At 39.4% G+C, this 127400-nt stretch overlaps 1 protein-coding gene and 1 long non-coding RNA gene across 5 annotated transcripts; one reads left to right on the top strand and one right to left on the bottom strand.

The window, feature by feature from the left end:
- The first annotated feature begins 46929 nt into the window (after positions 1–46929).
- LIFR (LIF receptor subunit alpha) lies at positions 46930–123391 on the top strand. Of its 4 annotated transcripts, none has more exons than XM_031666124.1 (20): positions 46930–47263; positions 69652–69812; positions 71465–71579; positions 72820–72959; positions 76544–76707; positions 86488–86662; positions 87715–87969; positions 91469–91598; positions 92025–92194; positions 93935–94080; positions 95251–95413; positions 98470–98540; positions 101458–101671; positions 104250–104429; positions 107751–107852; positions 108786–108953; positions 112062–112223; positions 113211–113271; positions 115706–115784; positions 116155–123391. In XM_031666124.1, the coding sequence occupies exons 2-20, from the start codon at positions 69671–69673 to the stop codon at positions 116776–116778; spliced, it is 3261 nt and encodes a 1086-aa protein (XP_031521984.1). In that variant the 5' UTR covers positions 46930–47263; positions 69652–69670; the 3' UTR covers positions 116779–123391. The 4 variants fall into 4 exon arrangements, with proteins under 4 accessions (XP_031521984.1, XP_009206574.2, XP_009206575.2 ...); XM_009208310.4 differs by having other exon boundaries at positions 113178–113271; XM_009208311.3 differs by lacking the exon at positions 46930–47263 and adding an exon at positions 47726–48041.
- Positions 56113–96996, bottom strand: LOC116274883. Its single transcript, XR_004183694.1, has 3 exons — positions 96916–96996; positions 77675–77778; positions 56113–56193 (listed from the first exon to the last, which is right to left on the bottom strand). It is a non-coding gene; the product is annotated as an uncharacterized LOC116274883 (long non-coding RNA).
- Positions 123392–127400: the final 4009 nt, after the last annotated feature.

The raw sequence follows: 127400 nt of genomic DNA, 5'->3' as shown, positions 1-127400 counted from the left end.
TTATGCTTGTGTTTGCTGCATTTAAAAAACATTTGTTGAGTCTCACTATGGGCTTGGGCCTCGTAGAGTCCATGAGATAACAGTGTAAATGACCAGTGGCTGCCCTCCAGTATTGTGGCTGGAGATCATTAGGACATAACCAGAAAAATATAAGCAACAATAGGATAATCGATGCTGTTAAGTGAGTTGAAGGATGTGGTTCATCTGTGGAGCAGACCAGTTCAAAGTTGAGTCTGACCACAGGAATGAATAAGAGAAGAAAACATCCTGGAAGACTTGACCTTCCTGGATAATAAAACCTTTGGATAGTTGCATTCAATTCTGAAGTTTAGTCCCTGGAGGCATTAGAATACTAGGAAGTTTTCTTTCTGAGGGTTTAATTGACCATTATCTTCTTGTGAGCGATGGAGATCATTTTTTTTCCAAAAATGCTTCCAGAACCCATGGACCCTGGGGCAGCCCCTTCTCTGTTTTCCCACATCACCCTTTGTCTGGGCACGTCTCCACCTTTGCTCGTGGCACATGTGTTATAAGGATCTGCTTAAGCGTCTTTCCCTGACCTTGGGTTTGGAAGGGACAGAGTTAAACCAGATTGAACAGGTTTCTGCTGAAAGACTTCTCTGAGCTCATAGGTATTGTGAATATGCAGTTTTTCCAAAACTTATTTGACCACAGATTCTCATTTCAAGAATACCTTTTAAAATAATTCACAACGTAACTGGTGGAAGGTATCTTGGTTACCAGCGGCAAATCCGTACAGGTCTACAGTAACCTCAATTCTTGCCTCTTCAGAAGAAAGAATGCAACTGAGGGGCATGAGGCAGGAAAAGAGACCAACGCAAGTTTCAAAGTAGAAATGGAAGTTTATTAAAAATGCTTTAGAACAGGAAAAAAAGGAAAGAACACGTGAGAGAGATCCAGTGGGTGATTTGGAGAACAAGTGCAGTGTTCAACCTTGACCCTGGGACTCTATAGGCTGCCATCTTGTACCCTTTTCCCTTAGGGTGATTCTTTCTTTAGGGTGGGTGGCCCGCATGCACAGTGCCTGCCTTACCCTGGGAATTGAGCGTGCGCAGTGTGTTTCGGAAGTTGTAGGCGTGCACATCTGAGGCTTTCTTCCCTTCTCCAGTGGTGTGCCCCTGGAAAGTCATACTCCATTTTGTCTCTTAATGCGTATTCCCAGGAAGCTGCTTTTCCCAGGTGTCTGCATTCAATTAACACTTTAATGTTAACAGCTGTGGATCAGCAGGAGCTTGTCTCTTCCTGAGAGAGTCAGTGTGATAGTTGTCGAACCATCACCTGATATTCCTTGTGGGTGGGGGGAGAAGATCCCTTTCCTGCCCCACTCATGCCTGTCTAACTACCTGTAACAATAAGACTAGTAATCCAAGGAAAACAGTTTTAGAAGCATTTGCTAGCTGCAGAGGGAAGTGAAATCATGAGATAAGGCACTTGTCCTTGAAGAACTCAGAATTTAGACAGGAAGATAAAAACCTAAGCAAGGAATTAGAATTTAGCCCACTAGTGCTGAAAAACAGTATATACAATGGATGTAAGAGAAGAGGAGTATAGAGAAAAAAGGAAAGGTCAGAGACGGCCTCAAAGAGAAGATGATGCAGGGACTGGGGCTTGAACGACTTAATCCACTAGAATAAAGGGAGCGGCCATTCCAGGTAGTGGGTACACATGCGCTAGGGTGTGGAGTTGCGAAACAGCATGGTCAATTATGGAGACTGACACTATTTGTACCTAAGGTATGAAGTACTACTAGGAAAATGTCTGTAAATAAGCCTGCATAGAGAAGGAGGAGTGTGTGCCAAGAATAGTGTCTAGATTTTATCTGGTAGGAGACAATGAGAAGTCATTGAACTGTGGAGTAACATCATCAGCTTCCTACTTTAAAGAAAATTGTATAATGGCATTGGAGGACTGATTGGGAGGTTGTGAAACTGGACACAAGTGACTGGTTGATAAACGACTGGAATATCCAGGTGAAAAATGATGAAGAGTAGCCAAGAAATTGGCAGTGGAGAAGGAAAATGTGAATAAATTGACAGATAATTAAGAGGCAAATTGACTCACACATGGAGAAAGGTGGATGAGGCGTGGATGAGGCAAGGATGATGCGGTGGTTTCTAGCTTGGATGGGCATTGGTGTTATCCAGCAGTGAGAACACAGGGGACAGAACAGAGTCAGTCTGGGTAGAAGAGAATAGCTTCAGTTGGGGGTATATTGATTTTTAGGTTCTTATTTAATTTATAGGTAGAGTTACAGGTCTGGAGTTTAGGCTAGAGATACATATTTGGGAGTTGTCAGCCTAAAAATAGTATCTCAAGGCATGGGAGTGGATGAGATCACCCAGCAAAGTGAAAAAGGAAATGCAAATATGTGAGCCAAGTGCAGAACCCTGGAGAACAAATGTCAAGTGAGCTTGGAGGAAGGAGACAGGAGGTCCAGGTCCCAGTGGAAGGATCTGGCAAGGCCTCATGGAAATGTGGTCTGGAAATCAGTACATATGTTCTGTTCCTGACCCTATAAGGAGTGCACGAACCCAGGTAAGAGCTATGCCATGGCGGGAACTTAGGGTCCAGGAGAGAAATCCTGAACTGACAGCAGACCCACCTGCACCTGGCATCTCTTTCTCTTCCCATCTTTGCTCCAGTCCTTCAACTTTGTGTCCTGACTGACTTACCTTTGTTGTAGTCAGTTCAGGCTGCTATAACCAAACACCACAGACTGGGTGGCTTAAGCAACAGACATTTTATTTCTCATAGTTCTAGGGGTTGGGAAGGCCAAGATCAAGGTGTCAGCAGATAAGGTGTCTAGAGAGGGCTTGCTTTCTGGTTCATAGACAGCAGTATTCTCACTGTGTCCTCACATGGCAGAAAGAGGAAGCAAGCTCTCTCAGGACTCTCTTTAAGGACACTAATCCCATGCATAAAGGCTCCATCTTGTAACCTCATCTAATCCCTAAATACCTCACAAAGACCCCACTTCCTACTACCATTACATTAGAGGACAGGGTTTCAACATATGAATTTTGAGCAGAACACAAGCATTCAGTCCGCAACACCCACTAAGGTCAGTGTTAGCCCTGTGTGTCCTGTTCTACCTTTGTCCTTGTGTAGTTTACTAGACTAATGTTTGCTTCTAGTATCAACCCCGGGCTACTGGCCACATTGTTAAAAAGTGGCCCAGCGTTCAGCTTCCTCCCCCAGTTTCAGAGAATCAGGCCCAAAATGATCAGGAAAGACATCAGGGCTTGCGTCATCATCCCAGAAGCCATAGCTGAGACCGTGGATGAGACTGTCAAGGTAGAACCTGAAAAAGGAGAGGAGAGGGATAAAGAGAAATTTGAACAATAATCTTCTTTTAGGGGACTAAGAGAGGAAAAGGAGCCAGGAAGGGAAGCTGAAAGTAATATTCAGCAAAGAAATCTGAGAAAGAACCAAGAGAACACAGTGATATGAAAGACAAGGATGGCAACTGTTCAGTGAATGAAGGGAACTAGTAGCGCTGAATGCTAGAGATTGTGGAAGGTGACTTGAGAATAGGCCAGTAGATTTGGCAATGCAGAAGTTGCAGGCAACTTGCTAAAGAGACATTTCAGTCCTGTGATGCTGGCAGAACCCAAATAGTTAAAACTAAAGGAGGTAGAGACAAAAGGAAAGCTGTGGTAACGAAGAGTCAGACTCTGTAGGGTATCTGAAGACATTTATTCTGAGCCAAATATGTGTGACCAATGGCCCATAATACAGCCCTCAGAAGATCCTGAGAATATGTGTCCAGGGTGCTTGGGGTACAGCTTGGTTTTATACATTTTAGGGAAGCATGATGAACCGTCAATCAAATACATGTAAGATGTACATTTGTTCAGTCTGGAAAGGTGGGACACCTGGAAGCAGGGGGCTTCCAGGTCATAGGTAGATTAGAAGATTTTCTGATTGGCAATGGGTTGAAAGAGTTAAGTTATTGTCTAAAGACTTAGGAATGTCTGGGTTAAGATAAGGGATTGTGGAGACCAAGGTTTTATCATGCAGATGAAGCCCCCAGGTGGCAAGCTTCAGAGAGAATAGATTGTAAAAATGTTTCTTATCAGACTTAAAGAGTCTGTTCTATCAGTATATTTCTAAAAGGGAGGAAGGTACAATGAGGCATGTCTGACCCTCCCTTCCCATCATAGCCTGAACTAGTTTTTCAGGTTAACTTTGGAATGCCCTTACTGAGAGGATGGGTCCATTCAGATGGTCAGAAGGCTTAGAATTTTATTTTTGGTTTATAGCTATTTCCAGAAGTTTAATGATGGAGGGAAAAGGTTAAATTAATTTGTTAATTAAATGCTTAAGCATTTTTAAAATTTTTGTAAAGTACCTAAGCTGTTCCCAACACCAAGGAGTCTGTAAACTAATTGAGAAGATAAGTTATAGATTAAAAAATTAACTGAAAACACAAGACATTGAGAGATTATTTGGCACTTACCATACCAGGCCTGTTTCCACTCCACACTTTTATCCCTCTCTAATTTCATTCACTCTCACAGCTTCAAAGACCACCTGTAACATAGGCCCTATGTACTAATGATGACTCCCAAACTGTGCCTTGGATCCTGACCTTCCCACTGATCTCCAGGTTCTCAAGGTCTATGCTTCAAACTGCACCCTGAGGACTTCCATCTCAACTATTATCATACCCTATGGATTCTGTGACTGAGCCAGTGACCCTTTCAGTAATGGTGCCAGGAAGTCCAGCTTGGGATCACTCTATTGAAAATGCATATCTTAGCTCTAGGACTTTAAGGCAATGGGTTTCTGTTTCCTGGAGAGCTAGGTGCTGCCTTTGGTTTATGCTATAGATGTCAGAATGGGAAACCCTTGTATTTATAAAACCCTTATTCCTGACTCACTTTCTGTCTTTACTCTTTGTTTTTTCTGTGACTCATTTCTAAGTTATGCTCTTTCTACTGGTAACACAGCTCCTGGGGGAAGCCTGCTCATTCTCTTTCCTGGCCATAGGTCTAGATAATGTTTAGGACCCAGAAGAGGGCATGGAAGAAGGTTATACCCATTTGTCATCTGAGAAATCCATGCACTTTTCTATAAGATAAGAATAATCATAGCTATCTCAAAGAAGGTAAAGTGGATGAAAGGAGATAATGAGTGCACATTATCTTATGGTTTTAACCAATATTTATTGAGGTTTCAGTATGCACCAGGCATTGTGCTAGGCAGAGACACCTGCCTAAGAGTTCCTTATGGACAAGGAAGTAAATTATTATAGCAAAGTGGGAACGACGCTGCGATAGGAGTAAGATACATCCTATGCTAGGGGAAGTGCAGAAAAGGGGCAAGCAGCCCAGTGTTGAGGAGGTTAGGGCAGACATCGTGGAGGAGCTGAGAATGAGTAGCAGTTAGCCACTTGAGGGGTGTCAGGGGAAGGGGCAGGAGGGGGTGATGCAGGCCTGCAGAGAAAAAGCTCAGTGGGTTGGGAACAGCTATCAGTGATTCACTATGGCTGACACTAGGGATGTTAGGTAGAATGTGGCAGGAGCCATATTGAAAGTGTGCCTTTTGGGAGGCCGAGGCAGGCAGATCACCTAAGGTCAGGAGTTTAAGACCAGCCTGGCCAACAGGGTGAAATCCCATCTCTACAAAAATACAAAAATTAGCCAGGCATGGTGGTGCATGCCTGTAATTCCAGCTACTTGGGAGGCTGAGGTGGGAGAAATGCTTGAACCCGGGAGGGGTAGGTTGCAGTGCACCAAGATTGCACCATTGTACTCCAGCCCGGGCAACAGAGCAAGACTCTCTCTGTTTAAAAAAAATAAAAAATAAATAAAATAAAATAAAATAAAATAAAAGTGTGCCTTAAAATACAAGGATATTTCTATTTTATCCTGAAGGCAATAAGAAACCAGTCTTAGCCATGGAGTCACTGCCGTAGATTTGTTTCTTAGAAAAAAATACATGAATCCTGGATGCAGCTGAGGAAAGTGAGTGAATTTCTAGAATCTAATAAGTGTTTCTCAACCTTTTTTTTTTCATTATCACCTCCTAAGGAGGCTTTTTAGACATTATTTTCCCAAGCAACCCACCAATCCCCATGAAACTTTAATACCCCAGAAATGCTGTCTATGTCTTTATGCACTGTATGTGCTTTACGCACAAAATAAATAACTTTCTTGCTCCATCCACCCCCACTCAACAACCAACTTTCACCTTCTGAGGACTGCTAATATGACCTCCCTCTAGACTAAGCCCATGAAATACTTGCCCACCACTGCCATGCTCCGTCTCCAACAGGTCATCTACCAGCATCCTAGCTGGATTCCCTCTTTGTCACTCTAGCACAGGGGTTCTCAACCTCTGCATTTGGGACTGGATATTTCTTAGTTGAGCAAGGCTATCCTGTGCATCATAGGATACTGAGCAGCATCCCTGGCCTCTGCCTTTGGAAGCTACTAGCACTCCCTCACCCAGTTGTGACAACCAAAAATGTCTTCAGACATTGCCAACATCCCCTAATTGAGGTCCACTACTTTGGTGCTTTAGTCCCTCGTTCGTCTACTCCTACAAGCAATATATGCAATTACAGTGACTAATTTTTCCTCCCCAGAGAGATAGCACCTCTGGGCTGGAGGGATGCTAGGAAGGAAAAGTCCTTGTCCTTCTGGCATCCTCTCACCCCACGAACTACTTCTGTGTCTTTTCTTTTGTAACTCTGAACTCTCCAGTTCAGGCCTCCAGGTCCTAAGTTCATAATCTCATTACAACTAATCCTGTTTACAGCCATTCTCTTGGCAGAACAATCTTGTCTGGACCAAGGCTCTTTCCTTACTACCCAGTGTTCTTGTTGCTCCATTGTTCCTGGGGACTCTGGCCTGGCTGAGTATAAGCTTTCATTGATAGGGTTTATCCTGTTTACAGGGAGTCTGCAGAAGGGCCTCATCAAATACTTCCATCCCTTCCTTCAATAAATGGCTCCCTTTGATCTGTGCAAGGCAAAACTTTGTTTATCAGAAGCTGGGCTTCCTCTAGCTGATGATGGGGACATCCTGTCCCAGAAAGGCTCCCCAAAATAACACCTTCTGAATTTCAGAATATTTTCAGGTTCCTCTACTTTGGAAGCATTTTTTTTTTTTTTCTCATGACATCTCTTATGGCAAGCAAAGAAAGGAGCTGATTTTGCATTTTGAAGCCCAAGGTAGCACAAAGTTGAACAGGTCACCGCCAAAAACGAAAAAAGGACAGTGTTGATAATAATATAAACGTGCAACTAGAACAATATATAAGATTCAGGTGTAATCCTTTTTCATATTGTCAATTTAAAACTAGAAGTTATCTAACAAGGTGAAAAAGAGGTCATGGGTGTCAGTCATCTATATAACAGGATGGTAGAAGCTAGCTGAATTATGTGGATGAATGGTAAGGGTGATTTTACACTTTCTGAGCCCGGTAAAGTGCTCTATTTACAGCAGTGGTTCTCAAAGTGTGGTCTCTAGTCCAGCAGCATGACCTGGAAACTTTTTAGAAATGTAAGTTATCAAGCCTCATCCCAGATAGTGAATTGGAAACTCTGAAGGTGAGACCCAAGCACCTGTAAGCTAACAAGCCCTTTAAGTGCTGTGATTCTCATGCATGCTGAAGTTTGAGAACCTCTGAGCTGCCTCAATATTTCTCAAACTTCGGCGTACACAAGAATCACTTAAGAAGCTAAAATGCAGATTCCCAGATCCCATCCCTAAAGATGCAGATTCACTTGCTCTAGAGTGGACCCAGAGAAGTTTGCATTGCTAATAAGCATCCCAGGGTGATATGGGTGCAACTGGTCCATGAACCAAGCTTCAAGGAGCATTGGCCTGTATATAAAGGAGTGGTAGAAATTGTCCGTATTGCTCCAGTCTTATTCTAAAGAGGCTCCCTCCATGGCTAAGAATGAGCCAGTATCTCAATTCATCTTCCCTTCCCAGTCATCTCATGAAGTAGGCTGCTAAGATCACCTATTGTGGCAGGTGGTTCTTTTCAGGATTACTCTAATACTAGAAGGTTAGATTGGCCCCATGGATTCCTTTCACACTGACATCTGAAGCACATTGCTAACTCCTAACCTGGGGTTGGACTCATGCTGCTGGCCTGGAGGCAAAAGCTTTTTATCCCATTACTAGTTCCTTGAACCACAATCCAAGTCACAATTTGGTTTTCCCAAGAGTTTTGTTTTGCACTGCTGATGCATTCCAGTCATTGTTGGGATGCATTTTCCTTCTCCTCTTTCCCTCCAGCCTCTGGGCAATGCCACACATGTATATATAGCCTCCTTGTGTGAACTTACTCAAATCCTAACCCTCTCTCCCAGAACGTGTCTCTGCTGCAAGGCATCGGGCCCTTTGCTCTGCAGAACTGCACTTGCAAGACCGCTATCAACTCCTAATCCCAGCTCAGAAAGGGAGCCTCTGCGACTCATTCATCACCCTCCAGGTACAGTATTGCTGGGGTTTGCTTCCTTCCTTCCTGGCTTTGTGTCCCATGTCCCCTTAAATCTAAAGGACCTGTCCCTTTAGATTTCTTTCCACTCTGCTTTAATACCAGTTGTGAGGGGCTTTCGGGGCTCTGACCTTGCCTCTTTGTCCTACAAAAGAGTATTTCTTGTGTGGTTTCCTGTGATCTGTACTCACCCAGACTTTCTCTAGTCAATCCTTGGCATCCTACAGGGACGGTCCTCCTCAGTCTTCAGGCACTGTAATGATACCAGCCCTTGTTTAGAGACCCAGAGTAGAAATGGTCGCTGTGTACGGTTGTACAGTTTGTGCACTGTACAGACACCTGAGGAAGAGAGCAAGTGGGTAGGAAAATCCAGCTTGCACTCTGCTCACCAAGATGAGTGAAGCTGCTCTGTGGAAACCTGGAGGAAGGTACATTCTTTTGCTTTTTTTCCATGTTGGATATTGATAGAATCACATATAACTACATTAGATTATCAGCTAAAACCAGATTAGTGTGTTTTATTGTCATGTCATTGTGTATGTGAACATGAAGACTTTCAGAGTGCCTGAAAATATTTTATGAGAAATAGTTAAATAGGTTCCCTTTCTATTTTTCATTACTAGACTTTATTTCTTAGAGCAGTTTTAGGTTTACAAAAAACCTGAGCACAAAGTACAGAGAGCTTCATATACCCCTGCCCACCCCATCCACCCCACTCCAAGTCTCCCCTATTATTAACATCTTATGTTAGTGCGATACATTTGTTGCAATTGATGAATCAATATTAATAGATTAGTATGAACTAAAGTTCATAGTATTCATTACTATGTATACTATGTATACCCTTCGCGTTGTGCATTCTATGGGTTTTGACAATCATGTGATGACATATATGCACCCTTAAGGTGTCTTACACAGTAGCTTCGTTGCTATTGCTAAAACTCCGCTGTGCTCCACCTGTTCATCCTCCTTTTCTTCCCTGCCTTCTCCAGGCCCTAACAACCACTGATCTTTTAACCATCTCCATTGTTTAGAGGAAAGTACACTTTTTTTCTTTGTACAAAGAACTATCTGCCAGCCAAAACCACAGGATGCTTCTGCCCAGAGGGACACCATTTTTAAAAATATGCACAAAGGTTCTATCGCAGCCAGCAAATGCCTTGAATCCAAGCTCTAACCCAATTCAAGACCTTTCCCTGGATCACGTCCGTGTGTCCTGTCTCTCTTGTTTTCCCTTATCCATCTAGCACATCCTTTTCCTGGTAAACATTTCTATCTTTGTCTGTTTAGGCTGCTATAACAAAAATACCATAGTCTGGGTAGCTTAAACAAAAATCATTTATTTCTCACATATCTGTAGGCTGAGAATTCCAAGATCAAGGCACCAGGCAGAATCAGAGCCTGGTGAGCACCCACTTCCTGGTTCTTAGAGGACTTTCTTATCATGTCTTCACATAGCAAAAGGGACAAGGGAGCTGTCTGGGGTCCCTTTTATGAGGGCACTAATCTCACTTATGAGGCCTCCACCCTCAAACCTAATCCCTTCTCCAAGGCCCCACATGCTAATACCATCACATTAAGGGTTAGAATTTTAACATATGAATTTGAGAGAGACATAAATATTCATTCTGTTGCAATTACCTTAGGCGCCCCTCTCATCTACCCACCCGTCCATCTCCCTCCTCTTCTCTGATACATCTTCTATGTCAGCCCTGTCTGAAAGCATTTTCTGCAATGATGAGAATGTTCTACCCCTGTGTGGTCCAATATAATAGCCACTGGCTGCATGTGGCTATTGAGCACTTGAAATGTGTCTCATGTGACAGAACTGAATTTTTAAGTTACATTTCATTTGAATAATTTAAACTTAACTCCATGTGGCAAACAACAATTGTGTTAGACAGCACAGGTTTAAGTTTTTACCTATGCCAGATTCCCCATTCTAATAGAATTCATAAACATTCCTCCAGTATTATACTGAACATCCTCTCCTTCCCCTCCCACTTTTTTTTTTGTTTTTTTTTTGTTTGTTTTGAGACAGAGTCTAGCTCTGTCGCCCAGGCTGGAGTGCAGTGGCTCAATCTCAGCTCACTGCAACCTCTGCCTCCCAGGTTCAAGAGATTCTCCTGCCTCAGCCTCCTGAGTAACTGGGATTACAGGCATGCACCACTACGCCCGGCTAATTTTTGTATTTTTAGTAGAGACAGGGTTTCACCATGTTGGTCAGGCTGGTCTTGAACTCCTGGCCTCGTGATCCGCCCATCTCAGCCTCCCAAAGTGCTGGGATTACAGGCATGAGCCACCATGCCCGGCCGCTCCTTCCCCTTGATTCTTTCCTGGCTAATCAGAAAAGATACAATTCTTCCTGACCCTATTGCTGAAATAGTCAGCTACAATGTCCATTACATTTATTACCGTTAAATTTGCATATATATGTACAACTGTTATATATCCATATAAACTAAAAATAGTTTTAAAAGCATTAGTTTAATTAAACTAATTAAACTATTAGTTTTTTCTAAAAAATAGAAAAAATATGCACATATGCTGCTGTCTCATGTAACATATCTTTTTTTGTTGTTGTTCTAGACAGAGTCTTGCTCTGTCGCCCAGGCTGGAATGCAGTGATGCAATCTCGGCTCACTGAAATCTCCACCTCCCAGGTTCAAGCATTTCTTATGCCTCAGCCTCCCGAGTAGCTGAGATTACAGGCATTTGCCACCACACGCGGCTAATTTTTTGTTTTTAGTAGAGACAGGGTTTCGCCATGTTGGCCAGGATGGTCTCAAACTCCTGGCCTCAACTGATCTGCCCACCTCAGCCTCCCAAAGTGCTAGGATTACAGGTGTGAGCCACTATGCCCAGACTCACATAATGTACTTAAAAATTCTTTAATTTATGAAGCTGGTTGATGTTGCTTGACTATACCTTTTAATTCTTCCCTCTTTTTTTTCTTAAAGAAATTTCCAATTTCTTTAAAATTTTCTGTTTAAAACTCTATACTCCTAGAAAACAGAGTAGAGTTACATAACTAATGCTTTATTTGGCAAAAACTACAAGGCCATAGTTAGTAAGCTAATATGTGTCAGTTCAGATGATTGTGGCACCACCTTTAAGGTATGAAAAGAGAAGAAGGGAAGAAATAATAACACTGAAAGAAATTAAGAGTTGAAGTCCAAGAGTCAGCATGGAGTGGGGTTAAGGAACTGTGGACTGTGGCTCTTGGGAGGCTGGAGTCAGTGGTAAGCATGTCTGTGCCACCAACCAGTCCAGGGCATTGGTCATATCACTGAATCTCTCAGAGACTCAGCTCTCTGCTTCACAGCATGCAGGTTTTCACTAGACACTCCAATTTAAGGTGTCTTCTAGATCAAAATGCTCTTTGGGTCAAACACAGTCTTAGGAATAACTAGGAAAGTTGAAACAAACTTTTGTCACACAGACTATTTCACATCATCCCACCTCCCACACCCCCTTCTCCCACCTAGCAATGTTTGTGACGAATACACCAACTTTCCTGAGGACAAGAGCAAAACAATATTTTAAGAAACAACAAAACTCAGTTCAGAGTGAGTCACTTGGCCTGACCATGGTGGCTAAACTGACCGCAAAAGTTTGTGAATAGTCTATATGGTGTCCTTCAAACATCTGCAGAAACCTTTTATTTCCAGTGCTTTGAACAGAAATAAACACAGTCATTAAGCCAAATTCTACATTCCACAAAACAGATGAAAAGTTAAAGCATAACGTGAAGTCCAAAACATTAGTGTGGGGTCCTCAGCTGAATACCTCTTGCCAGTATGCCCATGTGAGCAGTCAGTTAAACGCCTGGTGTCTGTTACATGAGCAGTGGGAAATCTTTGCATACAAAAATGTGTGAGTTGTACTAAAGTAAAATCAGTATTCTGGATCCCTTAGTGTGCACATAATTACCACTTAGGCTTCTAAGTGAAATGATTTGCTAATGGCAACTAAAATGTGACATGGCCCAGAGTGAAAAAATTGATTCATAACTTGGGAAAGTTTGACTAGATTGCCCTTAGGCAAGTGCCTAGATGGTTTTCCCATCTCTCCCTAAACCTTGCTTCTGTCCCAATGTACAAAATACAAATAGGGTTGTCGTGAAGATTAAATGGAACTAGGGCAGGTCTTCTGGACAGATACTATTACAGTGCTGCAAGCCCTTCCTTCAGAATCCTTGGCACCATTACAGTTCTACATTTATTTATATCATCATTTGACTACTGTCCCTCAGCTGACTGAACATTCCATAAGGACAGGATTTATGTCAACTTTTTCTCAACATTGCATCCCTGCCTCCTCACAGAGCCTGGCATATAAAAGGGAGTCCACAAAAATCTTTGACTGAAATGTGTAAGCCATTTGCAGTTACTGGTGTCAAATCCCTGGGTTTGGATCCTGTGTGCTTGGACGAGTAATGTTTCTGCCTCTGCCTTAGTTTCTGCTTTCTGTACAGGGGAGATAATAATGGCATCTACTTGATTGAATAGTTGACAGTTGTACAAATTTAGTGGGATAATACTTGCAAAGAGCTTGGAACAGGGTCTGGTACATGGTGAGGACTCAATACATGCTAATGAATTTTGATGATGGTGGTGGTGGCGGTGGACATGCAATAAGTTCTTGGTAAATAATAGCTCTTCTTCTAATTGTTATTCACAGTCATCATTGAACAAGTATTTGCCTTTTGATTATCAGTCATATGGTGGTCCTCAGTTACCTATAATATCACAGGACCACTGCTTTACCTTTCTATGCTATGCCAGGCACAGAGGACAGAGGCAGTGTCAAAGGAGTTATCCAAATGATGTTTACAATGGTACACAGGTCTCTAGGGTCCAAGGAAAAGTTACCAAGTATTTTCCCACCTCCCCACTTTTATCTCCCTCTTACTTCCCAGTCCCTTCCCCCCATGCTTGTGTGGTCTTCTGGCTCTTGACCAGTCCTCCCTGGGGATTTTCAAGTCCCCAGCTTGCAAATCAGCCTCCCCTAGAGGATCAGTCTCTACTCATCATAGTCAAAGGACGTAATCTGTTCTCATGTGGAAATAATTTATTCAGAGAAGGCAAATGATCAAAGCTTGTATTTCTGTATTCAGGAGAGGAAGAGAAAATAATAGAAAAGACTTGAGGCTAATTCTAGATCCTGCATTTACTAAGTCACCTCTGATAAATTACTTGGTGAATTATGTCTTAGAAAAACCATTGTTTTGGTAGGAATAATCAATGTGGGATCCGTGTCCCGGGTTTGTAAGAATTAAATGAGTTAACTGCATAGACGTTCTAGTTCCGATTAGATAAGTGAGTTTCTAAACAGTGAAAAGTAGAAATTTTGCCACACCCTGCCCTCACAATTCTAGCATTTCCAGGTTTCCAAATCTGGGAAATGTAGCCAAGGGCTTTTCCTTTCTCTAGGGACTCCCTTTACAAGTGGTGGAGCTACTTTCTGCCCAAGAACAAAGGAGGGAGGACACACACACACATTTTTTTCTCTGCCTTCTGACACTTTGCTATTGCAAATCTAATTTGGGAATTAAATTTTAATAATTCTAAAATCCCATTTCAGTACTTTCCATAAACTATTATTTAATGGAATAAGGCTATCAAATCTTATCCTTAACCCTTCTCCCATTTTTTAAAATTTCATGATACCAGATTTGAATTTTATAGCATTTTCAAGAATCACTTGGGATTAATTTGGGATTCAGTTTCACTTGAGAACTAGCTGTTGTAAAGTTAAATTATTTTTAATAAGCAAAATTACTTTCATCCATTTTATTTTTTTAATAGTTAAGGACCATTTACTTTGATATTCATAGTCCTCTAAAGTATAACATAAGCATTACTGTTTCTTGTTTAAACACAATCTAACAAGATCAATAGCTAACCTGTAAAAAAAAATGGGGAAAGGAGTTAGCCCTACATTTAAAGAGGCAGTATCCCAAAGAATATGGTTTTTAAAATGAAATCAGTAACAGAGCTCTTCAATGTAAAAGTATAATAAATACCAATAAACATATGCATAATTGGATCTACTTTATTTTTATGGGTAAAATGTATAAATGCATTGCTAACCTATAGATAGATGATTTGGAGAAATAATGAAGTGCTCAGAGCGTTTCATACACTTTCTAGAGTAATTCCAGTTCTAAAGAAAAATTTCCAGGCAAATTCTCAAGTTCAGATCATAATGTGCCTTTTATCCTATTATGGGCCATTTCTTTTTTTTTTTTTTTTTTGAGACGGAGTCTCGCTCTGTCGCCCAGGCTGGATTGCAGTGGCCGGATCTCAGCTCACAGCAAGCTCCGCCTCCCGGGTTTTACGCCATTCTCCTGCCTCAGCCTCCCGAGTAGCTGGGACTACAGGCGCCCGCCACCACGCCCGGCTAGTTTTTTGTATTTTTAGTAGAGACGGGGTTTCACCGTGTTAGCCAGGATGGTCTCAATCTCCTGACCTCGTGATCCACCCGTCTCGGCCTCCCAAAGTGCTGGGATTACAGGCTTGAGCCACCGCGCCCGGCCGGGCCATTTCTTTCCTGAGCATTTAAAGGACAATATCTGAGATGTGCTTGATTAATCCATAGGGATTTAAGGCCTTTTGAAAAAGGTACTCAAAGACCTAAGCAAATATACATTCTGAATTTTATAAATACTGTATTATTTACTTATTTGTCTTAGCAAAATTGCATATCTTACTAACAACTGCAACTACATGTAACATTTAATTTAAAAAACAAGTAGGGAAGAAAAATGAGGTTTAGTTAAAATTGAAAATTCATTTCTTTTCTCTGTAATACTGACTTCTGTGAGGATTTTGAACAATGAGGTCAATAAAAGTATTTAAGCCACGGGGAATGATTGGACAGTCTTGCCATCCTGAATGACTGGACAGTCTCGCCATCATGCATACAGTGTCCTTCATATTAAAATTCTTCCTCAAGCCCTTTCTTCTCCCCTTCCTTCCTTTTCAGACTGAGCACCTGATCAGAGAAAACCTGCTTGGCTGTGTAGCTCTGAGAGTTTGGTTTCCCAGAGGACAGACTCTGGCCTCTCAACCTAGAACTTTCCATCTGTGTGACCTTGGTCTAGTGGCTTAACCTTCAGAACCTCAGTCTACTCATCTGCAACTGAGTACCCGTGTCGCATGTTAGTGTTGGCATTATATTGAATATTGGGGATTTTGCTAACGGGAGAATGAATTCTATCAAAACCTCCAATTGCAGTTAACTTATGCTTTGATATAATGTTGCTCTAGGTCAAAAATAAAATAGACCTTGGGACATGTATTAATGGATAGAGTCAGAAATACAGATTCCAAATTCTACAGTAGCAACTGAGAAGGAACAGAAGGCCGGGCATGTCTCCAGGCCAGGGCCTTTGAATCCCTACACCTAATGTAGGCCCAGGCACGTGGTAAGCACTAGATATATGTGCTTTTGAAGGGTCTTTTGATGGATTTGTTAATGATAAGTTGCCCTGACTAGAATGAAGCTGGTAAAACTAGAAGGCAATAGAGATTTATGGATTAGGAGCAAAAGGTGGGAATCTAGCATGCTGGGTTCAAATTCCAGCTTTAAAGTGACTTTGGGCAATGTTATTTCTCAGATTCTGGGTTTGAATCTGATCATTCTTCTCCCTATTTGTCCCCCATCCCATATACTCTCTTAAAACAGTAACAACCACCACCACCGCCACCATCTTTAATGGCTTTTCACTGCCTTCAGGACAAAGTTCCAGTGTGGCCCACAGCATCTGGTCCCTGCCTATCTCACCAGTCTTCTCTTGCTAGTTCTCTTAGCTTAAGCAATAGTGGCCCTTTATTTTCAGTCCTTCAGAAGTGCTACCTGACTCTTTCTTGCTCCTGGGCCATCTTGTCCAATAGCATCTTGTCTCATCTGCCTGGAATGATTTTCACCTCCAGCACCAGTAACGCCTCCCTGTTTGCCGGAATAACTCTTAATGCCCAGGCTTAAACATCTTTTTTATCTGTGAGGTTTTTCTTCCCATCCCTGTCTAGGTTAGGGCCCCTGGTATATGCTCCTCAGTTTCCCTCTTTCTTGACACTCACCGCATTGGGATGTCTGTTCCCCCATTAGACTCCATGAGATATTCGTGTGTTTGTAGAGGGCTGGGGTGGGGAGGGGTAAGGGGCAGGAGGTCTACTTTTTTCAGTACTGTATTCCCAGAGTATAGTCCTGTGGCTGTTCATAAAACTCACTGAATGGATGAGTGAAGGATTTAATATCAAGAGACCAACATCAGTCTACCTCATAGACTGGTGAAGGGTAATGGAGATCAGCACAATTCTTGGCACATAGTTAGTGTCTCAGTCAATGGTGGCTATTATTAATAATACAAATGCTTAATTGATGGATTTGTTTCATTTCTACATTCTTTGGTGGACACTTTTCCAAAAACTAGAGTTAAAGGAAGATATGCAAGCTGCCATTTTGCATCCATTTGTCTGAAAACTATTTGAGAGTTTTAAAGCAGAACGAGTTGAAACAATGTGCCAGACCTAAAATTGGAGCCAACACAGAAAATGGCTTTGATGTAATGGATCTAGTGTAATTGTGTGTTTGCAAGGGCCTCGGGTCTGGCTACGCTCCAGGTGCAAGCATCCCTAACCCAGTCTATCAATCAGATGTTACCAGTTTGGAGGTTTTTGTTTTTTTTTAAACTCAAATATGAGCGGTGCCTATAGGAATCTACATGTTAGCACTTGGAAAATGACTACAGTATCACATAAAAACACAATTTGCAAAAGATAATTATGGAATCCACATGAAAGTCTTACATCTAAGGCTTCTAAATGAAAGGTGAATACTATAACTGCAGCTAGAATTCTAAGGTAGGATTTTCATAATGAGGACCATGTTATGTACAGCTTGGTGTAACAGACTTGTATCTTCTTTTATTTAAACATTGTGTGAGACTTCTTTTATTTTCAACTGACCAGGTGTCTTAAGTTACAAACTTTGCTGAAAATTTAACATAGGGAGGATAGTTTGTCATGATTCTTAGCACTGGAAGAAACTGAGTTAAAAGAATGAGGCCATAATGTTGCTATGTCATGGGTCAGAGTCAATGTTTTAAAATTGACTTTTAATTGACACCTGCGTGACAAGAGTGAAACTCCATCTCAAAAAAAAAAAAAAAAGAAAGAAAAGAAAAGAAAAGAAAGAAAGAAAGAAAAAGATGAGCAAAGAAAAAAAGAGAACCAAAAGCTTTTACCAGAACCCCAGGCAAATATCTACTTACGTCTCAGTGGCTGGGAAAGTGGGGAAAAAGGGAAGGGATACTGGATAAGTAACCAACAGTGATGCTACACTCGGCTTAGTTGCTTCATATTATCCGAGTTGCAGATGGGAAACGGAAGGGGATTGACTGATCTGGGTCATCAGTCGTGCTCTCTTGGTGGGGAGTGGATGAAGAAGAGAAGATGTGACAGGCCACTTCTGGCAGCTTCCACGTCTGTAATAGCTTAACTAGCAAGGGAACTCACTGACAATATTTTGCTATTGACTTATATTTTTAAAATTATGTTATTTAGAATAAAGTAGATAGCCATGTGAGCTGACCTAGATGCTTTCCTCCATGAGAAAAAAAATGAGCAACCATATGTCATGGTTCATATGTGACTCTGAATGACTGTGTGTCCCTATATTTTAGAAATCTCTGGGCCTTCCTGATGTCCAGGTTGACACGCAGCCTGTTTTGCCAAGTTGGAAAGAGATCTGAAAATCCCATTCCATTTTATTTGAAGAAACTACCACAGCATTTCTTCTTCTAACCCTAATGGGAAGCACATGGAGATCACTGAATGTTGGGAGCCCTTCTATGCCCAAATTATGTTTTTTAAGCAAAGGGCTATGATAAAGCGACCTCTAAACATGACCCTGGCAAAAGTCAACAGCCTTGCTTGTTCTGGCTATGTTCCTGATGTAATCCGGGGTTCTGGGAAGATTTACTTTAATTACAACCCCTTTTACTCTGTTCCTCATGGTCTCTTACATAACATGTATTACAGTTACTAAAACTGAAATTTTCATCTTTGAGCTAATTAAATGGATGTAATTTGTACTCGACTTCTTTCTTTTTAGAAGAGCTGGTTAAGTCAGTATGCTGTACTGTTTTTCTAAAGCACACATAACTTAAAATCTCTTTATTTCTTTAATTTTTGTATTGAAGTAAAACTTTAGCTTTTGTACTCTATTACAAAGATAATAAAAAGACTTATGGCATCATCCAATTTTTCTTTAGCCATCATACAATATCCTATGAAGAATATTTCTTTGGAAAGCATTTTCTTCCTTTTTAAAAAATAAATTTTACTGTGTATGTTTGAGGCTTACAACACGATGTGAGGAGATGCATGTATTAATAGACAGTAAAACGGTTACTATAATTAAGCAAATTCACATATCTATCCTCCCACATAGTCACTTTTGTGTGTGTGTGTGACAAAAGCTGCTGAACTCTACTTATTTAACAAAAATTCCTAATGCAATACAATTTTGTTACCTATAGTCCCTATTTTTCACATGAGATCTCTGGGTGTGTTCATCATACTTATCTGCTACTTTTTATCCTTTGACCTACATCTCCCTATTTTCTCCCCACTGACCCATAACCACTGTTTTATTCTCCTTGTCTATTTGATTTTTTGTTTTAAGATTACACATATAAGTTAGGTCATGCACTATTTTTTTCTGTGTCTGGCTTACTCACTTAGCATAGTGTCCAGGTCCATTTATGTTGTGGCAAGCATTAGGATCTCCTTCTTTTTTAAAGCTAAATAATATTCCAGCGTGTGTGTGTGTGTGTGTGTGTGTGTGTGTATGGATCTATGCCACATTTCTTTATCCATTCATTTGTTGACACTTAGGTTGTTTCCATGTCTTGGCTATGGAACAGTACCACAGTGAACACGAGAGCACAGATATCTTTATGAGTGGGTGATTTCATCTTTATGTGTATACCCAGAAGAGGGATTGCTGGGTCATATGGTAGTTCCATTTTTTAATTTCTTTAGGAGCCTCCATACTGTTTTCTCTAATGGCTGTATCAATCTAAATTGCCACCAACATTGTACAAGGGTTCTCTTTTCTCTACCACCTCACCAATATTTGTTATTTCTTGACTTTTCAATAATAGTCCTATTATCAAAATGGTGTGATATGGTATCTAATGAGAATGAGATGGTGTCTCACAGTGGCTTTAATTTGCATTTCCGTGGTTGTATTAATCCATTTTCATGCTGCTGATAAAGACATACTCGAGACTGGGTAATTCATTTAAAAAAAAAAAAAAAAAAAAGAGGTTTAATGGACTCACAGTTCCACGTGGCTGGGGAGGCCTCACATGGCGGAAGGCAAAAGGTACACCTTCCATGGCAGCAGGCAAGAGAGAATGAGAGCCAAGCGAAAAGGGAAACCCCTTATAAAACCGTCAGATCTCATGAGACTTATTCACTACCATGAGAACAGTATGGGGGAAACTACCCTCATGATTCAATTATCTCCCACTGGGTCCCTCCCACAACACATAGGAATTACAGGAGTTATAATTCAAGGTGAGATTTGAGTGGGGGCACAGCCAAACCATATCAATGATGTTTAGTGATGCTGAATACCTTTTTCCTATACCTGTTGATCGTTTTTATGTCTTCTCTGGAGCAATGTCTGTTCAGGTTCTTTACTCCTTTTTAAATCAGGTTATTTATTTTTCTGGTATTGAGTTATAATTGTTCTTTATAAATTTGGGGTATTAACCCCTTATCACATATGTGCTTTACAAGTACTTTTCCCCAGTCTGTAGGTTGCCTTTTCTTTTAGTTGACTGTTTCCTTTGCAGTGCAGAAGCTTTTTAGTTTGATGTTGTCTCATTTATTTATTTTTGCTTTTGTAGCCTGAACTTTTGGTGTGGGTGTTTTCTTAATATACTAATAAGTTCTCATGAGAATTGGTTCATTTCCAAAAAGCCTTGCATGGTGCTTACATATGAAAGTGAAAATCTACATTAATTAACATAAAGCATATGATTAATAGTAGAAACACTCCATTCTCCATGTATCATGAAAATATTAGCCTATGTTAGAATGTCAGATCAAAAAAATGTTTTAAGTTGTACCAAATTACTGATCATGAAATTTATAAATCATAATTTTGGACTTCAGTTCAACAGCAGTTCCATGTAACAAGCAAGCATCAACTGAACATGTTAACATGTTATGTATGTGCAAGGCACTCTGCTCAGAGTATAGAGAGGAATTAGCATACTGCAGTGCCTGTTCTCAAAGGACTCTTATTCCATCAAGAGGAAACAGACAAATCAACAAATAATTACAATGCAATGCGATCAAACACAATGATAAAAAGTTACACAGAAACCGGATTTAACTCTGTTGGAGGATGGTGAAGAGAGGGTGTCAGAGAGGGTTCAGAAGGAAGGCAATGCCTGATGAATAGCTTCTTGATTGAAGGGTGCTGAGGAAGTGGCAGCAGGGCATTCCCTGGGCAGAAGGAAACCAAATAAGGGTTGTGATAAAAGTGCAGATTAGCAGTGATGAGAACTGAAACTAAGACAGTGCCAGTGAAATGCTGGCAGGGGATGAATCTGCAGTACTTTGGAAGTAACACTGAAAACCTGGCAATTTGATTTCATATTGTCCAAAAAAGTTACTAAAAATGAAACTTACTGGTGGTTCATGGAGATAATTTTGCTGGTCTTTTCTTTTTAATAGATCACTCGATTTGAAGCAAAGTTTTAACAAACACTATATATGCATAATTTATTTTAATTTGAATATTTTATTTATATATATGCATATAAATTCCCAAGGCTGTTTGCATAAGTAGCATATTTCTAAGGTATTTGTTCTTGCATAGCAACAGACTGAAGGCAAAATAAGAAAAGGATGTAAGTATTTAGTGAACATGAAGAAAAAACCAAATTGAGTCTCACTGATCCTTCCATCTCCTTTCTGCCTGATTGAAGGAGTTACTTGGTCACCTACCTCTGCATATTAGTAGAAAAGTGTTCCCAATCCTGTCTAATAAGTTGCCAAGCAACAAGCTGCCTGATGTATTCATTCTATCAATATGTTCTGAGATGCTTGGAACCGGCAATAGAGAAATCAAGAAGAGGCTGTAGCCAGGCATGGTGTCACGTGCTACTTGGGAGGCGGAGGAGCAGGGATCACTTGAGCGCAGGAGTTCGAGGCTGCAATGACCTATGATCATGAGACTGCACTTCAGCCTGGGCAACAGAGAGGACCCCATCTCTAAAAAAAAAAAAAAAAAAAAAAAAAAAAAAAAAAGGTTGGGGGGGGGGAAGAAATAGTCATTTGTCCAGTGTAATAAGCACATTCTTAGAAGTGAGGCTTGCAAGAATGCAGAGAAGTGAGCTAACTCTGCCTCGTGGCAAAAGAAACGCTTCACAAAAGAAGTGATAATGCAGCTTTGAAGGTTTTAAGAATGGGGAAAAGGAGGAACGTGTGATGGCATTCAAATATAGGATATTGTGTGAGATTACATTATTGTTTCCAATGATTTGTTCCATCTCCCTATGACAGGGTTATATTTCCCTGCCCCATTTAAGGTCAGTTTTGGCCATGTGACTTGCTTAGGCCAATAAAATGTGAACAGACGTGATTTGTGTCATTTACGAGCAAAATTCATCCCAACATTCCAATATTACTCTTCTCCCTCTGACATGTGAGAAAACCATTTCCAGAAAGGACCTGCTCATTCCATTTCAGTCCCAGAAAAAAAGAAGACTCTTGGAATAAAGCTGAGGCCAACCTGCAGCCAATGTGTAATATACATGCAAGAAATAGACCTTGCTGTTGAAAACCTCCAAGACATGGGATGCTGGTTACAGCAGCATACCTTAGGAAAGCTGATTAACACAGAAATAGTCACTGAAAAGGCACAGGACTATGAAAGGGCATGGAGTGGTTGAGGAATGGTGAGAAGTTCAGATTGGCTGAGAGTGTAGACTCTGCATTTAGGGAGAGACAGCCAGATATACTCCAGAAAGGTAGCCTGGGAACAGATTTTCAAAGGATCTTTAAGGTCCTGCTAGGAAAGTTGAGTTTCAGTCTTTAAATGGTAGAAAGCCAGCAGAAGCTAAGGAGTGACCTGGTAAGATTTTTTTTTCTCAGAAAGATGATTCTGATAGGAGGGGAATGACGCTAGTACCAGGGAAATCAGCTAAAGCATCTTTATAATCCTAACCACCACTATTTATTATGCACGTACCATGTGTGAGGCATTTTGAGTCTATTTGCCAAAGTAATACTCACAACCGCCCCCTGTGGTAGATATTGTAATGATCCTTTTTTTATAGATGAGGAAACTGAGGCACAGAGAGGTGGAATAACTTGGCTAAGTCACTCCAAAAGACATTGTAGCGTTCGAGTTCCATCCCAAGCAGTCTGGGTGCCAGAATCCATACTCTTCACCACTATATCCCACTCTCAGAAGCCTAGAAAGTGGTAATAAGCATCTGAAGCACATGGAGCTAGAGAAGAAGGTCTCGAGTCTCATATTTATGGGGCTGCAGAGGCTGAAGGTGGGCATGAGGTGAAGCTTAGGGGCGACAGAGATGGAGGAGCTACAGATAATGCCTCATTCTTTACTGAAGACGCTCAATCAGCGCTAAAGCAATGACTTGGAACATGGAAACAGAAGAGCAGGTTTAGGAAAGGAAAATGACGAGTTTTGCTTGGGATGCATCAATTTTGAGGCAGATGTGAGGCACCAGGTGGAGACAGCAGTTAGAATACGGGGTGGAGACAGATCCAGGTGGGGCAGAAGGCCAGATAGTAGATTAATTCACCCTGGCAGATGTAGAAAGTGACTTGAAAAGAGTGTCAAGGGAAGAATTTGGAGGAACCCCATGATTTAAGGGGTAGATCTAGGAGGAAGAGCCAGAGAAACTTTGACTGGGAGGCAGTGATAAAGGAAAGGAAGGTGGCAGGCAGAGAAGAGAGGATGGGTTTTCAAAATACTGATCGCCACAATGACTTAAAACTGGAGGAATTAGGAGGCAACCACAGCCACCTCTGTTTGTGGCACACTCCAGCCATAGTGACTTTGAGAAACAAGAACCTCCACTTCCACAGCAGCATAAATCACATCGTACCTTATAAGTGTCCCAGTGGAGGAGGTGCGAGGATGCATTTGGGTGGAGGTGGAGAAAAAGTAGAAAATGAGCTTCCCTGATGATGACTCTCATGGATGTAAGTATTCTTATACTAACTTATAACTGCAGAACTTATTCATGAACTTCTAAAATGACAGATTCCCATAAATGGGGAAAAAAAGTGCATTGCTTCAATTTACAGGAATTGCCTAATTCCAATCATAGTAATGAGAAGGATTTAAAATTAAAATCCTTTCTGGAACACTTCTTTTACCTGGAAGAGCTAGCTTATTAGAGTCACCTCTTATGTGTTCTCCATTAACACTATTACATTTCAACAGCCTGTAACTAGTTCAAAGAATATTAAGATATTTGCATAGAATTCCCCAGGTTTTTGGATGACCTAGTAGAATATTACATTTTTAAAAACATACGAATAGCTCAAAGCTACAGAGTTTATTATGCAACATTCTATTAGGAAAAGCTCAAATGAAAGTTTTATAGTAGAAGAAAGTATTACAGTATTTTGTCTATAACATAAATGACTTTCTTGGTGAGTATACCTCAAATTATTGAGGTATATTGAGACGGTGTTTGGAAAATGTTTCATGGAAACAAACCTTGGAAACTTGGGGTTAAACAATCTAGATTTTATTTTTCTATTGCAGGACTTCTGAGAACCTTCAGTGTGCTGGTTTACATTGCATAGCTCTAGAGATGGGTATTATGTAGGAGTTCCTACATTTATCTGACCATACATAGATTCCTCTCTTTTTTTTTTTTTCCAAAAAACATTTGACCTACTTTATGAAATGTCCTATATAGCAGATTATATTTCTGTTCAAAATGTTGGTTGCTCCTCCCTGTGGTATCCTTCTTCTGTAGAAATGTTATCCTTCTCTACTTCACTGACCCCAGCTGTGGCCACGTGACCTGTTTTGGCTAAAGTAACATGACTGTGGGTAAGGTGTGTTGCTTCTATCAGACACTCAAAGAGCCAGGTGTAGTTCATCTTTTCTTTTTTATCCTTTGCCACAAGACCAGCTATGTCCCAAAGTTTGTTCTGACATCTTAGAGTTCTGGAGAGTCCTTGAATGGAAATGGAAATGCATAAAAAATAAGTCTTTGAAATTGTAAGCCATTAATATTTTGCATCATTTGTTACCAGCTAACTGAGCCTAAGCTGACTAATGCCTTCTACTTCAAAGTATTTCTAAATTATCTGAACCTTTACCACTTTTCACAGGTGTACTCATTCTGTATTGATTGTCTAAATGAGGAAGTGTTCTTGGAATTATTCTTTAGGTTAGGACAGTACACTTGAAGGTGAACTAAAAATACATATATATGAAACACGTCTTAAAGAAATGGTGTCTAGGCCGGGCGCAGTGGCTCACGCCTGTAATCCCAGCACTTTGGGAGTCTGAGGCAGGCGGATCACCAGAGGTCAGGAGTTTGAGACCAGCCTGACCAACATGGTGAAACCCCGTCTCTACTAAAAATACAAAAAGAAAGTTAGCTGGGTGTGGTGGTGCGCACTTGTAATCTCAGCTACTCAGGAGACTGAGGCATGAGAATCACTTGAACCCGGGAGGCAGAGGTTGTAGTGAGCACACCACTACACTACACACTATAGCCTGAGTGACAGAGTGAGCTCTGTAAAAAAAAAAAAAAAAAAAAACAGAAAAAGAAATGGTGTCTAGTAGTTACCTGGAATGAGTATTCTTGGCCGGGTGCAGTGGCTCACACCTGTAATCTCAGCACTTTCAGAGGCCAAGGCAGGTGGATCACCTGAGGTTGGGAGTTCGAGACCAGCCTGACCAACATGGAGAAACCCCTTCTCTACTAAAAATACAAAATTAGCTGGGCATGGTGGTGCATACCTGTAATCTCAGCTACTCTGGCGGCTGAGGCGGGGGGATCACTTGAACCCAGGAGGCAGACGTTGCCGTGAGCCAAGATCGCACCATTGCACTCCAGCCTGGGCAACAAGAGCAAAACTCTGTCTCAAAAAAAAAAAAAAAAGGAAAAGAAAAGAATATTCACAAGCTCAATTCTCAGAAATTCTGATTTAATGGGCCTTGGATGGGTTCTAGGAATCTGAATTTTAAACCAGCTATTACTAATGCAGGTGATCTGTTAACCACACCTTGGAAAATGCCACTCTAAAGCCACCATTCGATTAACAGTCATGTGATAACATGCATTTAAATAAACATCATTTCAATTTAAGAAGGCACCATGGAGGGTCTTCCTTTGAATTCCTGGAAGCATGTATGAAATCAGTTTTATTGCATTTGAGTTTATATTCATTATATTTTAGTGCAAAATATTTTATGCACAAATGATACTTTCATGCTTAAATACCTATCTTGTTCAAAAAGCCTGATTCTAAATGACCAAAATTTTTTTTTTATTTTCAAAAAATAAAACCAAAACCAATCTGTTTTAAAAAGATTAAGTTCTGGCCGGCCGCGGTGGCTCACGCCTGTAATTCCAGCACTTTGGAAGGCCGAGACGGGTGGATCACGAAGTCAGGAGATCGAGACCATCCTGGCTAACACGGTGAAACCCCGTCCTTACTAAAAATGCAAAAAATTAGTCGGGTGTGGCGGCGCCTGTAGTCCCAGCTACTCGGGAGGCTGAGGCAGGAGAATGGCCTGAACCCGGGAGGCAGAGCTTGCAGTGAGCCGAGATCGCGCCAGCGCACTCCAGCCTGGGTGACTGCGCAAGACTCCATCTCAAAAAACAAACAAACAAACAAACAAACAAAAAGATTAATTTCTGTTACCAATGAAGATCAGGCGCTATTTCAGTTGCAAGTGACAGAAACTTAATTCAAACTGTCTTAAGCAAAACAAACATTGGTTACAAAGCTAAAACGTCCATGGTTTTCGAGAGGATGAAGTTCTTGGTTGACGGGGTAGGACATGTCAGAACTGGAGATAAGACCTTTGGGAAGGTGTCTGGGAGGTAGGGATGCTATCAGTCAGCAGGCAGGAAGAGGAGGGTGTGCAGGTTCTTGTGGGAGGAAGACTAGGCAGGCACCTGGACAGTGTGGGAACAGGTGAAGGGGTAGTCTAGGCAGATGACTGGCACTGGGGAGATTTGGCCAGGTGTGATAAGTGGAAGACCTGACAGCTGGGTAGGGAATAACCAGAAAGGTAAGGAGTAGGTGGGTAGGCAGAACGAGAGGTGTCAGTCAGCTGAAATGAGGGCTCCACTTACAATTAGATCTAGATATGCAAAACGTAGCTTCAAATATCTGTTTCTTTCCATCAATCAGCACTGCTTCCTCCTCCATAGTTAGCTTCATACTCAGACGTTAAGTCAGAATGAGAAGAAAGGAGAGGGAGGAGAATGAGTTGGCTGGATACCATGACCAGATGCTTAGAAACCAAATCATAAAAATCTTTTCAACTAGTGTCTTTGAATGCCTTGAGCTTTTCATGAAATTCTTATAACTTTCAGTATCTGTTTATGTCATCAGTGTCAGTTCAAATCGATTCCACTGACAGCTTGATCAATGATTTCCAATTTTATCTCAGACAAACGCAGTATGGTTCAATCAATGGTTTTGCTTATGTGAGCACTTTAGGATTGTGTCTATAGATCTATTTCTACTTTAGTTTCAGACTGTTGCTTGACTAATTTCACAACTTTGTGCTTTGAATATGTCTGAACATTGCCCTGAATCCCTCCCCGTAACAGGCATGAAGAAAACCTGAGATAGAAATAATATGCACTTGAGGCCGGGCGCAGTGGCTCAAGCCTGTAATCCCAGCACTTTGGGAGGCCGAGATGGGTGGATCACGAGGTCAGAAGATCGAGACCAGCCTGGCTAACACGGTGAAACCCCGTCTCTACAAAAAAATACAAAAACAAAAACCAGCCGGGTGAGGTGGCGGGCGCCTGTAGTCCCAGCTACTCGGGAGGCTGAGGCAGGAGAATGGCGTGAACCTGGGAGGCGGAGCTTGAAGTGAGCTGAGATCCGGCCACTGCACTCCAGCCTGGGCGACAGAGTGAGACTCCATCTCAAAAAAAAAAAAAAAGAAAGAAATAATACGCACTTGATTACTTGATCCTTTCTTATCACAGGCAACTAACTACTGTAACCAGATGATTCCCTGCTGACAGTATTGTGATACCTGCCAAAGAAACTGTCTAATGTCACGTTAGCACCTTAAAAATGACAACAAGCCAGGCCTCCAAGCCTTCTTTCACTCTTGGCGTTTGTAGTTGCTTGCTTATCGGATGGTATCTTGTTTCTATGACTCCAAGTGCTGGCTCGCATTATAGTCAACTGGAACCAAGAAAATGCCAGCAAGTCTGTCATGGAAAGCTAGGCCTATAATGCACAGGACAACCCTCTTTAACCAAAAATTATCTGGCTCTGGATGTCAAGAGTGCCAAGGTTGAGCAAGGTTGTGCCTGTTTTAGATGATCATAGGAACTCTGGCTCTTACCTGTGAGAAATTGAAAGGCATGATCAGGTTTTAAGCAAAAGGAATAATCATCCAAGTTACATTTTTAAACAGGATTGTTCTGGATATGATGTTGACCACAGATGGCAGTGGAGCAAGGAGGAAGCAGAGAGAACTGTTAGCAGATTATTGCAATAACAGACAAGAGATGATAGTGACTTAGACCAGCAGGGTGGTTTTTGATGTTCACGACTTTAAATTTGGTTCTTTTATCCCTACCATAGAGATGAGGAAACAGAGGCTGAGGGAGGAATGTAACCAGGCCACATGGCTGATTAAACCACGGCATCAGTATGTGGGCCCAGGAGTGTGACTTCAAAGCTATGCTCTTTCCACAGGTTATGATGCCCTTGCCCCATCACCTTCCTCTGTATCTCTTTCTCAAACAAAATGCAAAACCAGTGACACAGGAGTAAATCTTAAAAAAAGCAACCTTCACAAAGTTCCTTTCCAGGCCTACTATTCCAAGTATCTGAGTTAAACCGACTTGAGCCTGGGTCACCTCAGTTACCCAAATCTGTCTCTTTAAATTTCCCCCTAAGGACAGGATTGGTCCCAGAACTCAGAGCAGGGATGAGTCTATAGGTGGGGGGCCTCTGGGTCCTACAGAGGATGGAGAAGAGATACGAGAGGTGGGAAACCAGTCCAGCACGTTTTCTGGATTAGCAGACTGTGTCATGTATGTTTGTTAATCTGTGCCCCAAACCACAGCTGCCCATGAACTCAGCACAGCCATTAGTGGATTTCTGACAGTCTATGGCAGGCAGCCTTGTGTTCTTCACATTTGTCACAAGTTAGACTTTAAACAATTCAGAGTGGTCTCTTTCCATGTATAGGAAGCTCTCTCTGGGCAAATAGTGGGTAACCAGCACATCAGACAATGGCATCAGGTTGCAAACTTGTCTCTGTAAATTGAAGTAATCAGAAACAAACAGACACAAAGTTGTTTTATAAAACCTCTTAAAGTATAATATACATAAATATAAGTGCACGTATCATAAATGTATATATTGATGAATTTTTATAAGCTAAACACCAAGAAACAGAACATTGTCAGTACCCTGGGGCCCCCACCATACCCTTCCAATCACTACTCTTTCAAGAGTAGCCACCATTCCTGACTTTTAATACTGTAACTTGGTTTTGCCAGTTTTTGAACTTTTTCTAAGTGGAATCACATAAAATGTTCTTGACTTATTTCCTCCAACATCACATTTTGTGAGATTCATCTGTGTTGTGTAAAGTTTAGAGCATTTATTCTGTTATATAATATGACATATGAATACAAAACAGTTGATCTGTTTTACTTGGAGGGACATGTGGATAGTTTCCAGTTTGGAGTTATTATGAATAGTGTGCTGTGACAATTTCAGTACATGCCTTTTGGTGAAAACACGCACAAGTTCCTGTTGAGTATGTATGTAGGTGTGGAATTGCAGGGTTGCAGGAGAAAAAAGATGTCTTGATAGGATGAAATATAACATCTTCTAGCTAGAGAGGTAAAACAATGTGTATAGATGTTACAGGGAAGGTTTGGATAGGCTCAAGAATGAAAGCAAAAGTCCAGAGCTTAGGAAAAGACTGTGACCATCAGGATGCAAAGTAGAGCATAGTCTAAGCTAAGGAAAATGATGGTGAGCGTAGATAGCTAGGTAACTTGCAGAAACCAAGTGGCAGCAGTGTTGGGTAGTAAAGGGCTCTGGTTGAAAGATCTGAGTTTGAACTTGCTCTGAGTGTGACTGTGTAACTGGGGTGTGTCACTTGACAGCTCAAAGCCTTGACTTTCCCTTACAGAAAATTGTTAAGAAGATTAAATTCATACATTCAACAATGATTAACTACCTATCCGTGTGCTGAAGACTGGGGATCCAGCAGTAAACAAAAAAGTGTCCTTATCCTCATTGACTTTACTGGGAAGGAATATCCATGGTAAACAATGGCCATTTAATGACAATTATGAAAATTGCAATAACAGAATCTAACCAGTCTGGAGGGTCTGGGAGGAGTCTCTGAGGCAAGTAGACAAGAGCCAGGCCAAGAATTGGGGTGAGAAATTTCAGGCAGATGAAATAGCATGAGGGAAGTCTATAGAGGGAAGGAGCCTGGCATGTGTAAGAAAAACAGACAGTGAGTGTGGCTGATATGAGTAAGCAGAGAGGAGAGCAAGGGAAAGACCAGATGCAGTGTCAGGCCAGGCTTTTAAGTAGTGGGCTTACCTTGATTGCTTTTTTTTGTCTTGTTTTGTTTTGTTTTTTTGAGATGGAGTCTCACTCTGTTGCCCAGGCTGGAAAGCAGTGGTGCCATCTCGGCTCACTGCAACCTCTACCTCCCAGGTTCAAGCAATTCTCCTGCCTCAGCCTCCCAAGTAGGTTAGGACTATAGGCATATGCTACCACGCTCGACTAATTTTTGTATTTTTAGTAGAGATGGGGTTTCACCATGTTGGCCAGGCTGGTCTCGAGTAATCAGCCAGCCTCAGCCTCAAGTGATCTATCCCCCTCAGGCTCCCAAAGTGCTGGGATTACAGGCATGAGCCACTGCGCCCAGCCCCTTGATTGCTTTTTAAGCATTTTAAACTGAAGGCAAAAAGAGGGTTGGGAAATAGGCTGGGAGTGGTGACAAAATCAGGAAAGTGCAAAAATATATGCTGATTTGTGAATTTGCATTTCAGTATTCATCCATTCATTCATTTATATTTATGGGATGAGGGACTACCAAGTGAATCTGATCACGTCTGAAATTATTTGGGTGTCAATAACTACTGAATAGGATGAATGCATAAACAGTAACTTACAAGGTCAACACACCGGCAAAAGATATTCTGTTTAAAATTATTTAATTTCATTTGTTCTGATATTAAGTTAGTTCTTTCAGTAGATTTTCATTCTAGGGATAGTCACTGATATTTGTTGAATGCTTACCATGCATCAACTTCTGTTCTAATATGGTAATACGTAACAGGCGTGTTTTCGCATTCACACCTCACCACAACAACGCAGACAGGTAGGATTCATCATTATCCCCCACTTTACTGATGGTGAAGTAGACACTGAAAGGCACATTGGCCTACTGGCCTGAGATCACCTAGTTAGTAAGCGGAGAGTCAAGATTCACACTCAAGCAGTCTGATTTCAACTCAAAAGCTCTTAATGGCTACTTCTAACTTCCAGAAAGAAGTCACAGATAAGCAATACAAACATCTGGTGGGTTTAATTGTTGCATTTCTCATTTTAAATTAGTAAATTGGCATTGTGCATTACACATTAAGCTCTGTGAGCTCATTACTGTGATTTGATTCTCTAGGGTTTTGCTCCCTTTTAGTGAACTAATAAGGCTGAATTTCCAAACCTGAAATCCAGCTGTGGATCAATGGCTAGAACACAGGAGAGTGACAGGACCAAAGACGGGGAAAGCTGCAGCAGCCACGTCTTGCAGGTTATATAGACCATGCGCACAGTTTGAACTGTTCCCTAGTGTGTAGGGAAGGAGTATGATTGGTTAGGAGGTGATCACGACAGTTTGGGTGAGAGGTGGTGGTGACTTAGACCACTGCGACGGCAGTTAAAAAGGAGATGAAATAACAAATTCTAAGTAAAAGGCTGCACAAAGTGCTTGGCATGTAGTAGGTGTGCTATTAAGCGGTAGCTATTGTTAACAACTATGGCAAATTCATTTCAATCCAGCAGGTCACATTTCATGGATTGGAAATGACTGCCTGAAGCATAGCATTGGAAAGATATTCTGACCCCGCTTCAGCCCCGCACAGGAGGAGCACTAGGATAGACTGGAGATGTGTATCATAAGCTCTGGATAAACAGGTGGTAGCATGAATGATTTAACACCCTCCCCTTGGTGCTGTTCTCATGATAGTGAGTTCTTGCAAGATCTGGTTGTTTAAAAAGTGTGTAGCACCTTTCCCTCACTCTATCTATCTTGTTCCTGCTCCTGCCATGTAAGACACCTGCTCCTTCTTTGCCTTCAGCATGATTGGAAGCTTCCTAAGGTCACCAAAAAGCAGAAGCTGCTATGCTTCCTGTATAGCCTGCAGAATTGTGAGCCAATTAAACCTCTTTTCTTTATAAATTACCCAGTCTCAGGTATTTCTTTATAGTAATGTGAGAACAGACTAATATACAAGTAAAGACAAGATTTTTATACAGATGATTTTGAATCATTTTTCTCCATAATAATATTCAAAGATAAAGTGGGCTTAAGCTATAGTAAAAACAATACTATTTATTAGAAAAAAACAATACCTAATGGATGATGAACTACAGAAACTTACAAAATTGACCTTGGGTTTGAAAGTATTCATGGGCAATGCCCTCCCTGCAAACAAAAGCTTCCACAGGCAAGTTAGTTTAACTTAGGTCAAATGTTTTAGCCTCTCTTAGAGATTCATGATGCATATTAGCATGCTAAAAGTTCAGAAAAGGAAGCACACTAAAAGACACATTTTTAAGGTTGTTTAACCAGAAGTTTCCAAATTCATTGACCATGGGATATTTTTTTCACTTTATACTTAACATCCCATAGAAACATAATACCTGCATTAATATTGCATTATGATAACAAGACATTATGCTACAAAATTTGTAATGTCATCTTTTTCTTCTGGCTTTTGTACAGCTCAATCAGTAGGAGCAAAGGAGAGGAGGAGAAGGAGACTACTGCTTTTTTTTTTTTTTTTTTTTTTTTTGAACTGGAATGCAGTGGTGCAATCTCGGCTCACTGCAACCTCTGCCTCCTGGGTTCAGGTGACTCTCCTGCCCCAGCCTCTTGAGTACCTGGGACTACAGACACCCACCACCACCCCCGACTAATTGTTTTTGTATTTTTAGTAGAGACAGGGTTTCACCATATTGGCCAGGCGGGTCTCGAACTTCTGACTTCAAGTGATCTGCCTGCCTCAGCCTCCCAAAGTGCTGGGATTACAGGCGTGAGCCACTGTGCCCGGCTGACCAGTCCATATTATTTGCTTGTTTCTAGAGAACGATGCTCACTTAATGATAACTGGTTGTATATAGCTCCACCTTGGCTCTGAATCTGATCACTGATGTTGTGGCTAACAATATTTAACCTCTGGATGATGAAGATCGAGTTGCAGCCTATACCCACATTTTGAAGTTGCTTAAATTTGGACTACTCAGGAGACACACAGATTCTGCAGATGTGAGCCAGTCACAGAACACTAGGGCTTATTCATTTTCAAAGTTTCCAATTTTTAGTTCAGTGCTTCGTACATAAAAGAGACTCACAAATGGCTTTTGAGTAATGAATGAATACACAAATGAATGAATAATTATGGTAACTATTTTTGCTCATGAGAAAAGGTAATTAATTATAAGACCAGTAAGTATTGCACCAAATCTAGGATAAATTTTAAATAACACAATAGCCTTAAAATTAAACAAGAGTTCCTTTATTTGTTCTGTGGAGATTTAGCAAGTTAGATCTACTTTTGTCTGAATTATACATGCTGAAAAAATGGCATCTTCGTATAAAAATTGGCTAACGTTATTAAGTAACTTTGTCCTTTAATTAGGCAAGCCACTTAATCTCTTTGTTTTCTTGTCTCCTGCAATAGGTGAACTCTAAACTCTAAGTTCTTACTCTAAACTCTTTAGAACTCTAAGTTCTAGAGTGTCCATGAATCTATTCACTTATAAATATGATGCTTTGTACTTTTTTTTTCTTGCAACACTGGGAAAGTGCATAATGTTCATTCTAAAACACAGTCTAAGTCCAGACCGAAAGAGCCTCAGGAAAGCACAGAATTCCAAAATGTTTTGCAAGAAAATCCTCACTCATTAAAGGTATGCTCATAAGAGGAAAACAAGAACTCTATTATATTTTCCTACAGAAGAACTGTATGAAGGCCTCTTCACAGAATCTCAGCAAGAACAGCACTCTCTTCTGGGACAGTCTTGATGAACATGGGCCACCTTGGGAACTGATGACTTGGGCAGGTCCCCAAATAATCTTTAGGTACCTTTATAAGCCAATACTTACATGTACTTATTAAATAGCAGCCACTGTTCTAAATGCTCTACCTAGATTTAATCCTAACCACAGCCCTAAGAACTGGGTGGTATTATTATCTTCATTTTACAGATGGGTAAGTTGAGGTATAGCATGCTTAATTATCTAAGTGTTATGGACCTATTAAATGGTAGAGAATCAAGATAGTATGGGTCCAGAATCTCTGCTGGTAACCCTTCTGCTATACTGCCACTCAGGATATCATCTAGTCATTGACGAAGGCTGAAACAGACTAAGTCAACTGACATTGATCGGGAGTCCACCATGTTAAATGCTGTAAGGAACTGAGGGGGAATAAAATGATGGGGTCCTCATTACTGCACTTACCCAGCTAACAAATAAGCAACACACTCTAGGCAGAATGAAATGAATATTAAAATAAAGATTCTTGGGAAAGAGGAGGTAGAATTTGATCTAGCCTTGAAGAATAGAATTTTAATAGAGTGGAAAAGCAACATTTCAGGTTCAAGCAACAGTGCAATTTTAGGGTGTGCCAATTAGGCTTGTCTGCCCAGATTGTAAGACACGCAGTAGGGCAGTGGTTCCCAACCTTTCTGGCACCAGGGACCAGTTTCCATGGGAGAAAATGTCTCCATGGACTGGGGTTGTGGGGGTGATGGTTTCAGGATGAAACAGTTCCACCTCAGATCACATCATCAGGCATTAGATTCTCATAAGGAGTATGCAACCTAGATCCCTCCCATGTCCAGTTCATAATAGGGTTCACACTCCTATGATAATCTAATGCTGCTGCTGATCTGACAGGAGGTGGAGCTCAGGTGGTAATGCTTACTTACCTGCTTGTCACCTCCTGCTGAGCAGCCTGGGTCCTAACAGGCCACAGGCCGGTGACCCCTGCAGTAGGGGATGACATCTGGCTCTTGAAGAGTCTCAATGCTGTGCTGAGTCTAAATGTCATTGTGAAGGCAATAAGGACTAACTTGACTTTTACTTTGGAGTATAACTCGAGAGAGAATGGTGGGCTATAATCTAAGCAGGAAGAATGAGGAATTAAATCAAGGCAGTTTCAGTGACAAGTGTAAAAATGGGTGATGTGGTACCAGGATGTTGCGATATGGTGTCCAGACCTCCCCTTCAGTAATAATGATCAGATTATCCAAGTCACTGGGAATGCTGCCAAAAGAGGGCCTTTGGCCAAGGTCATGACCTCTTCCTGGGATGGTGGCATCAATGACTGATCATCACTGTGAGTGTAAAGGCCCCTAACTCTCACCACAGCTTAGGACAGCTCTGAAGGGCCATCTCAGCCACAGAACTCACCACATTGCAGTTGAACTTCTTTCTCTGCCCAGTTGTGCTTTCTTTCCTTCTCTTTGACAAGCTTCTGTCTCAAGAACACTCCCAATAAACCTCCTCCACACTAATCTCTGTCCTAGAGTTTGCATCCTGGGACACTCAACCTGCTTCTGATGGCTGTAAAGTGCATTATAAAAACAAAACCCCCAGTTGGGCATGTATGCACGAATGTAGCAAATGAAGGAGAAGAAAAAGTCAAAGATCATGCCCAACCAGCATAGCTAGGAGGGTGGTCTTAGCCAGCATGGTCACTCCCTTGACTAACTATACTCAGCCCCTCAATGTGGTGTCTCTTCTTGACTCCTATAATCTACTCCTCACACATGGGGCAGAGGGATTCATGCTCCAAATCTTGTCATCATGTGCAGAAGAAATTCAGGAGTCCTTTATCCTGCCTACAACATCCCACCTAATTGACCTCCCAGATACCTCTCCAACCTCCCCGTGCTTCTGGATTCCAGCCACACTGACCTCCTTGAAGTTCTGGAACATGCTAACCATGTGCCTGTTGGTCCCCCAGAAACTCTCATAGGCCCTTGTCTCATTTCATTTAGCCCTCTCTGCGCAAAAATTCCTTCTCAAGAAGGCCTCCTCCAACTACTCCACTTACCGTAGAAACCGCTGTCATTCTCTATCCCTTTAAACCCACGTAATTTTTTTTCCAAAGCACTTATTTCAAGTTGCCATTGGCACATTATTTACCTACGTGTTTATGTATGGTCTCTTTCTCTCTCTAGAATGAGGGCTCCATGAGGGCAAGAACTTTATCATCTTCACTGTTATATCCCTGGTCAGGCACATAATTTGTACATGAGTTAATGAAAATGAGAGTCATAGGAGAAGTATGTTTTCAGAAGAAAATATGAGTTCGATTTTGAATAGGTTGAATCTGAACAGCCTTTACAACAAAGCAGTCAGATCAGATGTTTAGAAGACAGTTACTCACAGTACCCAGTCTCTGTGAGGCATAGGGAGAGAATGAGCTAGAATAGCAGTTTCCAAGTTGGTCTGGGGGAATACTAGGCTCATGGCAGGCTCTTTGAAATACAGAATGGTTGGGCCAGGCAGTGGCTCACACCTGTAATCCCAGCACTTTGCGAGGTTGAGGTGGGCAGACCACCTGAGGTCAGGAGTTCGAGACCAGCTTGGCCAAAATGGCAAAACCTCGGCTCTACTAAAAATACAAAACTTAGCTGGGCATGGTGGTGTGCACCTGTAGTCCCAGCTACTCGGGAGGCTGAAGTAGGAGAATTGCTTGAACCCAAGAGGCGGAGATTCCAGTGAGCCAAGATCACGCCACTGCACTCCAGCCTGGGCAACAGAATGAGACTCTTGTCTTAAAAAAAAAAAAAAAGGGAAATACAGAATAGTCATATTCTTTCAATGAAATAAAAACCAAACAGGTTTAATAAAAGAAAAATTAATAAATAATGGATAAGAGAGGGAGATGAAGAGAAAGAGAATGAGAGACAGAGAAAGAAGGGGATTTATTGGCTCATGTAACAGCAATGTCCAGAGGTTCAGGCTGGACAAGATCCAAGGACTCAAACAGTGATCCCAGAATTTGGTCTCTCTCCATCTCTCAGCTCTGCTAGTCACTTCTCTGAGGGTCTGCATTCTCAGCCAGGCTCTTTCCAAACAGACCACATGGAAAGTAGATCACCAGAACTGGTTCCAATTCCTTCCTTTCAACGAACGCAGTGAAAGATGGTGCCTCTTTCACAATAGTTCTTAAAAACATCGAAGGAATTGGACCTAAGGAGCTGGTCTGGCTTGAGTCCTGGGCCCAGAGGGATAAATGGTCTGATTCACTTAGACTGGGTCATCTCTGACACTGTGCACTGCAGGTTCCCAGGAGTTGATGATGTGCCTCTCTTCCCAACTCCGTGATTCACCTTGGTAGCTTGAAGTTGGCCATGGTAAGAGTGGCAAATGCTGGAACCACAGAAAATGGCAAATGCTACAAATCAAGGATTTTCTTCTTTTTTTTTGAAGAATTGGTTGTTAACACTTATCAATGAATCACCTGTCATATGAACATTTCTAAGGCCAGGAATGGGGGACAGACTCATCAGAACTCAGGGACTAAGCATGAGGGATGGGTGGTTTCCCAAAGGGCAATCTAGACATTGTTACTAGGAAAAGGGAGAATGAATGTTGGGAAGTGTCCTCCCATATATTATACTATTACATTACATTACGTTATAATTGAGGATCCACAATGAACTAAGGGTTCTAAAAAGGCCTGTGACTTATAAAGCTGTTTAACTCAGTGTTACCCAACCTTCTCTGATTAGAAAGTCTCTTTTTTCATAAACTTCTGATTAACTTCTCAATGCCTTAGAAAATAGTGAACAAGAGTATAGAGATATTAATACAAAAGAAGGGAACTAACAATTTTTATGCAGATCTATTGCTGTGTTAGTGGCTGGGGGAGAAAAGATCCTTTATGGTTTTCTCTCCCTTGAATAGCAAATAGAAAATACTTAAAATGAAGAAAATATTGATTTTAAACCAACTGATACGACTGCAAACTTTATCTTAACTTTAAGCGACTAAAAGGGATTTAAAAATCAAAGGAACAATATATTTCCTATATCTTTTAGGCTGAATATTATGTTAATTCTAATATTTATATGAGCTGTAATTAACCTTCAATCATTCAGAAATCAAATACTCAGCTTTAAGCATGTATATCTAAAACTTTATCTAGTGCTATGATAGGAATCAAAAATGAAAGACAGAAAGCAATGAAAAATTAATTTTAAAACAGTTTTTTTTTGGCAACTCAGGCTAATCAAGGACATTCTGACCATGTTTGAGTCTTACTATGTAAGCTTCATAAGAGTCTTCATAAGACAAAGGGCTTTGTGTCACTTACTGTTGTTTCCTTAGCATGCATATGTATTAAGTACTCAATAAATATTTGTTGAATACTGAGTTTTAAAAATCAACAATGGCGCTGGGCGCAGTGGCTCACACCTGTAATCCCAGTACTTTGGGAGGCCGAGGCCAGGGGATCACCTGAGGTTGGGAGTTCGAGACCAGCCTAACATGGAGAAACCCTTTCTCTACTAAAAGTACAAAATTAGCCACGCGTGGCGGAGCATGCCTGTATTCCCAGTTACTTGGGAGGCTGAGGCAGGAGAATCACTTGAACCCGGGAGGCGGAGTTTGCAGTGAGCCAAGATTGCACCATTGCACTCCAGCCTGGGCAACAAGAGCTAAGCTCCGTCTCAAAAAAGAAAAAAAAATCAACAATGATGACAGAGGTATACTTTAATTCCATTTGATGCTTTCTCATATACATCATCTCATTTCATATGTTTTGTGGATATACGAAGACACTGTCTGCCCTTCCCACCTTCCTTCATGTAGGAATTACCTTCCCCCAATAGCTATGTCACCATCTGGGACTTTATATTCTTTTACCTGACCTTTTTCCCTTCCCTTTTGGCCTAAATTAGTTAGACAATAGCTATGCTGCCATTTGGGACTTAATATTCTTTTTCATGATCTTTCCCCCTTCCTTTTTTTGCCTAAATTAGTGAGGGCTATATTTCTACCACTTGCAGGAAAGGAATCTTCATTGAACAATTTTCATTGTTATATCTGTTACACTGAAAACTATATTAATGGAATACTGATATGCTGTGTTCTTCAACTGAAAATTTTTATTTTCTAAAGATAAACAAAGTATTGAACATCCAGGGCTCAGTACTGAATATAAGTCTAGTACAATTTCAACAAATTCCTTACTAAACTGCTGTGCAAAATATAGATGAAAGCTCACACCTATAATCCCAGCACTTTGGGAGGCCAAGGTGGATGGATTGCTTGAGGCCAGGAGTTCGAGAGCAGCTGGCCAACGTGGCGAAACCCTGTCTCTACTAAAAATGCAAAAAATTAGCCAGGCATGGTGGCAGGAGCCTGTAATCCCAGCTACTCAGCAGACTGAGGCAGGAGAATCACTGGAACCTAGGAGGTGGAGGTTACAGTGAGCCAAGATCGCACCACTGCACCCCAGCCTGGGTGACAGAGTGAGACTCTGCCTCAAAAAAAAATAAATAAATAAATAAAAAATAAATATATATATATATATAGAGAGAGAGAGAGAGAGAGAATATATATACATACAGATATATATGGCATAGACAAAAATAACACTCTAAATCCAATGGAAGTGTCTAGGAATGCTCCTGGCTGTTGGTGGTTTTGAATATAATATTACTTTAAGGTTGAAGAAAGGAGTAACCCGCGAGAGGTGAGTAGCAGAATGAGAATCCAGTCATGGGGAACTGGGTGTGGTGGCTCACACCTGTAATCCCAACATTTTGGCAGGCTGAGATGGGAGGATCCTTTGAGCCCAGGAGTTTGAGACAAGCCTGGGCAACATAATGAGACCCTGTCTCTACAAAAAATAAAATTAGCCGGGCATGGTGGTGTGTCTGTAGTCCCAGCTACTTGGGAGGCTGAGGTGGGAGGATCACCTGAACCCAGGAGGTCGAGGCTGCAGCGAGCTGTGATGGTGCCACTGCACTCCAGCCTGGGCAGTAGTCTCAAAAAAAAAAAAAAAAAAAATCCAATCATGGGGTCTCAAAGCAGAAGAGAGTAGTGTGGGCAAGGGGGATGGGCTGGTCCTGCAGAGACACAATTCTGCACTCAAACAACACCCACAGGAAACAGCCAGTCTCTATCTCAACGAGCAATACAACCTGAAACAGGAATGTAGGAGAGAAAGAATTAGATTCAACCCAACAGAGACAAAGGACAGGAGCCATTTGGACTAAAGAAAGACAGAATTCAGAGCATGTCCTTTGGGTTGAGAAGAGCCTTTGACAGCACTCAGTCAAAACCCAACTTTGTCAAAGCCTCACTCACAAAGGCACTGTGGTGTAGGTGAGATCCTAGTGAAGCTCCTGAAACTAGAAGCGGTAGGAGAAGATTCAGTGGCCAGCACTGAAATGGAACATAGCGTCCAGGAGTGAGGAGTGTGGGCTTTGGAGCCAGACTGCCATGGTTTGAATCACACTGTTGTCAATAGCTGTGTGGCCTCTGGCAAGTTAGTGAACCTCTTTGCCTGACTTGTAAATGGAGATGACAACCCTCCCTGTAACTTGCAGGGTTGTAGGGAGGATGGGCTGAGTTGGTAGACAGTACCTGGCATGCCATAAGTGCTTAATAAATGTTCAATGTTTTCTAGTGATTATGAATTCTGAGCCCCACTTTTAGTCAATATCTTCTAAATCATTATAAATTGTGATGACTTTGGAATTAAACAGACTGGTGCGTTCCTATCTTTGTTATTTTACTCCTTTGAGCTTTGGTCTCTTCACCTGTAAAGTAAGACTAATACCTACATATAAAAAACACAGAGAAAGTGCCTAGCATGGGGACTCTTTATGTTAATAACCAATTAATATTAATCTCCCAACCTGAGAGTCACCTGCACAGCTATGTTTCTCTTTTCTAGAGTTAAGAGAAAACCCAGTCAGGTTAGACTCATTGGAATAGTCCAGGTCAAGACCACTTGGGTGGGTAGAATGGAATTCTATGTGAACTCACGTTTGAGTGGGATACCACATTGATTAGGGTAGTAGCAAGGTTTCTGTCAGCCCTTTAATAAGTCTAAGACCTTGGGAACAAAATAGCCAGAAACACAAGATTTCTTGGGTGTGTCACAGAAAAAAATTCCAAGCTGCAGACTTTCCCTTTGAGAGTGGCATCCTCAGTTACCTTAAATTCCAGTAGAAATACCATCCACAGAAATGTCCATGTTTACCAGGGCTGCCATAGTGATGGCTACTTTTGTTTTCTCGATATGAGACCCAGGCAGTGTTCTAGATTAGGTACCCGAAGAAAACCATGGGGACATCACTGTTATTTAAATTAATTATTTAACTGACTAGTTATTTTTCACCTACCCAGTGTTTCAGAGACCTTGAATTATGCCTATTGGCAAATGTGTAACCACGGAAAATTCTTCGCAGTCAGAAACTGGAAAGAAAAATTCACCCCTGTAGTTTTAGACTTTTGGTTTTGTACATAATATTGAAGGCTGTGGATTAAGTGCATTATTTAGAATAATATATTCAGGATTTAAGGAGTTTGGGTTCAATTTTGAACCACTCCACCACCCCTGGCTGGACCTCAGCTCAATCCTTTAATCTTTTGGCTTCTTTCTCCATCTGCACAAGATGCCTCTGGCAACGCACTGAGTGCAGTAGCATAGGAATACATTCAGTAATGGGCTTAATATCACCACTCACAAGGGAGTAAATTGCTTTTTTGTGGATCCATTAGCTTAACTGAGAATATTAGCCCAGTATTCTGGATGTATGATGGGCTATAAGAAAGAAGGTAGCATCAATTTAAATGTTTTGCTTTGCCTCCCTAAATGACTCTGGACAACACATAAAGAATAAGGGGAAAGAAAGAAAAGCAGGGACAGAAGAGAGTGCTCAAGAAGTCAAAAGGAAGAGGTAAAGGGATGGAGGCTCAAGGGCTAAGAAGTGAGGTACAGGTGAAGACGGAGGCGGAAGAGAAGATGGGAAAGGCAAGAAGGGAAACAAGAAGATTCCTTAGGGATAGGAAGAGCAAGAATGTGAAACGAAGATTCCAATCAGATAGAAGTTCATTGGGACAACCACATGGAGAGGGGGCAGAGAAGAGTGGATGGGCAGGGTTCACTCTGGAAAGAGAGGGTTTGCTAGGGCTGTCTCCCTCCCTCCTGTCACTGGCTCTCTTCACATTTGCGGTGCCCCCAGGATCCCCAACACTGGGCTTTTGGCTCAGAGAGTTGGCTTTAACAGCTGTGCCATTTAGTCTCCCAAGAGTATAAGAGGTCTCCAAGACCCAGGAGGTTAAGCAAATGTTAGGGGGTTATCAGGGGAAAGTGTTCTTACTTCATGTTCTTCAAATTAAACAGTGAAGTGAAGTCATAGAGGACACAAGGTGATGGTAAACAATACAATGGAACCAAAGAGAAAATGACTGCTTTATGGGTATCTCAGTGATATCAATTTACTCCTCATAATTCTCTAAGCTTTACTCTGTAAGGACAATTGGGGGCTAGAACTGCCTAACCATCACCCCACTCCCAAAGTAGGCTCCTGTATTTGCTTTGATAGATTTAGGAGTGGTAGTAGAAATCATAATAATGATAACATTCACAGCAAATATTTATTGCTTACTTTGTGTCAGGCACATATGCATGCATCCTTCCAAAAGGGATTTCAGATGGTCTACAATAAGGCAACTTCTAAGAGGGGAGGAAAAAATAGATATATATACCTTGGCTGAGGAAGGCTACAGTAAATTTGATACAGCAGTAAGTGGTTTGATAGGAATTAACTCATTTTGTCATCTCTACATCCCTATGAGGTAGGTACTTTTAATAACCCCTTTTTATAGAGAAGGGAACTGGGAAAACCAAGATTTGATATTACATCATTGGCTTGACTTCAAAGGCTAGGGAAAACAAAAACCAAAACAAAACAACTGCGGTAAGAGTCTCACTACTTACTTTCAACAATAGCAATTTTGAAGTTAATCACCAGAAAAAAAAAAAATTAGCTCTGCATGCCACCAAAAGATAACCAAAATTGTTGTTGTGTAGTGTCCCTCTTAACTTAGATATGTGAGTATTGCTCAGATAAGTACCCTTAAGACAAATTCTTCCCAGAGACTGGGTCAGGAAAGGCTTTCTCCTGATGAAACTGTAGGACTCCTTCCACTTGACAATGAGAGCTATGCAAACCTTCATTTCCCCTATTTCACTGCTATGAGGAAGCTTGGGCTCAGTTTTATGCTCAAATACTATTGTTTGTCTCAGCCAGAATTTCAACTTGTCTTTTTTAAAAAATATTTGTCTTTCATTGTAAATAAACCACCTTAAGTCCCTTTTGGAAGAAGGCATGGTATAAATAAAACAAAAGACAGGCCGGGCGTGGTGGCTCCTGCATGTAATCCCAACACTTTGGGAGGCCAAGGTGGGTGGATTACAGGTCAGGAGTTCAAGACCAGCCTGGCCAAGATGGTGAAACCCCATCTCTACTAAAATTACAAAAAAAATTAGCCAGGCATGGTGGCGGACACCTGTAATCCCAGCAACTCGGAAGGCTGAGGCAGATAATTGCTTGAACCTGGGAGGCAGAGGTTGCAGTGAACCAAGATTGCATCACTGCACCCCAGCCTGGGTGACAGGGCAAGACTCAGTCTAGAAAAAAAAAAAAAAAAAAGACAAAATGCAATCCTGTTGGGGCCAAGCTAGAGACATAATTTATCAAATTACTGGACATAGCACCCTGAAATCATTGCATCTAAAAGAGAATATTCTAAACAGAATTTTGAGCAGATACTATTTTTTATGGTCTTTGTCATATTTTTCATGTCTCTCAAATAGCATTCCAAACCACTCTGGGTAAAGAACATAAAATCTAGAGAAAAATAACTGATTACTCTTAAATGTCTTTATGTTACAGGGATATAATTAAAGTTTTGAATCTTGTCCAACACTGTGCTCCAAAATAAACCAATTTAAGTCTACATTTATCAGTCAGCCTTAAAATGAAAAACAGTTTCACTCACTATTCACGGGTTAATAAACTATGCTTAATTTGTAGATTTTTTTGTTTTGCTTCCAAAATTTATTCCAGGAACATAGCCATATCTTCTCCTGCTGACTGATAAACACTATATATATTAGATCACGCATAAAGAGAAGCCTGTTTAAGGGTCAAGATGTAGGTAATTTAATGAAAAAACTCCCATCAACTCAAGGTTGCTGTTTCTGTGAGTAATTGATCCGTTCAAAAAACAACGCGTTTCATTTCCAGAACTTTCATTACAGTTGTGACTATGATTTTTGTTTCATTTGAACATTACTATATAATGATGCATTTCAAATGCAATAGCATTTGCAAAAAAGAAATTATCAAAACAAAAACAGAAAGAAGAGCCAGTAGCTGGGAAGAAGATCACAAACGTTTAGCACAAAATAATTAATTAAGAAGTCAGTTCTGCTTATCCAGCAAGTACTTACAGCTCAACATTTTGCTACTTCAGTCCCATTCAATTTTAACTTGTGACAAAACTTACACTTTTACTTCTAGTTTTGTGACTTACTCTATTTCATTGTTTTATTTATTCAACAAACACTTATGGAGATAAGGCTCGTTGTATTATGCAATATAAGCATCAAACAAAATACGTTCTTGTTCTGATACTTATTTTGCAACACTTCATGAAACTGCAAAAAGTAAACATTACATAAATTAGAATTTACAACATAGACTGGTCTATGACAAAGTAAGTAAAAATAGTGTCAATCCATGAGACTTCAAATTGAGATGAAATTCCTTCAGGAGTCCATATAGATTAATTCAGATATTTATACAACAGATAAGAAAAATTTATTCTTGACAGCACAGACAGCAGTCAGGTGCCCCAAGCTGGGTTATGGCCTGGTCAAATATTGCTAACATATGTTTAAAGCTCTTGCTTTGTTACAGAAATATAAACTCTGTTTTTTTCTCATGAAACAGTGCGTATACTGCAACTCTTCAAATTATACCTCAGCGTGGTGTAAGGAATGTGGTGTTCCTTAGAAGCTGCGGCAAATTCCTAAATTTCTTACCTGTAAAATGGGTATACATGGAAGGTAGGTCTTCTGTGAAGCTCACACAGCATAAACTTTCGGGCGTCTTCTCTAGGCCTCCATCCCAGGCCTTGGCAGGAGCCTTGGCGATGCATTCACCTGGTCATGTGTTTATGTACAATTTGCAAAAGCAATATCTTGTCACCACAATTAGCTGAAACTGAGGTTTCTTTCCGCTTGGACTTTCCCGCTGTCATTTTCCCTTCTACTGGGTGGTGCTGGGGCAACCTGGACATGCTGTGTGATACAGTCAGGTTTTGTGTTCCTACCCAAACCTCATCTTGAATTGTAATCCCCACGTGTTGGGGAGAGAAGTGATTGGATTATGGGGACAGTTTTCCTATGTTGTTCTCATGATAGTAAGTGAATTCTCACGAGATCTGATGGTTTTGTGTTTGGCAAGTTCCTCTGCTCACAATTCTTTCCTGCTTCCTTGTGAAAAAGGTACTTGCTTCTCCTTCCACCATGATTGTTAAGTTTCCTGAGGTCTCCCTAGCCATGTGGAACTGTGAGTCAATTAAGCTTCTTTCCTTTATAAATTACCCAGTCTCGGGCAGTTCTTTATAGCAGTGTGAGAACGGACTAATACACAGTATTTGCTTTTAAGAGGACCACCCAAATTGCATAAATTGCAGGCCCCACAAAACCTGCATCACCCCCCAAGTATGAGAATAGTACCGCTTTCACAGGTGTGCTATGAAGATTAAGAGGTAGTGGACACATGGTGTACCAGGTGGATGTTAACCATTATCACTACTCCAAATCTCCATCTATCTATTACAGCAAGGCCACAGAAACGAGCATTTTATGTAATATGCTTAAAACTAAATTCTTCTTATGGAATGGGATTTTTCAACCCCAGGCAACAGGGCCACATCATGTTTTTCTTGGGCCCTAGGCTTTTTTGCCTTCGTTGAGCCCCTTACTCCATTAAATATATATATATTTATGAAACTACAGTTTCATCAGGAGAAAGCCTTTCCTGACCCAGTCTCTGGGAAGAATTTGTCTTAAGGGTACTTATCTGAGCGATACTCACATATCTAAGTTAAGAGGGACACTACACTACTAAATATATATATATTTAAGATTGTATTAGTACAAAAACAAATATATTAATTTATATTAAAATACTTTCTTAAACCTAAATATTTTTCCTTCTGATTTGAAATTTTTTTTTTGTGGGCCTCTAAAAATATTGTGGACCTTAGGCACTGTGCCTAATGGAAAAGACAGTGACAGGATTGTGCAATATGAATAAGGATAAATTTCCCAAACCATCAAGGACTCAAGAAAAAGGGTAAACATCTTAAATCGGGTTAGTTTCAAGTACCTATAATAGAAAAATGTTATCCAAACAAGGTCTTAGGGGTAACAGGAGGCGTTTTTAGTGTTCAAAATACACACATGGATGGAGCTGGCGATTAGGACACTAATAGCGACCGTATCTAGCTGTGAAATACATATTTTTGTTTTGGGATTCTACTTTTCAATAAATGTACTTTCAGGTGTTTTGTTGCCCACTTAATTACATGATCAACAGGGAAGAGTTATTTTACAAAACAAGCTTCATTTTGCCAATTTATAAATTGCTTTGGAATTTCATCCAAAGGTCTTTAAAAAGCACGTTGGCCTTGGTGCTGGTGCATCACATAAATCACAGATGAAACAAACAAGCCAGTTTCCTACTCAAGGTGTGTCTGTAGTCCTGACTGCGTGCCAGGGGCTCTATCTGGCACATTTCTTAACTTTGCAAAATTAATTGTGCCGAAGAGAACACCATCAAACGCGTCCGGCATACAGCGTAAACATCTTCAGACCGTGATCCTGCGCCATCAAACGCTCTCCAGCTAATTTCATTTGGTCATTACTCTGGAAGAAAACCGAGGCCAAGTGAAACTGCGGAAATGGGAACAATGTACGGAGGAAAAAATCTCACCCCATTAAGGGATCCGTTTCTGCTCCGCACAAATAAGCCCACCCCACCTCCGAGGCAGGACTAGATGGCTCCAGGATATTCTCGGCGCGCCCGCGGGCCCTCTCGGGCAGGGGAGTCCCGCACCCAGCAGGAGGGCGGTAACGCGAGCGGCGGCGCCTCGGCCCTGGGCTGTTTAGGTAATTCGCAAAGTCTCAACAATCATCCCCCTCTCCCAGAAGCTGGTTTTCGTGTGTGCAGTGGTAACAGAGGCGCGAAACACTGTCCCGCTCTCTCCCCTCAAGGCATCACCGTTTGCAGCGGCAGACCTGGGGAGCCGCGGTCCTCCCCGCAGGGCCGTCGCGCACTGGGCCTTTCGCGAGGATTTGCCTGAGCTCGGCCGCCTCGCTCTCCCCTGCGCTTCCATGAGACCTGTGAGCCCCACCACCGGCTGGGAGGAAGCACCACCCTCGGCGTCCGGGGCCCGTCGCGCGGTCGCGTTCCTCCGCCTGGAGCAGCCCATGGGCGCGGCGCGCGCGGGCGGGATCGGCGGGCGCGGTTAGGGCGGGGCCGGGCCGGGGCAGGGCGTGGGTCAGGGCGGGCTCGGGCCTGCTGCGGCGCCCCCAGCCGAGCGGCGTGCAGGCGCCGCCCCCGCGCGCCGCAGTCCCGGCTGGAGCGACTCGGCCGTGGCGGTGGCCGTTAGTGTTGCCTCTGGGCTGCTCTGGAGGCGGCGGCGGCGGCGGCGGCGGCGGCCCGCGGGGTTCGCAGAGCGCAGCGGGCCGCCCTTCGCCCGTGGCCGCCTAGAGCAGCCTCTCGCCGGCACTGGGGAAGCGAGACGGCGGCGGCGGGTTGTGCCCGGCCCCCTCCTTGGCGGCTCCTGCCCCTGGGCGGCTGTGGGCTCTGGGCAGCCCCAGGGCGGCGGCCGAGGCGACAGAGCCGGCGGCCGGGGATGGCAAGATAGCGGCGCGGGAGCGTACCGTGAGTGCCGGGGGTGGGTGGGCGCGGCGCGGGGCAGGAGAGCCGCGGAGCCCCGAGCGGGGTCCCCAGGGGCGGCCCGGGCGGGGTGGGGCAGCGCTCCGGGCTCTGCGGAACGTCCTAGGGGAGTGACCCCGGAGAGCGCCGCTCCAGGTCCCGCCGCTCTCCGCGCGCCCTTGGGTCACCCTCGTGTCCCGGGGGGCGCGGACTCTAGCACCCAGAACTTCTGCCCCACGCGCGGCAGTGAGTTGTGAGGCCAGAGGTTACCTGGGGGATGGGAGGGAGCTTGAAATGTTTTTCTTTTGGAGAGCTGACCTGCCAGGTGATTTCGTGTCCCTGTGCTTCAACTCCACTTTAAACCTGTTCCCCGTCCTTTCTGTATCCGTAGTGCATTTGACTTACCTGTATTTTTATGTGCTTACTTCCGAAGATGGTATACTGGTTAAACCCAAAGTTAAAGTGTTGGAGGTCAAAGTTAGGCTTTGTGAAAGATGCCATTTCTGTTATGTTGTGTAAAAGCACAAAGCTGGATTCAGGAGTTCTGAGCAACGCAAAACTGCACATCATGTGTTCTGAATTTACATGATTAATCTGAATTAATGTGATTTTGCCCCCCCCCCCCCATTCTGCCACCAAAAATATATGAGGTCTTTTATTTGCAGTTGGGTATCTTTGTGTTCCTTTTTGAATGTGTTTAGTGCAGTTAAATATTGTTAAAACCTGCACTGTTATTGAATGGCATTTATATGGAAATCGGTTCTTTGCATTTCTTTTTATGTGTCTTTAAAAGATACATTCTTTCAACAGAAAAGTTTCAGTTTGAAGTTTGCCTTCCGATTCGTGTTCAGTTTCAGATTAGTTTTTAATTTTAAAAAGTTATTTGCTTGAAGTAAGATTAATGTGATATAGTATCGTTTAGGCAGGGGTCCAGAAATGGTATAGAAATTAAATTTAAAGCAAACCTTTCCTTTTCACAAGTGAATAAACCAAGGAGTTTTTTCGGCGCAAATGCTACTTGCCCTTCCCCTTACATGATTATTTTGCCACAGATCTGAAATTACATTTCACTATTACCAGAGGGTTTCTTGTCTAAGCCTGACAGAGAAAAGGAAGCCTAAGTATAATGTGTTTTTAAAAACATGAGACCGTTCTTTTACTTGTCTTTTACGTTGACTTTCTGCCTTATAGTCGGGTGCAACTGTTCATTTGGAAACTTCATTAGGGAGTCAGTTGCAAGCTCAATTTAAATATATGATGTGTTCTCAAGTTGGTGTGAGCAGCTATTTCCTCTCCAAGAATTGAATTGAGACTTCTTTGCTTTGTAATAGGTGAGATCACTAGCAAGCCTCTGATTATTGGAGACTTGAATTCTCTTCTGGGGAATGAGAATCAGGGACTCTGCTGTTGAAGGAGCAAAACTTTTGTGATTTTTGAAAAATTTGCTTCTGAATGGTCATCTTTGACAAATATGTTGGTAATAGTATGCATTATTCTTATGTTAATTGTGCAGCAGGTAATCTATTCACAATGGAGAAGATTCAATAGATATAAAGGATACAGAGTAGAAAGTATACCTCTCTTTCATCATGTTCCACAGCTACTGGCTCCTTGTGTATGTCTTTCCAGAGATAGCCTATGCTCATTTCGTATGTGTAAACATTTTGTAAGTGTTCTTTTTGTTTGTATTCCCAAAGATGAGGACCCATTGTATACTCTGCACCAGCTCCCCCTGTCCCTCTTCCCTCCCCAGAGTACTAAATCATGGCAATCTCCATTGATATCTGAGAGAGCCTGCCTCATTCTCTAACAGCTGCTGAGTACTCCATTAGGGATGGACCATAATTTATTTAGCCTCTTTATTGTGATATACGTAGGTTGTTTCTAATAATTTGCTATGAAATTGTAAAGCATTAGTTCTTGAGGTTTTTAAGTGGATTTGGTTATTCCCAAAGGCCTAAAGGGAGTAGTCATTTGTTTCTTTATATCACCTTTCAGGAAATAAATGTGCCTTCTCCCCAGCGTGCATTGTTTGCTTCTATATAACTTCACAGTAGTCCTTAAGAGCCTTTGGCATCTTTGCTATGAAGTGGGAGCCATGATGGTTAGTAACTAAAGTCATTATTCCTTGGGTAACAACTTGGCTCTTTGTTTCAACAAAAGAAAAGAAGGAACAGATACACATTTTAAAGAATAATCTGTAGGAAAAATTCTTAAGTGTTTAAATATTTTTGAACATAGGCAGCTTGTACCTTTGATTAAATTGAAGATGAGGGTAGTTTATGTTTCATAAAATTTGGTTGGCATTAGGCACTCAAATCACTGCCTTCTGTAGATTATCACCAGTATCTTATATTTTAATGTTAGTATAATATGGTTACAAATTTTATAGTTTATGATAAGATTAATAACAACTTTTAAGGGGATGGATGCTTTTAAAAAACATTTAGCTCTTGCTTTTCTTTAAAATGAAAAAATTGGGGTCTCTTGTCAGCATGCTTTTGAAAAAGAATAAATTATAAAAGTAATGCTAATACTAGGAATTGAGCCTGATACATTATAAAGCTTGAACATTAGCCAGTGTTGAACTTTAGTATTTTCATTATGCTTATTTTTGAGGGCTATTTTTTAGGACTAGTGTAAGCTATGATAATCTTTTAAAACATTTAAACTATATATATATATAGTTTAAATGGTGCAAACACCCCTTAGAATTTAAGGCATTCCCTTGGCTTTTATTTGGTACCTGTTGTGATACAAAACTGCTAACCTTGTGTATATTTGTTCTTAAATAGGTATTTATTGGGCATCTGTTAATATTCCAGACAACTTTCCAGGGACTAAATTATGGCACTGCACAGGACAGACAGACACTGCTATAATCTCAGTGAAGGAGATGGATAAAAAGCAAAGATGCAATAAGTGATAGTGACTAGATAGTGCTAAGTGCTGCAAAAGAAATAAAGCAGGGTTGCATGGTAGAATGGGACAGGATGTGGGCTGCTGTTTTACTTCAAGTGGCCTGAGAAGCCTCTCTGGGGTGGAGGAGTCTGAGCTGAGAGTTGAATGAAGGGGAAGAAGCCTATGATTTTGGAGATCTGAGAGAAGATGGCTCAGGCAGAGGGAAGGGCAAGTGCAAAGGCTTTGGAGCAGGACTGAGCCTTGCATACCTGAGGGACAGAGGACCGCCTCTGTGGCTGGTGTTGGTGAAAGGAGAGAGCTGCAGGCAGGAGAGGAGTGGGCTGGGGTTGATGCCTATATGTGTTGCATAAGTCAAGAAATGTTTACAGAAATGGGAAAGATGTAAGTGGTGGAGTTCCTCTATAGGCTGGAAGCTCCAGGGGGCTAGCAACACATCTGCTTGTTACCGATTGCATTTGCAGCACCAGGAACCACCTTCATCACATAGTGGGCTATGAATAGTTATTGAGTAAATGAATACTTAGAGAATTTACAAAATAATCTTACCTGCTTTTGGTCAAAATACTTAGATTTGGGAGTCTTTTAGTTTTCCAGCTTGGCTCTGGCCTTTGACATAGGCAATTGGTTATACTGTTACCATTTTTCTTTCAAATTATCACTTTAGTCGGAGTATTGCTTTAAGTCGATTACACTTGACTGCTCTTCCATGAAATTCAAGTGTAAAACCTTAAAAACAAACCCTTTTCAGTAAAATTATAGTGATTTATGAGAGATTTTCAGGAAGATGAGTATTTTTATCTTTTATTTCCGTGTAATAGCCATTTGTATAAGTGTAAGATTTCAAAGATGCCTTTTGTGTGTGTGTGTGTGTGTGTGTGTATGTATTGAATGTTTTAATTCTTTGGGCCAGATGACAGACTAATGAGTAGATAAAATATATGTAGGTACTTTTATTCTCACAGGAGGAATGTGTGCTTGCCCTATAGGGAATATCAATAATTTGTGGCATTTCCTTTTCCTAACTTCTAATCTGTCATTCTAAATAATAATTGAAAACTTGGGAAATGAGTTTTATGCCAAGCAGTTGTTATAGATGTCTAATAAGAATCTTCATCTTTCTCTTGACTGTGTCTTTTGGACTCCTGTTCCATATTAGAAGTGTTGTGGTCTTCCAGAATGATGGTTTTCAACTTTTTTGTTTCCTATCTTAAGCGATTAATACCTTAGCATAATAAGCTGTTCCTACTTATGACAATTTTATTTCCAACTGTTTCTCTTAAGTTCTGTGCAAATTATCTGTAAAGGAGGGTTCTTTAGATCCTTACTCTTCAGTAAAGTGGCCTATGTCCTTTTGTCTTGATACAGCAAAAGTTCTTCAGTAAAAGAGTAGAAACACCTACCATTTGGGGTAAATTTAGAGGCTTAGATGCCTGAGTTAAAGTGTTTTTACCAATTCCTTTACCTTTCCTTTTGTGAAATAATGGAAATTGCAAATTTGTCTTACGTTGTCTAAAATGACAACACATGCATTCTTATAGGATGTTGCTGCTGTTACTGCTCAGGTGAGCAAAGCTTGTGTTTGGGAGATACTGTTCTACGCTTTCATGTTGGAAGTTGAGGAAAAACTTCTGGTAGGTGTATTTTTTTCTATACTTTTGCACAGAGGTGAAAATCTTGGCTTCCAATCATTCTTCCGGTTTATAAGGAAGATACAGAGAAAGAATTGGAATCATTGTATATGCTTAGAGTGGGGAATATGTATCTATATTACTAAGCGGCAATATCCTTAGAGGCCACAAGGCGGTGATATCACTACCTAAAGTGTATGTGTGGTGCTCTTCCAGAGACTGCCTTGGAATACTGAGGCCTCTTGCAATACCTTTTCTAACTTCTCCCCAAAGTAGGCTTCTCCAAAGACACCCTGAATCTGAAGAGTGTTGAATTGTGGTAGCAGGAACATCTGGTGGAAAATAACAAGAGGTGACAGAAATGCTAACAGGGCAGTGAGATGTAGACTTCAGGCAGAATTGTTGTACCTGTTGAGTTGGAGGTAAGGTGAGTGGGAGAGAGGTGCAAATCACCAGCAGGACTTTAGGCTGCAGCCCCTGAGGACACCCAAGTGCCACGGTAAGCACTAAGGCGCCTGCTGCGTGGGGACAGGATGCCAGCTGTTTCCATGCAACAGGCTTGGAGACCCACAGTCATGCCATGCTTCTTGCCTTAGTGTTTATAGTGCAGTACAAAGGTGAAAGAGGCAAGACCATTGCAGAAACATCTCCATAGAAACAGTTAAAGTTAGGAGCATACATTTTCTTCTAACTGGAACTTCATCCTACACTTATTCCTTGAAGTTGCCTGGATCAACACAATTTTACTGTAAATGTAAAATTGTTCTTTTGGGAGAATCTGATTTTGTGGAAAAACTATATAGAGCTTAAAATGTAAAGCTCTCATGAATAGTAGAAAATTAAGCACTCAAACAAAAATCAAGTGAAGTAGATAACTTGATGGAAAGTTGGAAGGCCCTTCAGATCCATCTGGTCAGCTTCTTAAGATAAAGAAACTTAGACCCAGAGGTGTTGTTATAATTTGCCAAATAATCCAGGAGTCCTGATTGGCAGTATAACCATGATTTTTGGACTCTTAACTGCAGGGTTCTGAACTCCTCTCTCGAACCAGCAGCTCCTCAAGGGCAGGAACTTTTGTGAGATTTACTACCATGTCCCTAGCATTAGAACAGTGTCTAGTCTATAGTAGACATTCACATGTTTGTTGAATAAGTGATTATCTAAAGGAATTTTAAGAACTTCAGATTGCCATGTTAGCTATAAGACAGTACTTACACAATCTGAAAGAATATACCATTTTATGAGTTTCTTGTTAGAAAAATAGAACATGTTGCTATTAAAACCCAAACTCTTAAGCCAGACAGGCAAACAAAGGTGCGGTGTTTTACATCTTAGCTTGGTACCTTTCAAAATCTCTTATCACTGGATTTTCTAAAGTCATTCTGTTAAGTTCAGCCTACTGGTATCTGGTATCATTAAGTTTTATATTTTGTATTTGAAAACAGATGCTTTAAAATCTAGCATTTATTGTTTGAATTTTTCCCTGTTGTTTTTTTTTTTTTTTTTTTTTTTCCAGATGTGCTTTATCAATAGCTCAGCTATTTTAAAAATTTATGGCCGGGCACGGTGGCTCAAGCCTGTAATCCCAGCACTTTGGGAGGCCAAGACAGGCGGATCACGAGGTCGGGAGATCAAGACCATCCTGGCTAACACGGTGAAACCCCGTCTCTACTGAAAAAAAAAAAAAAAATACAAAAAAACTAACCGGGCGAGGTGGCGGGCGCCTGTAGTCCCAGCTACTTGGGAGGCTGAGGCAGGAGAATGGCGTCAACCCGGGAGGCGGAGCTCGCAGTGAGCTGAGATCCCGCCACTGCACTCCAGCCTGGGTGACAGAGCGAGACTCTGTCTCAAAAAAAAAAAAAAAAAATTTATGGCCCTATGAGGATATGATTGTTTAAAAACAAATCTGGTCAACTGGAGGGTTTTGGAAATTGTCACTTTCAAATGCTGTTGGTGAGTGTTTCAATTGTTATAATTTTACAGGAGGGCAATTTTGTATTACTCATCAGAAGCCTCAAAAATGTGCCCCATCCCTTAGTCAGGCATGTTCACTGCTAGGAATCTAAACGAAGGAAAAATAATAAAACATGTATACAGAGACCAGTCTTTAGCAGTGGTTATAGTGCATGTGTGCACCATACTCCTGTCAATACCTTTCTCCTCGCAGTGATTCTTAAGAAGCTTACTTACTAGGGTGTACCAAAATCTGGAGGGAGGTCCTCTGAAGCTTGGAAGAAACTCACTTCCAGATTCTAGTGACCTCCACAAAAATATACATGAAAAAAACAAAAACCCTCCTCTAATTTGCAAAAATGATTTTTGTAATTTTTTTTTTTTAGACGGAGTCTCGCTCTGTCGTACAGGCAGGAGTGCAGTGGTGCCATCTCGGCTCACTGCAAGCTCCGCCTCCTGGGTTCAGGGTTCGCGCCATTCTCCTGTCTCAGCCTCCCAAGTAGCTGGGACTGCAGGCACCTGCCACCACGCCTGGCTAATTTTTTGTATTTTTAGTAGAGATGGGGTTTCACTGTGTTAGCCAGGATGGTCTCGATCTCCTGACCTCATGATTCACCTGCCTCGGCCTCCCAAAGTGCTAGGATTACAGGCGTGAGCCACCGTGCCCAGCCTGTAAGTTTGTTTATAATAGTTATTAACTAGAAACACCTTAAATGCTCAATAATAGGGGGACTGATTAAATGAACTGTGGTACATACATGTGATAGAATACCCTTTCTTTAACAGTGATATAGAGGAATATTTATAGATGCGGAAAGATACTCAGTATTTGTAAACTGAAAAAGCAGATTGTAAAACAGTATGGGTAGGTTGATCCTTGTTTTTGCTTATGGAGTGTGTGTGTGTGCATGCATGTATATGTGTGTGTGTACAATGTTCTACATATTATGTGGGAAAATGCCAGGAAGACTATAGGCCAAATGTTAGGTGATACTGTGTTTCGTGTGTTGAAATTACAGTTGACTGTTACTCTTTTTATTTTCCTGAATTTCCCACACATAAAGCATGCCATGTGGTAGAGAGTCTTGGATCAGATCCCGTTTCCCATTTACTACTACTGGTTATGTGAACTTGGGCAAGTTTTGTATTTCCTTATCTGTCAAATGGGGATAATAATATCCAGCTCATGGTGCCCACATGTAATATTTAATAAATGTTACCTTGATCTCACTGATCTGATATGGTGATTAAAGTCAGTATTCTATTCTTAATAATACAGAATTTCCAAGCAGAATAATTGTGTTATGTAAGTTTTATCAAACTGTCATGGAAAGCATTTCAGGGCATTCTGACAAACTATTTTGTTGCTTCTGGTCATTGAGAAATATTTTGTCGAGTTTTATTTGCTTTAAAACTGAAATGCCTTCCATTGCCAATACGTTTTATTTTGAATTGAAGGCATTTTTCTTCTTCTGTTGTTGTCTTGAATAGTCCTGTATTCATTTTTGAAGGTCAGGGTCTGATCTTTCTTTCCTTTTATAGAGGAGTTAGAGTGGGATGTGAGTCATTAAAGTCACTGTTGAGTGCCTTTTCCTTGACAGGCACTAGGTAGGCATCAGATTTGCAGCGGCGTCCTGGACGGACATGTCTCTGCCCTGTGAATGACATATGGAAGTGACCAGTGTGGTTCAAAGCCAGGAGGCCCACTCAATAAATAGATGGTTACTACAGTTAAGTATCAAGTAGTCCTCATTTCCTCCCTTCTGATTTTAAAAGGAATTTTGTTGTGATATTACATTTTACTGAACACAAACGTTGCCTCCTGCATATTCAACGAACTACTGTATATGAGGAACATACTGTTATTTCACTTTGTTGACATTCATGAATGATTTAGTGATGACTTATGTTATACAAGTGTAAGAATATCCTAGGTTAATAGGCTTAAAATTGCTACTGTATATCTTCTGTGAAGGATAATCTTTCATTATCTTAAGTATGACCTCATGCCTTTTTGAGATTATCTTTTGTAAAATTATTGAGAATGAGCTCCTCCTAAAAAATCTAGGATGCATGGAATTTATGGCTATCCCACTTGAGAAATTCCAGCACATGATCTTACTGAGAGAGAGTGGCAGTAAAGCATTTACAGTCGTGTACCATATAATGATGTTTAGGTCAATAACAGACCATATATATGATGGTCGTCTCATTAGATTATGATACTGTATTTTTACTGTACCTTTTTTATGTTTGGATACCCAAATACTTCCATTCTGTTACAGCTGCCTTCAGTATTGAGTACAGTAACATGCTGCACAGATTTATAGCCTTAAGAGCAATAGGCTATTATACCATATAGCGTAGGTGTCTAGTAGACTATACCATGTAAGTTTGTGTAAGTACATTCTATGATGTTTGCACAACAACAAAATTGCCTAACACAAATCTCAGAACTGTATCCTTGTCGTTAAGCACACATGACTATATTTAAAAATAATGTTTCCATTTGACAGTGTGTAAAACTACATTAGTTTGTAATTAGTTTTATGTAGGGACAATTTTTTTAAGTTGGCAACTGTTGTAAATATTTTGATAACAAGTAGACCGTCAGTAGTCATGAAAGATATGTCTTGGAACCTTTATGACAAATACTGAGCTTGCATTTGATTTTCCTCATACAGCCAAATAAAAGAAAGAAAATTTCTTGAGTCGTGTTTTCATGTTCCTGTGTACAATTCATAGTAGGATAAGTTACATCACTGATTGTAACCAACGGCAAAGTCACCATTTTACTTCTTTTTTTGCTTGAATAAATTAGCCATATTTTGAGAGGGTGTAGGTTAGGGGAAGAACAAATTTAGGAGAGTTATGAATCAAGAATCATTTTTGGACATAGTTTAAGGTACCTATAAGACTTGCAGGTGACAAGTTGAACATATATCTGAAGGTGACAAGACTTGCAGGTGACAAGTTGTACATATAGATACGTATTACTTCTATCTATCTCACATTGTTCTACCCCATACCATTGCCTCATGTGGACTTTACTCCCCTTGCCCCCACTGGAACTGGCAGTTAGCTTTCTTTTGTGGGGGGGGGGGGTCGGGGATTTACTTTTCACAAAGAAACACTGTATGAGCTGCACTGAGTATGTAATGGTGACTGGAGAGCAACCAAACTGTGTTGACATATAGACATTGGGCCACTGGCTAGACTTAGGACTTAGCCAACTCATCCTTTCCTGAAGGCCAGCTTCAATAAAATTACAGATGACTGTTTTGAAACTTTTTCAACTCACAAATAGTCAAAGCTGTGAGTGCTGTACTCAGTTCTTTCCGCAAGCTGCATTGCTGGAATCAGAAGCTCAAATGCTTACAGGGACAGGGTACGTTACATAAATGGCAGAAGTAGGCCTGACCTGCCATTTGTCTTTATGCTTTTGATACAGAGACAATCAGAAATATGTCACTTTCTTTTTAACACTACTGCAAGATAGACAACAGTGATAATCTAGATGGTAAATGGCAACTGAAACTTGTCTCAGTTTTGAGGACCTATAAGGAAAGGTGAGAACTATGAAAAACTCTAGAACACATGTTCTTAGGAAGGAGTGACTGCTCTTACCTGGAGTTGATTGTTGTACTGTGAGATGTGGAATGAGTATTTCCAGAGCTTCTTAATTTTGATTTTTTTAAACACTCTATTTTGCAATATTGACAGATAATTCAAGGGTTTTAAAATTTTGCTTGTTTTATGTATATGGTTCAAAGTACCCACATGTGGGTACTTCTATGAAATAGGTAGTAGCTGGCACTTATGGTGAGATGGGATTGCCTAGAGTAAGATTTATATTGAGCAAGAATTTATGATGACTTGGGCAGTAATGAAACCAACAATCATAATTTTTGTTTCACGTTAATAATTTGATATTAGATTATCTACTTATTTTTCAAACAAAAATGAATCCTCCAATTTTAATACCACTGGAGGACAGGATTTTCAACATTATGCATCTGATAAAGTGAGGAGACAAAAAGGTAGTCCTTTTTGGTATTTTTATGGCCATCTTACAATATTGGCCCAGCTTATTAACCATTTTTTTGTGGTTTTCCCATGTGTTGCTACTAAATCACATCTCCTCCCATCTGTATTTGTTCATTTTCTAGGTGTTATTGTTATCAACATTATCATTTCATTTTGGACCCTGACGTCCATGCTAAATTATTTTATTGGATTTATTTATTAGAATCCTACTATTACACCCTGTATATTTGCTGTTTTGCCCATTTCTCCACATTGTCCAGGGTGGTATCTAGTATCATGAGAAAGATGGTTTTAGAAATCATTGCCATATAATATTATATGTAGTAATGTAAGCATATGCATTACGCTCTGAGAACACGAGATACGTTGTTCCACAGATAAGTTAGATATGATTCGTATATCTTCATCCAACTCATTAACGAAAATACCAAGAGAAGCAGAACTCTTTGATATCTGTCTATATCACTTTTGTTCAGGTTGACATCATCCTATGAATTAGCACTCCGAGTAAGGCTGATTATGTGGTCAAAGCAGCCTCTTCACTCTGTTTACACAGCTTGAATTTCTTTACCTTGCTAATACTCATCTTTCACGTATTAGAAAAGATTTTGTTCAAACAGAGATACATTTTGTTGTTTCTGATCCTTGCTTTTCCCAATACAACAGCGTATCAAGTCAAGGTTAAGGATGGGCTGACATGCATGGGTCTGAGGTCTTCTAGGATTCCTTTCTTAATACTGTTGATCTTCTTATCCGGGATCAGTTATCAAGCTCACAGGCCTCTGGTCTGTAGGATTTTATTTCTTAACAAGAATGACCCTTTCTGAAATAGCTTTGCCAAATATCAGTTATTTTAGGTGCTGTTATGTTTTTCATACTCCATTCCACTCTTACATAGAAGATGCTTCACCTGCTTAGAAGATGTTGTAGACCATGGTCTGAAGCCAGAGCTAAAGGGTTTATTTTAGTTGTTGTTTTGAGAAGCATAATCTAAGATGATGCTTAGGATTTCGATATCTGGGGTTAAATAATGTCATAAAGAAAAAAACTTTGAATTATTTTGGAGTGGAGAGCTTCAGATTCTGACCCTAAAGAATGTTAAGAAAACATTCAGGCACATTTTGGTCAACTTCTGTGCATTGAAATCTAGGTCTTAAAACAGTTTATATTTTAAGATTATTTCAGCAGCAAGACAATAAATTTTTAATGCCAATACATTTTGTGACAGGTTAACTGGCTCCCTAAGAACTATATTTGGCTTGCAAATGTATTTTGTTTGGCCCACATAGTGTTTTTGTTTTTTAAATTGGAATTAATTGCCAGCATTTAAAAATAAGGGGATTTCATAATAATACTAATTTAAAAAAAAAAAACTCAAAAAGCAACAACCTGGATTTCCTGCTCTTTTGGAAAAACTGGAAGATCTGTGGCTGTACTGGCCATGCATCCCATGTGGTATAATACAGACACAAGGAGCTGGCGAGGGGCTGCCCGCCAGCATGTGTCATGTGAACGGCTCCAGTTATTTCATCTGGCTGGCTCTTAGAGTATGTTTGAGTTTGCACCTGCTGAGTTGAGAGCTTAACCAATTAAAAGTGTACTTAGAGTTGGAGGGAGAACAGTAAGATGGCAGTTATTTTCCATTTGTTCTCTGAACATAGGCTGTCTGATCTTTGTTACAATGTGATTAGTGGAAGTGCTTGGTAGAGCAGGTGGTGTTTCCCCAGCAACAGTATTCACTGGACAGGGTTGAGGTAGAGCCGAATTTCTAGTCACATTGTACATCTACCAGTTTGTTCCTGCAGGTGACAAATAAGGTTTTCTGAAAACAAAACAACCGTAAGTTTCTTATGATACTTAAAGTAGGGAAAGCAGGTGCTGGGTCTTAGTTGTGTAATTTGAGAGCTAAGACCTGAGATGTTAGGTCATTTATCTGCGAGCCCCTACCTGTCACCTATTCAGTGGTAGAATAGGGACTGGAGTCCAGGACTCTGACTCTAGCTTAGTTGCTCATTTTACAGTTTAGTGTAATGGCCTGGAGCTGAGATTTGCAATCAGAGTTGGCTGCAGGTCCTACTCTGCTCCCTACTAGCTATGTGACCTTTCTGTGCCTCAGTTTTCTTACTATAAAAAGAGGGAAATAATACTAATAATACTGACCTTATAGGATTGATACAAAAATTAAATCCAATTTTGTGTTGAAAAAACTTAGAAAAGTGGCTACTCCTTAATAAACAGTATATAAATAATGCCTAATATCTGAAATACATGTATAAATTATATTTTACATGGTAGAGTTAGCTAAAACCAGCATGTTACCTGGATGGAATTATTGTGTAATTAGTCTTTTTCCCCTCCTAGAATTTAGAAAGGCCTTTAGGGATAGTTTTACTCTATGTATTGCCCCCCCAAAAAAACCCCAAAAGCAAAAACAAAAAACAAAAAAACTTCAGTTTGAGCCAGTATTCTTTTTATTAATGAATTTTTGTATAGCAAACAGGTTCATTCAAAAGCATGAAGTTTATCAGCTTACTCTTCAGAATGTAGACGAACAACTGAGTGGCATGAAAATACTTTAAGTCCTCACCGAGGACTCTGTTTGAATGGATTTGCTTCAGTCACCAAATAAATCTTGTGTGGTGGATGTAAAGCACTCCTAGATGTACGAATTTTACAAAGATAAGGCTCTGATCTTAGCTTACAGTGCAAAAGAAGAAAGGGGGAGAATGATCTCCGTAATACCTGGTATGATAAGATCAATGCCTAAAGGGGAAATTGATGTCCAGTGGGAGCATAAACAGAGCACTGTGTCTGGTTGGACATAGTGGTCAGCTTGAGAGCCAAGAGGTAAGAGATGCCCCTAGGAAAGGAGTAGAAGAGGTGGAAGAAGATTGCAGAATAGACGTGTGAATTTGAGTGTGGACAGATATCTGAGCTGTTGTTCAATATAGATATATTGAAAGCTTTGCAACTCACTATGGAAGATGGATTGTATGAGGCCCTTGCCAGATGGTTGTAAATTACGTATGCCAGAGGTTGAGGAGGGCCTGAGCCTCCAGAGCAGTAGAAATGGACTTGAGGGAGAGGATGGAGAAAGAGTCAAGGCATGTTTTAGGTAAAAGTGGCAAGTCAGGTGGGAAGTGTGAGGAATAAGGAAGAGTCAGGATTACTCAGAAGACGCTGGTGCCATGGGCTAAGACTGGGGCACAAAAGAGCAGGTTTGGAGGGGGAAGTGAGTTTAATTCAGTACATCTGGAGTTTTTGAGGAATCTGAAATATCCAAGTGGATGTGAAGCATCAGAATATTTTGTCATGCCTGAAGGAACCTTACTTGAGTGGATTTGTGTAAGTAAGCAAGAAATTATCTGGTGAATGGTTAGTCTGTAACTGGGAAGAGGCCAATCCTGGGAACACGGATTTGGAAGTAATTAGCATAGGAGTGATGTTATAGCCACAAGCACAGGTAATATTGTTCAGTCAGGAAGTGAAGGATAGAAGCAGCAGTGGGCTAGCTAAGGAGTCCCACCAAGGATGCTAAGTAGGAATAGAATTTTAATGGCATCTCAAGTCAGTGAGGGAAGGAATGGATTACCTAATAAATAGTGTTGGGATAAGTGGTAAACATTTATAGGAAAACTGAAAAGGTGGGTCCTTAAATGTACACTGAAATTAATTTTATATGGCTTGAAGCTTAAAATGTGAAACACCTTAAATGACTTGAAGGCAGTATCAGGACAATTTGCATAGTCCTGGCATGAGAAAAACCTTTATTGTTAGAAACAGCAAAGGACAAAACAGAGAAATCTGATCTAGTCAGAGTCAAACAAAAGACTCACTGGAGAGTAAAAGCGATTGGGAAATCTATTTGCTATGTGTATAACATAGTTAATATGCATATTAATATTTTTTTCTTAGCAATCATTAAGGAAATGATTAATGCCCAATTAGAAAAAGAGGCAAAAGATAAAATAAACAACTTATAAATAAAGCATTGCAAATTACCATAAACATATGAAAGGATATTTTAATTACACAAGAAAATAAATGCCATTTATGGCCCAACAAAATAATTTTTTTTTTTTTAAAGACAATCCTTGGTATTAGTGAAAAGTACTGGGAAATGGAGATGTTCCTGTTTCTTTTTAGAGATAAGTTTTCGTCATGTTTTCCTGTATGTTAAAGATTTCTTGGAGGAATGTTCTTCAGGTTGTTTAATAATAGAGTGCTTCATCGTTAAAATGGAAGAAACAAGTTCATTTGTTTGATAGATGTTTATATTTATTGAAGACTGTTACATACCAGTCACTCTTATAGTGTAGTTGAGGTGGGATATGAGTAGTCAGATATTACTCTAAAGTATGATGATAGAGTGAGTCCTGAAAGATGGAAGAATGAGAAGCATAGGAGACATTGCAGGGGGCCCTCCATGGAGGCAGTGGTTTTGGGGGAGGCCTTGAGACCAAAAGGAATGTGGAGTGTTTGGGGAGCTGCTGTGGTGTGGAGAGGAAGGGGTTCATGGCCGTCTCTAAGGGCTGTTCCCGCAGTGTGGAACTGGAACTGGAACCGTGTATTGAAGCAGTGGGGAGCCTTTGGAGGGTTTTAAGCATGGAAATGATATATTCAAACTTGTTTTGATGTGCTGAGGTTCATAATGGACCAGCTCTTGAATTAACAGGGAAGTCTACACTGCAATGGAGATTACTAAAATTGACATGGAGGGTCCTGAAAAACAAAAACTTTGGAAGACAGTCTATTTTTAAAAGTTCCTGGGAAATGCCAAGGAATTAAGAAAAAAAAATTGACAAGATTATTCTATTTGAATAATAGACCAAAAAGTTATTTTGGGGAATGAATATCCTGCATTATGTACAGTGATAGATTTGTCTTTATAATGTAGCAAATGTTAAATTTCATTATTATTCTCCTACATACAGACTGCATATTGAAGCATGATACAGTGGAATCTCTAAGCAGCCGTACTATCCTCTAACTCAGGTTCCCAGACTGTCACAGTTCACAGTGCCCGTCGCGTTTTGTTAATGCTTTTCATGATGCTTGTAGTCAAAAGAATTACCTAACAGTTCTCTTTATGAAATAGCTGGGTCCAGACAATTTAATGACTATTTATGATCAAACACTTTAGTAGCAGTTTGAAGAAATAATGTGTATCTACTTAAAAGGAGAAATATAATTGTCCCTCTATCTCTGTGGGGGCACATTCCAAGACCTTCACAGATGTGAAAATCTTTGGATGTCCAAGTCCCTAATATAAAATGGTGTGGTATTTGTAAATAACCTGTGCTTATCCTCTCATATGCTTTAAATCATCTTTCATACAATGTTAATGCTATGTGAGCAGTTATACGGTACTGTTTTTATACTGTTTTTTATTATTGTACTGTTTTATTGGTTTTGTTTTCTGAATATTTTCAATTCAGGGTTGGTTGAATCTGTGGTTGCAGAACCCTGGGATATGGAGGGCCTATGGTAGTATTTTTCTTTCATTCTTAAAAAGCCTTAATTACTGATGAGATGTGTGAACCTATTGAGTACTGCATAGCTTCTCAGATCTTGGAAACCAGCACCCTCATTTCCATTTCTACATTGACTTGTTTGGGTAGTACTTGTGTTTTATCCCAGCAATTACTAGTCCCTCCCTCCCTTCACCAAAGATAAAGATATGACGTCACATAAAAAAAAGTAGCATGACCAAATATTGAAACTGTGGACTACCTTGCACTAACGGTTTTCAGAATGTTGGACAGATGTCGCTTTGTTTCCTTCAAAAACTTAGATATTCTGTGATAGCTTTTCAGTTTCCTTTGGTATCTTGGGATACGTCAGTGCAGTTTGGGAGCCAGAGCTTTAACTTAGGTTCCTCGTGTCAGCAGTACTTGGGTTAGCATGCAGCCTAATGATGAAAGTATACTGTGGGCATATAATCATTTGTGCCTTGGTTTTAATTCAGCCAGCTGGCTTAGAGTTTTTGGTGTCTGCTCTGTGCCAGGTACTGCTTGGACACTGAGGGTTACGTGAACTCAGGGATGTGTTTGCTCTCAGGGATCTGACAGTCTGTGGGGAGAATTACAAGATGGGGAAGTGAAGCGGTAGAGCAGAAGTCAGCAAACTCTTTCTGTAAAGGGCCAGGCAGTAAATATTTTAGGCTTTGTGGACCATTCAGTCTCTATCCCAGCCTCTCAGCTCTAACATTGTCATGGGAAAGTAGACATAGATTGTACTTAAACTAATGGGCATGGCTGTGTTCTAGGAAGATTTACAAAATCAAGAGGCGGGTAAGATTCGGCCTGTGGAACATGAATTGTGCAACCCCGTGACATAAATATAATTAAAGTGTTGTAGAAGCAGCAGAAGATGGCATCTAACATTCTGGGGACTCTCAGAGGTGATGACAAACATACCCCCTGCTAGGAGCATCACCGCTGACTTGAGGAGGGTGCAGATGAAATTAGAAGGGAAAATGGGTGCTGGCCTGAGGAGTGCTGAAGGGTCCAGCAGCTGTGGTATGGCAGCCATTTTAGTGTGGTCCGGACACACGCAGCAGGGGCAGTGTGCAAGGCCTCTTTGTAGGTTCCGACTCCAGTTGTATGGATTGTATATTTTCTCTCTTGTTCTTTTTTGTTTTGTACCTCCTTTTGGTCAACCATGTCCTGCAGTAGCTTCCAGAGAATGGGTACATGGAAGGCGATATATCTTTCGACATCTTGCATGTCTTCGTAAAATGTATGTTATCAACTCAACAGCTTGAGTATAGAATTTAAATGTGAAAATAATTTTCACTTGTATTTTGGAAGGTGTTCTTTTTAGCTTTCATTGCTAAGAAGTCTGGTGTGTTCCTCCTCTTCTCAAGAATATTTATGGGTCACACACCCAGTCTCATGTACACCTGTAACCTGCTCTGGAGGTGGTGCTGTCACCATCCCTGTGTTACAGTGGGGGTTTGTCCACACTCACACAGCAAGTCACAGAGGCCTTGAGTGATTTATTATGATGTTGTTTTTATTCCTGAGCCCTTGTGTATGGCCTCCACTCCTGGAAACTTGTAACATCTTTGATACAGTTATTTTGATATTCTCAGTGATGCATCTTGCTATCAGTCTTTTCAAATTCCTTGTGCTGGGTTATGTGGGCTCTTTGAGGACTAGATTTTTGCTAGGACTAGATCTATATACTGATCAATTTTGCATACATCTTTGTTACTGCAGCTATCTCCTAGTTAATCTCCTTGAAACATCACTTTGTTGCAGCTTCCCTCTTTCTGAAAAGCTATTCATGCCTTCCTGTGCAGTCTAGTCTTCCCAGATAGAACTTCTTAGTCTGGTCAAGTTTATGTTTTTCATAAGTATTTCTTTCATTTAACTTGAAGAGCCCCTACACTTCACTTCAGTAACACAATGGAGTCTACCTAACTGCAGAGTTTATGATCCTGAAAAGCCTTCTTCACTGGGAGCTAATGCTTGAGGAATTTAAGATCTTGTGGGAGGGAAATGGGATAAGGAAAATCGTTGCTGGTTAAAGTTTTTAAACAATGTTGATGTTTCCTCCTAGGAAACAGTAAAGAAAGGGACACTAGGAAGAATACAAATGAGCAGTGCGGATACTGTTTACTGCCTGTGTGATTGCCCTTGTTTGGCTCAACTCCCAACATCTCCACTCCTGTGGATCGGTGACCCACTCGTAGGTTTATTTACCTTTACAATAGTTCAGGGTCTTTTCTTTTCTTCTTCACGTGTTCCAGCTTAGCATTTAATTTCTTTTGAGAATTAATGACAAGGGAGTTATCTCATTGTATCTCAAAAAGGTAGATTCTTGAGATAAAAGATGCTTTAGGCAGTCTTAATTCCTTATATCCTGACTGTGCAGGTGTTGCCTGAGGCCTCCTTCTGCACCCAAGGCTGGAGGCTTCAGTGCCATCAGGCTTAGGTTCATGCCAGCAGGACATGCTGACTTATTCTCTGTCACATTTCCCCCTCTGTCTCTACCTACCTGTCCCCACCACCGCCACCATATTTATGTATATATAGAGAGGGGTTGGGGGACAGGAACAGAGACAAAATAGGCAACAAAATGTGTTGGGACTACAGTTTCTGGTATTTAGCTTTACTTTTCTCAACTCTTTTCCTAATTTTCTTCAGCAGAAAGGCCCTAAACCTCATGTACATTGGAACCAGAATTCCCAAGGTTGAGAAAAATACAAGTCAAGGTACATGTATGAACACTCATCTTCACAAACAAGGCCTTTAAAAGCTCAGGGTCATGTGTTGACAGGACCGAACTTTGCCATGTGGGGCCCCAGGCTCAGGTTCTGCCTGTGCTTCATGATGGTCTAAGATTGAGGTCAGCATATGTGTAAAGAAATAGAACCAGATATTTTTCTTTCCATTCAACAATCTTATAAATTTATTCTGCGTGATTGCTTTTCTTTAGCAGAAGAGTTTATTGACTTCTTAAATCCTTTAAAATAATTAGTATAGGAGACAAACTGGTCATCCTTGGGCAGGAAGGATACTGCCCATGAGCATGTTTTGTTTGGCCTTTAGAATGTGTACAACTTATGCATTATTTTCTTACATTTACAAACTTTGGTGTTTCATTTAAAATGCCAGATTTGTACCTTGTCTGGAAAAATCAGCATCTTTGGCAAAATGAGGCTGGTGGCTGCCACTTTTATGCTCGGCAGAGGGGCCGCAGTTTGCACCTGCTGTGAAAACGTTTGTTCCTTGCTTTGCCGCTGCATATTTGCATTGGCACCCTGTTGTCGCATCCTAATTTTGAAAGTTAGATCCTGAAATTCTATAAAAATTTGTGCTTCTCTAAGGAATAAGGCATTGACAGGGTAAAGAAAGTGAATTCTGACAATATTTCTATCAGGAGTGCGTAGAGAAAAGCTTCCCAAGCATCCCTTTTTTCTCAAAGTACCTCAGAAGGCTCTGTTCATGTATTGTTCTGGCCCACAGTAAGTCCATTTGAAAGTTTTGCTTGGTAGGGAAGTCTGATGTGTCATAAGCATAATACTGCATTGCCCAAAATTCTCTGTGTAAATGTATCACACCAGGAAGTCTTCTTTATTATGCTGCTTAAGTTAAGCAGGCTTCGGTGACACTGCCCTTAATCCTTCTGTCCCTGGGCACTGCCTTCCTCCTGCTCACTGACCTCCTCAGCAGAGTCTTTGATCCGTGGCTGTTGCTGGCGTAGGCTTTGTGCAAGCTCGCTACTGTCTGCATGCCTGTTCCCTGCCAGCAGGAATGGAATATTACAGCTTCACTTTGGGAAGTCTCTTATGTGGATCCTGAATAGAGCATGGCTGTGTGCTGCAATGGTTGAGGCTGAGGCAGGGAGGGATTAAGTGATTTACCCTCAGCCATACCACTAATTAGTAATGGAGCCAAGATTAGCTTCTAAATCTGGAAGCACCTGGTCCAGAGCTCTTCCTCAGCTGCCTCCCTCCACCCCTTCTTGCCCTTCTTCCTGGCATGGCAGTAGGACCTGTGTCTCTTTTTAGAATAATCGAAACTTGTAGCGAGGGACTGTTTCATTTCAAGATAATGTTTAGCCAGTCAGTGAATATGGTTTATGATTATTTTAGTCAGGGTTTGAGTTTTAGGGTCCTGTTTGGCTCCATTACTCAGTTATTCTTGTACAGTTGTGTAATTCTATAAATTCGGCAACTGGCATTTTAGACATTTTGTGAATACATTTTCATTCTAAGAAGTAAACTCAGTGACTCTGGAATTGACTAGGAAGTTATTCATTCATCCAGAAAATAATAGAACACTTTTGAAATGTGTGCTCACGCCTTGTGCATGTTTTGGTTATAATTAAGCTATTTGGGATTCATTTCCTGGGTTTTTGACAGTACTTAGCAGTAGCCAAGAAGAGAGCTTGCCATCTACTTTCACTAAGAAGAATATTTTTTTGAATTCTCTCAATGGACTCCAGTTGTTTAAGTGTTGGATCTCCTTTTCTTTATCGAGTCTCCATTTCTCATCTCTTTTCCCACATTTTCTTCTACTTTTTTTTTTTTTTTTTTTTTGGTATTTTTTTCTGAAAGATTATGCAATCTTTTTCTTATTTTAATTTTTAATATCAGACAATATATGTTTAACTTCTAAGAGGTATTTTTATTTCCTGTTATTCCTTTTTTATTGCATCCTCTTGTTTTTTATAGTTATGCCATGTTTACTCTGAGGATACTATTTAGAGTTTTCTTAGGTTCTTTTTTTTCTTTTAAGTTTTCTTGTTTCCTATATCATCCTCATTTTCTCTGGAAATACTTTTTATTTTCCTTTTGGTTATCCTAAATTTCTCTTTAATATTTTAGCCTTTGCTTATATGTTTTGTGATCTTTGGTGCCCTGTGCCAATGTTGTAATATAATGAGGCAATTTTAGGTCTGACACAAGAGTTTTCAGTGTATTGGAAGGACCTTGTTTGCTGGTGGTGTCCCCCTAGGAAGAAAGGATGAAGGGTGGATGGGAATTTCATTACTGTGGGAGATCCCTAAATGTCCAGTGTGCAACATCTCCATACTGTTACCCTAGTTTTTTCTCTTTAAATTATTAAATTTATATGAAATAGAAACTTTCCATCACCATGTAAATGGGAAACAAAACTAATATTACTTGTCGTAAATGACTAAACACAAGTTAACATACTAATAAAATACATAAAAATATCAATCCCCAGGTATCACTTAAAATTGTCAAAACTTCAGTCTCATGCACTGCTTTTCTGCATTTTAGTAGTGTTGGAGTAGAGTTGATAGCCATGTGCTTATAATTTTGTTGTAATTTTATAATTATAGTTATAATTTTGAACTTGAAGCCCATCATTTGAAAATTGGCCTTCTAGTAGATACCTAAAGCAACAGCTGTGTCCAATTATTGATGTCTCCACAAGCCAAGGAAACTTGAGTTTAAGTAGCTCCAAAGTCTCTAAATGCACAATGTTTCAGAATCTGTCAGAATCTATTTGAGTGTTTGTGTACACAGTATAAGGTGAGCCTTCAGAACAATCTGAACACCATCTGAAACTCTTCTCCTAACCTAGGACTGATTGCATTGCACAGATGATGGATATTTACGTGTGTTTGAAACGAGCATCCTGGATGGTGGACAATAAAAGAATGAGGACTGCTTCAAATTTCCAGTGGCTCTTATCAACATTTATTCTTCTATATCTAATGAATCAAGTAAATAGCCAGAAAAAGGGTAAGTGCATCAGCCTTCCAGAGAATGAACAGATTGCAGTTTTATTTCCATGATGAAGTAATTTTGTTGCTTTATTGACCCCTTTAGGATTTTGTTGGTTAAAATTCGTTTTTTTGTCATCTTTTTTCGATGTACTTTTAGTTCTTTTAAAAAGATCCTTAATGATAGATCAAAATATTATTTTGCCATAAAAATATAAGATATAATTTATATTCAATAAAACTTGCCTTTTTAAGATTCAGTTCTGTGAGTTTTGACAGTGAATATAGTTATGTAACCAGCAGCACAATCAAGATAGGGAACAGCCCCGGCACTGCAAAAGCTTCCTGGCTCCTATGTAGTCAACCCTCCCGGGCCCATCCCCTGCCAGCGCTGCCTTGTCTCCATAGACACTGTTTTCTGTCTCTATAATGTTACCTTTTTAGAATGTCATATCAATGAAATCCAAATACTTTTAAATGTATTATGTTACATCTTGAATATATTAAGAATGTTTATGTAGATATTTTATAGCTTATTTCTATAAAGAAATTATCATCCTCCTGCCCCTTGGTTTAGTTTTTATATTATTTCCATATTTAAACAGATCTCTTTTCCCCAAGGTCCTTCATTAGATTACTTTATTATTATGATTATTGCTGCTTTATAATGTGAGTACTTTTAATGTAATATTCGTTTTTCTGTCTTATATAAACAGCTTTATAATTGATTCCTACAGTGAAGATCATACCAACCATGTACAAAAACAAAAACAAAAACATTTTTCATAAACATTTATAGAATCTGAGATGGACTACCTTTTTTATTCTGTAATTGCCTTTTCCCCTTCTTTCCCTCCTTTCTTCCCTCTTTCCCTCTCTCTTATACCCCCCTTCTTTTTACTCATTTTTTTTCAGGGTGACTTTTTTCATTGCATAGTGCTTACATATTCCATGATGCAATGTTATTTTATAGATGTAAGTACTAGTAGGATTGTAATCTTTTGAATTGTTGCTTTTCAATTGTTTAGGCCCACACCAAAAACACATTTCTCAAATGAACTCATGAGTTTATTACTGTTTAAATTTAATATACTTCATAATAACCTAAAGATTAGTTATGGGAGTTCTACCAAGGGGGCAGTCTGGTAGCAAGCAGTGAAGTGGTGGTGGCTAGGAGTTTCAAAGTTTTGTTTAAAGACTTGGAAGGCACATCATTTTTACTTAAGACTTATTTGTTTTTGTTTTTTGTCTTTGTTTTTTCCTCAAGTGGGGCTATTGAAGATTCAAGAGGTGCTAGAATCTAGCCTCACGCCCTCTCTTGGTCCCATTATTGAATCTACATAACTAGCCACTCACTCCCTTGATTTGTCTTAGTTGCTTGAAAGTGGAATTTTTGATAGCAGCCTAACCCCAAAATGGTCTAGTAGCTGGCCCACTTTCATCAGTTTACCCTTTAGTTTTTTTTTTAATCAAAGCTGCAAAAAGAAATAGAAAACCAGTCCACTCCCATGACTGCAGGATCATCTTTTTGAAAAAACATGGGCTCTCTACAGACACACATGCTTGTACTTACAACTGAAAATGCTTGACCTTTTAGAGTGCAGTTGACTTACTCAGCATATTCTCTGTGTGTGTGTGTGTGTGTGTGTATGTGTGTTTCTCCTTCTCCAGGAGCTCCTCATGATTTGAAGTGTGTAACTAACAATTTGCAAGTGTGGGACTGTTATTGGAAAGCACCCTCTGGAACAGGCCGTGGTACTGATTATGAAGTTTGCATTGAAAACAGGTAATTTTAATTCACAATGAGCTAGGTTGAATTGCAGAAATGACCCTCAGTTCTTACTTTCTTGTTGCTTGTGAAACTAGAGGGTTATTTCCTGCTTGTGTTCTGTGTCCAGCAGAGTCTGCCATGACTTCTGCCTCATTTTTCTCCTGTAGGGCACCAGGTGTTATGAGGTGTGATAGCAAGGTGAGAAGAGGGGACAGAGTCTGCACTGGCTTTCAGAGCCTCCTTCTTGATCTGGTAGATAAGACTGTCACTCAGATTTTTCCCACCAAATAAAGCCACATGGCTATACCTTGCTTCAGAGAGGCAGGGAAGGATGGTCTTAGTGTGAGTCCAGAAAGGGGACCCTGAAAAGTTTACTGAAGAGCACACATGCCCACCACAGGCCAAACAGAGAGGAAGTTAGTTCTGGTCGCCTGCTCCCCTGGTCACAATAAACAAATAGTAGCAATGCTGTGGGTTTTGTTCAAGGGAGTGTACACTAGGAGTATGAAAGTCCAGAAAGGCTGTCAGAGGAGGTATAATTCTGGAGTAGGCACACTTAGTTTTCTCAGCAGAAAAGCAATAGGAGGACATTGCACCTTGAAAGAATTTTGCGTACAATGGCTTAAATGTATGAGATGGCATGATTTGGAGAATTCAGGTGTTCATTGCTGATGCCTAAAGAAGCCTTGCCATGTGAGAGGTTTAGAAGGAGATGAGCTGGACCCATTCACGTCCAGAGTCCTAAGCACCCAGAGATACCAGGGGAACTGGAAGTATTTTAGAAACAGAACTGAAGAGGAAGTTCTGTTAAGAATAAACCGTGAGCCAAGGCAGAGGAGCAGAGGAGTTGCCAGTTTCATTTCCTTCATCAGCATCCATTGAACATCATCCTAGCATGAGGAGCGCTGTGATGTGCTGGTCCCCCAGTGAAGGGGTGGAGCGTGAGCAGTGGAAGTCAGCCTACAAAGGGAAGGTTGAGGTGGGATTTTGAAAGGCATGCAAAAACTCCAGCTATATGGAGTCCTCTGTGCTTACTCTACTTTTTGGTACAATGTAGTTGTTTTTCCTACCCCTACATTGGTAAAATTACTACCAATCTGTTTTTTCAGTCTTAAAATGCAGTACAACCTATCATGTTTTTGCAACAAAAAGGGCATAAAGTTTTTTCCTTTGTATTTTGTGTTAACCAAATTTTTATGAAAATTATACTATTAATTTTATTTGCTAATTAAAATTCAATTTCTTCTTATTACAGGTCCCATTCTTGTTATCAACTAGAGAAAACAAATATTAAAATTCCAGCTCTTTCACATGGTGATTATGAAATAACAATAAATTCTCTACATGATTTTGGAAGTTCTACAAGTAAATTCACACTAAATGAACAAAACGTTTGTAAGTATTTGCAAACAAACTCGATTTTAAAGTAACTCAAGTGTCATTTGTTAGTATTGTGGTGCTTTCTAGTTCTTTGAATTTCATGTGTTATGCTGATACTTTTAATTCACTCAGCAACCTTCCTATGAATTGTAAATGGTAGCCAAGATCAGAAGGAAGCAAACTTTCTTCTGGCCAATCAAAATATCCCAGAATTCAAGCTCCTTCCCTCAGTTCCATACTCTTTCCTTAGCCCCCTTGACTCCTGCGTACCTTCCAGAATTTCTCAAATGCCCCTCGCTCTAAGGCATAGTCTTGTCTGGGAAGCTACTGAAAAATGACAATATTAGAATCAGAAAGGCAAATCAAGACAGACTCTAGAAGACTCAGTCGATTAATAGTTCCTTGTATTTTACATATCATGTAATGTATTGGTAGCATTATAAATAATAATGGTCCTGATTGTGATTAGAATGACAGTATTGGGGTAAGAAAATTGAAAAGCAAATTAGGTGAGTGTAAGGAAGAGAGGAGATGGATACATCAGCAAATCTTTGAGCACCTAGAAGCTCTGCAATGCATGTATAGCTGTCCTTTAGAGAATCTGGGTCTCTTGACAATTTGCTACTAAATAAAAGTATGAAAATTGAGTGTCTGTGGATCTAAAGATGCTTTTGAAATTACATAAAGCAAACAAGATTTTGTGTATATATACACACACACAGAGAGTAAAGTTTGTACTTCCCTTGTGTAAGCATGAAAAATTCTTAAGATTTTTAATGTCTGCATTTCTTAAAATCACCTGAAAATTTGGGTCATTCTGAAGCAGAATAAATAACGTGGGTCCTGTAAAAAAGCTGGGAAAACTCTTACCTCCTGATGTCCTAAGGAAGCAAGAGCGTGTAGTTTATGGGTAAAGCTGAATTAGCATTAGAAGAAAATAAGAAAGACTTTCATTAAATTTCTTCCCTGAGTTTCTAGAAAGCAAGTTAGCATTGTCCTCACATGTCTGTTTAGCACAAAATGAAGATGGTAGTTGATGGGAGCTTAGGGGAAACTTCCCTATATGCTATAAAGAAAAGAAAGGGAACAGTGGCTGTTTAAAATCCTTGTATTTGTAATTATGGTCATTACTGTCTTTAGCTTGAAATGTTGGATATGACTTGTGTTTTTAAGAGTAGCCCACTGCTATTTAAATAAAATGTAAATTATGTGGACTTTTCAGGGAGAGAAGCATTTTAAAGATGAGCATTGTCTTAGTACAATACTCCCATGTTTCATAAATTGTAAGTTACTACATCATGTGACATACTGAATCATTTGAAAGAAGAGCCGTGTTCTTGGAAGCCTCTTGCTCTTTTCTGGTCACACTGGCACCCTGAACTTTCCCTGTCCTGGTGCTAAATTAACTTCTTACCTCTCATTTGTCTGCATTTTTCCTTTTTCACAAGCAGCTGCCCACTTATAATCTCTTTATGAAGCATCCTCCACTGTCCTTATACAGCTGTATAACTGGTGTAACTGTTGACTTTGCTCTGTAGTTTAGACTGTAAATCCACATGTTCTGTGTCGTGTACAGCCCTAAACACTTTACATAAATCCAGTATCAAACACTGTATAGGGCAAATTTTAGTTAAATGTATTTTTAAGAACTATTTTTAAGTTCCGAGATCAATGTGTATTGGTTTGTTCTGCCCTTTTTGTTGTTTAGCATATTCAACTACTCTAGCCCTGCGCTCTCCTGCAGTTTTGGGCTTACCATGACTAGATGTAATTGGTCCTTGAGCTTCTAGGATAGAAATGAGGCAAGAAAGGATGAGTCTATGAATTTCTTCTAACTCATCTTTACTTTACTGTTATTTAAGGAAGGAACATGGAAGAAAGTCCAAGTCTCTCTGATTCTCAAACCAGAAAGCCTACATTTTATAGAATGGAACGTGCTCATACCTTCTTTGTTTTCCATTGGTTCAAAATTTTCCATGATTTATCTGTCATTAGGGAGATGTAATGATTTTCAAGGATACATTATTCTTCATGCTACCTTTTTTAGTGTCCTGGATTCTCCCTAGGAGATGCCCAAACCTTCGAGCATGGATTTTTTTTTTCTTTACCTTTTGTAATGCAGCTTCAGAGCCCACTGTTCTCCTAAACTTCTTTCTCAGATATTAACAGTAGCCTTGCCAATGGTTTTTCCACAGTCGTCTTCTATAAACTGTTCTTTTTGGCCCAGATAACAACTATTTGTTTTTATTTTGATGATCCTGGATTTTCTCTGGTTTCCTTCTGCTTCTAGGATTCCCTCTCTGGATTCATGTTGGTGTTTTTCGTTCTTCGAAGGTGTAATTTTCTATCCGCAGCCCCTAAAAGGAGCTTTGGCTGGTTTATATCTGTGTGTTCATGCTCTTTTCTTCCACTACACTCAGTGAGTTCCTTTTAAGTCTACATCCACGGTTCTGACTCCGTGATGTCTTCTTCCCCTGACACTTACTCATCCACAGCCAGGCTTCTGTGTCTCTTCACAGTGACTCCCAATTCCTTTTGCTCCTTTTGCTGCTTTCTGAGCTAGAAACTTGAGAGAATATTGGTTGTTTCCCTTTTGCATTAGAACCAACCCTTTTTTTCTTTAATCTAGTCAGTTCTTTGAAATGTCCATGACATCTTTTCCTTAGATGGCATCTTAGTTTATATCCTTGTTACTCTAGCCAGGATTGCTCCAGTGGTCTCCTAATTGGTCACCTTATCACCTGTCTCAATCCCCCTCAGTCTGTGTTGCATACCACTGATAAAGGAGCCTTTCTGACATACTTCTTACATCCTGCTACTTCTTACATCTTCCAACCTGCTACTTCCGCAAGTAACCATTGACTTCTTAATTCAATGCCTTAGTCACTGAGACAATCCTGCTACTATTTAATGGTATCTAAAATCAGTAATGCCCATAGCATTTCTCAAGTGGTTGACATCCCCCAGCGTGAGGGACTCTGACACCAGGAGATGCCTGAGACAGCTGCAGAGAAAACAGAGAGAAGCCTTTACCAAAACAAACTTTCTATATTTTGTCATTTTCTTAGGGTAGCCTACAGCCATACAGAGGAAGCTTGTTTTCTTCTCTCTGATGTTGCCTACCTGTAGGTTCCTAACTAAATGACACTATTGTACTATAGAAACCTAGTTGCTGTTTGTATTAGAAAATGTGCTGTGGATTTGAAACAGCCAGCTAATAAATAATTTTCTTAAATTTGGCTGATTAAGTATGGGGAGCTACCTCTACAAATAAATAATATATTTGTTCCCCTTTTTCAGAAATTTGAGAGAATATTGGTTGTTTCCCTTTATCATTAGAACCAACCCTTCATTTCTTTGATCCAGTCCTTTCTTTGAAATGTCCATGACATTTTATCTTTTCCTTATATGGCATCTCAGTCCATGTCCTTTTTACTGCAGCCAGGATTACTAGGTTCTAGAGTTTCCTTTTAAATCTTGAGTGTTGATTTTTTGATCAAGAAGAAATAGAGTTTATAAGTAGTTGATTAGCAGAGTTACAGTATGAAAAATCATTACTTATTTTACTAAGTTTTCTCTTTTGTTTCCTTTTTTTAAAGCCTTAATTCCAGATACTCCAGAGATCTTGAATTTGTCTGCTGATTTCTCAACCTCTACATTATACCTAAAGTGGAATGACAGGGGTTCAGTTTTTCCACACCACTCAAATGTTATCTGGGAAATTAAAATTCTACGTAAAGAGAGTATGGAGCTCGTAAAATTAGTAAGTTTGAACATAGATTTTCTTCCTATGACATTAAAGAAACTGAATACTTTTTTTTTCAGGAAGTCTTAAGGTGGTATCAGTGAACTTTTGGATTATTTAGGAAGTAAATCAAATACCTTTCAGGGTTCATTGAAAACATCATGCATCATTTAAAAATCACTTGTTAATTATTAAAAGATGTGTAACCGTTATAGATAGCTTAGGAAATTAGGGGAGCAATAAGCCGTGATTCTACCATCTGAACATAGTAAGTACTGTTTTTGTGTATTCCTGTCTGGACTGGTTTATATGCATGTTTTTATGTAAATGAAAGTATACATTTAATTTAGTGTATTATTTTACCTTTGTCTAATGTTTTGAAGCATATTTAGCCAGAGTTTAGCCATAGAGCATTTTTTTATAAATCTATAAGCTCGAATTTATCAGTACACGCTTTTTCTCTCTCTCGTTTTTTCAATCCTGTTTATGAATGACCTCTAAGGAGTCATGAACAACAGGTATGAAAAATTTGATAGCTGTTACATGGAAATGCTCCCTTTCAGCCTTTTACTCTTTTTCTTGATAGATTTGGAGTTTGCTTAGTTACAGGTTTAAGAATTAGAAGACCATCTTGTGATTTTACAATTTGTTCAAGTTGCTCAAGTACATAGATTAGTAAAGATAATAAGAAAAGATTATTCTATATTTCATACTTTCTTATTGTTTCTCTTTGACAACCCATGTATTTCATTCCTAAAATAACATTAGTCAGCTAGCACCTAGCCTATATGGGACAATAACCTGTTGCTTCTAGGCCACATACAAACCTGTATGGTGTGTTACTGTACTGAATAATGGAGGCAATTGTAATGACGGTAAGTATTTCTGTATCTGAATATATAAAAGGTATGTTAAAATATGGTATAGAAGACTTTAAATGGAGGAGGGGCTTCAAGATGGCTGACTAGAGGCATCTCGTACTCACCTTCTCTACAACAAAGAAGCAAGATAGGGAGTAGTAGATAGTCACACTTCAAATAGATCATCCTAGAGAGAGCATCGGGATTCAAGAGAAGTGACAGGAAGCACCTAAAGCAGGGGAGGGAGAGGAAAGTGAGGCAGCCAGCAGAACACCAGCAGTGGCCCCACTGCTAAAGTGTATTCCATGTGCCCGGAGTCCCCTGCCTGTGGCTGCTGAAGCACAAGTGGGGCATGATGTGCCGCTGCTAAGGCTGAAGCATGAGAGAAGCGCAGACTGCAGCTGCTGAGACTAGAATGCAACGGAGTAAAGAGACAGTCTGTTGAATGGGAGAAAACATGTCCAAACTATTTGTCCAACAAAGGACTAATATCAAGAATCTACCGTAAACTAAAACAACTCAACAATTTAAAAATTAATACTCCCATTGTAATGTGGGCAAAGGACATGAATAGACATTTCTCAAAAGAAGACATATGGACAACAGGTACATGAAAAAATGCAGCCACATCACTACTTACCAGGGAAATACAAATTAAAACCACAGTCAAATTAACTCACTTCTGTTAGAATGGCTTTTATTAAAAAGACAAAAAAACTTACAGGTTGGTGAGGATGTGGAACATGGGAAGCTCTTATACAATGTGATTGGGAATGTAAATTAGTACAACTACTATGGAAATCGGTATGGAGATACCTCAAAAAACTAAAAAGAGAACTCTTATAGGATCCAGCAGTCCCACTTCTGGGTATCTGTCCAAAGGAAAAGAAATCAGTATATTAAAGGGTTACCTGAATTCATGTGTTTATCATGGCACTATTCACAATAGAAAATACATGGAATCAACCTAAGTGTCCCTCAGTAGATGAGTGGATAAAGAAAATGTGATATATATACACAATGGAATTCTGTTTGGCCATAAAAAAAGAATGAAATCATGTCATCTTCAGCAACCAGGATGGAACTGGAGGCCACTATGCTAAGTGAAATAAGCCAGGCACAGAAAGATAAATATAATATGTTTTTACTCACTCATGGAGACTAAAAAAGCTGATCTCATGGAGGTAGAGATATTATTAATAATAGAATGATAAATACTAGAGGCTGAGAAGGGTGTGTTGGTGGGACAGGGGCAGGAAGAGAGATTGGTGAATGGGTACAAATATACAGTTAGATAGAAGATATAAGTTCTAATGGTAGATAGCCAAGTAGGGTAACTGTAGTTAGCATCCATGTATTATATATTTCAAAGTAGCTAGAAGACTTGAAATGTTCCCAACACATAGAAATGATGATACTCATAAGATAATGGATACCCCAAATACCCTGACTTGATCATTACACATTCTGTACATGTAATCAATACTCACATGTATCCCATAAATACTATGTATCAATAAAATGTTTAAAGAGATAAAAAATGGTACACCTGTATAAGGCACTTACCGTGAATGGAGCTTGCAGGACTGAGTTTCTCTGGGTGAGTCAGTGAGTGAATGTGAGGGCCTAGGACATGACTCTTCACCACTGTAGTCTTTATAAACACAGTACAATTAGACCACACTAAATTTATAAAACTTTTTTTCTTTCTTTGGTAATAAATTAACCTTAGCTTACTGTAACTTTTTTACTTTAGAACTTTTAATTTTTAAAAATGTTTTGACTCTTTTGTATTAACACTTAGCTTGAAACAAATACATTGTACAGCTGTACAAAAATATTTTTATATCCTTACTCTATAAGCTTGTTTGTATTTTTAAAAATTATTTTTCTTTAACTTTATAAGCTATTTTGTTAAAAACAAAGACAAAAACACACACATTAGCCTAGGCCGACACAGGGCCAGGATCGTCAGTGTAACAGTCTTCCACCTCCACATCTTGTCCCACTGGAAGGTCTTTGGGGCAGTAACATGTGTGGAGCTCTCATCTCCTCTGGTAACAAGGCCTTCTTCTGGAATCCCTCCTGAAAGACCTGCCTGAGGCTGTTTTACAGTTAACTTTTAAAAACGTGTAGGAGTACCCTCTAAAATAATGATAGAAAGTGTAGTACACTGTATACATAAACCGGTAACATAGTCATTTGTTATCATTATCAAGTATTATGTACAGAGTACAATTACATGTGTTATACTCTTATACCAGCAGCACAGTAGGTTTGTTTATACCAGCATCGCTACAGACACATGAGTAATATGTTGCACTATGCCATTATGTTAGCTATGATGTCACTTGGTAATAGGAATTTTTCAGCTCCATTATAATCTTAAAGGACCACCATGGTATATGTGGGCCCACATTGACTGAAATATTGTTATATAGCACATTACTGTATACCTTGATTCTTTTTATCCTCACAACAGTCCCAGGAGGGTGATACTATTATTATTACCATTTTACAGATGGTAACAGAGTCACAGGAAGACTTTGGTGGAGTCAGGATTCCAACCCAGGCAGCTTGGTTTCCGAGTCTTCTCTTAACTGCTACAATTTATATTTTATAAGAAATATGTATATTTTTTAAATTTAAAATGTCATCCTCTTCCTTCTCACATATCCTACTTGAACCTACATTTCAAGACCCAGGTCAAATCCTACCCCTTATTTTATTTTATTTTATTTTATTTTATTTGTTTTGTTTTGTTTTGTTTTGTTTTTAGAGATAGGGTTCTGCTCTGTCACCTCGGCTGGAGTACAGTGGCATTATCATATAGCTGACTGCAGCCTCAAACTCCTAGGCTCAAGGGATACTCTTGCCTCAGTGTCCTGAGTAGCTGGGGCTACAGATGCATGCAGCTGTGCCCAACTTTTTTTTTTTTTTTTCCATTTTTTATAGAGATGGGGTCTCACTTTTTTGCCCAGACTGCCTACTCCTTATTTTAAAACCCATCCTTTTTTTATTTTTCGAGTCAGAGTCTCGCTCTGTTGCCCATGCTGGAACGCAGTGGCACAATCTCGGCTCACTGCAACCTCCACATCCCGGGTTCAAGCAATTCTCTTGCCTCAGCCTCCCCAGTAGCTAGGACTACAGGCACGAGCCACCACACCCAGCTAATTTTTTGTATTTTTAGTAGAGACGGGGTTTCACCGTGTTAGCCAGGATAGTCTCCATCTCCTGACCTCATGATCCACCCGCCTCAGCTTCCCGAAGTGCTGGGATTACAGGCATGAGCCACTACGCCCGGCCTTAAAGCCCATCTTAATTCAGCCTACAAACTTTCACTTTTCTTGATTCTCATGGCAAGTCTTGTCTGTTAATCTAATTTGCAGCTAACTTTGATACAGCTCTACCAGTGCTGTCTTAAAGCTATTATTTATTTAAATTATATTGCTTAACTTGTCATTATGGCCTAACATTTTGCACTCTGGGTTACCACTTATGGGCTTAGGATAACTCCTCAAACCTCATTTTTATCATTGGTACAGTGGCAATATTTGCTCTAGGGTCTGCAAAGTAAATAGTATATCTGTAAAGCTGCTAAACAAATATTGTTTGTCACTATTCCCTTTAGGGATGAGTCTTTTTTATTTATTTATTTTTTTAATTTTGTAATTTTTTTTATTACACTTTAAATTCTGGGATACATGTGCAAAACTGAAGGTTTGTTACATAGGTATATATGTGCCATGGTGGTTTGCTGCACCCATCAGTGCATCATGTACATTGGGTATTTCTCCTAATGCTATCTTTCCCCTAGCCCCCCAATCCCTGACAGGCCCCAATGTGTGATGTCCCCCTCCCTGTGTCCATGTGTTCTCATTGTTCAGCTCCCACTTATAAGCGAGAACATGCTGTGTTTGGTTTTCTGTTCCTGTGTTAGTTTGCCGAGAATGATGGCTTCCAGCTTCATTCACGTCCCTGCAAAGGACATGAACTCATCCTTTTTTATGGCTGCTTAGTATTCCATGATGTGTATGTGCCACATTTTCTTTATCCGGTCTCTCGTTGATGGGCATTTGGGTGGGTTCTAAGTCTTTGCTATTGTGAATAGTGCTGCAATAAACATATGTGTGCACGTGTCTTTATAGTAGAATGATCTATAATCCTTTGGGTATATAGCCAGTAATGGGATTGCTGGGTCAAATGGTATTTCTGCTTCTAGATCCTTGAGGAATCATCACACTGTCCTCCACAATAGTTGAACTAATTTACCCTCGCACCGACAGTGTAAAAGCATTCTTATTTCTCCATATCCTCTCCAGCATCTGTTGTTTCCAGACTTTTTAATGATCGCCATTCTAACTGGCATGAGATGGTATCTCATTGTGGTTTTGATTTGCATTTCTCTAATGACAAGTGATGATGAGCTTTTTGTTATTGGCCACATAAATGTCTTCTTTTGAGAACTGTCTGTTCATATCCTTTGCCCACTTTTTGATGGGGTTGTTTGATTTTTTTCTTGTAAATTTGTTTAAGTTCCTTGTAGATTCTGGATATTAGCCCTTTGTCAGATGGATAGGGACAAGGCTTTTTTATTTTTAAGGTAACTTGAGGAGGAACTAACTAGAGAATACTAGAATTAAAGAGGGACACTCTGAAATGTGAGTGAAATCAGACTTAAATGAAGGGACTGTTATGCTAAAACCATATAGCTCATTCTACAACATGCGTAAGTCAGCCAATGACAAGACAGTAATTCCCTACTTTTGGGAAAAAATTTGTTTGGGAAAATAATAGCAAGAAGCAATGAGAAAGAACACATTTCTTTAGAACTGTAAAGGGAAAATGCCCCAGGACATTTTTATTAATAGTATGTTATTAATGTTAGTATTTAAGACAAAATTGCTTGTGATCATTTTATGATGTTTTAATTCTATTATTTTGTAATAAGGCTATTATTTTAAAATTTAAAAATCAAGAATGCTTTGTATTCATGTTTGATTTGTGAGGCGCTTGTCTGTGCATGGTCTCTGTGTCCAGCAGTGGGAGCTGTGTGCTGCGCACACCGGGAAGAGCTCACTAGGCACTGCTGCCCCCACACAAATACTCCTCCTTGACTTTCCCTGGAAACAACCTGTTTCAACTCTTTTAACTGATTCCTTTCATTATTTATCTTCATTTCTCCAAATAGCATGCTTATGTTGCTCTTTCTTGATAGCAGCCCCCCTCCCTTTTCTCCTCTAACCCCACCGCCTTATCTCTTTCTGCTCCTCCCTCTGCCTCCTTCTCCCTGCAGCCTGCCATTTTCCTATCTTTTTCCAGTGGAATCTATGATAATTTTTGGTAGAACAGTATTCATCATTTGTATTATGGCCTATAAAAAATATCCACATTTTTTTGTCCACTCCTTATATTATCTTGTTTTTTTGTTTATTTCTCTGCTTCATCACTTTAATCCTAAATTCTTTGCAGGCAGTGTAGATCTCCTTGCAATTTTCAAATATACGAAGTACTTTATCAGTTTTATCTTTGCAAATAAATCTCTCTGAGGGCCTTCTGACTGGCTTCCCAACCTTATTCACAGAAGGTTTCATACAGACACTGATAATATTTGTATAGCACAGAGTGTGGTAAAATAGCCGAGACCGCTTGTGGCCAGAGGCATCACAGAGGCTCCAGTAGCCTCAACCCCTGCCGATCAGTTCTAGGTTTGAATGGATTAATACCTAGATATATTTATAGCTCACTCAAGATAGACCTCAGTGTCTTTCAACACATTCCTTAGGAAGCTGTGGTCCAAGGGGTCTCCATCATCTAGGGTATTTCCTACAAGTTTGTCTTAAGATGGATCTTCTTTTTGCTAAATCTCCAGTTTTTCTCTTATTTCCTCATTTTTGTGGAAGCGTATGCACTTGTCCCTTGATATCTTTTGGGGGATTGCTTCCAGACCTCCCTTAGATACCAGAATTCAAAGATGCTCAAGTTCCTGATGTAAAATGGTGTAGTGTTTGCATATAATCTACGGGCATTCTCTTGTATATTTTAAACCCTCTTTAGATTATTTGTAATACCTAATACAATGTAAACGTTGTGTAAGTAGTTGTTATACTATATTGTTTAAGGAATAAGGACAAGAAATGTCTGCGCATGTTTAGCACAGATGCGAATTTTTTTCCAAGTATTTTTGATCCACAGTTGGTTGACCCCACAGATGGGAGCGATGAATAGAGGGGAGCCAACTGTATTCCAGTAGTTACTTGCTATTGTAGATATTCTCTGCTGTCTGTAACAGCTCACTTGCAAATATAATTTATTCTTTTAATTATTTAAAAAATTTAAAAGCTTGTCAATTACTAATACTGAGAAGTTGCAGAGGAACTGGAACTTTCATATCATACATTACTGGGCGGAGTGTAAAATGCTTACCAAATGAATACATGGAGATACCACATTTATGAAAATGTCTGTTCTGCACTCGTGCATGATTACTAGTTTAACTGGGTAAAAATTGTAGGTTGGGAAATTTTGTCAAGATTTTGAAGGTATGATTCCATTGTTTCTTAGTGTGGATCTATCTTTATCTGTTGTGCTGGACACTCATTGGACTCCTGTCAGTCTAAAAACGCATGTGTGTCAGCTTGGGAACTTCTTGTTTTATTTCTTTGATTGGTCCTTCTCTCTTCTCCTTTTTTTTTTTTTTTAAGAACTTCTGTTCTTCGTGAACCTTCCACAACAATCCTCTGATTGTTTGTATCTTTCTTGTTTTCTATGTATTTTCTATTTTCTGAGAAATTTCTTCTAAACTGAATTTTGCATCTTGCTATTGAATTTCTCTTCATATGTTTATTAATTTATAGAAGATCCTTTGAAAGAAAGGATTTTTTTAATGTATACAGTTTTTGTTTCATGGATGCAATATCTTATCTCTGAGGATGCTAATGATTAAAAATTTTTTTCTGCGTGCCCTGTTTCCTCACATTTTTTTCTTTTTCTTTTCTTTTTGGTCATTGACTTTCATATTAGAATTTCTTGTACACTTTCTGGTCATCCTGGTTGCTGCTCATAGTTAAGTGAGGGGCTCTTAAAAAATTTTTTTTAATCTAATTGGAACTTTGGTTTCTCTGGATAGGACTTGTTGATGAGGGCCCTCCCTCTAGAGTGATGAGGATGGGCTATGCAGGTGGCAAACGCCAAATTTTATTTTAGGTATTTTATCTTGACCTGTTCATGTGACTTAGAAAAGTTCATTTAGACTATTACCTGGTGAGGATTAATCTGGCAAACCAGTATCCTGGGAGCTGAGCAGAGGAAGAAGGCATAGGTTAGCAATCCCCCTGTTTTTGGAATGATAGTCCCCATTTTCATCTCTTCCTAAAATTCTTCAATCCAAAGATATTCTGTTTTACTCTTCCAGAACATATATCTTTATTTTTCTGCCAAGATAAACAAAGGTAGTCCTTCGATAGCGTGGAGTATAGGAAGGGATCTGGGTAGCCAACATACTTTCAAACGACTTTCAAGCAATCCTGCTGTTTTGAGCTCTTTATTTCCAGGGAAGCCTGGGACAGCCACTCACTGAGCCCTTTGGCGTTTCTGTAATAGAAGCAAGTTGGTTTCCTGTATTTCCCATTGGATGCTTAAGATTGCGTTTTCTCGGGTCTTCTACATCAGTTACCATTATCCATTTGCTTTCCAGCTTCCAGATTTTAGTGATATTGCTTTATCTCCTATATTTTGTATTTGTCCATTCACACCTTTTAAAAAAATCTGTTTACTCCTACTTTGAAGTGATTTCAGGAGGTAAGGGAGAAGGAAATATTTGTTTATTGTGTTTACCTAGAAGTCCCAAGTTATCTTTTATGGCACCTCAATATTTTATTGAAATCTTGCTCATTTCTTACAATTGATAATATTTTGTATTAGTATAACATACATATTTGAACTTCTATTTAAAAATAAAAGTAAATATATAGAATACTTATATAAAAAACAAATCTAGTCTTAAACTATTTTATTGAAATGCTGCTCCTCTCCTTGACTTAAACTTTTGAAAGTACAACCCCATTCATTACTTTTACTCCATGAAAAATTTAGATCATTAGGCAATGGTATACAGGTTGAGCATCCCTTATCTGAAAATCCAAAATTCAAAGTGTTTGAAAATTCAAAACTTTCTGAGCCCCACCATGATGCTCAAAGGAAATGCTCACTGGAGCATTTCAGATTTGGGATTTTTGTTATTTTATTTATTTGTTGTTGTTTTTAGACAGGATATCATTCTGCCACCCAGGCTGGAGTGCAGTAGCATGATCTCAGCTCACTGCAGCCTTGACTTTCCAGGCTCAATAGACCTTCCCACCTCAGCCTCCTGAGTTGCTGGGACTACAGGCACAAACCAGCATGCCTGGCTAATTTTATTTTTTTATTTTTTATTTTTTATTTTTGTAGAGATGAGGTTTCACCATATTGTCCAGGCTGGTCTTGTACTCCTGGGCTCAAGGGATCTGCCAGTCTCAGCCTCCCAAAGTGCTGGGTAAATTACAGGTGTGAGCCACCGTGCCCAGGCAGATTTTAGATTTTTAGATTAGAGATGCTCATCTGAGAAGTATATAATGCAATCTGAAAAGGTCCGAAATCCAACACACTTGTGGTCCCAAGGGATACCCAACCTGTATTTTCTTGCGTACCAAATTGAATGTTTCAATGAATAGCAACATCTTATATAATACGTTAGGGCCTAAAGTTGAAGAAGTAAACAAAAATGAATCATGATTATTGTTACTCTGCTATTACACCTTACACAAACTCAGTTGTATTAAAGGACAAACCATAAACTTAGCTGATGACTATATAGAATCTATTGTGTCTTTTAATTCTAAAGGAGAGCAAAACATATTGCTACTTGGAAATAGAGTTTTTTGTTTGTGTTCATTTTTAGGTGACCCACAACACAACTCTGAATGGCAAAGATACACTTCATCACTGGAGTTGGGCCTCAGATATGCCCTTGGAGTGTGCCATTCATTTTGTGGAAATTAGATGCTACATTGACAGTCTTCATTTTTCTGGTCGCAAAGAGTGGAGTGACTGGAGCCCTGTGAAGAACATTTCTTGTAAGCTTATATTTAAAGAATTTTTGTTTCAAATGAATTAAATTAGTCTTACTTAAGAGTAAGATTTAGTTTAAGCTTTCAGTTCTCATAACCTCACTCAGCTGCATGAGGATTACCTGGGAGCATCTAAGCCCACCATCCCTGGAGATTTTGATCTAAAAGTCTGAGATAGGCTTCAGGAATCTGTATTTTGAAAGAACTTTCTGAGTGGTTGGATAAACATCCAGGTTTGAAAATCACTGTCGTAGGAAGTGAAGAGCATTAAAAATTGTGTATAGATGATACTGAGATGAAATCTATTTAAAAAAAAAATAGTTCCCAATTTCTGGCTCACAGAGCAGATCCTTAGAGGCTGCATAGTTATTGCCAGGAACACGGGGATCTGCAAGCATAACAAAAACCATCCGTACATTAAGTAAAACTGATACATAGGGAGAATGTTGGCAGTTTGGATGGGGGGCCTGGAAAATTGTTGACCATAAAATGAAATCCTGAAAAGGCTGGTAATCATTGTAGAGAGAGATCTCTCTATGGAGAAAAGGATTAGAGGAAGGAAGGGGACTAGATGAAAGAAAATTGTTTTTTAGGATGTGGGGTACTTGGGCATATATTTAGGCCAATGGAAAGTAAGACATATGCCCTAAATACATTGAATAAAAGGAATGGAATTATTTAGTGATTTTTGGAGGGCGTGGATTGTTCGCATGTATATATAAACCCACAGAATTTCAACCCTTAGACTTCTTAGATATAAACCTATGACATTAAGTTTAGATATTGACCTGTAATCTGCTTCTGCTTTCTCACCATTATCCCTTCATAAGTAAATAAAACCACATACACTTTTTAAAAATTTCTTGTATATATCTTGCTCCTACAAAACCTGTGGAACACACCTTATCTTTGGACCATCCAAAGTACCTAACAGTTTGTAGTGTATATACTGGGCTATTTTAAAAGTCATCTTATGAAAAAAAAAGTCTTAAAATATAGAAAAGTTTATGTAAAAGACTTCTGTATAAAATGTTGATAATTCCTCTTTTTCTTTCTAGGGATGCCTGATTCTCAGACTAAGGTTTTTCCTCAAGATAAAGTGATACTTGTAGGCTCAGACATAACATTTTGTTGTGTAAGTCAAGAAAAAGTGTTATCAGCACTGATTGGCCATACAAACTGCCCCTTGATCCATCTTGATGGGGAAAATGTTGCAATCAAGATTCATAATATTTCTGTTTCTGCAAGTAGTGGAACAAATGTGGTTTTTACAACCGAAGATAACATATTTGGAACTGTTATTTTTGCTGGATGTAAGTATATGATTTTAAAGAGAGAATTCATATTAGCCTGTTTTGGTCCTCCTTGAAACCCTTAATTCTTCTTCTGGAGTGGGAGGTGTGGGGAGTGATTCTGTTTCTTTCTCATTTCTTTGTTCTTTAATATAAAGGCTATATACAAAGGAGGCACTAGAATATTTGCTTGTTTTAAAATGAATTGCAAGCTTGTTTTGTACATAACCTGTATCTGTATAATTTGTTGGTTTTGTAATCAGATTTGAAACATCTAGCTTCTAATGTTTAGTTTAAATTCTTAGTTAACAACTTTGTTAAGTCAAGGATAGTATATAATATTTCTTAACCCTGCATTGTTTAGATATTATGTGAATTAATTTTCCAGTTAAAGTATACCTTTTTTAAAATATCTAAATTAAAGAAATTATAGCAATTTTACACAAAATATTTCAGTAGCATAACATATCTTCTCCAGCTTTTAACTATTAGGTTTGAGAAGAACAGGCTGGCAGGAGGACATGGGTGAGGGGAAATGTACTCTCCCACTGCGTTCTGTATATGATGTATGCTCTATCATTCAAGGTGTCTGTATTAACATGATCACCCCACAGTCTAAAATTCCATGATATTTCCAGAAGTAGTTGTTTGTTGTGGGCTGCCCTGCCCATTTGGCTTGTGTTGAATGTCCACAGATAAACATTTAGAACTTTGAGGTCTTAATTTTAGAGTTTTTCTGCCTCCCTTCCTTGTAGCAACCGTAACGTTTTGGTGTCACTGACAGCTTTATCAGTGAGTCCCTTCCTCCCTGCATGCTGAATTAGAAGTCTGGGATTTTAGTCTATAGGTCATATGAATAAAGTGTGTAAGATAGATTAACTAGATTTTATGATATTTCTTTTGATTGCTTAGTGCTTTTTCTTTTTCTTTTCTTTTTCTTTTTAATGATTCTCAGCTGTGGTCTAGATCAGCAGCTCTCTTGTTTACTTATACAGTACTTCTTGATGAATTTCATTCAGATACTGGTGTGTTCCCAAATAGCCAGGCTTAGGTGCTCATCTCACCTTGATGGCTGTAATCTGACTCTCTTTGTCTTCTCAGTAATGCATTTGGAATTCAAGTGAAAGCAAGGTTACATTCAAATTTAAATCCTGGAAATCATATTTTCCTTCTTAATGGAATGTTAGGAAATTACGTGCAGCATTTTTCACAAATAGTCCTGGAGTCTAAGTTGAGACCCAGTGGTATATGTAGTGAAGTTGCTTCGTGTGCAATACCAAAAATGAGCTATTACTTAAAAGTATGAAAAAAGAAATTAAAACTTAAAAGATGAGACTATGCACTGTTTCCATTTCTGTTATTTCAGACAGTGTTGTAATCTTTTATCATAGTGATAGAACAAGCTGATTTAATTTATAATTTAACCTTCATTTATAACGTTTGGAGGTTGAAATATTGTACAATATTTGTTGAGCAGCAGTAACATCTCCCTTCAGAGGGAACTTTTAGGAAATTTATAAGAACAGGTTATTTCGTGAGTTAGGTATCAGGATTCATTTATTTCCTTTTCTTTATGGATATCCTGTTAAGCCACCATTTACTGAAAATACTGAAAAGAAATTTAGAATCAACTTATTAGTTTTTCCCTACATACACGTCTGTGTACACATACACCTACCCTGCTGGAATTTTGATTGGGATTACGTTAAATCCATGGATCAATTTAGGAGAATTTTCATTCTTACAATATTTGCATCTTCCAAACTGTGAACATGGTATATCCCTACATTTACTTGGGTCTTCTTTAATTCATCTTAATATGAGGTTTTTATGTCTTTTGGTCTTTTGGTAAATTTTTTCCTAGTGCTTGGTGTTTTCTGGTAATATTAAAAATGACTTTGTTTTTTAAATTGCACTTTCTATTGACTGGTACATAAAAATGTAGTTGATGTATACCTAGCTTTTAACCTAGCTTCAGTTGATTATTTTATAAGTCAATTTCTTTGAAAAGAAAATTAGTACATTTCAAATACTGTCCTCTCAAATTTTTCCCCTTCTGTCTGTCCGTCTATTTGTCTCTTATTTGCTCTTGTTGTTTAGATTTTAATATTTCAACTTAATATCTGCCAAATCCTAAAATAACCAGCATTTTAAATATATTCCAAATTTTTGGTATGTGGTTTTAATAGAGTGACTGAATATTTGGCCTTAGATTTAAAACAATTTTCAGAATAAATATGTCAGTGTTTGTTTACTTATCTAATTGTTAAACTCTCATATAAACACTCATTAATCCTCTTAATGTTACCTAAAATATCACTGAAGGATGTTTTCCTCATCTCTGGAGAAGGTATAAAATTTTCTAAGTTTTGCTTGATAAACTAAGTAGTATTTTTTTTTAATTCAAGTTTGTGAAAAAAACATTTTACAGAATTTTTAAACAAGCAGTTTTTTTAAAAAGAACTTTTACCAAAAGTGAAAGATAGTTTGGATAAATATGACAGAGGAAATACCAGTTTCTATATGTGTATGGTTAAACATGATTACAGAAATATTTCTATAATAAACAGTGTCAGACTGCAGAATTTTCATTTATCACTTTTTTTTTTTTTTTTTTTTTTTGGAGTATCACTCTCTTGCACAGTCTGGGTTCAATGCAGCCTCCACCTCCCAGTTTCAAGCAGTTCTCCTGCCTCAGCCTCCCAAGTAGCTGGGACTTCAGGCACCCCCTACCACACCCGGCTAATTTTTGTATTTTTAGTGGAGATGGGGTTTCACCATGTTTGCCAGGCTGGTCTCAAGCTCCTGACCTCAAGTGATCTGCCTGCCTCGGCCTCCCAGAGCTGGGATTACAGACATGAGCCGCTGCGCCCAGCTCGTTTATCACTTTGAAGGTCTCATCTTAAAAAAAAAAAAAAAAAAAAAAAAAATTAATTTTTCTAGTCCTGCCTTAAAGCCAAGGAGAACAGTTTTGATAAAGAGAAAAACAACGAAAGAGCTGCAGTCAGTTTGAATATGGAGACGCAGGATTTTACCAAGAGTTTTCTAAATAACAGTACTTATAATGTATTTTAGAACTCTGAAACATGTAGCATGACTTATTGATTTTCAGTATGTTTTGGTATTTCTTTTCAAATCACAGTATATTGATGATAGGTGATAATACTTTTTAACCTATAGATTTTTCTGACTTAACGTATTAGACACAGGTTTCTTTGAGAGATTTGGTAGACTCTGAAATAGGATTAAGGGGAAAAAGTGGTAATTGATCTTTGAAGTTGCTATAGGGAGTTTCCAAATGAGCTAAGAGTCATTTTTCAGTATATTTTAATCTGTCAATTCTAATGTAATATGAACTCTGACAAGACATTCCTGCATTGTTCAAAAGTAAAATGTAAATAGTAAATTATTTCATTTTTTAGGAAATTGTGGAAAGCATTAACATTTATAAGATATTATGTTTTCAGGGAAAATATATGTAATCATAAGTACCTAGATTTTTTTTCTTTTTTTTTGTTAGATCCACCAGATACTCCTCAGCAACTGAATTGTGAGACACATGATTTAAAAGAAATTCTATGTAGTTGGAATCCAGGAAGGGCGACAGCATTGGTGGGCCCACGTGCTACAAGTTACACTTTACTTGAAAGGTAATGATAATTGGGAAAGGATGTCAGATAGCAAGGAGTACATTGGAGGTACATGTTAAATGACATAGGGAAGTGCACTAGGTCATTTATGTTACAAGCAAGGTATAAAACCAAATATGCTGTATAAAATTACACTTATACGTACTGCAGTTCAGCCACATGTACACTCAATTTCATGTCTCCTCTTTTAAGAAGCTTAGAATGAAGAACACTTGAATATGAACAGAGACTGTTTCTGGGTAGTAAACTTACAGCTGATTATTTTCTTCTATTTTCTGTATCATGTACATTTTCTTCTCTGAGTATGTAATATGCCTCTAATTAGAAATTTAAACTTTTTATACAAATTAAGTATTACAAATTTGCCTATTTTTTCCTGCAATATTTATCTCTTGCCATTTTGAAATTTTTTTTTTTAATTAACAGTTTTTCAGGAAAATATGTTAGATTTAAAAGAGCTGAAGCACCTACAAATGGAAGCTATCAATTATTCTTTCAAATGCTTCCAAATCAAGAAATATATAATTTTACTTTGAATGCCCACAATCCTCTGGGTCGATCAGAATCAACAATTTTAGTTAATATAACTGAAAAAGGTAAGCTATAAATAAACTAATGTCTTAAAAATAACTTTAGAAGTGGTGAAATGCTTTGGTTAATGAAAAATACTTATGGAGATTACTTTTTGCTGATTATTTTCTTTATAGTTACTTAATTTCATATATTTATAAAAACTTTAAATGTATAATTTCAAGTTTTACTATTTTATTGAGTTTAAATACTTGAATTAGTAATTTACAAATAAACTGTAAGTAGCTGTTTCTGATAATTCTTGATTTCTGAAATATCTTCTGCCCAATTTTTAAAAACTTTTATTTTGAAGTAATTGTTGACTCACTGGTAGTTGCAATAATAAGAGCCTTGTGAACCCATCCTCTGCCTATCCTCAGTGGTGTCATCTTATATAATTCTAGTACAATATCAGAACCAGGGAATTGACACTCTTAAAACACTGTTAACTGGACTACTGACCTTGCTCAGTTTTTATGTGCATTCATTTGTACTTGTGTGTGTGTGTGTAGTTCTGTGCAATTTATATGTATAGATTCAGGTAACCACTACCACATGCAAGATACAGAACTGCCCTGTCGCTACAAAGGAGCTTGCTCATGTTGCCCTTCCAGCATCCCCTGTGCCTTGACAACAATGAATCTATTCTTCATCTCTGTTGTTTTGTCATTTTGAGACTGTTACATAAGTGAAATCATACAGTAGGCAGGTTGGCAATTTTTTTAAATACAAGCCATCCATGTTGTTGTATGTATTAATAGTTTGTCCCTTTTATTACTAACGATTTCTGCGTTTTTACCAATCGTATTAATACATAGCTCCAAATAAAAATAAAATGTGGTTGGTCTTTTTGGTATTCATTCCCACAGTCCATGTGCATTAACACTCCATGTCAGGCTTGCAGCACACTGAACAACGGCCTAGACCTTCTCTTAGAGACTCAGGCAGGGGAGAAAGGGCCTAAACCAAGGGCATGTATCATACAGTCTCACAAGTGATTAGTAGATGATCCTGTTGCCTTATTTGTAAGTATAAGTCACTTTTATCAGTTATTCTTTCCTGTCATCTTTGTGATTTCTGGATTTTTCCTAGTATCACCATGGCTACATTTTATCCTGGCATAGTAGTATTTGTATGTATTTGTCTGCCCTCTGCCATTTCAGCCTGACTTTGCATGTGATTCTTTCCTGCCATTCAAGTGGGCATACACACTATCACCAACGTAATACGCAGTTTGCCTCCCTGTACCTTCATTATTGCCATCTCTGCCTAAAATGCTTTTCTGCATTTTTTTTTTTTTTGGCCAGTTTTTGTCTGATTCTTCCTGCAAAGTTCATCTTAAGTTCCATCTTCACTGTAAGACTTACCCTACCGTGCTTACATGTACGAAGTAGTTAATATCTGTATCATGCATTTAGAACTTAGCATTTGTATTCTTATTATCTTTCTTTTTTTCTTTCTTTTTTGTTTTTTTCTTTTTTTTTTTTGTCATTCCCCAAGTAAATTAGAAGTTCCTTAAAGGTAAATACTGTGATTTTACTACCTTTGAGTATTCCTGACACTTATTGAAGAGCTTTGAACATGATTGATTGTTTAAAAATGTTGGCAAGATGTCAGTAGTAGAAATTAGGTTTGTCGATTCCACAAATACTGGGTAGGATGTTGGTTAGCACTAATGATGCCTCCTTGTTTTTTATGTTGTCGTATTAGAAGATAGCTTACCCCTTTAAATAAATGTTTAAAGTAATCCTTAATTATATTTGCAGTTTATCCCCATACTCCTACTTCATTCAAAGTGAAGGATATTAATTCAACAGCTGTTAAACTTTCTTGGCATTTACCAGGCAACTTTGCAAAGATTAATTTTTTATGTCAAATTGAAATTAAGAAATCTAATACAGTACAAGAACAGGTAAGATTCTCCTAAAGACTTCCTTTGTGATTATTTTGGATGTAACAGTTCTCAAAAAGAATTAAGCAAATTGATATGCTTAAGCTCTCAGATTATTTATTATAGAGATTTACTAAGAACCAAGAAAGACATTAGTATCCATGTAATAACAGCATTGTATCATTTGAAAAACAATTGTAAATTTGACTTTTATTCCTCAGAGTGTTCCCAGATGCAGTATAGTACCTGGCACATAGCTAGTGCTCAGTAAATTTGTGAGTGAATGAGTAGTTTTTGCTGTAACCTTTAGCATCATTAATGGATGAATTGGCACCAGACAGCAGAAGTGATTTTTTAAAACTGTGAAGTGTGGCAGTGGGAGCAAGTTGTAATTGGTACTTATAAGTCACAACATGACTTTTTAACACATTTTAAATATTTAGGTTGACTTTTATATTATACTATCTTGTAATTTGTGGTAAGTCTAAAATAAATGAGGTGTACTTAACTATTCATTTGGAAATTTACTGATGTCTAGAAAATCAGTCACAACTGTGAAATATAATCTGAAAAGCTTCTTTGTAATGTTTTGGGGAGCTCAGAGGCTTTTGTGAGACACGCAGATCTTCAAATTTGTTTAGAATTGTTTCATTTTAACTGTATTTACTTAGTTTAAGGAAGTATTTGTTTCATATTTGCTACATGTTTAGCATCATACTAGAAGTTCTAAGTGTCATATTAACAAAGATGCACAAAAGGTAATGCCAGCCTCCAAGAAACTCCAGATATCATCCAAATAATACATTTATTCCTCACAGTCATCTCAAATTACTAAATCATGTTAAGGTTTGTTGCATCACCGTGACTGATTATCAAAATTATGTAATCCTTTAGATAATTTAATTGACCATTGTTACTTAGAGCCAGTATTTGAATTAAAAAGACAACTCAATTTTTTATTACTATTGCAGGGCATAATTTCATTGGCTTGGCAGGTATATAAGAATTAAAATATTATAGTGGATAAACTGCTTTGGGTGTTATATATACAAACTCATTGAGATTCTGTCGGTTTGTGTTACAAATGTGAAAGCTTTCTTACCAAAAGTGTATGTATGTGTATATATATTAATATATATTCTTCATACACACAATATATACATACATACATATTTATTTGTTTTCTAATAGCGGAATGTCACAATCAAAGGAGTAGAAAATTCAAGTTATCTTGTTGCTCTGGACAAGTTAAATCCATACACTGTATATACTTTTCGGATTCGTTGTTCTACTGAAACTTTCTGGAAATGGAGCAAATGGAGCAATAAAAAACAACATTTAACCACAGAAGCCAGTAAGTTAACTAAGTGATATATGGCTAATAATTACTGTATATCCTGAAGTTTTTCAGCTTCTTTAAAAAGAAAAAGTTGGCCGGGCGCAGTGGGTCATGCCTGTAATCCCAGCACTTTGGGACGCCGAGGAGGGTGGATCACCTGAGGTCGGGAGTTCGAGACCAGCCTGACCAATATGGAGAAACCCTGCCTCTACTAAAAATACAAAATTAGCTGGGTATGGTGGTACATGCCGGTAACCCCAACTACTCGGGAGGCTGATGCTGCAGTGAATCGCTTGAACCTGGGAGGCAGAGGTTGCGGTGAGCCGAGATCATGCCATTGCACCCAGCCTGGGCAACAAGAGCAAAACTCTGTCTCAAAATTAAAAACAAAAAAAAATGTTATCAGAGTCCTTAAAAGTGGGGGATGGTTAGATAAATTGTGTAGTACCTGCTAATAAAATATCACAGATATTTTAAATGATAGTTTTTGAAGTTTTGTCATAGTATAGAAAAATGATTGGCATAAATTATGTGAAAGGACAGGGCTCCTGTATGATTGCCACCGTATTACCATATTACAATAATGCATAGAATGATTTTTCTCCTATTCTTTTCTCTTCTGCTTGGAATTTTAATTAGCTTTTAACTCACTGGCGTTTAAAAAAAAAGTTACTAAAAAAGAGAATTTGTTAGTTTTTATTTATGACCTAGACCTGAGAAATGATGTGGCTAAAAGGTCTTGAATTTCAGTTTCTGTAGTATACCTAGGTCAAGATAGTTATAAAATCAGGTAACTGGTTTTCTAAATATGATCATTTCCAAAGACAGAATGATATTCTATCCTTGAAAAACCAGATGTTAGGTGTAAAAAAGAACTTAGAAATAGGTTTAATTTTTTATTCTTTTGAGACAGAGTCTCAGTCTGTCGCCAGGCTGAAGTGCGATGGCACGATCTCGGCTCACTGCAACCTCCGCCTCCCGGGTTCAAGCGATTCTCCTGCCTCGGCCTCCCGAGTAGCTGGGATTACAGGCGCCCGCCACCATGCCTGGCTAATTTTTGTATTTCTACTAGAGATGGGGTTTCACCATGTTGGTCAGGCTGGTCTCGAACACCTGACCTTGTGATGTGCTCGCCTCGGCCTCCCAAAGTGCTGGGATTACAGGCATGAGCCACTGTGCCCGGCCGAAATAGGTTTTTTTTAGGAATCATTTAACAAAAGATAGCAAGAGTTTTATTTATATTATGTGGTATAGGAGATGTAATACTTCCTCCAAAAAAATTAAGAAATAGCAAAACAAATAAGTGATAGATGTTGATGTAGATTTTTGCCTCTCCACAGGAAGAGATGTGAAGAATAGACATGAGGGCGCTTTGTGATATATGTAAGAATTACTTGTATCATCAAAAGTGAAAGCTATGCATGAGTACAGAGAGGGAAGATATAAGTTATCTATTGCTGTGCAACAAATTACCCTAAAATTCAGTGGCTTAACACAGCAGATATTTATTATCTTACCATTTCTATGAGTCAGAAATCCAGGAGCAGTTTAGCTGGATATCTCTGACTTGGAGTCTTTCATGAGGCTGCAGTCAGGAGTGTGGGTGGGAACTGGAGGCTTGATTGGGGCTAGAGGATCCACTTTCAAGATGGTTCACTCATGTGACTAAAGGCTGGAGGCCTCAGTTCCTCACCTTGTGGGCCACTCTCTAGGCCTGCTTAAGTGTGCTCATGGCAGCCAGTTCCTCCCACAGCTGGTGACTGAACAGTGTCTTTTATGATCTAAGATCAGAAGTAACATACCATTATGTCTGCTGTACACTGTTAGTCACACAGGCCAACCCTAATGCAGTGTGGGAGGGCACCACACACATGGGGATTATTGGTCATTTTGGAGACTAGCCACAATAGGAGTTTTTGCCTTCAGTTAATGAACTGTTGTCTCCAGGAGGAAACATCTTATTTGCACCTCATTAAGATGAAGGCATCAATTTACTCAACAAATATTTACTGAGTATGCATTACAGATTAAGCATACATAATCTGAAAATCTGAAATGCTCCAAGATCCAAAACTTTTTGAGCACCGCCAGGATACCACAAATGGAAAATTCCACACTCTAGTACTTAACACAAATTTGTTCCATGCACAGAATTATTTAAAATATTGTATGAAATTACCTTCAGGCTGTGTGTATAAGGTGTATATGAAACATAAATGAGTTTTATGTGTTCTTGGATCCCATCCTCCAAGATATCTCATTATATGTATGCAGATATTCTATAATTAGAAAAAATCCAAATCTGAAACACTTTTGCTCCCAAGCATTTCGGATAAGGGACACTCAACCTGTATGTGTCTGGAATTGTTCTAGTTAGCAGGGATATAGCCGCAGATAAAACAGAGATCTCTGCCTGTGGAATTTGTAGGATCCAGAACTAGAAATAAATTTATATATATACACATCTATATGTATATATGTACACACACACAAAGACATAGACACATCAGTTTATCAGGTGGTGACACATGCCACAGAGGAGAGGAAAGGATAGGAATAAAGGCTGAGGGATAAGAGGGGGTGGCGGTGAAAGGAATTGCAGTTTTAAATAGGGTAGTTAAAAAAGACCTCACTAATAAGGTAATACTCAAGCTGAGTTATAAAGATGAGGAGGCATGCCATGTTGTTTTATCTAGGAGAAGAGAGTTGTAGGCAGAGGAACAGAGGACACAGAAGATGCAGAGCCTGAGGCAGATGTCTTTGGCATATCTAAGGGACAGCCAGGAAGCCAGTATGTGGCCAAGTGAGGGAGTGGGAGGATGTGAGACAGAGGGGAACCCAGGGAACCAGTACAGCCAGCCTGCAGGTAGATTTTCACCCATTTGAAGGGGCCGTGTGTTTTGCAAAAGTTGTTGAGAGCTTAGATTTTCCATTGCTCTGTTTTCTAAGTGGAAGCCACTGAACTGCTTCACATTTTATTGAGAATTTCAAATACCCTAGAAAAAAAATGCCAAGCACCATATACATATAGTATGTGTCTTCAGATATTAACTTTAAAATCTCCTTTTTAGTTCCTTCAAAGGGGCCTGACACTTGGAGAGAGTGGAGTTCTGATGGAAAAAATTTAATAATCTATTGGAAGGTAAATATCTAATTTTTCCATGAACATTTACATTACTTTGCTAAACCGCTTAACTTACATATGGTACTTGGGTCATCAAGGAGCTGAAACTTCCCAGACTGGTTTTTGTGCAATATTGGTGAGAATTTAACCTGGTTCCTAAACCACCCAAATTCCTCATCACTCCTAACTCCCCACAGTCATTTGAGGATCTTCTCTGTCAGATCTGAGCCTTCTCGAGTTTGATCTTAAAAGGCCTGTAAAGGACCTGAAGATTTCATGAATTCCATCTCCTTCACTTCAGTTGAAATCTATAGGTTAGAATCCTGTTTGTTACATTTTTCTTCTATGAATGGGAAACTAAATTTTTATATATTTCGTGTATTTTATATATTTCCCTTCAATAAATTGCATTATGACTTGCCAGTTTTAAAGTTTTGTATGATTTTGTAAAATATTTAGATGAAATATGAATTGCATATTTTACTAATTTTTCTCTGCTGGAACATTTTTTGTTGCTATATTTTTAAGTATTTTATGAATATCAAAAACATGAGCAGTTGTTTTCTATATTAGATTTTACACGAGCAGTCATAATAGGATTCCTTTAAATAGTGAATTTTGTTATGGAATGTAAAACATAATTTTATTTAAAAAAACTTTTGACATCGATACAGCTTTGAGTAAAGTGAAGTGTACATGCAGGTTCATTGTGAGTTCTATTGCTTTGAGATTGTATTTGACTGTTACATCCACTCTTGATTAGAAAATCCCCTGGCTACTCTCAGTTGCCTGTCAGATTTCATGATAATATAGCAACGATTATACAATTTACTTCAATACAGAGAAAGTTTGGAATATTGTTCAAACTAGATGAAGACTTAAGTAAAGACTAAAAATATTGAAAGGATTTAGATTCTAACTTCATTACCTATGCTGATGGTGCTGCCATTTGCCAAGTCAGAGTGTGTTCGGGTAGAAAATTATGTTGTTTTGGTCATAGTGAGTTTTCAAAAGGTATGCCACTGGGATATCATGAGTAGAGTTCAGTAGGTAGTTTGATCTATGTAAGGCTCTGGAGCTTAGGGGAGAGGTTGGCACTGAAAACAGGTTTGAGTAGCATATAAATGGGATCACTTGGAGATGCAAGGTGAAAAGTGGGCCAGGGCTGGAGCCCAGGTGACAGCAGCGTGCATAGAAGCAGCAGAGGAGGAGGAACCAGCAGAGGAGATGGGGAAGGTTTAGAGGGGCAGGAAAAGCGAAGAAAATAGAATTAGAGAAACTGGGGGAGGAGGACATTTCAAACAGTGTGTGGTCTGGAGTATCCCAAGAAGCCCATAAGTCTTAGGACTAAAGCCTGCCCCTTAGAGCAGGCCATTTGGAGCATCACCAGAGACCTCTCTGCTGGAGTGGAGTTTTTAGCAGTATTACATCATCCTCAGTCTTGACCAGAGAGCCCCATACATTGGTGTATAAATTAAGGCAGTTGCTGTGAAAAGCAGTTCAGTAGAAATGAAGAGGTTTGAATGTTCATCTTTTTATCCAGTAAGTTCACTTTTAGAAATTCATATTAAATTCTATGAAAAAGAAAAAAACATGGCACAAAAAAATTCACCGAAATATTTGTTTTAGTATTGTGAAAAATTAGGAACAACTTAAATTTCATTTACTTAAGGGACATTCAAGTACACTGGTAAAAGTGCTACATGAGATATAAAACCATGAAAATGTATATAACTGTATTATGGACAAGTGTACATTATGGAAAAGTAAAAAGTAAGATGGTGTAATGTAATTAAAACAATGTTAGTAGAAGATCTATACCTAGAAAAACAACTTGAAAGAAATACCAAAATGAAAGAATACTTAAGAGGTGGGAATATGGGAGATTTTTACTAGTTTCAACTCCTGTATATTTTCCAGATTTTCTGTAGTGGACATATAATACTTTAAAATGAGAAAACAAATGTTTAGAAAAAAACCCATGATGCTATAGTTTTTTAAAATGTTTTGTTTGTTACTAAGTAGAGCAGTGCTTCTGGATAGTTTTAAAAGTTTTGCTCCGGAAAAATGTGGAGATAAATATTGTTTTTTATTCACTTAATTTTTAAATTTTTGTGTACTCTTACTGCTTATAGCAAGTATAGTTTTTCTTCAGTGTCTCTTTCCCGATTTACCCAGGTCTCAGTGGAATTTGAATCTGTGTTTCACACTGTTGAGAGCTTCTTTGTTGTTGTTGTTGTTATTGAGATGGAGTCTCGCTCTGTCAGCCAGTGTGGAATGCAGTGGTGCGATCTCAGCTCCCTGCAACCTCCACCTCCCAGGTTCAAGTGACTCTCCTGCCTCAGCCTCCTGAGGCGCCACCGTGCCTGGCTAGTTTTTGTGTTTTTAGTAGAGACAGGGTTTCATCATGTTTGTCAGGCTGGTCTCGAACTCCTGACCTCATGATCCACCCACCTTGGCCTCCCAAAGTGCTAGGATTACAGGCGTGAGCCACCGCACTCGGCCAGCTTCATCTTTTCTGATATTACCTTGTAACTAGTTGTTTTTTGTTTTTGAGATGGAGTCTTACTCTGTTGCCCAGACTAGAATACAGTGGCACGATCTTGGCTCACTGCAACCTCCACCTCCTGGGTTCAAGTGATTGTCCTGCCTCAGCCTCTTAAGTAGCTGGGATTACAGGCGCTCACCACCACACCTGGCTAGTTTTAGTATTTTTGGGAGAGACAGGGTTTCACCATGTTGGCCAGGCTGGTCTCGAGCTCCTGACTTCAAGTGATCCACCTGCCTTGGCCTAAGTGCTGGAATTACAGGTGTGAGTCACCACACCTGGCCAACCTTGTTACTGTTAATATACCATCCAGTTTAAACCCAATTACCTTGCCTAGTCATAGTCACCTTTTGCAGGTTTTTGTAACAATTTGTCTGTTTTTCATAGCCTTTACCCATTAATGAAGCTAATGGAAAAATACTTTCCTACAATGTGTCATGTTCATCAGATGAGGAAACACAGTCCCTTTCTGAAATCCCTGATCCTCAGCACAAAGCAGAGATACAGCTTGATAAGAATGACTACATCATCAGCGTGGTGGCTAAAAATTCTGTGGGCTCGTCACCACCTTCCAAAATAGCGAGTATGGAAATTCCAAATGGTGAGTGCTTGAGATGGTTTGGTATATAAGAACAGGAAACTAAAGTAAAGAATGTCTGATGTTACTTGCTCTTTTGTCATGTCAGCATTCTTCTCGTATACCTTGTTGCTGCTGACATAGAAGGCAGAATGAGCAGATTGATGTCTACAGTTCATTGAGAGAGAAGTAATTAGTATTGACTTGAAGCATGTGCACTGAGGGATACAATCATTACTGTACTCAGTAACTATAGTGGATAATATTGGAGAGGTACAGTGGTGGATAGTATTTTTGGGAAGAAATATTTTAACAGTTTATTCAAATGACATTCAGGCACTTCTCCAAGACACTTCCCCAAGACTAGGAAAGTTTATTTTAGGTCAGCTAGACTGTTTTGCAAATTGTTGGGCAGGAGAAAAAAGCACTTATTTTAATTAGCACCTTTTTTGGTAAGAAATTCCTTATTAATAGAAATTATGGATTTAAAAAAGTCTTCTTAAGGTATAAATTAGATCTTCAGTATAGGCTTTAGAAAAACAACTGTGGTGTAATTCTTAAAATTTAGCACCTTTCTTTAAATTTTATAGATATCCAGTGATTAATACGTTCTTCCAGCTTCTATCTTGACAACTTTGAGAGTTACGAGCTTTAAACGGCCACGTCCGCCTCTTCTTCCACTGATCTCTGTGCTCCAGTCATTTTCTGCCTACCCACCTTTCTGTCTTGCCTGCTGTGGGAGCACCTTTCTATAACCACAGCTTCTAGAGGAAGAAAAATTGGTCCAGTTAGGGTCCTCTAAGTAGCTTTCCAACTCCAGTTTGAGGCTGTTTCTTATTGCTTGTTACTTGACTGCTTCTTTGTTCTCTTTGAGTCAGTCATAGGAGAATTTGGAGGAAGGAAGGGGGAAAACAAAGTGCATTTCAGAGATACAGAGCCTAGGCAGCAGTGCTGCTGGAGATGCCCAGGGGTTGTGGCAGATGCTGGGAGGTGGGGCTTAGAATAATGGCTTCTTCATTTTGGCCTGGCAAAAATAACAAAATAAAAAATGAAGGAGACAGAGATGTGAACATCCATAAGAAGATAACATACTGATTTAGGTTATGTATTTCATTGCTCTCACAATTCTAGGCAATAGCTATGTTATCTTTTTATTCAGGAAGCATAATCCTACCTTTTCTGTGTATCCCTTAGAAAATGGTAATTTACAGAACTAGCAATTCTGTCATCAGCTTTCAGACACTTTCTGAAGCCCCAGAACAAATCCTCATTTCTTGAGGATATCGCGACTGGAGGGAGGCTCTGCAGCCTCAACTCAGGTTTACACTGTGGCTTTTTAATCACGTTGAGCAAAAAAAGCTGTTATTTCTGAAGTGTTCTATATTCTAAGCCAAATTGTTGTCTTGCATTTAGTAGTAGTTGCTTTGTGAATGCACATTTTGTTCAAAAAACCTTTTCATGTTTGTTTTTACTGAACCCTTAAATATAAATCAGTTATAGCTATTACTTAGTTTCTCCTGTTACAGTGGGAAATGTCTGTGTTGGTTTTACTGAACCCTTTTTGTAGCCTGTGGGTGATTAAATACTCTGCCGTGGCTGCATCCCGTCAAGGGCCACTCACCTACAGTTTGCAGCCTCCTGAGCATCTGGCTCCTGAGACAATTACTTGTCTAAACCTTTGTTCTTAGAAATAACCAAAAACTTTTCTATGTTTGTTTTTACTGAACCATTAAATACAAATCAGTTATAAAAACTACTACTTTTCTCCTGTCACAGTGGGAAATTTCCTTCTCCCTTTTGACCACACTGCCCTATCTCCCACCCCAATTCTTCTCCCCAAGCCTGGGGTTCCACTTCTTACCTAGGCCAAGATCTGGCAAGATAGGGAAAGGAAACCTTGCCAGGGCCTCCACTCCTGTGTCTGCTCTCAGCCTTTGCCCCTTGCCCTTGGTATCTCCTAGGACGCTGTGCAGGCTTCTCCTTCTCAGTGCCCACGTCAGCCATCCCACCTCATAGCCTCTGGGTGTCTCCACAGCTTTCTCCCTTGCCCCCACCCCGCCCCTGGTCAGCCAGACAACCGCTTCAGCCCACCTCTGGGGCCACAGTCTTCCTTGAAAGAAAGAAAGGGGGCTAGTTCGTCTACCGTTTCCACAAGTTCGTTGAGTGCCTACTTCCCACACTGTGCTGGGCCCCGCCTGTTCTCTGCACACATTCCTGGTGGATGATGAGAGGAGGGCTTCAGACTGTCCACTGTCCACTCCCCAGTCTCCCATCCCAGCCAGTGCCCTTAGCTGCATCCTTCCTGGGCTTTGATCTTGATGTCTTAGCCCCAATATGTTATTACCTGATCCTAGGTGCTTTTAAAAAATCACTTTCTTTCAGCTGCTATGTTAATCTATATATACAGGTAAGTGCTACAGTTGTTACAATAAAAATAACAGAGCAACACTTCTAATCTTTGCTAAAAGTTTATCTAGTTCTGAGTACTATTTTATAATTTCTTCACAGTGAAGTGATTTTTCTAACTCATGTCCATTTTTATGAGGTTTGCCTTATATTATTGTTTTTAATGCCAGTAAAATACCCTCCTTTCTTATTGAAGATGATCTCAAAATAGAGCAAGTTGTTGGGATGGGAAAGGGCATTCTTCTCACCTGGCATTACGACCCCAACATGACTTGTGACTACGTCATTAAGTGGTGTAACTCGTCTCGGTCGGAACCATGCCTTATGGACTGGAGAAAAGTCCCCTCAAACACCACTGAAACTGTAATCGAATCTGGTAAGCTGAATTAGTATCTCTTAATTAAGTTCTACAAAATATTTTTAAAAGGCAACACGTGGGACTAGGTGCAGTGAAGTGACTCTCTTTCCTGCTGGGTGGGTGTGAATAGGTTTGATTTTCCTGGGAGTGGGAGGGTAGTTGTGGCAGCATGTGGAAGGATCCAGACCCTTTGATCTGGTAATTACTCGTCTAGAAATTTATTCTTAGAAATAATCAGAGAACAACACAGATTTAATCTAAGAATTTCACGGCAATATTATTGATAATCGTGAAAAATTAAAAACCCAAATAGCAAATAAGGGAATGAGTAAATGATGGTACACCTGTAAAATGGAATGTTAAGTAACATTAAAAGTTATGTGGAAAATTTAGCAACATGAATAAATAAATGTTCATGAAAAAAGAAGACTACAGAACGGTAACCTGGTCTCACAGAAGGGCCTTCGCCTTGTTTGCCCAGGGCCCAGGTTACCGAGGGTAGGGAGAGACTGAGCAGAAAGGCCGTGAACCCCTCACCACTTTCCCTGATGCAGGGCAAGGGGGCATCAGCAGGACTGAGCACAGTGTGGGTGGGAGGCCTTGTGTTCCATGAGCCTAATGCTCAGGAGCTTGTGAGCTGCAGTTGAGTGGCCCTCAATGGGATGCAGACTGAGAAGTTTAGCCCCAGAGCAGTATTTAATAACCTACAGGCTAATCCAGCCTTGTCCTTAGGCATTAGAGCCCTCTCTCCAATATCATCTTTTTTTCCTGGCAGGATGGGAGTGTATCCTGCCTGTCCCCATGGGATTTCTGGACCCTGTAGCCTGTCAGTAGTGATGCTTCTTGATCATTCCCGTCTCCTGCCTCCCTTGCATGTTAGGGAAGTGCAGAAGAGCAAGCAGCCTACTCCTTACCTCTCTCTCAGGGAACACTTTCTACTTGCTTACTGTTTCTCTGTCAGATGATGAGGATGGGTCCCATTCATTGGATTATCACATATGAGTTCAGATTATTTTCCAGTTCTACTTGGAATACAGCCAAACTCCTCCACATATATAATTGGCTGAAGTGGTAATGATCTTCCTGAGTTGTTCCCTTTATCCTTTCTTACAGTGCACTTCCCTTTTCAAGGGCCCAGGCACTTGCTACCCTTCTCTTTCCTGCACCTTCCCTTGCATCCCCTCCCATGGAGCTGAATGAGCCTTACACGGTTCCAGTCTGTCATTTCTCACCTGGGCTTTTAGAATAATCAGGATGAACTGGGGTAGGCTGGAGTGGATATAAATGGAGTGTCTACCCATTTAAGTTTTAGCTGAGACTTGCAGGATATGGAGAAGCTGCCCGGCGATGATTGTGGGAGGAGAACTTTCTGTGCCAACTCAATTGAACAAAGACACAAAGTTTGAGAAAACAAAAACTCAGAGAAGTTAGGTGACTTTTCCAAGGTCACAAAATTATTATGTGATAGAACCCGGGTTCAAATTCAAAGTTATTCAAAGCTTCAAGAGGCTGGGAATATTGTCTTTTATTTACTGCTGAGCTTCTGGAACAGCAAGTGGCACATAGTAGGCACACCTTTTATTCCTCCCTCATCCCCTTGTCTACTCGTTAAGCTGTCTGCTCTCTTTTTTGACCTTCACACATTTCTAATGCTCTAACCTTCTCAGGCTCTTTTTTTTAAAGTGTCAGAGCCCTATAAAATATTAATAAATGTAATATAAAAAGAGGTACAGATTTACAGATGTACATGCAGTATAAAATCATAACCTCAAGCCTACCTTTCTCCAAAGAAAAATGTTACAAAACTAAACACAATTGGCTGAGCTTGAGTTGCATTAATACGTATTTAGGACGTGCCAGCACATAGCAAACGTTTAAAGAAAATCATTGCAAGAAGAAAAGTTAAAAGTTTTAGACAAGTTGATTCAGTTTTTCTTGGGTTGTGTGATTTTAGAAATTGACTACTGTCTCACATTGGAGCCTGCAGGCCACTGGTGTGTTATGGGCACTTGATTGGAGAATTAATGCTTTAACCACACCAGAATAATTGCATTCTGCAAATTAAATGCAATGCCATATGCTGCCAATCCACCTCCGCGACCCCGGCATTTTCTTCTTTCTCAGCCACCACTGATGACCATCTCAGTGCCCTTCAAGGCCTTATTCAGATGGCCCTTATGGTAGCTGTTTCTGATCTTTTTAGACTCATTTGGCCCCTCACTTAAGATTCCGTGGAATCTGATACATACCTCTAATATAACACACTGTTATGGTCACCCTTGTTCATCTGTCTTCCCCACCACTCCGCAAGTGTCTGCATGCTTGACATTTTGTTTTGTGCATGTCTGTGTTGCTCACATTGCACACATTGCATTGTATTCAGGAGACATTTAAAAGGAGCCTTTTGAGTTTAAGTTAAGGTACTTCAATTGGAAGTACGTCTGTGTCCTGTGGAGTTAATTCAAAGCACCTCTATATCTTGTAGAGTTAACTCACCCAAAGACACTTAATGGTGATGCTATAAAGAAGAACAAACTCTAAGACCCAGTTCCTTTAACACTGAAGCTTCAAGGCAGAGTGCAACTTTTAATTCTGCTTCTTGGAACGAGAGGAGAGAGCAGTGGGTTTGTTTTTTCCAACTTAGAAATAACACTATGTAGGGAAGGGATTTATAGAAGCATGACGTAGACCTGGAATGAATGGCTTAGTGAACTGACCCAGGAAGTTGATTTAGACTTACATTTTGTTCCTTAAAATCCAGCAGTTGCCAGCACTTTGGGAAGCCAGGGTGGGTGGATCACGAGGTCAGGAGTTCAAGACCAGCCTGGCCAAGATGGTGAAACCCCGTCTCTACTAAAAATACAAAAATTAGCCAGATGCAGTGGCAGGCACCTGTAATCCCAGCTACTCGGGAGGCTGAGGCAGGAGAATCACTTGAACCCGGGAGGCGAAAGTTGCAGTGAGCTAAGATCGCAGCACTGCACTCCAGCTTGGGCGACAGAGCGAGACTCTGTCTCAAAAAAAAAAAAAAAAAAAAAAAAAAATCAAGCAGTGATGTTTCTTCCTGGAAAAAGGAACAAAATGTAACCCTTAATCATCGTTGTTCTCTCCAAGGCAATCCCATCTTATATTACTGAACTTTTTGTTAATAGAAGTAAATACAATTTTTGTTTAGTCAGTTTTCATTCTGAATACTAATCTTTAAAATATGTATTTTTAAATAAAACATCTTTAAAATTAGCTTTGGAAATTTTAGAGTATGTTATAAATTTGATATTTCTAAAATAGATATTCATAGTAATTTATTTATGAAAGTTTGCTGATGTGTTCATCCTATAGATCAGTTTCGACCAGGTGTAAGATATAATTTTTTCCTGTATGGGTGCAGAAATCAAGGATATCAATTATTACGCTCCATGATTGGATATATAGAAGAATTGGGTAAGTTAAATGGGTACTTATTTTTAAGAGTTCAGGGTAACATGAGAAATTATAAATTGGCAACAATAGTATGATTGAATTCTAAAAATAAGATGTTTAGTTCAAGGAAGGAAAAATAATTTGATAAAAAGTATGTGATTCTACTTTTTTCTCCTCCTTTTCCTTTTTTTTTTTTTTTTTTTTTTTTTTTGAGAGAAGGTCTTACTCTGTCACCCAGGCTAGAGTGCAGTGGTGGCAAGATCATGGCTCACTTCAGCCTCAACCTCCTGGGCTCAGGTGATCCTCCCACCTCAGCCTCCTGGGTAGCTGGGACTACAGGTACATGCCACCATGCTCAGCTAATTTGTGTGTGTGTGTGTGGAGATGAAGTTTCACTATGTTGCCCAGGCTGATCTCAAATTCCTGGGCTCAAACGATCCTCCCACCTCAGCCACCTAAAGTGCTGGGATTACAGGCATCAGCCACTGCACTGGGCCTGCTTACTCTGAAATCATTTGTTGAATGTTTATATTTCACAATTTTGCTCTTGTCCTCAAGAAAATTAAATCTGAACTTGATGTCAAAAATATGTACTTTTACAAGTTTAAAAAACTGTTAACTTCTTCAGGACTATCAGTAAAGATGGGAAATACAAATAAAGTCTATCTGAATAGCCTCAGAAAGATTTTGCATAGATCGCTTCCCTAGATACATATTTTGTCTGAAAGTGATATTGTAAGTTCTGCTTTGTTCCTAAAAATATTTTTGTCTATGGTTATTAGTATGTAAGCTTCACAAAAAAAGCATTTGTGATTATCTCTCTCCAAGTTTATGATTAAATAAAGTTTTAATTCCAAGTTGAATTATTTTTGAGGCTAGAAAGCTCAGGAAACATTACTGTATTACTCTGTATTCGTACACTCCCCTTTAGCAATTGACTTTTTCCTTTTACAGCTCCCACTGTTGCACCAAATTTTACTGTTGAGGATACTTCTGCAGATTCGATATTAGTAAAATGGGAAGACATTCCTGTGGAAGAACTTAGAGGCTTTTTAAGAGGATATTTGTTTTACTTTGGAAAAGGAGAAAGAGACACATCAAAGATGAGGGTTTTAGAATCAGGTAAGTAAACTGATAGCACGAGGATAGTGTTTCTTAGAAGTTCTCTTTAACCACAACAGAAAAAAAAAGGAAAAGAAAGTCCTGCTCAGTAGTTTAGTACTGGTTTTCAAAACTATCTGAAAGATAGAGAAATGAAAAGGCAGTAATTCTATGAATATAAGAGTCTTAAGATTTTAATATGCAATAATTGACATGCATAGTCTTTCAGAAATCATTTAAATCATTTATTCTGAAGCCTTTGATTATAAGCCTCATAGGACAGAAACCATCTCTTATTAGATCCTTACATAATCCATAACAAGGCATCTCATGAAGTTTACTGCCAAAAAGAAATCTTGTACTTATAACAGTGGAGGAGAAAAACTCAGGAATCCAAAGAGTTAGCTTCAGATCCTCAGTTGTAATTGGACAAAAAAAATTGGCCTATTAGCATTTTACTTAGCCGTGTCCTTGATAAGCTGGAAAACTTAATGACTTGATTGGGGATTTATTAAAAAGTACAGACAATCCTTGGAAATTGGCAAGTGTACATCCAAAGACTTTAGAGAATTCTCAGATTTACAAATACAAAATTGTACAGATTTCTGGCTTTTCCTTTCATTATATTTCTGCAGAGAATCAGATGTTTCCTATAGCTGCATAACACAAGCATATCATCTTTTCAGTTTGAGAGCTTTCATTTCCCTGGTTGGCCTCTCCTCAGAAAGAAATCATTTTAATTATTTAATGCCTGTCTGAGAAATAGAGAACTCCGCCACGGCATGGCGGTGCTGGCCGGGCACTGTCTCAGCTACTCCCCAGAGCAGCTGCAGGAAGTGTGTGCCTCCCCTTCCGTCCCCGGGTTCTGCATTGCCTGAACCTTCATGGTTGCTGGTGAATGAGGGACATCCTAAATATCAAATTCCACAAACATCCCAAGTCTAGTGTGACTTGCCTCACATGCTTGGAAATTTTACACTTGAAACAGTTAAAATTCTAGCATCTAGATTTCCAGTAAGACATGGTAGATTGATCACTAAAGTTAGCATAAAGAAGGGGAAAAAAATCCCAAACTCTAATAAAGCCACAAGGAGAGAACAGAAGAGGCAAAACAACCCCAAAAAAGAAGATTCAGAAATTTGTGGGTGGAAGTGGGGCAAATGACTTAAATGAGTGGAGGATTGTGAAATCTTGTGGGCAGTCAGGCATTGTCGAGAAGGAACTTCTCCAGTACCTGCCAGACCAGGCCTTGGAGGCCAAGTGGTGAGGATCAATCTGGTCTGAATGGAGGGATCAATTGAAGAAAGATCCTTAGAACTGAAGGGTCTAACTACAAGCAGATCCACTTCTCTGCAGTTTCACTTTCCATGGTTTCACTTTCTGCCATTTCAGTTACCCCTGGCGAAACGCAGTCTGAAAATAGATGAGTTCAGTACAATAAGATACTTTAAGAAAGAGAGAGACCATATTTACATAATTTTTATTACAGTATATTGTTACAGTTATTCTCTGAGGAAAACGGAGGACTACTGTATATAGAGTGAAAGAATTCATTAAACACACAGCAAAATAAATAGAAAAAAGATCTATGCCAAGGTATATCATTATGAATTTTCCGAGCAGCTAACGTGTAAAGAAATGATCAGAGACAAGCAGGTCATGTGCAAGGAATCAGGAATAATAATGGCAACAGACAGCCCAGCAATACTCCGGATACTAGAAGGTACCACAGAAGTCTCTTCAAAATACAGAATGAAAATTATTTTCAGTCTAAAATTCGATACTCCACCAGTCTGTCAACCAAAGTGAGATTAAAATGCAGACATTTTGCACATGCAAGGCTGCAAATATTTACTTCCCCCATGTTGCTTTTCTCAAGAAGCTACTAGAAGAGTGCATCCTAATGAGGAAATGAAGTGAGGCCAACCCAGGAAGCCACAGGGGAGAGAGCAGGGAGCTCTAGGAGAGCCGCAGCCCAGAAGGCATCCAGTCTAGTGCAGGAGGCAGGGGACGGGTGGAGGGGAGAGCAGAGAAGATGTGGAGCTGGGATTTTGTTGTGTTTGACCACATGGAAAATCTTACTGAGTGTACATTGGAGGATATGGGAAGAATTACTGATTGGTATATAGAAAATCAAGCAAATGAGGGAAAAAGCAGTTATAACAATGGGAAAACAAGAAAGGAAACATTATCACACCAAGCAGTTTGTCTTAGCATTAACTCATATTTATATAATCATAGTAATCCAAACTGAATTCATCAAATGTTCTGATGTTTCTATATGAATGATGTGGTGGGGGAAAGGGTGATGGTAGTGTAAAAGAGCTCTATCTTTATCTGCCCTTATAAAGTATGTGTAGATAAGGTCTAATAGTTAAAAGTCACATCTAAGTTTGCTACTTTGGAATATGGAGGTAAATACCCAAAGAAACTGATTACATGACTTTTACAGTGGTTGTAGGGGGCGAGAGGAGGAGCTGGTAGAGAACTGTCACTTTTTGTTATTAACCATTTAGTACTAGTTAATTTTTTAACCTATTGTCCTGCATTATTCTGGTTAAATTTTTAAAAATAAAATAGTAGTTCAAATGATTCCTCACTCTTCCTTTTGAAGTTATAACTCAAAGGATTTCTCACTAGTCTCATTTGAGAGTTCCCATCACACTGATCCTTTTTCTAAGTGGTTTGGAGTCATCTCTATTGATTTGCACGTTTGCTTCATCCCATCTTTCACTCTCACTCATGGGAAGGCTCAGCCTAAGTGGGTTTTGGTTGTGGTAGTTTTCATGCTTTTAGTAGCAGAAAGGGGACTTTTACCGATTGCCTGCTATATGCCAGGCATTATGCTAGAGAATGTGTGTGAAAACTTTACACAGCTTAAGTCGTGATGTTCTATTTCATAAGTAGAAAAACTCCAGTTGAGAGTGGTTTAAATAACGGGCCCATGTCATACAGCTACTGATTGGCATGGGGGTAGAGTTTGAACAAGGTAGTGGCAGCTCCAGAGTCCTTGGCTGGGATGGCTGCAGCTAGACCCACTTAGAAGGGCAGTTAGTGAGACAGGTGTAGGTAACCATGCATTTAAAACGGGTTAGAGATTAGTGCTAACATACTTCATTTTAAAAATAGGTCGTTCTGACATAAAGGTTAAGAATATTACTGACATATCCCAGAAGACACTGAGAATTGCTGACCTTCAAGGTAAAACAAGTTACCACCTGGTCTTGCGAGCCTATACAGATGGTGGAGTGGGCCCAGAGAAGAGTATGTACGTGGTGACAAAGGAAAATTGTAAGTTTCGGGTTGCTGTTGAGGTGCTTTCCATCCTGCATGCACTACTAGTATTCCTAGTGATTCTTGGTTTATGTAGGAACCCCTCCCCACCCTTTCTAAAAAACATTCACATTCTGTTGCATTTTTTGGCTGGTGGAGGAAAAGGTTAAAAAGCTATAAGATTACTTTATGTTTATTCTTGTCAGTTATTTGAAGTTATTTCCAAATGAGTACCTAATAAATTAATGAATTTGGGATACATCTGAAGTCTAGAGGTCTAAAGTCATATTGAATTTATTTAACGGTCAGTGATTAAAAATGTTTTGCTCCAGCTATTCTGTGATTTCTCACGTATCTAGGGAAAAGTGAAGATGTTCTTAATTTTTTTGTAAAGCACAACACTTATAAATTTGAGAGACAAGAACAGTGATGGCCTTGACTGTCTTTCTGCAGTAAAGAACTTTACTTGGATCATGGGCTTATCCTCTACCCCTGAGTTGGAGAGTTCAGACACAGCTCTTAAATAAAGAGCCATGAGGATATGGTTCTCTAAAGCAGTGATTCTCAACGGAGGGTGATTTTGTCACCTACGAGATACTTGGCACTGTCTGGTATCATTTTTCGTTGTCATAACTGGGGCATACTACTGGTATCTAGCGGTGAGAGGCCACGGACGCTCTTAAACTTCCAGTAGTGTACAGGACTGTCTCCCCCGATCCTCTAGTGAAGATCTGTCTGGCCTAAAATGTCAAAAGTTTCAAGATTGAGAAACCCTACTTGAAAGAGTTTAAGTATTTGCGTAAAAATTGTCACAATACCTGAAGGTTAGATTATAATCGTTTTTCAGTGTCCCTGCAGCAGTTAATTTTGTTTTTTTCCTAAATAATCTACCAACCTAAATATCTTCTAACATCTATTCTGTACTTCACACTAAAAATGGTGATTTTAATATTTGTAATACTCTCATTTCAGCTGTGGGATTAATTATTGCCATTCTCATCCCAGTGGCAGTGGCTGTCATTGTTGGAGTGGTGACAAGTATCCTTTGTTATCGGAAACGAGAATGGTAATGGTTTCTGCATTTACTCTTGCTCTTTTCTTCTTAAGGGCATGATTATAAGATTTGTAAGATTAGTTTATGTATTAAGTATATCTTTTTTGTTGTAATAAGTTAGTAAAAAAAGTTTTAATTAGAATTAATGTTGAATTTAATATTAAACATGACATATTATTTAAAGGTCTTAATAGAGTCAATGTGTAAATTTTTTTCTACTGTTTTTCCTAATAATTTAAAGTCATAGCAGTTATTATTATAAAAAATATTTATAGGCTGAAATACGGCAATAGCTGTCTACAAGACTAAACATGATTTAATGATTAAGATCTCACTTGCCCTGGTGACCTATCATTTTGATCATTTGCTCATTTATTCAACAAATATGAATGACGTCTTCCATGTGAAGGGGGAAATATTGTGGTGCACAAAACAAGCCATGGTTCTTATAGACTTGGAGCACAGTGTGGGAAGAGGGACAGTAAACCATAGACATCCAGCAAATATGTGCTTGCAGAGTGTGAGTGGGTGCTAGGAAGACTGAACCAGGTACCCTGAGGAGACCAGCAGGGGCCTACGTCCTGGGAGCTGGTCGGCCACTGCTAGTCACGGCCGGTCTGTGGGAGAGTTCCAAAGGGTAAGGAGAGGCAAAAGAATGTTACAGACAGAGAATTGTTTCTTTGAGGGCCCTGAAATTGGAAGGAGTTAAAACCTTTAGAGAAAGTGAGAGGAGCTGTGTGCCTGGTGAAGCAGGAATGAGTGACGTGAGGTGAGGTGAAGTCAGTGGGGGCTCCATGGGAGAGAGGGCCATGTGTGTGGTTACCTGGCAGGAGCTGTCCTGGCTGGGTATGGGGCCAGTGGCTGCATTCATGCTTACCTGGCAGGAGCTGTCCGGGCTGGATATGGAGCCAGTGACTGCATTCATGCTTAGACCAGTCCTCACCGGCCTTAAAAATGACATCATTTATGACAAGAGAACATATTTTAGCAATCTTGGCTTATAAATCAAAATAGTAATAGTTGTAGAACTATAGAATAGTCTGTTTTGGTAACCATATTCTCATTACCAAAAGTCACATTTTACAAACAACTGTTAGGCCGGGTGCAGTGGCTCACACCTGTAATCCCAGCACTCTGGGAGGCCAAGGCAGGCGGATCAAGAGGTCAGGAGATCAAGACCATCCTGGCCAACATGGTGAAACCCTGTCTCTACTAAAAATACAAAAAAGTAGCTGGGTGTGGTGGCACGTGCCTGTAATCCCAGCTACTCAGGAGGCTGAGGCAGGAGAATCGCTTGAACCAGGGAGTTGGAGGTTGTGGTGAGCCAAGATTGTGCCACTACACCCCAGCCTAGCAACAGAGCAAGACTCTGTCTCAAAAAAAAAAAAAAAAAAAAGACAAAATAAGGGAGTTTAGAAGTTACAGCGTTTCAAACTCACATTAACAAAGTTATTTTTTCTGTAGGAATTTCAAGTAATACAGTTCTTTTTAGTAGCCGTAAATATAAAAATATGATAGGACTAGGACACTGAGCAAATCTCATTTTTGCTTGCATTTAGTTTTTAGTCAAGATTAATAGCCTTTTCCTTAGCACAGCCTGCAATGTGTTCATGACACGTGGCTGTCACCTTTATGACCACCTCAGTAACCCACCTTGGTAAAGGCAAATCTCATTTTTGGCTGCATTTAGTTTTTGTTCAAGATTAGTAGCCTTTTTCTTAGCATAGCCTGCAGTGTACTCATGACACGTAGTTATCACCTTTATGATCACCTTTGTAACCACCTCGGTAAAGCAGTGCCATGGGATCACAGCTGTTCTTCCATAGTCCAGATCCTTTGGACTAGATGGCACAACCACTATTTTAATTATTTCCTTTCCATTTTTATGAGATACATGGGTAGGGTATGGTAGTTCTAGAAATTGAATTACTGTTTATGGTTTTCTTTTTTTTTTGGGGGGGGGGGGATAGAGTCTCGCTCTGTCACCCAGGCTGGAGTGCGGTGGCGCAATCTCTGCTCACTGCAGGCTCCGCCTCCCGGGTTCACGCCATTCTCCTGCCTCAGCCTCCCGAGTAGCTGGGACTACAGGAGCCCGCCACCACGCCCAGCTAATTTTTTGTATTTTTAGTAGAGACGGGGTTTCACCATGTTAGCCAGGATGGTCTCGATCTCCTGACCTTGTGATCTGCCTGCCTCAGCCTCCCAAAGTGCTGGGATTACAGGCGTAAGCCACCGCGCCCAGCCCTGTTTATGGTTTTCAAATTGGAACCTCTCAGTGCGTTGTATAGACAGCTCTAGTGAATGATCACACGAAAGAGCTTCCATTTGAATCTCAGATGTTCATTAACGGATTCATAAATACTTCAAAATAAGCCTAATGATTTATTAACTTATTATCTAATAATCTTAAAACTATTAAATTTACTTTAATAATTTTTTATTAAAGGATTAAAGAAACCTTCTACCCTGATATTCCAAATCCAGAAAACTGTAAAGCGTTACAGTTTCAAAAGAGTGTCTGTGAGGTAATCTTTTATTTTCTTATATTTATCTTTGACATGTTGGCTTGTTTTTTTAATCTTTTGTGAAAAGTTTTTAACATGCAAATGTCATTCTAAGTAAAAAGTGTTGGGAAGATAGTATACTTTGAAACATCCCAGTTTCTAAAATTATTAATTTTAAATTATACCATGCTCTTTTTTCTCCCACAAATATTAATAACAAGGAAAAACTGATATGGAAGAAAAAAGTGGCTGTGCTGTAGTGTGAAATGCAGAGTAGTAGAGGCACCTGTTTACAAGCAGATTTGGGGGAAAAGGTGCCCCTGTTTGTAGGAGGAGCATTGCAGTAGCATTTAGTGCTATTTTTAATCACCATTTTAAAATTTATTTCTAGGGAAGCAGTGGTCTTAAGACATTGGAAATGAATCCTTGTACCCCAAATAATGTTGAGGTTCTGGAAACTCGATCAGCGTTTCCTAAAATAGAAGATACAGAAATAATTTCTCCAGTAGCTGAGCGTCCTGAAGATCGCTCTGATGCAGAGCCTGAAAACCATGTGGTTGTGTCCTATTGTCCACCCATCATTGAAGAAGAAATACCAAACCCAGCAGCAGATGAAGCTGGAGGGACTGCACAGGTCATTTACATTGATGTTCAGTCGATGTATCAGCCTCAAGCAAAACCAGAAGAAGAACAAGAAAATGACCCTGTAGGAGGGGCAGGCTATAAACCACAGATGCACCTCCCCGTTAATTCTACTGTGGAAGATATAGCTGCAGAAGAGGACTTAGAGAAAACTGTGGGTTACAGACCTCAGGCCAATGTAAATACATGGAATTTAGTGTCTCCAGACTCTCCTAGATCCATAGACAGCAACAGTGAGATTGTCTCATTTGGAAGTCCATGCTCCATTAATTCCCGACAATTTTTGATTCCTCCTAAAGATGAAGACTCTCCTAAATCTAATGGAGGAGGGTGGTCCTTTACAAACTTTTTTCAGAACAAACCAAACGATTAACAGTATCAGCGTGTCACTTCAGTCGGCCATCTCAATAAGCTCTTATTGCTAGTGTTGCTATATCAGCACTGGGCATTCTTGGAGGGATCCTGTGAAGTATTGTTAGGAGGTGAACTTCACTACATGTTAAGTTACACTAAAAGTGTTCATGTGCTTTTAATGTAGTCTAAAAGCCAAAGTATAGTGACTCAGAATCCTCAATCCACAAAATTCAAGATTTGGAGCTCTTTGTGATCAAGCCAAAGAATTCTCATGTACTCTACCTTCAAGAAGCATTTCAAGGCTAATACCTACTTGTACGTACATGTAAAACAAATCCCGCCGCAACTGTTTTCTGTTCTGTTGTTTGTGGTTTTCTCATATGTATACTTGGTGGAATTGCAAGTGGATTTGCAGGCCAGGGAGAAAATGTCCAAGTAACAGGTGATGTTTATTTGCCTGACGTTTACTCCTTTCTAGATGAAAACCAAGCACAGATTTGAAAACTTCTAAGATTATTCTCCTCTATCCACAGCATTCACAAAAATTAATATAATTTTTGATGTAGCGACAGTGATTTAGTGTTTTGTTTGATAAAGTATGCTGATTTCTGTGCCTACTGTATAATGGTTATCAAACAGTTGTCTCAGGGGTACAAACTTTGAAAACAAGTGTGACACTGACCAGCCCAAATCATAATCATGTTTTCTTGCTGTGATAGGTTTTGTAAGCCTTTTCATTATTTTTTAGCTTTTATGCTTGCTTCCATTATTTCAGTTGGTTGCCCTGATATTTAAGATTTACATTTCTAAGACTATAGACCCATGTTTCTTTTAAATCATTTTATTTTGTGATAGAGACAGCTTTATATGAACAAATTCAATATTATTCATAAGCATATAATTCCAGTGATTTACTATGTGAGATGACTACTAAGCAATATCTAGCAGCATTAGCTGTCTGTATTCTGATTGGGTTTCGTTCCTCCTGAGGAGACCATGCCATTGAGCCTGGCTACCCAGGCAGTGGTGATCTTTGACACCTCCTAGTGGATGTCCTCCTGCTCATGAGTCTTTTCATCATGCCAGATTATCTGATCCAGTACTCACATTTTTAAATATAAAACTAAAGAGAGAATGCTTCTTACAGGAACAGTTACCCAAGGGCTATTTCTTAGTAACTGTCATAAACCGATCTGAATCCACGGGCATACCTGTGTTGCAGGTGTAGCAATTGCTTGGTGAGCTGTGCATAGTTGGGTGCCTTCAGCACAGCATCCTCTGCCCACCCTTGTTTCTCATAAGCGATGTCTGGAGTGATTGTGGTTCTTGGAAAAGCAGAAGGAAAAACTAAAAAGTGTATGTTGTATTTTCCTTGCCCTCAGGTTGCCTGTGTATTTTACCTTTTCATAGTTAAGGCAAAAGTACTTGAAAATTTTAAGTGTCCAAATAAGATATGCCTTTTTTGTTTGGTTTTTTGGTTTTTTGTTTTTTATCATCTGAGGTTCTGTAATGTATTTACAAATAATGGATCAGTTAATTTTTTTGAAGCTCATATTGTATATTTTTAAAAACCATGTTGTGGAAAAAAGCCAGAGTGACAAGGGACAAAATCTATTTACGTTCTCTGTGTATGAATCCTGATTTTAACTGCTAGGATTCAGCTAAATTTCTGAGCTTTATGATCTGTGGAAATTTGGAGTGAAATGCAATTCATTTTGTACATACATAGTATATTAAAACTAATAGTTCATAGAAATGTTCAGTAATGAAAAATATATCCAATCAGAGCCATCCCTAAATAGTGTTCTCTTGTCTTCCTTTGTATCCTCTTTGGCTCCTTCCCTTAGCTTCCACCCCAGACATGAGATCTAGGGCTGCCTTCTCTCCCTGCCAAATTTTGCTGTTACCATAGTCTGCTTGCCCTCAACTCCTGCCTTGTTCCCTGTTGAAATATATCAATCCCATACTTTATCTCTCCAGGACAAGGATAGGCGTTGGCTACAGTAAACGTTTATTGCTCTAAACGACACTAACCTGAGATAACCAGAAAAGGCCAGAAGAGATTGTTTGATCTTTGTCTGTCAATATATATGCATTTCAACTGTGACCATCTGGATCCAGGGCCCTTTCTAACCTATATAACGACTCATTTGTTTGGCTAATGATGAATATCACTGGGGCTCTTAAGTCCTTTCGTTCTCTGCAAGACTTCACTGTTTTTTCTGTATGAAAAAAGTGCAGAATATCACTCACCTTTCCCCTATTTCTGGAGTTTCATACACAAGGATCACTAGCTTAATGAGAAGCAGAGTAACACTATTAAGTCTGGGCAAGCTCCTTATAAGTTGCTGTATGCTTAAAAGAGTGTGGTTTGTGTCTGAGGCCAAAGCGGTTTTCCTTCTTTTTCCTCACTGAATTGAAGACAGCTAGACCCTTGTGCAGATCCCAGGATATTACCTCTCCTCCCACTCCACCTGTGTGTGTAGGGAGAGCAACAACACGGGAAGAGGAGAGGGAAGTGGGAAGGAGAGATCAGTCGCATGTCCAGTTGTCTGAGACACTGGTAAATGTGCACTGTTTGTCAATGCTGGTTGCATGCCTGCATTTACAAGGTGTTCTCATACTGATTGTGCTCTGTCCAGTTAGATTTGTGGCTTCTCCCTTGGAAGCGACAGTTAAGGACTAGTTAGAGGCAGAGCTAGATGTGTTCTCTCCAGCCCTTACTGACTGGGAAAATAATTGAGAAATCCCTCTTTTCCTCTTCAGTGAAAGCCCAGTCATTGGTTAGAAAAATCTAAATATCAAACTAGCATTATGTTCCATCATATCTGTGGGATAGTAATTCATGTAAGACATATTTTTACCTCTCTTATGAGTCAATTCACTTACAAGCCAGTTTCAACTCAAGCTTCCCTTCCAAGGAATGGAGGTCATTATGGGGCTCATTTATGAGTGACCATTTTAAATAAATAATATTTAATATTTCATTATTAAAGACTTAGCTAGACTTTTAACATTAGATGAACTCGTGAATCATGTAGTGCATAGATTAGCACATGTGTGCAATCTAGGTCATCAGCTTGTTGAATTTATGCAGCCCTGGATTTGAGACTGTGGCCCTGAGTGTCTGGATAGTTGAGTTGTGTGTTTATGTGCTTATGTGATAGAGGTGCTTTGTTCCTGCAGCCTAGAAACAGAAGCAGCCATTCATTGAGAAGTTTAAGAGAGGAAGTATCAACCTCATTTTCCAAACCAGCATTACTTTCACGGCTCATGGATCTGAAAGATTACATTTAGAACATTTAGTACTATTACACTTTCAGAAACTGTGGTAAAAAGTCACATTTTCAAAACTTCATGCACATTGTATTCTTGTTGGAAATAAGTCCTGTAGTTTCTTAATTGTCTTCATGCCGTCCGTATTTAACAAACATTACAAGTCCTTTTTGTATTTGGGTAATTATTTGTAATTTAATGAAGGAGACCAGGGAATGTTTTCTTCCAAAGGGAATTTAAAATCAATTTTATGGTATTTTGAAAGTAAAATATTCATTAACATGTCAATATTTTGAAAACATTATCTCAAAGTTTTCTATCGCTCAGGTATATAATCTGATAAAAAATTTTTCGTTTGTTCTAAGGTTATTTTTGCTATTCTCTATTTTGAATTATGTTAAAATTTGTGTGCATTTTATGAAATGCCTTTTTTCTTATTTTGAAAGTGTAAAATTGGGCATCTCAGAGTAAAATGGGGGATTATTAGCTACAAAAACTAGACACATCGTGAAAGCTCAGTAACTAATTTTCTTGACGGAGTCCTATCCCAGAGTGTCACAGATTCAACAGCATTTTCCTGAAGGGCGATACACATCAAAATCTAGGTTGTGTAGATCTGAGACTATTGACTCAAAGATTCAAATCTACTTTGGAAGTGACTGCATGGTTTGAATGAAAACTGAGGAAGGGCTCATGCCTGTTATCACTAGATATTTATTTCTCCATAATTTTAAGTGCTCATACTTCCTTCTTATTTGATGGGTATGCAACTGGGGCATGTTTGTACCAGCCAGCGTGTGTTCTGCCCAACAGTGTGTCCATGTGTGAGGTTAACTAATTCAGAACTCATTGTCTTGATAAACTTTTTCTTGAAAGCATCTATTTTAAGTCTTTATTTCCTGCTGAAATGAAGTTTCATGCTGTCATGCCCATCTTATTTATTCTAGAAGAAAATTTTCATAGAAGAAAATGATTTATGGCCAAAGTTACAGAACGTTCATCTTTTAGACTTAGCCTTAGAATATCATTGCAAATTAACTTGGCTTGAGTTTGGTTCATTTATATCTTTATGGATTATGTACCAGGGCCATTAATAACACTTAAACCCCTTATTTTGCTATGGTGGTTAGATTTTTTATTCCTTTTCAGTTATGCTGTTAATTATTACATGGTCACATTCATGCTTATTACAGATGAACTATTTTTAGTGCCAATGTAAAGGATTAAGGATAGCATTCAATTAGTTGGCTGATATGTCAGGCTTTATTGTACATGGTAATGTTTCAGGGAGTGTGATTTGGTCTAGAATATATCCAGATCCTTACGATATTGGGTTATGACAGGATTCTGTTATTTTTAGCCATGAATGGTGCTTATTTTTCCCTATATTAGGAATATTAATATTTGGATTATCAGAGTCCATGTTATAAACAGAATTTATCTATGCAAGACAAATTCTAACTGTGCAACATTTTCATGAGAATTAAAAGTAGTGTGTTAAGGGGAAACTCTGAATGTTTTTATGTATAAGTGCCTAGCTAAAGAACCATAGAACAATAAATCAAAAGCTCTTATAAAAGAAAAACTGATTGAACATTAACCAGAAACAAAATATTAATAATTTACATTATTTTTTTTGGTTGCTGGGACTGAATACCCCAAAAACTAAGAGATGTGAGTGGAGAAAATGTCTACTTGATAAGAAAATTGATTTATATTATATTTATGTGTGTCTTCTAAGATTGCCTTTACAGTAGCCAATCAGAACTTTAAAAAAAAAAAAAAAAAAAGCTAACAACATAGATCCTGTGTGTTGCACATAAGAATAAAATACTTTGCACACCAGATTGAATGGCTCACTTAAGTTGTTTAATTTCCTTACACATTTAAAGTGTACTTTCGTTTAGAATTATTCCATTTTAAATGGGTAACTTTCAACTTCTGAACTATTTTCCTAAACATTCCAGTAGTGTATTATAAAAGATCAAAATATCTCTAGGTGGTAATACAATTTTCATTTGTAACATGGAAAAGTTAACTGTTAGGTTTAACATTAGTGTTTTTGCAATTGATCATAGAAAAGAACACTGAATAATGGTTTTCATACAATTTTTGTTAAACATTCTTCTCCCAGTTTGATTCCAAATACTTTTTCCCATTTTTTCTAATATATCATAAACTAGTGGTTCCTTCCATTTAATTTTTCCTTCCAACATAATATTTAGGAAAAATATAAATAACATTGTGAGTAGCAGGAGACAACACGAAAAAGAAGCCTTTCATTGTTGCAGAGGTGTAGGTATTATGTGATTGATGCCCTTCCTGGCATTTGTTTTATCCTGTTATTTTCTCAAAAAAGAGCATGGCTTTTTCTTAAATACATTTTAATTCAGAATTGCTTGCAAAGATTGGCCTAGATAGATAGACATCCTAGATTTAAAATAGTACCACCTTAAAGGTATGTTGAAAGGTAAAATAAATCATTTCAAAATACTTAACTTTCCCAGTAAGAATGTTAAGTTTTCTTCTCTTTCATTAGCTGGCCATAAGTCAAGGTCCTTATAACACTAGGAAATTACCTGTTTTTACTTTCAAAACTGCATTATAGTGAATTACTGTTTACAAAATACACATACTGTGAACAGATATAAGTTTCTGTCTTTTATAAGATTGTTTGTAGAATGAATGTTTTTTTAAAGTGAGTATTATATGTTAAATATTTTAAGTTTTTTATAAATACTAGTAACTGTTTACTAATTTTTGTTTGGTCAAGTGCTTGTAAATGTCACTGAAAGAAGATAGGGAGAAACTGCAGATCCCAAACTGTTCCCTTTTTCATTTCTTGAAATGTTACCACTACAGATACTTTTTTTTTTTTAAGGTGAATGATCAGTTGTGATGTGCTGTACCTAAAATCATGTTTAATTGTATAAGGAAACATTTAAATACACATATACAGGAAGAAAACTGTAGACGAAGTATGTGTGTGTGATTCAGTCTGATTCACAGAATTCTGAGAGTAATATGGAATAAAACAACTCCACTTAGATGATAACTGAAGTATTTCCTGCCTTGTGAAAATTTGGATATTAAATTGCTGTTAGAATGGGAAATTTGGATACTTTATATCATTGTATAATTTCAGAATTTAGTTACTGTATCTTTTGGAAAACATGATTATAGCAAAAACATAGAAAATAAGTAATCTATTACTAAAACACCATAAATGTAAAACTAGTATGCTTGGCTGTTAACTCTAAAGATGTTACTTATGTCTGTTTTTAAAACATGCATGTATTTAACAATTTTATCATAGTATTGTCATGGAAAAAATAAATATATTTTCTTACATCTTACACTGACAGACTTGGGCATTATTGGGTTTTTCCCCATGTTACACACTTAGGAGAAGTGGTGCCTGCTTCGTCGTCGTATTTTTTTGTTCTATCCCGTAAGAAATACTGTGGTTGTAAAGCAATCACATAGCACTATGGATGTATTTGTAACATTTGAATACACTGCTGTGCCATTGGTGTGACATCCATGTGTCCATTAAATCATTATTGTTTACCTGAGAAGTTAGCATAAAAATAATCAAATAGTGGGAATCCAACATTGGCAAATAAATAATAAATACTGGTCTTTAAAGTAATGGTTTTTAGTTTATGCCCTCTGAAAATAGCTTAAACACTCCTGAAGATTCTGAGAATGTATCAAAATTTTATTTCAACCTATTAGGAAATACAGTCAGATTTAGCAAAACCAGTAATTTTAAAGTATAAAGTGATCTTTTCTTTTTTTTCTTTTTTTTTTTTTTTTTTTTGAGATGGAATCTGGCTCTGTGGTCCAGACTGGAGTGCAGTGGCGTGATCTTGGCTCACTGCAAGCTCCGCCTCCCGGGTTCACGCCATGCTCCTGCCTCCCGAGCAGCTGGGACTACAGGTGCCCGCCACCGCGCCCGGCTAACTTTTTGTATTTTTTAGTAGAGATGGGGTTTCACCGTGTTAGCCAGGATGGTCTCGATCTCCTGACCTCGTGATCCGCCCGCCTCAGCCTCCCAAAGTGCTGGGATTACAGGCGTGAGCCACCGCGCCCAGCCAAAGTGACCTTAAATAGATAAAAATGGAGAAATTAAGTCCTTAGTCATATGTATAGCCTAGACTTAGCCAGATTGAAACATGAATGGGCCTGGATTTAACCAGAAGAAACTCCAGACCAACTTAATTGTGAAAAATATGTTAGTATTTAAGTGCAAGGAAGTACATACATACGGCCTGTCCTTTGGGGATTCTCAGTGCATAACTTGTTTCCCAGATGGTAAGTTCTTGAGTCAAAATGTATAACACCCTCAGACCCAGGAACTTTTAAAAAGGATCAGAGAAGAATGATGAAATTATTGGGGGAAAAGATAGAGATGTATGAAAAAAATGTTAAAGGTATTCAATGTCAACTAAAATGTTAGCTTACAAACAAGTTATTCAAAACGAACTATAATAGCTTGTTTTGAGTGGCTTATGAATTTGATCTTACTAGCTTTCTCCTGGAGTGATCAACAATAAAACTGAATTGAAAATATTCATTGTGCTGATCCCAGGGAAGTTGAAGTAACAAGAGATGCCTTGAACTGATTTGTGCTTAAATTGGAGATGATTTTATCCCTGGGTGATGAGTTTCAGATTAGAGATAAGAAAAGCTTTTGGCGGGGCGCGGTGGCTCAAGCCTGTAATCCCAGCACTTTGGGAGGCCGAGACGGGCGGATCACGAGGTCAGGAGATCGAGACCATCCTGGCTGACACGGTGAAACCCCGTCTCTACTAAAAAATACGAAAACTTAGCCGGGCGAGGTGGCGGGCGCCTGTAGTCCCAGCTACTCGGGAGGCTGAGGCAGGAGAATGGCGTAAACCCGGGAGGTGGAGCTTGCAGTGAGCTGAGATTAGGCCACTGCACTCCAGCCTGGGTGACAGAGCGAGACTCCGTCTCAAAAAAAAAAAAAAAAAAAGCTTTTGAGGATGATCTTGATAAAAACTGTTCAGTGATGGCCAGATGCAGTGGCTCACGCCTGTAATACCAGCACTTTGGGAGGCCGAGGCGGGTGGATCATGAGGTCAGGAGTTTGAGACCAGCCTGGCCAACGTGGTGAAACCCCGTCTCTACTAAAAATACAAAAAATTAGCCAGAGGTGGTGGCGCACGCCTGTAATCCCAGCTACTCGGGAGGCTGAGGGAGGCTGAGGCAGGAAAATTGCTTAAACCTGGGAGGTGCAGGTTGCAGTGAGCCTAGATCACACCATTGCACTCCAGTCTGGGTGACAAGAGCAAAACTCCATCTCAAACAAAAAAAAACTTTTAAGTGGAAATAACTTTAAAATGAATGCAACCCCAGTGTATGAACCTCTGTCTCCAAACCTTCGAAAGGTATGAATGTCAAGCTTTAGCTCAAACAAATCTTTCTTCCCCTCCTGCCCTCAGCCTGCCTTAACTCTGCTCGAGGTTGAGCCTCTAGAGGCACTTACATAGTCCCCTCACCTACACCATCCTTGGAGTTGTTGCAAGCCAGAGTCTGAAAGCCTTGAGGAAGCAGAGTGTTGAGAACAGATGGACCCTCGTAGTCCTAAATTGCCCAATTACCAGTGCAGGCAACATGCCACCTTCAGAATGGAACCTAGAGTCTAATTTCCTCAATTGCCATTGTTGCTCCTTTCCTTTCCTGTGTTGGCTGAGGCCGGGTTCACACCTTTTCCGAGTCAGCCACTGCATTGCAGGAGGTTTCACAGGCCTGGCTCCCATCCCAGCATCACAACTTACTACCAGGATAACCTTTGGAGAGTTAAATTCAACCTCTCCCCGTGTCCTCATCTCTGAAACGTGGCTCTTCATGCCCACCTTTGCAGGACTAGGGAAGATTAGACAGAGTACATCATGTTCCCAACAGAGTGGATGTTTGCTACCCATGCCTCCTCTTGAGAAACTACAGGAATACCTAAGGCCTTAACGGTATAAATGCCTCTGCACTTGTTTGGCTGCTCCTTAGGTCATCTCTCCCAGTTACACAGAGAGGAGCTGCACAGCTCAGGGCCTGCAGGGGAGCCATGGCATCTGACCCCACAGAGTGAATGCAGGGGCTTCACTTAGACAACTTCTTCCATCTGCAGGGCCCAGTTGAGGCCTTGCTGGCTCAGAGAAGCCTTCTCCAGCATCGCCAGGCCCTCAGTCCTGTGCCTTCCCAGGCCTGCGTGTCCCCACGGCACCAAGCGCAATCGTAACGCTTGATCTGGGAATGGGAATTGAACAATGTCTCGGGCTCTTACATCCACGAAGCTTAGTTTAGGATCTGCCACATCTCAGGTGCTTGATAAATATTCTTTAAATGCACCTTGAGAAAAACGTGGTTTAATGTGTTTCCCTGGGTATCAGAAATATGTTATTTTACAGAGCGTGATCCTACAGAGGGTGATCCCTTGTGAGATAGTCTTAGAGTGTGTAAGACAAGGGAACCCTGGTTAAGGACAAGGATGGGAGGCTCCCTGTGGTAGATCAAAGCAGCTCCTGCTCCAGATTTGGGCCATCTTGCCTTGTAATAGATGCTTAAGTATGTGTTGAATGCAATTACCTTGTTCTCCCTGGACAGAAATTCACCCTTATCTTCTTACCTCTTTGGTAACAGCAGATGGGAGATAAATGGCCTTTATCCGAAGTGACAACAGGTTAGAGTCCTTCTACCCATTGTGTGTCACCTCTGCCCTCTGCCATCTTCTCCCCAATTTGAACCTTGTTTTCATTTTCTGTGAGTCAGGTTCTCTGTATCCTTCAACTTGCATGGACAACTTGCATGACCAAGTGATCCATTCTGGCCCCCGTCCCTCTTCCCTAAACTGCGTATCTGCTTCTCTGGAAGATAGTCTTGGCTCTGATATTTCAGGCATCTACTTTGTGGGCAGGTAAGCCCTGGCATGTTTCTCAGGCCACACCACTGTAGTCTCCTATTCCACCTGGAAATAACACATATTTCCTTATACACAAAACTTGCTTCCCTCAAGCAAGACCTCCTCAAGCATCTGGGCCCACGGTCCAGGCTCATCCAAGCTTATGGCCTTGCCATCAGGAGAATCCTCCCCAGCTCGCCATGAGGACTCTGGCCTGGCTTGCCATGTGCTCATCCCTGGTTCAGTCCTGTGGCTGGACAGAGGTTCTATTCAAAGGACATTTTCACAAGAGTTGGAGAAAGACCAGTCCGTCCAAAAGAGGTGATATCCTGAGTGGACAGAACAAAAAATACTCACTGAAGAAAAACTAGAAAATCAATGGTAAAGAAAAAGAAATCACACAATTTTTTTTTATTTTTTATTTTTTTGCCGAGACAGAATCT

The sequence above is a fragment of the Papio anubis genome, chromosome 5 (genome assembly GCF_008728515.1).
Source record: "Papio anubis isolate 15944 chromosome 5, Panubis1.0, whole genome shotgun sequence".
Taxonomy (NCBI): Eukaryota; Metazoa; Chordata; class Mammalia; order Primates; family Cercopithecidae; genus Papio; species Papio anubis.
Note: the sequence above shows the minus strand (reverse complement) of the source record. Positions and strands in the feature narration are given on the sequence as shown.

Bases quoted from the DNA above. Each gene is read 5' to 3' on its own strand.
- LIFR (XM_009208310.4), top strand. From the start codon at position 69,671: ATGATGGATATTTACGTGTGTTTGAAACGAGCATCCTGGATGGTGGAC. The intron at 92,195-93,934 runs GTAAGCTATAAA...TTATATTTGCAG, and splicing joins AGTTAATATAACTGAAAAAG to TTTATCCCCATACTCCTACT. The intron at 115,785-116,154 runs GTAATCTTTTAT...ATTTATTTCTAG, and splicing joins TTCAAAAGAGTGTCTGTGAG to GGAAGCAGTGGTCTTAAGAC.